The sequence below is a fragment of the Lactuca virosa genome, chromosome 1 (assembly GCF_052849685.1).
Source record: "Lactuca virosa cultivar CGN04683 chromosome 1, Lactuca_virosa_CGN04683_v6, whole genome shotgun sequence".
In the NCBI taxonomy this organism is placed as follows: domain Eukaryota; kingdom Viridiplantae; phylum Streptophyta; class Magnoliopsida; order Asterales; family Asteraceae; genus Lactuca; species Lactuca virosa.
The window spans coordinates 259983017-260123684 of record NC_136426.1 but is presented as its reverse complement, the minus strand read 5'-3'; the positions used below and the strand labels follow the sequence as shown (position 1 = coordinate 260123684).

The 140668-nt window shown below is 40.1% G+C and overlaps 57 non-coding genes and 18 pseudogenes across 57 annotated transcripts; all 75 read right to left on the bottom strand.

The window, feature by feature from the left end:
* Positions 1-45112: 45112 nt before the first annotated feature.
* LOC145151096 (5S ribosomal RNA) lies at positions 45113-45231 on the bottom strand. Its single transcript, XR_013731888.1, has one exon. It is a non-coding gene; the product is annotated as a 5S ribosomal RNA (ribosomal RNA).
* Positions 45232-45466: 235 nt separating this feature from the next.
* Positions 45467-45584, bottom strand: LOC145151439 (5S ribosomal RNA; annotated as a pseudogene).
* Positions 45585-45809: 225 nt separating this feature from the next.
* Positions 45810-45928, bottom strand: LOC145151020 (5S ribosomal RNA). The gene has a single exon (XR_013731818.1). It is a non-coding gene; the product is annotated as a 5S ribosomal RNA (ribosomal RNA).
* A 234-nt stretch (positions 45929-46162) lies between these two features.
* LOC145150262 (5S ribosomal RNA) lies at positions 46163-46281 on the bottom strand. The gene has a single exon (XR_013731081.1). It is a non-coding gene; the product is annotated as a 5S ribosomal RNA (ribosomal RNA).
* A 234-nt stretch (positions 46282-46515) lies between these two features.
* Positions 46516-46634, bottom strand: LOC145149867 (5S ribosomal RNA). Its single transcript, XR_013730707.1, has one exon. It is a non-coding gene; the product is annotated as a 5S ribosomal RNA (ribosomal RNA).
* Positions 46635-46852: 218 nt separating this feature from the next.
* LOC145151331 (5S ribosomal RNA) lies at positions 46853-46971 on the bottom strand (annotated as a pseudogene).
* Positions 46972-47188: 217 nt separating this feature from the next.
* Positions 47189-47307, bottom strand: LOC145151307 (5S ribosomal RNA; annotated as a pseudogene).
* Positions 47308-47538: 231 nt separating this feature from the next.
* Positions 47539-47657, bottom strand: LOC145151465 (5S ribosomal RNA; annotated as a pseudogene).
* Positions 47658-47883: 226 nt separating this feature from the next.
* LOC145151199 (5S ribosomal RNA) lies at positions 47884-48002 on the bottom strand. Its single transcript, XR_013731967.1, has one exon. It is a non-coding gene; the product is annotated as a 5S ribosomal RNA (ribosomal RNA).
* Positions 48003-48228: 226 nt separating this feature from the next.
* LOC145151499 (5S ribosomal RNA) lies at positions 48229-48349 on the bottom strand (annotated as a pseudogene).
* A 218-nt stretch (positions 48350-48567) lies between these two features.
* On the bottom strand, positions 48568-48685 carry LOC145151302 (5S ribosomal RNA; annotated as a pseudogene).
* A 228-nt stretch (positions 48686-48913) lies between these two features.
* LOC145151387 (5S ribosomal RNA) lies at positions 48914-49032 on the bottom strand (annotated as a pseudogene).
* Positions 49033-49259: 227 nt separating this feature from the next.
* Positions 49260-49378, bottom strand: LOC145150465 (5S ribosomal RNA). The gene has a single exon (XR_013731289.1). It is a non-coding gene; the product is annotated as a 5S ribosomal RNA (ribosomal RNA).
* A 227-nt stretch (positions 49379-49605) lies between these two features.
* Positions 49606-49724, bottom strand: LOC145150627 (5S ribosomal RNA). The gene has a single exon (XR_013731438.1). It is a non-coding gene; the product is annotated as a 5S ribosomal RNA (ribosomal RNA).
* Positions 49725-49949: 225 nt separating this feature from the next.
* Positions 49950-50068, bottom strand: LOC145150920 (5S ribosomal RNA). The gene has a single exon (XR_013731726.1). It is a non-coding gene; the product is annotated as a 5S ribosomal RNA (ribosomal RNA).
* Positions 50069-50296: 228 nt separating this feature from the next.
* LOC145149706 (5S ribosomal RNA) lies at positions 50297-50415 on the bottom strand. Its single transcript, XR_013730558.1, has one exon. It is a non-coding gene; the product is annotated as a 5S ribosomal RNA (ribosomal RNA).
* Positions 50416-50633: 218 nt separating this feature from the next.
* LOC145151440 (5S ribosomal RNA) lies at positions 50634-50749 on the bottom strand (annotated as a pseudogene).
* A 233-nt stretch (positions 50750-50982) lies between these two features.
* Positions 50983-51101, bottom strand: LOC145148606 (5S ribosomal RNA). The gene has a single exon (XR_013729484.1). It is a non-coding gene; the product is annotated as a 5S ribosomal RNA (ribosomal RNA).
* A 219-nt stretch (positions 51102-51320) lies between these two features.
* LOC145151130 (5S ribosomal RNA) lies at positions 51321-51439 on the bottom strand. The gene has a single exon (XR_013731919.1). It is a non-coding gene; the product is annotated as a 5S ribosomal RNA (ribosomal RNA).
* A 228-nt stretch (positions 51440-51667) lies between these two features.
* Positions 51668-51786, bottom strand: LOC145151313 (5S ribosomal RNA; annotated as a pseudogene).
* Positions 51787-52013: 227 nt separating this feature from the next.
* Positions 52014-52132, bottom strand: LOC145151284 (5S ribosomal RNA). The gene has a single exon (XR_013732040.1). It is a non-coding gene; the product is annotated as a 5S ribosomal RNA (ribosomal RNA).
* A 231-nt stretch (positions 52133-52363) lies between these two features.
* LOC145150960 (5S ribosomal RNA) lies at positions 52364-52482 on the bottom strand. Its single transcript, XR_013731763.1, has one exon. It is a non-coding gene; the product is annotated as a 5S ribosomal RNA (ribosomal RNA).
* An 18694-nt stretch (positions 52483-71176) lies between these two features.
* On the bottom strand, positions 71177-71295 carry LOC145151128 (5S ribosomal RNA). Its single transcript, XR_013731917.1, has one exon. It is a non-coding gene; the product is annotated as a 5S ribosomal RNA (ribosomal RNA).
* A 572-nt stretch (positions 71296-71867) lies between these two features.
* Positions 71868-71986, bottom strand: LOC145151396 (5S ribosomal RNA; annotated as a pseudogene).
* Positions 71987-72215: 229 nt separating this feature from the next.
* Positions 72216-72334, bottom strand: LOC145151215 (5S ribosomal RNA). The gene has a single exon (XR_013731978.1). It is a non-coding gene; the product is annotated as a 5S ribosomal RNA (ribosomal RNA).
* Positions 72335-72555: 221 nt separating this feature from the next.
* LOC145150736 (5S ribosomal RNA) lies at positions 72556-72674 on the bottom strand. The gene has a single exon (XR_013731543.1). It is a non-coding gene; the product is annotated as a 5S ribosomal RNA (ribosomal RNA).
* A 218-nt stretch (positions 72675-72892) lies between these two features.
* Positions 72893-73011, bottom strand: LOC145150852 (5S ribosomal RNA). Its single transcript, XR_013731667.1, has one exon. It is a non-coding gene; the product is annotated as a 5S ribosomal RNA (ribosomal RNA).
* Positions 73012-73237: 226 nt separating this feature from the next.
* LOC145148838 (5S ribosomal RNA) lies at positions 73238-73356 on the bottom strand. The gene has a single exon (XR_013729704.1). It is a non-coding gene; the product is annotated as a 5S ribosomal RNA (ribosomal RNA).
* A 227-nt stretch (positions 73357-73583) lies between these two features.
* On the bottom strand, positions 73584-73701 carry LOC145151399 (5S ribosomal RNA; annotated as a pseudogene).
* A 230-nt stretch (positions 73702-73931) lies between these two features.
* Positions 73932-74050, bottom strand: LOC145151094 (5S ribosomal RNA). The gene has a single exon (XR_013731886.1). It is a non-coding gene; the product is annotated as a 5S ribosomal RNA (ribosomal RNA).
* A 216-nt stretch (positions 74051-74266) lies between these two features.
* On the bottom strand, positions 74267-74385 carry LOC145149779 (5S ribosomal RNA). Its single transcript, XR_013730626.1, has one exon. It is a non-coding gene; the product is annotated as a 5S ribosomal RNA (ribosomal RNA).
* A 226-nt stretch (positions 74386-74611) lies between these two features.
* Positions 74612-74730, bottom strand: LOC145151231 (5S ribosomal RNA). The gene has a single exon (XR_013731994.1). It is a non-coding gene; the product is annotated as a 5S ribosomal RNA (ribosomal RNA).
* A 230-nt stretch (positions 74731-74960) lies between these two features.
* Positions 74961-75077, bottom strand: LOC145151497 (5S ribosomal RNA; annotated as a pseudogene).
* A 203-nt stretch (positions 75078-75280) lies between these two features.
* On the bottom strand, positions 75281-75399 carry LOC145151110 (5S ribosomal RNA). The gene has a single exon (XR_013731901.1). It is a non-coding gene; the product is annotated as a 5S ribosomal RNA (ribosomal RNA).
* Positions 75400-75617: 218 nt separating this feature from the next.
* Positions 75618-75736, bottom strand: LOC145149515 (5S ribosomal RNA). Its single transcript, XR_013730381.1, has one exon. It is a non-coding gene; the product is annotated as a 5S ribosomal RNA (ribosomal RNA).
* A 227-nt stretch (positions 75737-75963) lies between these two features.
* On the bottom strand, positions 75964-76082 carry LOC145149298 (5S ribosomal RNA). The gene has a single exon (XR_013730148.1). It is a non-coding gene; the product is annotated as a 5S ribosomal RNA (ribosomal RNA).
* A 227-nt stretch (positions 76083-76309) lies between these two features.
* On the bottom strand, positions 76310-76427 carry LOC145151082 (5S ribosomal RNA). The gene has a single exon (XR_013731878.1). It is a non-coding gene; the product is annotated as a 5S ribosomal RNA (ribosomal RNA).
* Positions 76428-76658: 231 nt separating this feature from the next.
* On the bottom strand, positions 76659-76777 carry LOC145148512 (5S ribosomal RNA). Its single transcript, XR_013729394.1, has one exon. It is a non-coding gene; the product is annotated as a 5S ribosomal RNA (ribosomal RNA).
* Positions 76778-77012: 235 nt separating this feature from the next.
* Positions 77013-77131, bottom strand: LOC145150208 (5S ribosomal RNA). Its single transcript, XR_013731031.1, has one exon. It is a non-coding gene; the product is annotated as a 5S ribosomal RNA (ribosomal RNA).
* A 227-nt stretch (positions 77132-77358) lies between these two features.
* On the bottom strand, positions 77359-77477 carry LOC145151449 (5S ribosomal RNA; annotated as a pseudogene).
* A 233-nt stretch (positions 77478-77710) lies between these two features.
* LOC145151457 (5S ribosomal RNA) lies at positions 77711-77828 on the bottom strand (annotated as a pseudogene).
* Positions 77829-78032: 204 nt separating this feature from the next.
* Positions 78033-78151, bottom strand: LOC145150993 (5S ribosomal RNA). Its single transcript, XR_013731792.1, has one exon. It is a non-coding gene; the product is annotated as a 5S ribosomal RNA (ribosomal RNA).
* Positions 78152-78367: 216 nt separating this feature from the next.
* LOC145150868 (5S ribosomal RNA) lies at positions 78368-78486 on the bottom strand. Its single transcript, XR_013731679.1, has one exon. It is a non-coding gene; the product is annotated as a 5S ribosomal RNA (ribosomal RNA).
* Positions 78487-78714: 228 nt separating this feature from the next.
* LOC145149671 (5S ribosomal RNA) lies at positions 78715-78833 on the bottom strand. The gene has a single exon (XR_013730522.1). It is a non-coding gene; the product is annotated as a 5S ribosomal RNA (ribosomal RNA).
* A 228-nt stretch (positions 78834-79061) lies between these two features.
* On the bottom strand, positions 79062-79179 carry LOC145151205 (5S ribosomal RNA). Its single transcript, XR_013731973.1, has one exon. It is a non-coding gene; the product is annotated as a 5S ribosomal RNA (ribosomal RNA).
* Positions 79180-79409: 230 nt separating this feature from the next.
* LOC145150484 (5S ribosomal RNA) lies at positions 79410-79528 on the bottom strand. Its single transcript, XR_013731307.1, has one exon. It is a non-coding gene; the product is annotated as a 5S ribosomal RNA (ribosomal RNA).
* A 258-nt stretch (positions 79529-79786) lies between these two features.
* On the bottom strand, positions 79787-79905 carry LOC145151030 (5S ribosomal RNA). The gene has a single exon (XR_013731828.1). It is a non-coding gene; the product is annotated as a 5S ribosomal RNA (ribosomal RNA).
* Positions 79906-80131: 226 nt separating this feature from the next.
* Positions 80132-80250, bottom strand: LOC145150983 (5S ribosomal RNA). Its single transcript, XR_013731784.1, has one exon. It is a non-coding gene; the product is annotated as a 5S ribosomal RNA (ribosomal RNA).
* A 227-nt stretch (positions 80251-80477) lies between these two features.
* On the bottom strand, positions 80478-80595 carry LOC145151437 (5S ribosomal RNA; annotated as a pseudogene).
* A 204-nt stretch (positions 80596-80799) lies between these two features.
* Positions 80800-80918, bottom strand: LOC145151239 (5S ribosomal RNA). Its single transcript, XR_013732001.1, has one exon. It is a non-coding gene; the product is annotated as a 5S ribosomal RNA (ribosomal RNA).
* A 173-nt stretch (positions 80919-81091) lies between these two features.
* LOC145149911 (5S ribosomal RNA) lies at positions 81092-81210 on the bottom strand. Its single transcript, XR_013730749.1, has one exon. It is a non-coding gene; the product is annotated as a 5S ribosomal RNA (ribosomal RNA).
* Positions 81211-81438: 228 nt separating this feature from the next.
* LOC145145760 (5S ribosomal RNA) lies at positions 81439-81557 on the bottom strand. Its single transcript, XR_013726718.1, has one exon. It is a non-coding gene; the product is annotated as a 5S ribosomal RNA (ribosomal RNA).
* A 228-nt stretch (positions 81558-81785) lies between these two features.
* LOC145151279 (5S ribosomal RNA) lies at positions 81786-81903 on the bottom strand. Its single transcript, XR_013732035.1, has one exon. It is a non-coding gene; the product is annotated as a 5S ribosomal RNA (ribosomal RNA).
* A 224-nt stretch (positions 81904-82127) lies between these two features.
* LOC145151209 (5S ribosomal RNA) lies at positions 82128-82246 on the bottom strand. Its single transcript, XR_013731977.1, has one exon. It is a non-coding gene; the product is annotated as a 5S ribosomal RNA (ribosomal RNA).
* Positions 82247-82472: 226 nt separating this feature from the next.
* On the bottom strand, positions 82473-82591 carry LOC145149890 (5S ribosomal RNA). The gene has a single exon (XR_013730729.1). It is a non-coding gene; the product is annotated as a 5S ribosomal RNA (ribosomal RNA).
* A 227-nt stretch (positions 82592-82818) lies between these two features.
* Positions 82819-82937, bottom strand: LOC145151009 (5S ribosomal RNA). Its single transcript, XR_013731807.1, has one exon. It is a non-coding gene; the product is annotated as a 5S ribosomal RNA (ribosomal RNA).
* A 100-nt stretch (positions 82938-83037) lies between these two features.
* Positions 83038-83153, bottom strand: LOC145151283 (5S ribosomal RNA). The gene has a single exon (XR_013732038.1). It is a non-coding gene; the product is annotated as a 5S ribosomal RNA (ribosomal RNA).
* A 230-nt stretch (positions 83154-83383) lies between these two features.
* Positions 83384-83502, bottom strand: LOC145149501 (5S ribosomal RNA). The gene has a single exon (XR_013730367.1). It is a non-coding gene; the product is annotated as a 5S ribosomal RNA (ribosomal RNA).
* A 228-nt stretch (positions 83503-83730) lies between these two features.
* On the bottom strand, positions 83731-83848 carry LOC145151241 (5S ribosomal RNA). Its single transcript, XR_013732002.1, has one exon. It is a non-coding gene; the product is annotated as a 5S ribosomal RNA (ribosomal RNA).
* Positions 83849-84068: 220 nt separating this feature from the next.
* LOC145150944 (5S ribosomal RNA) lies at positions 84069-84187 on the bottom strand. The gene has a single exon (XR_013731748.1). It is a non-coding gene; the product is annotated as a 5S ribosomal RNA (ribosomal RNA).
* A 212-nt stretch (positions 84188-84399) lies between these two features.
* Positions 84400-84517, bottom strand: LOC145150584 (5S ribosomal RNA). The gene has a single exon (XR_013731399.1). It is a non-coding gene; the product is annotated as a 5S ribosomal RNA (ribosomal RNA).
* Positions 84518-84744: 227 nt separating this feature from the next.
* On the bottom strand, positions 84745-84863 carry LOC145151181 (5S ribosomal RNA). The gene has a single exon (XR_013731949.1). It is a non-coding gene; the product is annotated as a 5S ribosomal RNA (ribosomal RNA).
* Positions 84864-85425: 562 nt separating this feature from the next.
* LOC145149500 (5S ribosomal RNA) lies at positions 85426-85544 on the bottom strand. Its single transcript, XR_013730366.1, has one exon. It is a non-coding gene; the product is annotated as a 5S ribosomal RNA (ribosomal RNA).
* A 228-nt stretch (positions 85545-85772) lies between these two features.
* Positions 85773-85890, bottom strand: LOC145151294 (5S ribosomal RNA; annotated as a pseudogene).
* Positions 85891-86110: 220 nt separating this feature from the next.
* LOC145150594 (5S ribosomal RNA) lies at positions 86111-86229 on the bottom strand. The gene has a single exon (XR_013731408.1). It is a non-coding gene; the product is annotated as a 5S ribosomal RNA (ribosomal RNA).
* A 214-nt stretch (positions 86230-86443) lies between these two features.
* Positions 86444-86561, bottom strand: LOC145151113 (5S ribosomal RNA). Its single transcript, XR_013731904.1, has one exon. It is a non-coding gene; the product is annotated as a 5S ribosomal RNA (ribosomal RNA).
* Positions 86562-86788: 227 nt separating this feature from the next.
* Positions 86789-86907, bottom strand: LOC145150982 (5S ribosomal RNA). Its single transcript, XR_013731783.1, has one exon. It is a non-coding gene; the product is annotated as a 5S ribosomal RNA (ribosomal RNA).
* Positions 86908-87138: 231 nt separating this feature from the next.
* Positions 87139-87256, bottom strand: LOC145151493 (5S ribosomal RNA; annotated as a pseudogene).
* A 211-nt stretch (positions 87257-87467) lies between these two features.
* LOC145151289 (5S ribosomal RNA) lies at positions 87468-87585 on the bottom strand. The gene has a single exon (XR_013732046.1). It is a non-coding gene; the product is annotated as a 5S ribosomal RNA (ribosomal RNA).
* A 250-nt stretch (positions 87586-87835) lies between these two features.
* On the bottom strand, positions 87836-87953 carry LOC145151469 (5S ribosomal RNA; annotated as a pseudogene).
* Positions 87954-88162: 209 nt separating this feature from the next.
* On the bottom strand, positions 88163-88280 carry LOC145151275 (5S ribosomal RNA). The gene has a single exon (XR_013732032.1). It is a non-coding gene; the product is annotated as a 5S ribosomal RNA (ribosomal RNA).
* Positions 88281-88507: 227 nt separating this feature from the next.
* Positions 88508-88626, bottom strand: LOC145151246 (5S ribosomal RNA). Its single transcript, XR_013732007.1, has one exon. It is a non-coding gene; the product is annotated as a 5S ribosomal RNA (ribosomal RNA).
* Positions 88627-88843: 217 nt separating this feature from the next.
* LOC145150197 (5S ribosomal RNA) lies at positions 88844-88962 on the bottom strand. The gene has a single exon (XR_013731021.1). It is a non-coding gene; the product is annotated as a 5S ribosomal RNA (ribosomal RNA).
* Positions 88963-89195: 233 nt separating this feature from the next.
* On the bottom strand, positions 89196-89314 carry LOC145149996 (5S ribosomal RNA). The gene has a single exon (XR_013730828.1). It is a non-coding gene; the product is annotated as a 5S ribosomal RNA (ribosomal RNA).
* Positions 89315-107654: 18340 nt separating this feature from the next.
* Positions 107655-107760, bottom strand: LOC145151775 (small nucleolar RNA R71). The gene has a single exon (XR_013732330.1). It is a non-coding gene; the product is annotated as a small nucleolar RNA R71 (small nucleolar RNA).
* Positions 107761-140668: the final 32908 nt, after the last annotated feature.

Genomic DNA, 140668 nt, shown 5'->3' with positions numbered 1-140668 from the left:
CGTCGTTTTTTTCGCTTCTCTTTTTTCACACCTCTGCTATACATGATTATTTGTATTTTCACCAACTTATAGTTAATATTATCGTTCATAAAGTCGTGTGCCCCTTTGGGATCAAGTACTCGTTTCACAGTCCTATACTTTCCACCAACTTGTGACGACTTATGTTTGTATATGTATATGTATATACACGAATGAGTTGTGGTATATGTGTATTTGTATATCTGTATGTATACGTGTTTGTGAGATGTATGTGAACGTATTCATAAGCATTATAGTGTTAAAATACTGAACGAGTAACGGATGCCGTATGTGCACACGACTTTATGAACGATATTAATAGCTATAAGTTGGTGAAAATATAGTTAATCATGTATAATAGAGGTGTGAAAAAAACGGAGCGAGAAAAATGAACTTTGGTGACCGAAAAATCAAAAATAATAAAAATTTGTACTTAAACCGTAGCTAAGTAGCTAAGGATTAGCTACGGAATTCTAAAAGAAAACATATTCCGTAGTTAATCCGTAGGTAATTAGCTACGGATTTTTCTTATTTTCGATTTTTTGGGCACCAAACGTCCTTTTTTTTCGCTTCGATTTTTTCACACCTCTACTATAGATGATTATCTATATTTTCACCAACTTATAGCTATTAATATTGTTCATTAAGTCGTGTGCCCCTTCGGGATCAAGTACTCGTTTCACAGTTTAACATTGTAATGCATATACTTTCCACCAATTTGTGATGGATTGTGTTTGTATATGTATATTTATATACATGAATGAGTTGTGGTATATGTGGACGTGTATACGTGTATGTATACGTGTTTGTGAGATGTATGTGAAAGTATTGATAATCATTATAGTGTTAAACCACTAAACGAGTAACGGATCCCGTATGTGCACACGACTTTATCAACGATATTAATAACTATAAGTTGGTGAAAATATAGATAATCATGTATAATAGAGGTGTTAAAAAAAGGAGCGAGAAAAACGAAGTTTGGTGCCCGAAAAATCAAAAATAAGAATAATCCGTAGCTAATTAGCTACGGATTAGCTACGGTATTCCAACGGAAAGCATAATCCGTAGGTAATTAGCTACAGAGTAGCTACGAATTATTCTTATTTTCGATTTTTTGGGCACCAAACGTCGTTTTTTTTCGCTTCGATTTTTTCACACATCTGCTATACATGATTCTCTATATTTTTACCAACTTATAGCTAATATTATCGTTCATAAAGTCATGTGCCCCTTCGGGATCAAGTATTCGTTTCACAGTCCTATACTTTCCACCAACTTGTGACGGATTATGTTTGTATATGTATATGTATATACATGAATGAGTTGTGGTATATGTGTAACATCCCAAAATTTAGAAGTATGGTTGAAGGACTTAAGTGTAAATTGAAGAAGGTACTTGACGAGTAGGTATGCTTACTCGTCGAGTCGGAGCGGGTTCTGGTCGCAAGTTAAGTGACCAACTCGCCGAGTCGGTAGCTGGACTCGACGAGTTGGTGCTGAAAAGAGAAAACCCTAATCTTAAGGGTTGCACCCTACTTAAAGGACCATATGTCCTCCCTTCAGCCTCCTTATTGCCCTTGAGAGTCAGTAAACCCTAAAATCGTGTGAGCTTCCATTGTTAAAGAGATTTGAGCTTTGGAGGAGGAATATTGAGAAGGAAGCTTGAAGATCAAGAGGCTAGCATCAAGGGATTGGTGTAGATCCAGAATCTACTTCAGCTTGGGCACATTTTGGAGGTAACAAGCTGTTACCTTGACTCTATTGCATTTATATCTATTCAAGAATGAGATTTGGGGCTATTTTGGCATGTTAAGGATCTATTTCGGGTTACGGGTCTAGATCTGAGGTTGCTACTTCAGATCTAGACTTGTCTTGGTCCAGAAACTCACAAAGTATCAGCCATTGGCTTGTTGGTGAAGCATCCTTGTCTTAAACCTTAGACCTAGATTGATTTGGGCCTATAGCTCTTTGTTTTCACGTAAAGTTTGCAACTTTACGTGAGAGTCATGCTCTAGAAGAGTGGATCTACAGTTTGGAGCCCCTGCATGACTCAAAAAGCCTCTGTATGAATAAAGGACTGAAGAGACTCGGAGAGTCTGTTCTTGGACTCGACGAGTCTGTTGAAGATAGGCATGGGCTCGACGAGTTGGAGGAACAACTCGGCGAGTCTGTTGAAGATTGTCGTGGACTCGGCGAGTCTATTCTTGGACTCGGCGAGTCAGAACGCAAAACCCCAACCTCTTCTGGTTAAGACTCAAATCAGTGAGTTGGACATGATAGGACTCAGAGATTGTTGAACTCGACGAGTCATGGGGTGACTCGGCGAGTCGAGTCGTGATATAAGAGTTTTCTGAAGTTTGGGAACTCGGCGAGTCAGTGGGTTGACTCGGCGAGTAGGGTCAATCAGGAAGATTGACTTTGGCCAGGACTTTGACTTTGACCAGTTTGACCTTCAAGGGTATTATGGTAATTTGGATATTCATGTCAATGGATCATTAATGGCTATAGGTGTTGGAGTTTGGGGCAGTGCTTCGGGATTGTGCTTTCGTGGTTCGGTTCGGCAGTTGCAAGGTGAGTTATTCTCACTATACCCAAGGGTCTAAGGCACCAAGGCCGGCCCTTTGATTTGTTATTTGAGATAGTTACTACTGTGATATGTTAGTTGGCATCCTGGTAGATAGGATGGCTATATGATGGTATGCTCTGTTAGATCGGTATTCTGGTAGATTGGATGTGGCTATGCTTAGTGACTTGTAGTTGGTCTGACTGTCTGTATGTTGGTAGAGGGTATTCCATCCGGTAGGATGATAGGGCCCTAGTATGTTGTCTTGTAGACTGTTATATGGTTATTTGATAGGTGCACATGTTTGCTAGTATGTGGGCATTCCAACCCAATGGTTGAGGGCCAGGAGTATTCCATCCCGGTAGGATGATTGGACTCATAGTAGGTGGGCATTCCAACCTGATGGTTGAGGGCCTGGGGTATTCCATCCCGAGGGATGATTGGACCCGTAGTAGTTATTGTATGTATAGTAGGTGGGCATTCCAACCCGATGGTTGAGGGCCATGAGTATTGTGACAACCGTCAATTTTTGGCCAAGTCAAAGTCAACTAAAGTCAACAAGTCAAACCGGTCAACTCATCTAACCCTTGTATATTAGGGTTTCCATTATGATTCTTATTGTACTACTCGCAATCTTAATATAAAGTATCACTTAGAGTTTTCACGTGTTCGGAAATTCTAAACCCTAATCAGGGTAAGTGATGAATCTACTTGATAAAACATTATTCCATACCCCTCGAGAGCGTATAACATTCATAACAAGGCTTAACAGAGTGTAAGAACCTTGCGTTGCGAAGCCAAACACTCAAAAAGGCCACAAAAGAAGTCTCTCCCAATCTCTTTCACTCTGACTCTCCCAAAACTCTCTACGTAGGAGAAATCTTTCCAAGTATGTGAAATCTCTCCCAAATCTCTCTCTGAATGAGAAATCTCTCCAAGTATGTGAAATCTCTCCCAAATCTCTCTCTGAATGAGAAATCTCTCCAAGTGTGTGAAATCTCTCCCAAATCTCTCCAAGTATGTGAAATCTCTCCCAAATCTCTCTCTGAACGAGAAATCTCTCCAAGTATGAGAAATCTCTCCAAGTATGTCAAATCTCTCCAAGTATGTCAAATCTCTCCCAAATCTCTCTCGAAATCTCTCCAACCTGATGGTTGAGGGCCTAGGGTATTCCATCCCGAGGGATGATTGGACCCGTAGTAGTTATTACATGTATAGTAGGTGGGCATTCCAACCTGATGGTTGAGGGCCAGGAGTATTCCATCCCGAGGGATGATTGGACCCGTAGTAGTTATTACATGTATAGTAGGTGGGCATTCCAACCTGATGGTTGAGGGCCAGGAGTATTCCATCCCGGTAGGATGATTGGACTCATAGTAGGTGGACATTCCAACCTGATGGTTGAGGGCTTGGGGTATTCCATCCCGAGGGATGATTGGACCCATAGTAGTTATTGTATATAGGTGTGTGGGCATTCCAACCCGATGGTTGTGGGCCGAGAGTATTCCATCCTGAGGATGATTGGACTCGTAGTATGTTGGCATTCCAACCCGACGGTTGAGGGCCTGGGGTATTCCAACCTGTCGGTTGATTGGACTCATAGTATGTTGTTCATTGATGTATGTGTATGGTTATGTGTGTACGGGTATTTTGGGGGAACTCACTAAGCTTTCGAGCTTGCGGTTTTCAGTTTATTGTTTCAGGTACATCAGGTGATCGTGGGAAGGCAAAGGCGTGATCGTACCGCTCCTCATATTTCATGATTTTGTGATTTGGTTCTGGGGATACTCTAATGTTTAAACTATTTTGAAACCAAGTTGTAATAACTTAATGGTTTTTGAATGGGTTAAAATGTTTTGAATTGCCTTGAGTTTTATGGGTGTTACAAGTTGGTATCAGAGCCTTGGTTTGAGTGAATTGGAGGAACATTCGTGTGAATCCAGTCTCAAATCAAGGAAAGATTTTCAAATGGTTTCAAAATAAGTAAAGGAGGATGCAGAGGGTACGATCAGCCGGAGCCAGTAAGTAGACCCCAAAATACCACACAAGTTATTTGATTATGTGATATGATTAGAACATCATGCTAGTACTAGGCTAGGGATCTTCAGGAATGGCATGATAGAATTGCCTGATTACATGATGCCTGCTAGCCTAGGGTTTTCCTTGTATGAGATTGACATCATTACTGTAGTTACTTGTGTATGCATCACGGCTGTGTATAATTAAGATCTTATAGCCTGAGAATGTTTAATTCGGCCTTATGTTCTATTCTCATTGGTTAGGGCTTAGGGTAGGATCGAATATTCGAAAGTCTATGGGGTCCAGCGTTATGTATGGCTAGCATACACTAGTGCTGCAGGGTTGGTGGAAGTTGTTGGGTTTTGAGCATTCTAACACTTCCTAAGTGTACATGCAACCCTAATAACCTTGGATCTATGTTTGTCTAAGGTACATGCAAAATATTATTTTCCAAGGTTTATAACCTATCTAGCATGGCATGGGGTAATTTTAAACATAAAAGGACTAGATGAATTACATACCTTTTGTTAATTGTTGATTCCTTGGAGTTTGAGAGCCAAGCACCAATAATGTGAATGCCTCAAATGGAAATCACAAATCACCACAAACTTGGAAAATGTATGAGAGAGTATACTAACACTTAGAAATCGGCCACCACTATTACACACACCCTAGGGTAGTATTTCATGCAACATGAGCTTGTTTATATAGTGTGCATGGTTAGGGTGAAACCCTAATAACCCATGTCTTTTCCTCTTCCAAGGATCTATGGGTTAAAAGCTCCATGGATCATCCATGGACTTCCATATAAGCTTAGCCCATTAACAAATGAGCATTAGCCCACACCATATAAATACAATAGTCCATGATTTAATTAGTCTTCCTTTTAATCACTAAATCAATTCATAATTAATTCAAGATTAAAACTAATTAAATAACATGACTTTATATTAATATATTATAACTTATAATATATTAATAAATCGTAAGTATACAATTCTCATAAAATTATCCATAAACAGTTTGGGTGAAGTGCAACCCAAATGGACCATCCCGGGTCGGGTCAAGTATATACCAAATAAGTTATGGACTTAGACACCTTATCCAACAGTCTCCCACTTGGATAAGTCTAATAACTGTATTTGCGTATGTTACTTCAGGAACCAACCAGCAATCGTAGCTCTCGAAAACTCTGTTGAACTATGAAGCGCCATTTTAGATAAGTGATCATATAATCCTCTGTTCTCATGATATCAGTCGGATAAATACATGGAACAACGTCGTACTTATTGTCCAGCAGTTTGTTTCCCGATTTCCGATTTGTTTGACAAAGAACTAAATTGAACACATCAATTAGGTTCTGACCGGGCCCGGTACATAGGTCAAAACAAAATCATCGAGGGGACCAGATATCGCTTCTAATCCTCCAAGGACTAGAAGGAACAGATAAACTTCGACTCATATACTTGTTTCTACTACTTGTTGAATTATACACAAAGGCACGTTTTATAACATCAAGTTACTGATGCGTTTACGTGCAATCAATGCACAACCAAATCATAGGTAACAACTCATATCTCTAGGTTTGAAGACTTATATGATATTACCGTCTCACGATCACTCGAGATAAATTCCATGAAGTGATGCAAGTGAGCATGGGTTGAATCCAATACTCATAACTTATGAGCACTCATGAGTGTTGTAGCCATGTCCAACATCTTAGACCTCTACAACCAACTCATGACAATCTTGATTCATATCTACTTCCAACATATGACCGACTGTGGATGGTTTGAATAACTTAATCATTCGGAAAGAATAACCTAGTTATTATGGAAGTCAAAACATGCAAAGTGAAACACAATAATAATCGAATCCAATATGGTCTCAGAACCCTTTTGAAGATAAATAAAACCACCTTTTATTTATCACCATATTGATTACACATTATTCATTGTATAATGTTTCAAATAATCAACTTAATACTTGAACAAAAACAACAGTCGTCCCATGCTCCTAGCATGTACACTTTGTTTTTCTAAACAATAGTTATGCCATACTCCAAGTATGCACACTATGTTTGTCTATGATCTTTACTTTGTGAAATAGATCAATTGAACATGATTCCAATGATGCTCATTTCACAATCCCAAATCCTTATTGTAAATGTAAGAACTCCTAATTCCTACCATTTACCAAAAAAACTGTTAGATTTTAAACTTATATGCACTGATCCTCTCGTAATGATTATGCACAAGGTCACCAAAACCTTGTCATCAGTCATTACAGAGGATTCCAAAGGAGATCAACTCTATGGAAACGAACTCTCATATTCAAAGTACATTGCTTTGAACATCCTTCTTGCATAAAAGTTTCTAACTTTCTCATAGATTCTTAATATCCAACTCCTAATATGGAAAATTTCCATATTCCCATTTTGATTATCATATCTGAACAAGAGCTACCTCTTTTCAGAATATATCCATATGGTCCTCCCAAAATTTAACACTATACTTCCAACTGTCCCTTAGCAACCAATCTTTGGTGAACCTTAGATTGTCCTCGACAATTGCTTAATCATTTTACTCATATCCGGTTCTATTCCTTTTTCCCTCTTAATGCTCTAAGCATTTTGAAAAATTTAGAACGGATAAATATTATAGCACATGTGACCGATCCTATATCCGAAGCATATGGCACACGATTCATGATGTCTCACATAAAGACCTGATACTAGATCAGTCTTTTGCTACAATATTTTTTATTTGCCATGTTTTCAAAAATCGACTATGAAGAGGGATGCCGTAATCATAATCGAATTTGAGAACGCAATATATATAGAATTTCCTTATGTTGAAGCATTCCAACATAAAACTCATATATATGTCCTTGACTAATGATGATTAAAATCTCAATCTAAACTTTTTAGGATTGAAATGAAGTGTAATCTCCTCTCCCTTAATTATAGCAAAACAACTTTTTCAACCCCTACAACTTTACGAATTGAAACTTTTGTTTTTCTATAATTAACATTGCTAACTTGCAACACTAAACATAATAATCATGCTCCCACTAACATGATGATTATCATCATAACACTTATGCTCCCACTAGCTCTGACATATTTCCAGAAATCAGCTGGACTTTTGAAATTTAGATTCGTACACCCTTTCTTAGATAGCTCACATGTGTGTCTAAACAATTTCCAGAACTATGAAAAGGGATGCCGTAATCATAGTCTTAATTGTTTAGACCTTTGCCATTTCTCACAAGTCCATGTTAGTGTGCCGGTTAACCACACACGCTCCACTAACGAGACTTTGAGAATGGAAACATCACAATTGCTATCTACTTAAAATCTTCTTAGTGAAAGCATTTCCTCACCATCATTTTCATGAATCGGAGAGAAACCTTATGACACTTAGATTTTATGGTGTATGAGTTCCTATCCATGTGAATTTGTCAAAACCATAATCATAAGACAAGGTTAGTAACAAATTCAGCCTTACATGGATTGAACTTGTTCAATCTTAATTTCTTGTCATCTGGTAGCACAAGGCCCACCAATGCTTCCAAGCTGTTATGCACACAGTTTAGAACTAACAAAACTCATATGCATAGTCAACTTAATAGGAACAGACACAGAAACAAGAATTATGTCAACTTAATATGTTGCAAACCTTAAGTCGTGTGCTAGTGATAAAACTCAGGTTTTACTCTTGATATCTTGAAATCCTTTCAGGATCTTAAAGACTCCCACTGTCCTCTTGACATATAAGTTTCCCTAGTCAAGGACCATTCCTTTACAAAACAAATATTCAAGGAATAGTGCGGACTCTTATCAAGATAAACACTTCACACAATTGGTCTTAGTTGGTCTTTGTCTTATCCAATACATCACAACTTACCAATTTCAAATGTACAGGAGTAGAAAACATTTTACACTACATTTGATAAGTGTTTTTAACCTTACTTTATGTCACTCAATGTTACAATCTTGGAGTATGACTCTAAGAGTTGTTTTGGAACGAAGTATGATTCATCTTTTTGATTTTAATCATTCCAACAATTCATGAATCCTCTTCTTAGCCATAAAATGCACTAAGATGTCCTCAGAGGATGAATTGTGACATGGTTTCTTAATCATTAAGATGATCATAAAACAAGATACTAAAGTACTCTCCCATCTTTTCAGATTTGAGAAACTTTTATCTCTCTGCCAAATTTGATTCTTCTCATCCGTTCTACCATACGTTGAAACCTTTCCAATGTTACAGAATTATACTTAACCTTATAAGTATAACCATATTTACTAATCTTTAGTAAATCATGACGAGTTGATCTTTGTGGTGGACCTTGACCAGCACACACCCAGTGTACCTAATTCCTTATTCCTTCAATTGACTCACATATGCATGTGATCAATGAATTAGTCTCAATTTTACAAAGATGAAAATTCTCATTCATCATACAATACAACTTGTATGATTCCAAGTTTCTGTCTAACTGAAGCTTGGGTGATGAGACCTTTCCTCATTTGGAAAATTCAGACACTACCACATATGAGAGAATCAAACTCATATTTCCAATATTGCTAGAAACATACAAACATCAATTTCCATAAATGCCATTGTAAGGGGATATAATATAAAATAAACTAAACAAAACTTTTATTTCTTTATTAAAATGCGGAAAAATATTCCTTACAATGCATCTTCAAATGAAAACTATGATATTACATATTTCCTAGCAATCTATCATAACTTTCAAGTAGTAGCTCAAAAATCCGATCCTCGAACCATGCGATAGAAATCCATCTTCGTGATCAGATTCAGCGCACTCTTATTTTAACCTTCCTTTTGCTCGATCCTGCTAAACATCAAGATGCAACCTAGTCACATCATGTAATAAGAATCAACAATTAGGAACTTTAACAAAGTTAGATAGTGGACTTACCTGAAGCCAAGTCAAACATTTTGTCTCTACTTGCTTTCAAATATTTCAGGTATTCAGGGCAGCTTCGCTTCCAATGTCCCTTCTCATGACAATAAAACATATAGACTCTTGGGGAATGGTACACGAGACAATCACAGACTTAGCCTTTCCCTTTACCTTTTGGTCAACCGGGTTGACCAAGGCCGATCCCCTTCCATTGGGACGAGAAAGCTTTTCTAGACTTCCAATGTTACCATTGTCCATGTCCATGGAAGTTTGAGAAATAGATTTTCCATCAATATTTGCTTGACCATTGCGCCAAATCATTGCTGATTCAGCAGCAACAAGCAAATAAGAAAGATCTATTAGGGTTATGTCGGGATCTGTCATATGGTAGTCTTTAATAAACTCACTATATGACTCAGGAAGTGACAGAAGAACCCAGTCAACAGCAAACTTCCTTGAAATAACAGCACCCAACATTCTCAACCTGTCTATGTGTGACTTCATTCCTAAGACATGAGTGCACATAGGTCTTCCATCTTTATGTTTTATTTCTAGTAGAGCTTGAGTGATCTTGAACCTTTCAAGTCTTCGACTTGTGGGTCAGGGAGAATAAATGGAGGAGGTGGGGGGAGTGAAGCATGATGTTGAGGGACATCATCTTCAAGAGGAAAGCTTGTTCCAAGCGATTTGGGAAGATCATAGTTGTCTGAACCAGACATCTACAATGGGAGAAAATCAAGTTAGTTGATTCAAGTCCTTAATATAACACCCAATATGAAATATTAAGGCTAGGACCCAACACAATATTTTATAACTTGGAAGAGGGATGCCGTAATCCAAGCTATAAAATATTTGAAGGTAGGTGAATGACGATTCACCAATTTCCACCATGAAAAACGAAATAATTTATTAGGTTTTAATTGGATTTGAAACTCCTAGATCTTTTGAGATTCATTGAACTTTTCAATGGCATGTTTCAATCTCGATTGTGCCCTTCAGGTTTTTGTGACTGGGATGCCGAGGATCACAAAACAAGGTGTGAATAACCATGCAAACTCACTTGGTACCCTTAATATTATCACCTAATCGATGTGCCGGTTAACCACACACGCTCCACCGATCTATGATAAACATGAAGTCACCCTTCGTGATCCTTACTAGTCCAAGTTAGTGTGCTGGTTAACCACACACGCTCCACCAACGACTTGGTAAGGTACAAAGTGTGAATTTCATGGGTTAGGACCATATTCACATTTTCCTAAAGTAACTAAGATTGGGAATTTATAAAAGGTTTAGTTACTTTATAATATTCATTATACTTTTAATGAGAATTTAAAGTCATTGTCCTACCCGTTCGGCTAACGACCCTCCACCGATCAAGGAAGCGGTGGGTGAGAGTGGACACCCATTAAGCTGCCATTTTATAGGCAACAACCTTATACCCCCCTTATAGACCGGCTTCGTGAATGAGGCCTACTAATGGTAGAACGACTTATTCTTATACACATATATAATAATTAACCATTAATGTTATAAATAGTATAAGTGTTGAATTTTAACTATTAAAACTCTAAGGGTTGGAATTAAAGTTTATTAAAGTGTGTGAAACTTTACAAATTCCAAAACTTGAGGGCAAGTTTTGTAACTATCCAAAACTTTTCATTTCATAACTTATGAATTAAAGGTTCATAAAAATGAAGACTCTTCATTTTTATGTAACTTATGTGTTTAAATGTGTGTTTAAAAGAAGTGACCTTTGGATATCCATAACTTGAGGACAAATTATGGATTCCATTAAAACACATAAATGATCAAGAATTAATCCTAAACAATTCAGCAAATAATTCCTATCATCTTCTAAATTCATAAGAACATGAACATGATCATCAAAGTTTCAAGAATTATATGAACACATACAAAACATGAAATTTTGATATAAGCTATTGTAAATGGATTAGAACAACCATTACACCAACTAAAACAAGTTTTAAAACACCAAAACAGTTTAGGGTAATGTTTCTAGTCCATTTCCAGCAGCAAAAGTCGAAAATCTGCATTCTGAGGCTCCTACTCGCCGAGTGCACGAACCTACTCGGCGAGTAGGATGAGTTTACACATGAACTCGGCGAGTCCCCCCATGGACTCGGCGAGTTCATCAGTCAGACAGCAAAAAAACCGACTTTTTATCACTATTTTGCATCAAGTATCAAACAAACAGGCCTAGGCTCTGATACCACTGTTGGGTTTTGAGCATTCTAACACTTCCTAAGTGTACATGCAACCCTAATAACCTTGGATCTATGTTTGTCTAAGGTACATGCAAAATATTATTTTCCAAGGTTTATAACCTATCTAGCATGGCATGGGGTACTTTTAAACATAAAAGGACTAGATGAATTACATACCTTTTGTTGATTGTTGATTCCTTGGAGTTTGAGAGCCAAGCACCAATAATGTGAATGCCTCAAATGGAAATCACAAATCACCACAAACTTGGAAAATGTATGAGAGAGTATACTAACACTAAGAAATCGGCCACCACTATTACACACACCCTAGGGTAGTATTTCATGCAACATGAGCTTGTTTATATAGTGTGCATGGTTAGGGTGAAACCCTAATAACCCATGTCTTTTCCTCTTCCAAGGATCCATGGGTTAAAAGCTCCATGGATCATCCATGGACTTCCATATAAGCTTAGCCCATTAACAAATGAGCATTAGCCCACACCATATAAATACAATAGCCCATGATTTAATTAGTCTTCCTTTTAATCACTAAATCAATTCATAATTAATTCAAGATTAAAACTAATTAAATAACATGACTTTATATTAATATATTATAACTTATAATATATTAATAAATCGTAAGTATACAATTCTCATAAAATTATCCATAAACAGTTTGGGTGAAGTGCAACCTAAATGGACCATGCCGGGTCGGGTCAAGTATATACCAAATAAGTTATGGACTTAGACACCTTATCCAACAGAAGTTTCATGGATGGGTGGGTTGTGTGAGGTCGGGAGGCCAGTTATGAGATATTTAGCATTCCTCTAAGAGTGAGGATTGAGCATTCGTTATGTTATGTATATTATTAGGGTGTTGTGGTGATACTTGAGACAAATATGGGTAGGTGTGGAAGGTAGTATGGGCCCGTACTACTGAAAGCACATGACCTATACGTGTTGCAAGGAAGTCACAACCCCTAGGGTTTAGAAGGGAGTTGGTCCCCGGTTATCGAGGCAGATTGTATGATATTTTTCCTCTTCTATTTTCAGTATGGTGGTTACGAGGCGTGTCGTGACTGGATCCGGATCGGGATCAGGTCAGGGTGATCAGGGGGCCCCAGTGGCACCTGAGATTATCGGTCAGGAGGGGCCAATGTTGACAGAGGATCGGGTCAGGGAGATCATCCGCGAGGAGGTGGTCGATATTGTCCGGGGTCAGATTCCGGAGTTGTTTGGGACTATTAAGTCCGCTATGAGGGAGTACTTCGATGATCGTTATGAAGCTCTTACTAAGACGACTGTCGCGGCAGCTATAGCGGCTGTAACAACGGCAGGGGGAGGAGCCGGTCGGGGCTTCCAGTATCGGGACTTCGATAATACGAAGCCCCCTACCTTTGACGGAGTTCAGGATCCGATTGTTGCGATGAGATGGTTGTGGGACGTGGAGGGATGTTTCTTCACGTTTTCATGCCATGCTGAGCAGAGGGTGAGGTGTGCTCTAAACCTTTTGAGGCTCGGGGCGAAGGATTGGTGGAGGTTGACTACAGGGTCATATTCTGACGCGCAGCGGGCTGCGGTTACTTGGGATCAGTTCCGAGACATGTTCAGTACCCGTTATGTTCTGCGGGTTGAGCGGGAGAGATTGGCTCAGGAGTTTTTGGAGCTTAGACAGGATTCAAAGTCGGTGACGGAGATCACCAGGATGTTTACGGAGAGGGCAATGTTCTGCCCTGAGTTTACTTCGGAGCAGGCCCAGATGACCCGGTATCTGAGCATGCTCAAGAGGGACATCAGACAGTTTATGTCCACAAAGAGATGTGATACTTTGTTGGAGTTGCAGGAGGCCGCCAGGCAGCACGAGCTAGAGATTGAGCTCCAGCTGAGGGAGCAGAGGCAGGCCCCGGTGCAGTCGCAGCCTGCGCCGAAACGGATGAGGGCCGCTGATTATCGTCAGTAAAGCCAGAGGAGTCGCACTTGTGGGAAGTGCGGTAAGGTACATGATGGAGTTTGTCGATCTTCTTCTGGGTGCCACAAGTGTGGCAAGGAGGGCCACATAGCCAGGGATTGCAGGCAGTAGGCTCCAGCTTCCGGAGTCCGACTTTGTTATCATTGCGATCAGGTGGGCCATATGAAGGCCCAGTGTCCTCTCTTGGCTGCCAGGCCAGTGCAGGTCCCAGCACCAGCCACGTTGAGACTTACTGACGGGGGTCAGGGTCGAGCAGAGCCTCCGAAGGCTCTAGGGCGTGCTTATCATCTTGTGGCCGAGGAGATTGGGACAGCGCCAGAGGTGACAGCCGGTATGTCTTTTCCTTCTATATCTTGTTCATGTTATTATGAGTTGTTTGTTTCCTGCATAAGTTATTAGAGCATAGTAGATGATAGTGAGAAGTTATTATTGAGAAATTATAGAGGGGTAGTATCTGGTGATGCATTCAAGAGAGAGGAAGGTCATGATCCAGAGATTCGGAATCATCAGCGGGAACTCGGATCCCTTGAAGTTCGTTGTCTCGGATTGGGACGATTGAGTCGCGTACCAGCTTCGCCGCTGGTAGACAGTAGTTAGTGCTCTAAGTGGGGGAGAATTGGAAATTCTCGGATGGGGCGTGGTTTGGAAGGATGTCGCCTGACGCAGTTTGGATGTCGGTTACGGGAAGTGGTGCGATGAGGCGTTCCAGTTATGGTAAGAACCCTGTCTGTATGGTGGATCTTTGAGCGAGCAGTGAGGATACTGCTATGCTATAACAATCAGTGGGGTTGTTCCCAAGTGTTGAAAATGTTGAGGGGCATGCGAAAGACTCTTTATGGATGGTGGGTTATGCAATCAGTTTCTGAGTATATATACGTGTTATGGGATAGCGACGTGCTCCACAAGTGGATGATGTAGAGTGAGGTTCCGATATTTCGGCACCGACTGATGATGCGAAGTCATGGTTCAGGTCTCCTTGGAAGAGGAGAAGGTGAGTAACTCCAGATTGGAGATTTAGACAGAGGAGCTAGAGATAGCGGAGTTGATAGACTCGGGAGCAGTCTAGACCGGCGCTGAGAACCGTGTGAGGATATTCCAGTCGTAGGTCGTGGACCTAGAGATCACGAGAGTAATGTTCCCGGTCATGGTACGTTTGGAGTAGACGTGATGTCGAGATTTGGATGAGTTACACTCGGTTGTGTTGAATCAGAGTAGATTGAGGGAGCTGCAAGGTTGGATCCTTTGGCTTCAAGTATGGTTGTAGGCATGGGTTATGTGAGTAGTGGTATTCCAATCTAGGGTATTCCATCATGAGGATGACCGGACCCTATGATTGATTGGACCTGGTGTGTTTGGTATTCCAACCCGAGGGTTGATTGGGCCAAACATGCATGAGAATGCGAGGGTATACCATCCTTGGGATGACTGGACTCGTTATAGGCATACCTGGTATTCCAGCCCGAGGCTGATTGGGCTAGGTACGAATGGTTATGTGATATAGCTGGTTGATTCATGGGAGTTGCTAGAAGCTGAAGGATGCAGTATCCTGTCATTGTAAAATGGAATAGATTCGGGATGGGAACAGGATTCGTTCCCTACTGCAGGTTATCCGGGTTATCGCCAATTTTGGGCGAAGGAAAAGTGGATTAGTGTTATAGCAGAGCTTAGTGGATTATTGTGGTGTCTAACTTTCGCAAGTCTCGAAGGTGTGTTCATGTCAGGAAGGTGGCAGTATCATCGGGTGATAATGGATTGGTGTGTTCTGACATTAAGTAGAAAAGGCCGGTGGTCGGCCGGGAGTATTGGCAAGGATACCACACGAGAACAAATTATTTTAAAAAGGGGGTACAGTGGTAGGGTCGGGAAGGACCTGAGTTGATAGGGAAATCGGAGTCTGCAGTGCAAGAGGTATATTCAGAATCGTATACTGTAGTAGGCTTCGAGGACGAAGCCTAATTTAAGTGGGGGAGAGTTGTAACATCCCAAAATTTAGAAGTATGGTTGAAGGACTTAAGTGTAAATTGAAGAAGTTACTCGACGAGTAGGTATGCTTACTCGTCGAGTCGGAGCGGGTTCTGGTCGCAAGTTAAGTGACCAACTCGCCGAGTCGGCAGCTGGACTCGACGAGTTGGTGCTGAAAAGAGAAAACCCTAATCTTAAGGGTTGCACCCTATTTAAAGGACCATATGTCCTCCCTTCAGCCTCCTTATTGCCCTTGAGAGCCAGTAAACCTAAAATCGTGTGAGCTTCCATTGTTAAAGAGCTTTGAGCTTTGGAGGACGAATATTGAGAAGGAAGCTTGAAGATCAAGAGGCTAGCATCAAAGGATTGGTGTAGATCCAGAATCTACTTCAGCTTGGGCACATTTTGGAGGTAACAAGCTGTTACCTTGACTCTATTGCATTTATATCTATTCAAGAATGAGATTTGGGGCCATTTTGGCATGTTAAGGATCTATTTCGGGTTAGGGGTCTAGATCTGAGGTTGCTACTTTAGATCTAGACTTGTCTTGGTCCAGAAACTCACAAAGTATCAGCCATTGGCTTGTTGGTGAAGCATCCTTGTCTTAAACCTTAGCCCTAGATTGATTTGGGCCTATAGCTCTTTGTTTTCACGTAAAGTTTGCAACTTTACGTGAGAGTCATGCTCTAGAAGAGTGGATCTACAGTTTGGAGCCCCTGCATAACTCAAAAAGCCTCTGTATGAATAAAGGACTGAAGAGACTCGAAGAGTCTGTTCTTGGACTCGACGAGTCTGTTGAAGATAGGCATGGGCTCGACGAGTTGGAGGAACAACTCGACGAGTCTGTTGAAGATTATCGTGGACTCGGTGAGTCTGTTCTTGGACTCGGCGAGTCAGAACGCAAAACCCCAACCTCTTCTGGTTAAGACTCAAATCAGTGAGTTGGACATGATAGGACTCAGAGATTGTTGAACTCGACGAGTCATGGGGTGACTCGGCGAGTCGAGTCGTGATATAAGAGTTTTCTGAAGTTTGGGAACTCGGCGAGTCAGCGGGTTGACTCGGCGAGTAGGGTCAATCAGGAAGATTGACTTTGGCCAGGACTTTGACTTTGACCAGTTTGACCTTCAAGGGTATTATGGTAATTTGGATATTCATGTCAATGGATCATTAATGGCTATAGGTGTTGGAGTTTGGGGCAGTGCTTCAGGATTGTGCTTTCGTGGTTCGGTTCGGCAGTTGCAAGGTGAGTTATCCTCACTATACCCAAGGGTCTAAGGCACCAAGGCCGACCCTTTGATTTGTTATTTGAGATAGTTACTACTGTGATATGTTAGTTGGCATCCTGGTAGATAGGATGGCTATATGATGGTATGATATGTTAGATCGGTATTCTGGTAGATTGGATGTGGCTATGCTTAGTGGCCTGTAGTTGGTCTGACTGTCTGTATGCTGGTAGGAGATTACCTGTTATATGTGCACGTGTTGAGCAGTAGTAGAGGGTATTCCATCCCGGTAGGATGATAGGGCCCTAGTATGTTGTCTTATAGACTCTTATATGGTTATTTGATAGGTGCACATGTTTGCTAGTATGTGGGCATTCCAACCCGATGGTTGAGGGCCAGGAGTATTCCATCCTGGTAGGATGATTGGACTCATAGTAGGTGGGCATTCCAACCTGATGGTTGAGGGCCTGGGGTATTCCATCCCGAGGGATGATTGGACCCGTAGTAGTTATTGTATGTATAGTAGGTGGGCATTCCAACCCGATGGTTGAGGGCCATGAGTATTGTGACAACCGTCAATTTTTGGCCAAGTCAAAGTCAACTAAAGTCAACAAGTCAAACCGGTCAACTCATCTAACCCTTGTATATTAGGGTTTCCATTATGATTCTTATTGTACTACTCGCAATCTTAATATAAAGTATCACTTAGAGTTTTCACGTGTTCGGAAATTCTAAACCCTAATCAGGGTAAGTAATGAATCTACTTGATAAAACATTATTCCATACCCCTCGAGAGCGTATAACATTCATAACAAGGCTTAACAGAGTGTAAGAACCTTGCGTTGCGAAGCCAAACACTCAAAAAGGTCACAAAAGAAGTCTCTCCCAATCTCTTTCACTCTGACTCTCCCAAAACTCTCTACGTAGGAGAAATCTTTCCAAGTATGTGAAATCTCTCCCAAATCTCTCTCTGAATGAGAAATCTCTCCAAGTATGTGAAATCTCTCCCAAATCTCTCTCTAAATGAGAAATCTCTCCAAGTGTGTGAAATCTCTCCCAAATCTCTCCAAGTATGTGAAATCTCTCCCAAATCTCTCTCTGAACGAGAAATCTCTCCAAGTATGAGAAATCTCTCCCAAATCTCTCCAAGTATGTCAAATCTCTCCAAGTATGTCAAATCTCTCCCAAATCTCTCTCGAAATCTCTCTCAACTTCTTATAATCACTTGGGGCATCCCGACCCTTGATTTAGTCGAAAACCGCTCGAAAACGGAAGTCTACGTGAAAAACAGCCTTAAGGAGCCGAAACCTCTTAAGGAGCCGAACCCTCTCAAGGAGCCGAACCCTTCTAAGGAGCCGAACCCTCTCAAGGAGCCGAACCTCCCTTAAGGAACCGAAACCTCCTAAGAACCGAAACCTCATGAGAACCGAACCTCCTGAGAACCGAACCTCCTGAGCCGAAACCTTGCATCAGAACCGAAACCCCCCTCAGCTGAAATGGACCGAGGGTTCGGTCTATTTCGGTTCCCTGAACAATCCGAACCGAGACCTGACCTTCGGCTCTTCCCTTCCCACCTTCGGTCCGAAATCTTGACCTTCGGTCCCTTCTGATGAGCCGCCTGCGAGACCTCTCGGTTCCCATGCAACCGAACCCTACTCTCGGTTCCTCTTCTACCTTCGGTTCTAAGGGCTAGGACCGAACCTCCGACCCTGAATTTCGGAAATTGGCAGTTTTTGCCCGGTTTTCAATATTTTTAGCGTTTTGAGCCCGTTTTTCGAGATTTTAACACGGGATTTTCACCCAAACTCGTATTTTAACATAATAAACCCTAAATAATCATATTTAATTATATTTTTATGAAAATCCTTACTTAGGAATAAAAATCTAATGGGTATGGCTTAGAGGTGGAGTGTTGACTTTGCTTTAGTGTATGACACAAGCAACCACCCCATGCCCACTCCATGAACCACCCTTGTCCTCCCACCATACCTGGTCATCTCATTGTCCTTTCCCACCATTTAACCAGCCACACTCTTAGTCAAAGGCTGAAAACTCTTATCTCTCCTCACATTTCCCTCATTCCCCTTATTTTCCACCAAAAAGAACAAACTTCATTTTCTTTCACTTTCTCTCTCTAAATTTCGAGATTCAAGGCTATTCTCCAGACTTTTCTTCCACATTTGGTAAGTATTTTCCTCCTACACTTAGATATTCTACTATCCTTCATCCAAATCATAGATTGCTTACACAAATATCGTCATATTTGTGTTAGATCTTCAAATCTTCAAGCATCTCCCAAGTGTTCTTGAGTTGAACACTTCCTTTCTTCATCATCCATCCGCTGAAATCACTCAAAATGAGTTCATACCCCTACATTTTCATGTTTTCTTCAAGTTTTAGGGGGTGAATACAAGTTAAAACACCAAAAACTTAACTAAACTCAAACAACAGCTTTCGTCAGAAAAGTTGAGTCTTATTCATGGACTGTTTTGACTATTTTAAACTTAAGATCTTTTAACACTGTTTAATATGCAAATAGTTCAGCTTCATACCTTTAAAATGACTACTTGCACATCTCCATACGATTTTTCTACGATTTATGGTGATTTTTACAAAACTGCCTACCATTTCAGAAACGAATTAAGACCAGTCTGTGAATATGAACATTTTAACACAAGTTAAAGACTTCTAAAAATCATAATAAAAATTATGAATAAACTAGACACATTTTATGAACTCTCAGAATTTACAGATTTAGTTTTCAACTTCGTATTATTTTTCTATGATTTTTCTAAAACAGTGCAGAAAGGTTAAAAACTAGTTAACAGCTTATAACTTTCATAACACTTTGTATTATGTTGAGCAAAGTGTATAACAATAAGTTCTAAATATTGAATGTATTTTCTTGTTAGTTTATCATCATAAACTGAAATTTAGTCATTCATGATAAGGATTCTTCATTCATTCGAATACATATAATAAGCTATAATAAGCATAGTTTATGGATTTTTACCTACATGAGAAAGATTTTACTCTCAAAACAAATGGGTTTTTCATATACTACATAATAGTAATAGTTTATGGACTCATAGTACTAATGTATTTTCATAAAAGGGGTTCTTTTACATTACAAACGTTTTGGATAAACTATAATAGGTATAGTTTATGTATCATTTACATTTCAAACTCATTTACCAAAGGTTTTCAGTTCAGTTCACGTAAATCTGTTAATGAATAAATTTGTGAGACATTCGCTTCGTGTTACCTTCATAGTAACAAAGTCAAAAGTCCTGTAAATTGTAACCAGAGTCTCTTGTAGGAAGAGCGTGATAGTTTTGTATAGATCTATATCGGGTGTGACAAGCCCGCACCTGAGCTGCATGCAACAGCTAGACCGGCAGGTCTGAGGTGACAAGTGTCATTTAACTTGCGACGCCTGAAGAGCGTCGTATTACGAGGCCGTCTGAGTCTTAGCATGGTTATAATAGCTCACATGTGGTATTAACAAATCATAAGATTTACGGGTTTTACTTTTAAATTAGCGAGTTATGTCAATTTAACTCACATGAATTACTTTAAGTATGGAAAAATACTTGTATATTTCGGTCTGGACATCTAAGGCTACATAACTTTTATAAGGAAAATATTGGATTTTCTTTGGAAACATATTTCTGTTAAACTTCATTTCATCTAGAATTGTTAGACTTCAGCTATAATCGCTAAGTGTATATGCTAGGGTTATATAAGAATCTAGTCACAATCGACTTAGAATTGGTGGGCCCGCCTTATCTCCTGTTCCTTGTTTGGTTGTGGACCTAGGGCAGACCCATTATATCCAACGGTTTATTTAACTTAAATTTTATATAACTTATATATACTGGGTGATTATAGAAGGAATCTATGGGTCCTTCTAGGGTACATTATCCTATAACATAGAAGCATTCATTTCACACTTAATAAAGAAAATATTGGATTTTCTAGAAACATACTCTGTCGCTTTTTCAAGGAAAACGGTTTCTTTCTCAAACAAAACTCTTATGAACTCACCAACTTAATTGTTGACACTTTTTCAAAACTACTTGTATTCTCAGGAAATCAGTGAAACAGGAAAACCAACAGCATTTTGAGGATGGGACGATAAATCGTTAAACAGTTCATTTTGTCATCATAATGTAATTGATTTTGAAACATGTAAACTTATTCTATGGTGTAACCTTTTCAATTATATTTATGATGGTTGTATTTACTTTGAGCACTATTATATTTGTTGTTGTGATACTATACATGAAGTCCTCCACCCCCGGACGTTTCCGCCATCCTTGGTTTGGGGGTGTGACAGATTGGTATTAGAACATTGTTTATAGTGAACTAAGTATATCGAACCACATAAGATATACAAACTATAAATGGATAGGGACTAAAGTCTCTGATTAAACATTTTCAAATAACTATACTTTTAGAAATAAATAGTTTCTTGTTAAAAGTACATACATGCATACCGGTTTAGTGTCATGTCTAAGGAAAACGCAAAAGTTAAAAATAGAGGAGTTGTGCAATGTGAATATGCCCTGGGATATGCAATCAAGTCTGGGAGGGATATAGCCTGATCAACTATATTCGTCCGAGAAATGACTAGCATGTGCTGGAGGATAGTCATGGTGGACAACAAGTCTATCAACTTACCAACGCCCATACAAGAAAATCGTTAAGAACCAAACATAATATTAAAATACTATAGGAGTATTTGGTGATACTATAACCAACTTATGTGAAAACTAAAGACCCCTATTTGTAGGTCTATAATGACTAAGTGCATACACTAAGGTTATATATAATTAAAGATATTATAGACTCAGAATCTATGACTATTGCTTTACTTCCTGTTCCTTGTTTGGTTGTGGACTTAGAGTAGAGTCATTTATTGGAAGGTCTATTCTATCTCAGATTATGTATAACTGGTATGCACTATGTGATTATAGACGTGACTAATAAGGATCACCCCCCTATAAGTAATTATAGGATTAGACGTCTATTAATTATCTCTTCCACCCCTATTCTCGCACGGACATCACGACAAGATCTTACATACCAGGAGACCCCTACTTTCCGAACCCGGAGAGTTAGTGAGTGATGAGGAAAAGAGTCGGAGGTGGAGCCAGAGGTCGACAACACTCCTCACATAGCCTGGGCTCTCGCGAACCGTCTCGACTCCATCAAATTTGTGCCCCGTTGGTAGCATTGATCGAGGGATGGAGTCGCCATCAGCAACAACAATTCGCCATTTGGGGAAGTATTATCGTAAGCAGAGTTCATTTTACTCACAAGACCTTGTAGATTAGGTCTATGAGTATGCGTTGGTGTTACTCCCCTCCATGTGTAGGCCCGACCCCACGAGTTAGTGATTACACTAGTCGAGAGATTTATTTGCGGTCCAAACTTTTCTTGCAATGATGTGGTGTGGACCTGCATCAAGCTCAAAACCTTCCTCTAAAAACTAAATATGATAAAATCGTACAAATAAAAGGGACATGCGTATTATTTCATTGGGAACAATACTACTAAAATTCATAAGTTTATCATATATAGACTCTCGATATGAACCGTTTTCAGAACACCATAAACAACCGGAACACGATACACTCAGAACTAAGATAAATAACTCCCGACGTATAAGCCCTTATTCAAGGCTCACTATCATCTCACCTTTTTAAGCCTCATAGTTGAAAGGTGCCTTTTTCGTAGACCTATGAGGGTGCGATCATACCAGTACTAATGCACCGGATCCCATCAAAACTTCTCAGCTAAGTGTGTTTGGACAAACATGATCCCAAGATGAGTAAAGCTTAACGCCCATATATGTGTATATAAATGGTAAGGATATAGCTAGAGATACACATCCCTACTCACGACATCGTTTCTCCTCATGCAACAAGATTATGTCTTCACAAGAAGGTAACCAGCCGACAAGCAAGGCAGCAATCCTGCAGATAGATCCTGCTACTTTTCAAGCTGCAGTCACGGCAACCGTGACAGTCGTCATGGCGAAACTCAATGCTAACAACGCCAGCAGAGATGGAAGCGGTACCGACAATACAAATTGTTGTAACAATCAGGAACACCGGCGGGTGTCTGCCAATGAAGGCGCCTCAGGCCACAAACCTACGAACAAGAAACGAGAGTTTTGGAACGAAAAGGAGTGTAACCTACCTCAAAAATTTGCTAGAAGACAGCAGTCCGTGGCTGCCCCTGCCATTATAATAGCAGTCACGACACATACCTTGGCACTAGCCACAAGGTCTGTCACCCAAGCACCGACCAGACCATATAAGGGATCACTCCCAAGGTGTAACAAGTGTAACTTCCATCACAAAGGGGGCTTGCCGGGTGATGCACTGTAAAAACTGCAACAAGAATGGACATACTGCACGTTTCTGCAGGAACCAAACCCAGCACCTCCCTTCAATCACCAACACATGGGTAGGCCCAGTACGCTACCTATGCGGTGAAACGGGACACTTCAAGAGAGAATGTCTAACTGAGAAGAATGACGGGGGAGCAGGAGGAGTGTGACGAACAAACCAGCAGGAGCAACAAGGGAACCCTATTAGGACTTTTGTAATGTTTCCAACGACAAAAACGTCTCAGTACCATATGTTTGTAATGAATTTGGTATGCTTGCTAAAATTACCGTCTTTCTAAAAGTAGTTAAAATACTCTCTCGTTCAAATCAAATCAAAGACACTCATATATGACCTTAGGATCATTACCTGTAAGCTGTGATGACTTTGTGCATACATCGGGGTTAATTATAATCAAAATACTAAAGAGTTAAAGCAAATAATTCCATCATGACTCCTGTTCCATGTCTAGTAGTGGGATTAGGGTGGAGCCACCCACTCGACGATTTCACTAATATCTAATTACATGCGACTTACATATACCGCTCGATCATAGAGTGACCTGTCAGGGATCATGATATCAAGTATCATTGCTAGCTATCAGAACACACTCACTACCAGTACTAGACGTTGTGGTATGAATCATCTGTAGTAATAATAACATCGAACAAAACGGAACACACCGAAAAGAAACACAAGATACTCTATCACTCTAACGAACGCCTCTTGAGAATACAACTTAACACATGTTTTACCTAAAAAGATAATGTTGTCATCATTCAATTCCGATTGGTACAGTCCTCACCTTCCCGATTTAACAGCTACGAATGTCGGAACCTTCGTCTCTCATAAACACAGATCCGACATGGACCTCCGGGTCATCTCTCGCTGTGAAACCCCAAAACACTCACCAGAGGAGTATTATACCTTCCGAAACCTTACCACAAGTATTTCCAGGAGAACCTTCACGCAGCAGATAAAGTTCAAGCACAGAAGCTTGGGACGAATACGGTTAGTCTATCACTACTAAGTGTACATGCGAGGATAATATATAATTAAGATTCTACGGACATTGGATGTGTGTTTCCGCCCTATTTCCTATTCCTTGTCTGGTTGTGGACTTGGGGCAGAGTCACCCATACAACTGTCTTACCAACCTTAATTACATATGGCCTATATACGCAAGTAAATGATGGATGGACTAGGTACGAGTCCTACCATGAACTTCGGGACCAGGTTACCCAGGAGTGCGAGTGAACGCCCTATCATCCGAATAAGTCTAGTCGTGTAAAATGAACCCATATGTTCCCTACCGATCTAATCAGACGAGAAACACTAAAACAAACCCTATGCAGCGCTCCGAGGAGAAGTTATCACTTATGACTTAGTACAAGTTCGAGAAAGGCTGAAAGCATCTCGAGAACATGGCAAAACCCGAATAAGTCTTATCATCTATATAAAAACACAAGGTTTTTACTGGTGAATCTATGATGGCTAGTGTAAACATTATGGTCATATATCATTAAGATTCTATGGACTTAGAATGTGTGATTCCGCCTCATTTCCTGTTCCTTGTTTGGTTGTGGGCTTAAGGCGGAGTCACTCATTCGAATGCCCTTGCAATTTTAATGATATACGACTAGTTTACACCAAGCGATTATAAAAGATCTGGTAGGAATTATATTGCAAATTTCATCACAAATTGTTAAAGCATTCGTAATACCAGTACTCACTAACTACATTATAAAATATTCATAGTGGTAACAACAAGGATAAAACAGGGAGCATAAAGGCACACATTGAATACACTATCATTCCAAAACAATAACTCCTTTTAAACCGACTCAGCTTCATACCTTTAAAATGACTACTTTCACATCTCCATACGATTTTTCTACGATTTATGGTGATTTTTACAAAACTGCCTACCATTTCAGAAACAAAGTCAGACCAGTCTGTGAATATGAACATTTTAACACAAGTTAAAGACTTCTAAAAATCATAATAAAAATTATGAATAAACTATACATATTTTATGAACTCTCAGAATTTACGGATTTAGTTTTCAACTTCGTATTATTTTTCTATGATTTTTCTAAAACAGTGCAGAAAGGTTAAAAACTAGTTAACAGTTTATAACTTTCATAACACTTTGTATTATGTTGAGCAAAGTGTATAACAATAAGTTCTAAATATTGAATGTATTTTCTTGTTAGTTTATCATCATAAACTGAAATTTAGTCATTCATGATAAGGATTCTTCATTCATTCGAACACATATAATAAGCTATAATAAGCATAGTTTATGGATTTTTACCTACATGAGAAAGGTTTTACTCTCAAAACAAATGGGTTTTTCATATACTACATAATAGTAATAGTTTATGGACTCATAGTACTAATGTATTTTCATAAAAGGGGTTCTTTTACATTACAAACATTTTGGATAACTATAATAGGTATAGTTTATGTATCATTTACATTTCAAACTCATTTACCAAAGGTTTTCAGTTCAGTTCACGTAAATCTGTTAATGAATAAATTTGTGAGACATTCGCTTCGTGTTACCTTCATAGTAACAAAGTCAAAAGTCCTGTAAATTGTAACCAGAGTCTCTTGTAGGGAGAGCGTGATAGTTGTGTATAGATCTATATCGGGTCTGACAAGCCCGCACCTGAGCTGCATGCAACAGCTAGACCGGCAGATCTGAGGTGACAAGTGTCATTTAACTTGTGACGCCTGAAGAACGTCGTATTATGAGGCCGTCTGAGTCTTAGCATGGTTATAATAGCTCACATGTGGTATTAACAAATCATAAGATTTACGGGTTTTACTTTTAAATTAGCGAGTTATGTCAATTTAACTCACATGAATTACTTTAAGTATGGAAAAATACTTGTATATTTCGGTCTGGACATCTAAGGCTACATAACTTTTATAAGGAAAATATTGGATTTTCTTTGGAAACATATTTCTGTTAAACTTCATTTCATCTAGAATTGTTAGACTTCAGCTATAATCGCTAAGTGTATATGCTAGGGTTATATAAAAATCTAGTCACAATCGACTTAGAATTGGTGGGCCCGCCATATCTCCTGTTCCTTGTTTGGTTGTGGACCTAGGGCAGACCCATTATATCCAACGGTTTATTTAACTTAAATTTTATATAACTTATATATGTTGGGCGATTATAGAAGGAATCTATGGGTCCTTTTAGGGTACATTATCGTATAACATAGAAGCATTCATTTCACACTTAATAAAGAAAATATTGGATTTTCTGGAAACATACTCTGTCGCTTTTTCAAGGAAAACAGTTTCTTTCTCAAACAAAACTCTTATGAACTCACCAACTTAATTGTTGACACTTTTTCAAAACTACTTGTATTCTCAGGAAATCAGTGAAACAGGAAAACCAACAGCATTTTGAGGATGGGATGATAAATCGTTAAACAGTTCATTTTGTCATCATAATGTAATTGATTTTGAAACATGTAAACTTATTCTATGGTGTAACCTTTTCAATTATATTTATGATGGTTGTATTTACTTTGAGCACTATTATATTCGTTGTTGTGATACTATACATGAAGTCCTCCACCCCCGGACGTTTCCGCCATCCTTGGTTTGGGGGTATGACAAGTATTCCATCCCGGTAGGATGATTGGACTCATAGTAGGTGGGCATTCCAACCTGATGGTTGAGGGCCTGGGGTATTCCATCCCGAGGGATGATTGGACCCAAAGTAGTTATTGTATGTATAGGTGTGTGGGCATTCCAACCCGATGGTTGTGGGCCGAGAGTATTCCATCCCGAGGATGATTGGACTTGTAGTATGTTGGCATTCCAACCCGACGGTTGAGGGCCTGGGGTATTCCAACATGTCGGTTGATTGGACCCATAGTATGTTGTTCATTGCTGTATGTGTATGGTTATGTGTGTACGGGTATTTTGGGGGAACTCACTAAGCTTTCGAGCTTACGGTTTTCAGTTTATTGTTTCTGGTACATCCGGTGATCGTGGCAAGGCAAAAGCGTGATCGTACCGCTCCTCATATTTCATGATTTTGTGATTTGGTTCTGGGGATACTCTGATGTTTAAACTATTTTGAAAACAAGTTGTAATAACTTAATGGTTTTTGAATGGGTTAAAATGTTTTGAATTGGCTTGAATTTTATGGGTGTTACAATATTTGTATTTGTGTATGTGTATGTATACGTGTTTGTGAGATGTATGTGAACGTGTTCATAAGCATTATAGTTTTAAACCACTAAACAAGTAACGGATCCTGTATGTGCACACGACTTTATGAACGATATTAATAGCTATAAGTTGGTGAAAATATAGATAATCATGTATAATAGAGGTGTGAAAAAAACGGAGCGAGAAAAACGATGTTTGGTACCCGAAAAATCAAAAATAAGAAAAATCCATAGTTAATCCGTAGCTAATTAGCTACGAATTAGCTACGGAATTCTAATAGAAAGCATATTCCGTAGCTAATCTGTAGGTAATTAGCTACGGATTAGCTACGGATTTTTCTTATGTTCGATTTTTTGGGCACCAAACGTCCTTTTTTTCGCTTCGATTTTTTCACACCTCTACTATACATGATTATCTATATTTTCACCAACTTATAGCTATTAATATCGTTCATAAAGTTGTGTGCCCCTTCGGGATCAAGTACTCGTTTCACAGTTTAACATTGTAATGCCTATACTTTCCACCAACTTGTGATGGATTATATTTGTATATGTATATTTATATACATGAATGAGTTGTGGTGTATGTGTATGTATAAGTGTTTGTTAGATGTATGTGAACGTATTGATAATCATAATAGTGTTAAACCACTAAACGAGTAACGGATCCCGTATATGCACACGACTTTATGAACGATATTATTAGCTATAAGTTGCTGAAAATATAGATAATCATGTATAATAGAGGTGTGAAAAAAACGGAGCGAGAAAAACGAAGTTTGGTGCCCGAAAAATCAAAAATAAGAACTATCCGTAGCTAATTAGCTACGGATTAGCTACGGTATTCTAACGGAAAGCATAATCCATAGTTAATATTATCGTTCATCAAGTCGTGTGCCCCTTCGAGATCAAGTACTCGTTTCACAGTCCTATTCTTTCCACCAACTTGTGACGGATTATGTTTGTATATGTATATGTATATACACGAATGAGTTGTGGTATATGTGAATTTGTATATGTGTATGTATACGTGTTTGTGAGATGTATGTGAATGTATTCATAAGCATTATAGTGTTAAACAATTGAACGTGTAACGGATCCCGTATGTGCACACGACTTTATGAATGATATTAATAGCTATAAGTTGGTGAAAATATAGATAATCATGTATAATAGAGGTGTGAAAAAAACGGAGCGAGAAAAACGAACTTTGGTGACCGAAAAATCAAAAATAAGAAAATTCGAACTTAAACCGTAGCTAATTAGCTACGGATTAGCTACGGAATTCTAACATAAAACATATTCCGTAGCTAATGCGTAGGTAATTAGCTACGGATTAGCTACGGAGTTTTCTTATTTTCGATTTTTGGGCACCAAACGTCCTTTTTTTTCGCTTCGATTTTTTCACACCTCTACTATACATGATTATCTATATTTTCACCAACTTATAGCTATTAATATTGTTCATAAAGTCGTGTGCCCCTTCGGGATCAAGTACTCATTTCACAGTTTAACATTGTAATGCCTATACTTTCCACCAACTTGTGATGGATTATGTTTGTATATGTATATTTATATACATGAATGAGTTGTGGTATATGTGTACGTGTATACGTGTATGTATACGTGTTTGTGAGATGTATGTGAATGTATTCATAAGCATTATAGTGTTAAACAATTGAACGTGTAACGGATCCCGTATGTGCACACGACTTTATGAATGATATTAATAGCTATAAGTTTGTGAAAATATAGATAATCATGTATAATAGAGGTGTGAAAAAAACGGAGCGAGAAAAACGAACTTTGGTGACCGAAAAATCAAAAATAAGAAAATTCGTACTTAAACCGTAGCTAATTAGCTACGGATTAGCTACGGAATTCTAACATAAAACATATTCCGTAGCTAATGCGTAGGTAATTAGCTACGGATTAGCTACGGATTTTTCTTATTTTCGATTTTTGGGCACCAAACGTCCTTTTTTTTCGCTTCGATTTTTTCACACCTCTACTATACATGATTATCTATATTTTCACCAACTTATAGCTATTAATATTGTTCATAAAGTCGTGTGCCCCTTCGGGATCAAGTACTCATTTCACAGTTTAACATTGTAATGCCTATACTTTCCACCAACTTGTGATGGATTATGTTTGTATATGTATATTTATATACATGAATGAGTTGTGGTATATGTGTACGTGTATACGTGTATGTATACGTGTTTGTGAGATGTATGTGAACGTATTGATAATCATTATAGTGTTAAACCACTAAACGAGTAACGGATCCCGTATGTGCACACGACTTTATGAACGATATTAATAGCTATAAGTTGGTGAAAATATAGATAATCATGTATAATAGAGGTGTAAAAAAAACGGAGCGAGAAAAACGAAGTTTGGTGACCCAAAAATCAAAAATAAGAATAATCCGTAGCTAATTAGCTACAGATTAGCTACGGTATTCCAACGGAAAGCATAATCCGTAGCTAATCCGTAGGTAATTAGCTACGGATTAGCTACATATTTTTCTTATTTTCGATTTTTTGGGCACCAAATCTCGTTTTTTTCGCTTCGATTTTTTCACACCTCTGCTATACATGATTATCTATATTTTCACCAACTTATAGCTAATATTATCGTTCATAAAGTTGTGTGCCCCTTCGGGATCAAGTACTCGTTTCACAGTCCTATACTTTCCACCAAGTTGTGACGGATTATGTTTGTATATGTATATGTATATACATACATGAATGAGTTGTGGTATATGTGTATTTGTGTATGTGTATGTATACGTGTTTGTGAGATGTATGTGAACGTATTGATAATCATTATAGTGTTAAACCACTAAACGAGTAACGGATCCCGTATGTGCACACAACTTTATGAACGATACTAATAGCTATAAGTTGGTGAAAATATAGATAATCATGTATAATAGAGGTGTGAAAAAAACGGAGCGAGAAAAACGAAGTTTGGTGCCCGAAAAATTAAAAATAAGAAATCTCTGTAGCTAATTCGTAGCTAATTAGCTAGTACGGAATTCTAACGGAAAGCATATTCCGTAGCTAATCCGTAGGTAATTCGCTACAGATTAGCTACGGATGTTTCTTATTTTCGATTTTTTGGGCACCAAACGTCCTTTTTTCGCTTCGATTTTTTCACACCTCTACTATACATGATTATCTATATTTTCACCAACTTATAGCTATAAATATCGTTCATAAAGTTGTGTGCCCCTTCGGGATCAAGTACTCGTTTCACAGTTTAACATTGTAATGCTTATACTTTCCACCAACTTGTGATGGATTATGTTTGTATATGTATATTTATATACATGAATGAGTTGTGGTATATGTGTACGTGTATACGTGTATGTATACGTGTTTGTGAGATGTATGTGAACGTATTGATAATCATTATAGTGTTAAACCACTAAACGAGTAACGGATCCCGTATGTGCACACGACTTTATGAACCAGGAATTGGTTGCGGATAAATTTAAGTTAAAAGCTTATCTTTTAACTCTGTTAAATGGTTTTTATTAGAGTTAAGACCCTTTTTTAAGAGATTTTGTACACCAGGAATTGGTTGCGGATAAATTTTAGTTAAAAGCTTATCTTTTAACTCTGTTAAATGATTTTTATTAGAGTTAAGACCCTTTTTTAAGAAATTTTGTACATAAATGTGTGCAAATCTTCTACTTTTAGCATTTATCTGCTTTCTAAAATCATCTCGTATAGACGTTTGTAGTGCTAAGTCTATTAAAGAAATTTCATCATTAATATAATCTAAATTTCTTTGAAGTTGTTTAATAGCAATTATGCAATCTTTTATTTGAGAAATCATGAACTTATTAGGTTCTTGATTGGCTAATACTTTGTTGCTACTCATTTGAGTTGTTATAAGATTTTTGCTTTTTATAAAAGATTATTTATTATAGAGTTTATAGTTTTTGAAATTAAAAACTTAAACGGGATAGTTTTGTTATAAATTAAAAGATAGTTTTCATACCTTACTCGTGCGTGAGGCTCTGTGATTTTTTCGTCAATCTTGGTGTCGATCGTTCCTTCTTCCCTACGTCCTTCTGAACGGCGGTACTTGTTAGTACTAGATCATTATGACGAATAAGACTTCAGACTTTAAAAATACAGACATTTGCACAAATGATGGATTGAGAAAACTTCTCTTATTTATAAATGAACTAAAACCTGAAGGTTTTTACAATTTCAAACTATAAACCCTATATGGGGTTTTACTCACACATTTGCAGATTTCAATATGAATGCTTAAGGCTCTCGTATTTTCACTCTCCCTACAAATGAAAGCATAACTCTCTATTTATAGAATCATAGAGAGGATCAGATACAAGTGTTTTACGTCACTGCTGACCAAATCATCCACTAACTACATTATTGTGTAGTGGCTTATCTTTGAGGGTCCTCTCTTATATGGAGCTTGTGGAGGAATCTTCTTTAATAATGGCTTTGCCATTATTATTGTCGATAGTGGAGGCCACCTTGATGGTTAAGCATTGACAGGTGTATCTGCTAGTGCTTTTGTGGAGCGTCTTACAGATGTCTGCCACGTGTTCGCCGATTAAGTCTGGCTTTAGCAAGGAGTTTTGGAAGGCTAAGAATTGTTGTTCATCGGCCGGAGAAATCTCTTTGCTGTATTTGCTGTAGATTAAGGTCTTCTCATTGGCATCATATCCATTGACGAAGATCTTGTCATCCGCTGAAAAACTAAAAACCTTATTGATAAAGATTTCAATTCTAGATTTTGCTACCTGGAGGATATCGGCTCTCTCAAGCTTTTCTTCCATGGCTTTGCTGGGCAGATAGGTTTCTTGCTTGCAGATGCCTATCTGTACTAAATGATGAGGATGATATTTTATTTCATCCTTATCATTCCAGTATGGGATGCTACTGTTGAATTTTAGAAACATGTCTTGATCCTTTTTGCAGCATCTTGTTCTAAAAGTTTTTATTGCTTTTGTAAAGCTTTTAGAGAAAAGCTTTATTTCCTGCAAGTTTTGACTAGGATATATGGTTTTTACCAATTCTAGTTGAAATGATTCATACACTTGTAAAGAGTTAGCATTTTTGTAGAAATTGTAGTGACTTAAATTCTTCCCGTCAATAGTGGAGAATTTTTCTTCTACAAAATTTTCTTCTGTTGCACTTCGAGCATACCTGTAACAATACTCAAAGTCTTTTAACTTGATTTCTATTGGGAGGTCATGTGTGACTTCCTCAGTATTTTTGGGAGTTCTTCTTGGAAGGCTTCCAAGAATAGTTTTGGAACTTTGGTAGAATTTAAGGCTAACTTGAATGTGTTAGCCCTTAAGGTCTCTGCTGCAGTAATAAGGTGTAGTTCTGAGCACCTTTTAGATCTTGTGTATTGATCTGCAGCTATCTTGGCTTCAAGAAAGTTATTAAACTTTTTATGTTTAATATTTTTAATTCCTTCTGTTGCCTTTTTGGTGATATTCCAGTCTTCAAATATACCAGCGTTGGGTCCATTGAATACAACGTAGTATGGTTTTGAATTTTTATTAGGAATTTGTAACAATTCCACTGGGATTTGAATTCCCTTATCAGGTGTTCCTGATCTTGAAGATGAACCTTCAGTTTTTGGGATTTGAATTCCCCCGTTGGGTCTTAAACTAAAGTCTAAGGGTGTAACCAACGTTATTGGAGTTTGTACTCCTGTCTGGATTTTTAGTAAATCCACAACCTTCAACGGATTTGTTGAGTCTTTACCTGGAACATTGACCTCTTGTTGTTCGATGTTCTTTTGAACACTTGCATTTTCTTCTAGACTCATAGGAGAGGAAGGAGAAGAAAGTTCGTTTTTATGTTCAGACATAAATAGTCTTACAATTTTTAATTGGTTTCTGACGAATTCCAATTCTTGTTCAAGAAGAGCTTGTTTGAGCATAAGCTCTTGTTCTTTCTCCATTTGAGAAAGGCTATGTACCTGTAGTCCAAATTATGGACTGAGGTTAAAACCTCTTGGGTCGTTAGACCACCAAAGTATAACATTGAATGGCTTTGATTCCTGCATGAAAAGAGTATCAAACCTGATTAGTTTTAATGTTGGAATTCTCGAGTTAAGAAGTCTGCAAAGATATTCTTTTCTCCTTTAATGTGCTCTACTTCGAAGCTATATCTGGAAAACCACATTTGCCATCGAACTAATCGACCTTGTTTGTTATCTCCAGAAATGTTATTTCTTAAAAAAATAAGCAAAGTTTTTGTTATCTGTTCTTACTGTAAAATTTATAGGTGTTAGATAGATTGAAAACTTTTCAATTACTCTTTTAACGACAATATATTCTTTTTCATTAGAATGGTAATTTCTTTCAGCATCCTTAAAAGATCCTGAGGTGTACCTACAAATTAATTCTTTGGATTGATCCTAAGTTAGGATGATATAGAGGTGGAAACTCTTTTAGGTTTTTTTTCTTTTTTCCATATAGCTAGAATCATCTTCAGACCATGACCAAAGGACATATTTCTTAAGTTTGCATTGTAAGGGACTTCTTATTTTTGCAAGTTTAGGAATGTAGTCTGAAGCATATGTTAAGATTCCTAAAAATCTTTGTAACTGTTTTTTATCTTCAATTTTATTAGGAAATTTATGAATATTTTCCAAAATATGATTTTGAAGACGATGACTTCCTTGTTCTATTTCTAACCCAAGAAAATTTATTTTACTTTTAAAAAGTTGTGCTTTCTTTTTGGAAAGAATGATTCCAAGAAGATCACATTTTTTGAGAACAGCTGCTACGTGTAACAAATGTTCATTTTCATTGTTGCTGGATATGAGGATATCATCTACATAAATGCAACCAAATTTTTTAAAAGATCTGAATGCATTTTGCATATGTCTTGGAAATATGGATGGAGCTTGTGTTAGACCGAAAGGTACAACAGTCCATTGGTAATGTCCTTGGGGACATGTGAAAGCTGTTAAGAGTTGTGATTCAACGTCAAGTAAAACTTGCCAAAAGCCAGATTTACAGTCGAAAGAGCTGAATATTGTTTTTCCTCTAATAAAGGTGAGAATTCCATATTTATTAGGGAGAGTATGGCTGTCACCTATGGTTGCTTTGTTAATAGCTTTGTAGTTAACTACCATTCTTTTCTTTCCTCTTCTTATTTCTGCATCATTTTCGACAAGGAAAGCGGGAGATCTGTGAGGAGATTTACTTGGAATGATGACCTTTATTTCAAGTAGTTCTTTGATTTGTTTACTAAATTCTTCGACATCTTGAGGACTGTATTTCATAGGTTTAACTGTTATGATACTGGTCGGGTCGATTAATTTTATGTTTGCTTTCATCCATTGTTTAGACTTTATTGGGTCTATAGGATTTTTTGGGCAAACTTTTTCAAGTAAACTTTTAATTTTTGAAAATTTTTCTTGGTTAAGAAGAAATTTAAATTCTTCTTCATTCTCCCCCATTTTAAAAGGCAAAGTTTCTTCAATTTTGCTTTGAGAGATGTTGACAGGTTCTGATTTTTTAATTTTTGAATTATTTTTCATTGATTCTAAAAATCCAGGTTTTCCATTTCTATAAGCGTTTATGATTTTATCAATAATGATTTGAACACCATTGTTGTGGAAAGTAACTGTTTTGAGATTTTGTACAAATGGTCTATACAAAAGACAGAAGTTATTTCCTAGGATGAAATCTATTCCACATTCTTGTTGGTATACAGAGGGGATATGGAATATTTCTCCAACAAGTCTTATCTATAAATCAACACATTTTTTGTTGATAATTACAGGCCCGTTTGCTGTGGAAACCTTTATAGGTTTTGGAGTGTTAATCAAATGTTCTTCTGGAATAACATATTTACTTGCGATACAAAGACTGGCTCCTGTACCAATATAACAATTTAAATCAATCTGTTTATATCCGGCGAATCTAAAGGTACCTTTAACATAGATTGAATTAGGATTTGTGATAGTTAGTATCACGTTTTTAGAGTTCATGACCTTTGAGTCAGTCTGAATTAGTGTCTGATTCTGTAGATGAAGAAGATGATAATTCATCTAGAGGTTCTTCGATCAATGTGTAGATGATTTGTTCATCTTGAAATTGTTCTTCTATAGGCCTAAGGTCCATAGATGATGCTATTTCAAGGAGTTTAACTTTTTGTGGGTAATCGTTAAACTCCTTGAAATAGCATCATCTATGGACCTTAGGCCTATAGAAGAACAATTTCAAGATGAACAAATCGTCTACACATTGATTGAAGAACCTCTAGATGAATCATCATCTTCTTCATCTAAAGAATCAGACACTGATTCAGACTGACTCAAAGGTCATGAACTCTAAAACCGTGATACTAACTATCACAAATCCTAATTCAATATATGTTAAAGGTACCTTTAGATTCGCCGGATATAAACAGATTGATTTAAATTGTTATATTGATACAGGAACCAGTCTTTGTATCGCAAGTAAATATGTTATTCCAGAAGAACATTGGATTAACACTCCAAAACCTATAAAGGTTTCCACAGCAAACGGACCTGTAATTATCAACAAAAAATATGTTGATTTACAGATAAGACTTGCCGGAGAAATATTCCATATCCCCTCTGTATACCAACAAGAATGTGGAATAGATTTCATCCTAGGAAATAGCTTCTGTCTTTTGTATAGACCATTTGTACAAAATCTCGAAACAGTTACTTTCCACAACAATGGTGTTCAAATCATTATTGAGAAAATCACAAACGCTTATAGAAATGGAAAACCTGGATTTTTAGAATCAATGAAAAATAATTCAAAAATTAAAAAATAAGAACCTGTCAACATCTCTCAAAGCAAAATTGAAGAAACTTTGCCTTTTAAAATGGGGGAGAATGAAGAAGAATTTAAATTTCTTCTTAACCAAGAAAATTTTTCAAAAATTAAAAGCTTACTTGAAAAAGTTTGCTCAGAAAATCCTATAGACCCAATAAAGTCTAAACAATGGATGAAAGCAAACATAAAATTAATCGACCCGACCACTATCATAACAGTTAAACCTATGAAATACAGTCCTCAAGATGTCGAAGAATTTAGTAAACAAATCAAAGAACTACTTGAAATAAAGGTCATCATTCCAAAAAAAAGCACAACTTTTTAAAAGTAAAATAAATTTTTTTGGGTTAGAAATAGAATAAGGAAGTCATCGTCTTCAAAATCATATTTTGGAAAATCTTCATAAATTTCCTAATAAAATTGAAGATAAAAAACCGTTACAAAGATTTTTAGGAATCTTAACATATGCTTCAGACTACATTCCTAAACTTGCAAAAATAAGAAGTCCCTTACAATGCAAACTTAAGAAAGATGTCCTTTGGTCATGGTCTGAAGATGATTCTAGCTATATGGAAAAAATAAAAAAGAACCTAAAAGAGTTTCCACCTCTATATCCTCCTAACTTAGATGATAAATTAATTATCGAAACTGATGCTTCAGATAATTATTAGGGAGGAATCCATAAAGCAATAAATTCTGAGGATCAATCCAAAGAATTAATTTGTAGATACACCTCAGGATCTTTTAAGGATGCTGAAAGAAATTACCATTCTAATGAAAAAGAATATATTGTCGTTAAAAGAGTACTTGAAAAGTTTTCAATCTATCTAACACCTATAAATATTTACAGTAAGAACAGATAACAAAAACTTTGCTTATTTTTTAAGAAATAACATTTCTGGAGATAACAAACAAGGTCGATTAGTTCGATGGCAAATGTGGTTTTCCAGATATAGCTTCGAAGTAGAGCACATTAAAGGAGAAAAGAATATCTTTGCAGACTTCTTAACTCGAGAATTCCAACATTAAAACTAATCAGGTTTGATACTCTTTTCATGCAGGAATCAAAGCCATTCAATGTTATACTTTGGTGGTCTAACGACCCAAGAGGTTTTAACCTCAGTCCATAATTTGGACTACAGGTACATAGCCTTTCTCAAATGGAGAAAGAACAAGAGCTTATGCTCAAACAAGCTCTTCTTGAACAAGAATTGGAATTTATCAGAAACCAATTGAAATCTTTATCAATAAGGTTTTCAGTTTTTCAGCGGATGACAAGATCTTCGTCAATGGATATGATGGCAATGAGAAGACCTTAATCTACAACAAATACAACAAAGAGATTTCTCCGACCGATGAACAACTATTCTTAGCCTTCCAAAACTCCTTGCTAAAGCCAGACTTAATCGGCGAACACGTGGCAGACATCTGTAAGACGCTCCACAAAAGCACTAGCAGATACAACTGTCAATGCTTTACCATCAAGGTGGCCTCCACTACCGACAATAATACTGGCAAAGCCATTATTAAATAAGATTCCTCCACAAGCTCCAGATAAGAGAGGACCCTCAAAGATAAGCCACTACACAATAATGTAGTTAGTGGATGATTTGGTCAGCAGTGACGTAAAACACTTGTATCTGATCCTCTCTATGATTCTATAAATAGAGAGTTATGCTTTCATTTGTAAGGAGAGTGAAAATACGAGAGCCTTAAGCATTCATATTGAAATCTGCGAATGTGTGAGTAAAACCCCATATAGGGTTTATAGTTTGAAATTGTAAAAACCTTCGGGTTTTAGTTCATTTATAAATAAGAGAAGTTTTCTCAATCCATCCTTTGTGCAACTGTCTGTATTTTTAAAGTCTAAAGTCTTATTCGTCATAATGATCTAGTACTAACAAGTACCGCCGGTCAGAAGGACGTAGGGAAGAAGGAACGATCGACACCAAGATTGACGAAAAAATCACAGAGCCTCACGCACGAGCAAGGTATGAAAACTATCTTTTAATTTATAACAAAACTATCCCGTTAAAGTTTTTAATTTCAAAAACTATAAACTCTATAATAAATAATCTTTTATAAAAAGAAAAAATCTTATAACAACTCAAATGAGTAGCAACAAAGTATTAGCCAATCAAGAACCTAATAAGTTCATGATTTCTCAAATAAAAGATTGCAGAATTGCTATTAAACAACTTCAAAGAAATTTAGATTATATTAATGATGAAATTTCTTTAATAGATTTAACACTACAAACGTCTCTACGAGATGATTTTAGAAGGCAGATAAATGCTAAAAGTAGAAGTTGCACACATTCGTGTACAAAATCTCTTAAAAAAGGGTCTTAACTCTAATAAAAACCATTTAACAGAGTTAAAAGATAAGCTTTTAACTTAAATTTATCCGCAACCAATTCCTGGTGTACAAAATCTCTTAAAAAAGGGTCTTAACTCTAATAAAAACCATTTAACAGAGTTAAATGATAAGCTTTTAACTTAAATTTATCTGCAACCAATAAAGCCATTATTATTGTCGGTAGTGGAGGCCACCTTGATGGTTAAGCATTGACAGTTGTATCTACTAGTGCTTTTGTGGAGCGTCTTATAGATGTCTGCCACGTGTTCGCCGATTAAGTCTGGCTTTAGCAAGGAGTTTTGAAAGGCTAAGAATAGTTGTTCATCGGCCGGAGAAATCTCTTTGCTGTATTTGCTGTAGATTAAGGTCTTCTCATTGGCATCATATCCATTGACGAAGATCTTGTCATCCGCTGAAAAACTGAAAACCTTATTGATAAAGATTTCAATTCTAGATTTTGCTAGCTGGAGGATATCGGCTCTCTCAAGCTTTTCTTCCATGGCTTTACTGGGCAGATAGGTTTCTTGCTTGTAGATGCCTATCTGTACTAAATGATGAGGATGATATTTTATTTCATCCTTATCATTCCAGTATGGGATGCTACTGTTGAATTTTAGAAAAATGTCTTGATCCTTTTTGCAGCATCTTGTTCTGAAAGTTTTTATTGCTTTTGTAAAGCTTTTAGAGAAAAGCTTTATTTCCTGCAGGTTTTGACTAGGATAGATGGTTTTTAGAGAACAACCTTCAAAAAATCTGTAATCTATCAAACACATAAAAAAGACTAAAACGTTTTAATAAAAATTGTTGTAGTCATTTAACAAAAGAAAAACCCTTAGAGTATGGATGCAAAGTTAACCATAAAACAAAAAATTCTTGAAAGAAATCTTTTAATAAATATTCAAAAAAGAACAAAAGATTTTCAAAAAAGAAAGATACTAGACGGTTTAAACCGGGAAAATATTTCCAAAAATAAAAAGATTTAAAAAAAAAAGACAAAAGTAAATTTTGTCCGAAAAATAAAAAGAACTGCAGATGTTGGGTTTGTAGTGAAGAAGGATAATATGCCAATGAGTGTCCTAATAGGAAAGATTACCCACAAAAAGTTAAACTCCTTGAAATAGCATCATCTATAGACCTTAGGCCTATAGAAGAACAATTTCAAGATGAACAAATCGTCTACACATTGATTGAAGAACCTCTAGATGAATCATCACATTCTTCATCTACAGAATCAGACACTGATTCAGACTGACTCAAAGGTCATGAACTCTAAAAACGTGATACTAACTATCACAAATCCTAATTCAATCTATGTTAAAGGTACCTTTAGATTCGCCGGATATAAACAGATTGATTTAAATTGTTATATTGATACATGAGCCAGTCTTTGTATCGCAAGTAAATATGTTATTCCAGAAGAACATTGGATTAACACTCCAAAACCTATAAAGGTTTCCACAGCAAACGGACCTGTAATTATCAACAAAAAAGTGTGTTGATTTACAGATAAGACTTGCCGGAGAAATATTCCATATCCCCTCTGTATACCAACAAGAATGTGGAATAGATTTCATCCTAGGAAATAGCTTCTGTCTTTTGTATAGACCATTTGTACAAAATCTCAAAACAGTTACTTTCCACAACAATGGTGTTCAAATCATTATTGATAAAATCACAAACGCTTATAGAAATGGAAAACCTGGATTTTTAGAATCAATGAAAAATAATTCAAAAATTAAAAAACGAGAACCTGTCAACATCTCTCAAAGCAAAATTGAAGAAACTTTGCCTTTTAAAATGGGGGAGAATGAAGAAGAATTTAAATTTCTTCTTAACCAAGAAAAATTTTCAAAAATTAAAAGTTTACTTGAAAAAGTTTGCCCAAAAAATCCTATAGACCCAATAAAGTCTAACCAATGGATGAAAGCAAACATAAACTTAATCGACCCGACCACTATCATAACAGTTAAACCTATGAAATACAGTCCTCAAGATGTCGAAGAATTTAGTAAACAAATCAAAGAACTACTTGAAATAAAGGTCATCATTCCAAGTAAATCTCCTCACAGATCTCCCGCTTTCCTTGTCGAAAATGATGCAGAAATGAGAAGAGGAAAGAAAAGAATGGTAGTTAACTACAAAGCTATTAACAAAGCAACCATAGGTGACAGCCATAATCTCCCTAATAAAGATGGACTTCTCACCCTTATTAGAGGAAAAACAATATTCAGCTCTTTCGACTGTAAATCTGGCTTTTAGCAAGTTTTACTTGACGCTGAATCACAACTCTTAACAGCTTTCACATGTCCCCAAGGACATTACCAATGGACTGTTGTACCTTTCGGTCTAAAACAAGCTCCATCCATATTTCAAAGACATATGCAAAATGCATTCATATCTTTTGAAAAATTTTGTTGCGTTTATGTAGATGATATCCTCATATTCAGCAACAATGAAAATGAACATTTGTTACACGTAGCAGCTGTTCTAAAAAAATGTGATCTTCTTGGAATCATTCTTTCCAAAAAAAAGCACAACTTTTTAAAAGTAAAATAAATTTTTTTGGGTTAGAAATAGAACAAGGAAGTCATCGTCTTCAAAATCATATTTTGGAAAATCTTCATAAATATCCTAATAAAATTGAAGATAAAAAACAGTTACAAAGATTTTTAGGAATCTTAACATATGCTTCAGACTACATTCCTAAACTTGCAAAAATAAGAAGTCCCTTACAATGCAAACGTAAGAAAGATGTCCTTTGGTCATGGTCTGAAGATGATTCTAGCTATATGGCAAAAATAAAAAGAACCTAAAAGAGTTTCCACCTCTATATCATCGTAACTTAGATGATAAATTAATTATCGAAACTGATGCTTCAGATAATTATTGGGGAGGAATCCTTAAAGCAATAAATTCTAAGGATCAATCCAAAGAATTAATTTGTAGATACACCTCAGGATCTTTTAAGGATGCTGAAAGAAATTACCATTCTAATGAAAAAGAATATCTTGCTGTTAAAAGAGTAATTGAAAAGTTTTCAATCTATCTAACACCTGTAAATTTTACACTAAGAACATATAACAAAAACTTTTCTTATTTTTTAGGAAATAACATTTCTGGAGATAATAAACAAGGTCGATTAGTTCGATGGCAAATGTGCTTTTCCAGATATAGCTTCGAAGTAGAGCACATTAAAGGAGAAAAGAATATCTTTGCAGACTTCTTAACTCAAGAATTCCAACAGAAAATCTAATCAGGTTTGATACTCTTTTCATGCAGGAATCAAAGCCATTCGGCGTTATACTTTGGTGGTCTAATGACCCAAGAGGTTTTAACCTCAGTCCATAATTTGGACTACAAGTACATAGCCTTTCTCAAATGGAGAAAGAACAAGAGCTTATGCTCAAACAAGCTCTTCTTGAACAAGAATTGGAATTTATCATAAACCAATTAAAAACTGTAAGACTATTTATGTCTGAACATAAAAAGGAACTTTCTTCTCCTTCCTCTCCTATGAGTTAAGAAGAAAATGTAAGTGTTCAAAAGAACATCGAACAACAAAAGGTCAATGTTTCACCTCCTTTAAAAAGAAAAGAAACGTCTAGTCCTGAGAAAACGGCTCCAGGTAAAGACTCAACAAATCCGTTGAAGGTTGTGGATTTACCAAAAAATCCAGACAGGAGTACAAACTCCAATAACGTTGGTTACACCCTTAGACTTTAGTCTAAGACCCAACGGGGGAATTCAAATCCCAAAAACTGAAGGTTCATCTTCAGGATCAGGAACACCTGATAAGGGAATTCAAATCCCAGAGGAATTGTTACAAATTCCTAATAAAAATTCAAAACCATACTACGTTGTATTCAATGGACCCAACGCTGGTATATTTGAAGACTGGAATATCACCAAAAAAGGCAACAGAAGGAATTAAAAATATTAAACATAAAAAGTTTAATAACTTTCTTGAAGCCAAGAGAGCTGCAGATCAATACACAAGATCTGAAAGGTGCTCATAACTACACCTTATTACTGCAGCAGAGACCTTAAGGCCTAACACATTCAAGTTAGCCTTAAATTCTACCAAAAGTTCCAAAACTGTTCTTGGAAGCCTTCCAAGAAGAACTCCCAAAAATACTGAGGAAGTCACACCTGACCTCCGAGTAGAAATCAAGATAAAAGACTTTGAGTATTGTTACAGGTATGCTCGAAGTGCAACGAAAGAAAATTTTGTAGAAGAAAAATTCTCCACTATTGACGGGAAGAATTTAAGCCACTACAATTTCTATAAAAATGTTAATTCTTTACAAGTGTATGAAGCATTTCAACTAGGATTGGTAAAAACCATCTATCCTAGTCAAAACCTGCAGGAAATAAAGATTTTCTCTAAAAGCTCTACAAAAGCAATAAAAACTTTCAGAACAAGATGCTGCAAAAAGGATCAAGACATTTTTCTAAAATTCAACAGTAGCATCACATACTGGAATGATAAGGATGAAATAAAATATCATCCTCATCATTTAGTACAGATAGGCATCTGCAAGCAAGAAACCTATCTGCCCAGCGAAGCCATGGAAGAAAAGCTTGAGAGAGCCGATATCGTCCAGCTAGAAAAATCTAGGATTGAAATCTTTATCAATAAGGTTTTCAGTTTTTCAGCAGATGACAAGATCTTCGTCAATGGATATGATGCCAATGAGAAGACCTTAATCTACAGCAAATACATCAAAGAGATTTCTCCGTCGATGAACAACTATTCTTAGCCTTCCAAAACTCCTTGCTAAAGCCATACTTAATCGGCGAACACGTGGCAGACATCTGTAAGTCGCTCCACAAAAGCACTAGCAGATACAACTGTCAATTCTTAACCATCAAGGTGGCCTCCACTACCGACAATAATAATGGCAAAGCCATTATTAAAGAAGATTCATTCACAAGCTCCAAATAAGAGAGGACCCTCAAAGATAAGCCAATACACAATAATGTAGTTAGTGGATGATTTGGTCAGCAGTGACGTAAAACACTTGTATCTGATCCTCTCTATGATTCTATAAATAGAGAGTTATGCTTTCATTTATAGGGAGAGTGAAAATACGAGAGCCTTAAGCATTCATATCGAAATCTGCAAATGTGTGAGTAAAACCCCATATAGGATTTATAGTTTGAAATTGTAAAAACCTACGGGTTTTAGTTCAATTATAAATAAGAGAAGTTTTCTCAATCCATCCTTTGTGCAACTGTCTGTATTTTTAAAGTCTGAAGTCTTATTCGTCATAATGATCTAGTACTAACAAGTACCGCCAGTCAGAAGGACGTAGAGAAGAAGGAACAATCGACACCAAGATTGACGAAAAAATCACAGAGCCTCACGCACGAGCAAGGTATGAAAACTATCTTTTAATTTATAACAAAACTATCCCGTTAAAGTTTTTAATTTCAAAAACTATAAACTCTATAATAAATAATCTTTTATAAAAAGCAAAAATCTTATAACAACTCAAATGAGTAGCAACAAAGTATTAGCCAATCAAGAATCTAATAAATTCATGATTTCTCAAATAAAAGATTGTAGAATTGCTATTAAACAACTTCAAAGAAATTTAGATTATATTAATGATTAAATTTCTTTAATAGATTTAACACTAAAAACGTCTCTACGAGATGATTTTAGAAGGCATATAAATGCTAAAAGTAGAAGATTTGCACACATTCGTGTACAAAATCTCTTAAAAAGGGTCTTAACTCTAATAAAAACCATTTAACAGAGTTAAAAGATAAGCTTTTCACTTAAATTTATCCGCAACCAATTCCTGGTGTACAAAATCTCTTAAAAAAGGGTCTTAACTTTAATAAAAACCATTTAACAGAGTTAAAAGATAAGCTTTTAACTTAAATTTATCTGTAACCAATTCCTAGTATCAGAGTCTTGTTATGGATTTATCCTTAAAAAATAAAGGTAGAGTAGATTATGAAGAACAACCTTTAGATCATACATTAAGCTTCGTTGAAAATGAAGATGGTTTTCAAGGAAGCCTAATGATTAAACAAGAACTTCTTTCAAAAATTAAGAAAACTGATCTTAAAAATAAAGAAAACAGATCATACGTTAATCTATCATGTTGACTTAAAGTAGTCTTTAGGTCATGACATAGAACTTCTTTCAAAAATCGCACCCAAAATATTATCCATGCTTATTGTTTTTATGTCTTAAAAGACGCAGAACCTCCTTTGTTTTCGTATGCGAGGAATGGGACCGACGTGACCGATCGGCTCCGTTCCAAAAATATGAAAACCATCAACCATGAACCGGATGCCACCCGAGCATAGAAATAGCAAGAAAGAAAAAAAACCGCACGTAAAATCTAAAAAAACGCAAACGGGCAACGAAAAAGGGGGGGGTGCAACATGAGGACTTCCCAGGGGGTCACCCATCCTAGTACTACTATCGACCAAGCACACTTAACTGCGGAGTTCTGTTGGGATCTGGTGCATTAGTGCTGGTATGATCGCACCCAAAATACTATCTATGCTTATTGCTTTTATGTTTTAAAAGACGCAAAATCTCCTTTGTTTTCGTAAGCGAGACGTGGGACCCACGTGACCGATCGGCTCTGTTCCAAAAATACGAAAACCATCAACTATGAACCGGAGGCCACCCGAGCATAGAAATAGCAAGAAAGAAAAAAAAAAAAAACAAAAAAACCGAATGTAAAATCTAAAAAAAAACGCAAACGGGCAACGAAAAAGGGGGGGTGTAACACGAGGATCTCCCAAGGGGTCATCCATCCTAGTACACTCTTGCCCAAGAACGCTTAACTGCGGAGTTCTTATAGGATCTGCTGCATTAGTGCTGGTATGATCGCACCCGAAATAATATCCATGCTTATTGCTTTTATGTCTTAAAAGACGCAGAACTTCCTTTGTTTTCGTACACGAGGCGTGGGACCCACATGACCGATCGGCTCCGTTCCAAAAATACGAAAACCATCAACCATGAACCGGAAGCCAACCGCGCATAGAAATAGCAAGAAAGAAAAAAACAAAAAAAGCCGCACGTAAAATCTAAAAAAACGCAAACGGGCAACGAAAAATGGGGTGCAACACGAGGACTTCCCAGGGGGTCATCCATCCTAGTACTACTCTCGCCCAAGCACGCTTAACTACATAATTCTGATGGGATCCGGTGCATTAGTGCTGGTATTATCGCACCGAAAATACTATCCATGCTTATTGCTTTTATGTCTTAAAAGACCCAGAACCTCCTTTGTTTTCGTAAGCGAGGCTTGGGACCCTCGTGACCGATCGGCTCCGTTCCAAAAATACAAAAACCATCAACCATGAACCGGAGGCATCCCGAGCATAGAAATAGCAAGAAAGAAAAAAAAACAAAAAAAACCGAACGTAAAATCTAAAAAAAACGCAAACGGGCAACGAAAAAGGGGGGGGGGGTGCAACACGAGGATTTCCCAAGGAGTCAGCCATCCTAGTACTACTCTTGCCCAAGCACGCTTAACTGCGGAGTTCTGATGGGATCCGTTGCATTAGTGCTGGTATGATCGCACCCGAAGTAATATCCATGCTTATTGCTTTTATGTCTTAAAAGACGCAGAACCTCCTTTGTTTTCGTACACGAGGCGTGGGACCCACGTGACCGATCGGCTACGTTCCAAAAATACAAAAACCATCAACCATGAACCGGAGGCCACGCGAGCATAGAAATAGAAAGGAGAAAAAAAAAACAAAAAAAACCGCATGTAAAATGTAAAAAAAACGCAAACGGGCAACGAAAAAGGGGGGGGGGGTGCAACACGAGGACTTTCCAGGGGGTCACCCATCCTAGTACTACTCTCGCCCAAGCACGCATAACTGCGGAGTTCTGATGGAACCCGGTGCATTAGTGCTGGTATGATCGCACCCAAAATACTATCCATGCTTATTGTTTTTATATCTTAAAAGACGCAGAACCTCCTTTGTTTTCGTACGCGAGGCATGGGTCGAACGTGACCGATCGGCTCCGTTCCAAAAATACGAAAACCATCAACCATGAACCGGAGGCCATCCGAACATAAAAATAGCAAGAAAGAAAAAAAACCGCACTTAAAATCTAAAAAAACGCAAACGGGCAACTTAAAAGGGGGGTGCAACGCGAGGACTTCCCAGGGGGTCACCCATCCTAGTACTACTATCGCCGAAGCACGCTTAGCAGTGGAGTTCTGATGGGATCCGCTGCATTTGTGCTAGTATGATCGCACCTGAAATACTATCCATGCTTATTGCTTTTATGTCTTAAAAGACGCAAAACCTCATTTGTTTTCGTATGCGATGCGTGGGACCCACATGACCGATCGACTCCGTTCCAAAAATACGAAAACCATCAACCATGAACCGTAGGCCACCCGAGCATACAAATAGCAAGAAAGAAAAAAAAGCGCACGTAAAATCTAAAAAAACGCAAACAGGCAATGAAACAGGGGGTGCAACATGAGGACTTCCGAAAGGGTCACCCATCCTAGTACAACTCTCGCCCAAGTACGCTTAACTGCGAAGTTCTGGTGGGATCCGGTGCATTAGTGTTGGTATGATCGCACCCAAAATATTATCTATGCCTATTGCTTTTATGTTTTAAAAGACTCATAATCTCCTTTGTTTTCGTAACCGAGGTGTGGGACCCACGTGACCGATCGGCTCCGTTCCAAAAATACGAAACCATCAACTATGAACCGGAGGCCACCCGAGCATATAAATAGCAAGAAAGAAAAAAAAAACAAAAAATCCGAACGTAAAATCTAAAAAAAACGCAAACGGGCAACGAAAAAGGGGGGGGGTGTAACACGATGATTTCCCAAGGGTTCAGCCATCCTAGTACTACTCCTGCCCAAACACGCTTAACTGCGGGGTTCTGATAGGATCCGTTGCATTAGTGCTGGTATGATCGCACCCGACATAATATCCATGCTTATTGCTTTTATGTGTTAAAAGACGCAGAACCTCCTTTGTTTTCGTACATGAGGCGTGGGACCCACATGACCGATCGGCTCCGTTCCAAAAATACGAAAACCATCAACCATGAACCGGAGGCCAGCCGCGCATAGAAATAGCAAGAAAGATAAAAAAACAAAAAAACCGCACGTAAAATCTAAAAAAACGCAAACGGGCAACAAAAAATGGGGTGCAACACGAGGACTTTCCAGGGCGTCACCCATCCTAGTACTAGTCTCGCCCAAGCACGCTTAACTACATAGTTCTGATGGGATCCGGTGCATTAGTGCTGGTATGATCGCACCGATAATATTATCCTTGCTTATTGCTTTTATGTCTTAAAAGATGTAGAACCTCCTTTGTTTTCGTAAGCGAGACTTGGGACTCACGTGACCGATCGGCTCCGTTCCAAAAATACAAAAACCATCAGCACTGAACCGGAGGCCACCCGAGCATAGAAAAAGCTAGAAAGAAGAAAAAAACAAAAAAACCAAACGTAAAATCTAAAAAACGCAAACGGGCAACGAAAAAGGGGGTGCAACACGAGGACTTCCCAGGGGTCACCCCTCCTAGTACTACTTTTGCCCAGGCACGCTTAACTACATAGTTTTGATAGGATCTGATGCATTAGTGCTGCTGGTATGATGGCACCCGAAATAATATCCATGCTTATTGCTTTTATGTCTTAAAAGACGCAGAACTTCCTTTATTTTTGTACGCGAGGCGTGGGACCCACGTGACCGATCGGCTCCGTTCCCAAAATACGAAAGCCATCAACCATGAACCGGAGGACAACCGCGCATAGAAATAGCAAGAAAGAAAAAAGAACGCACGTAAAATCTAAAAAAAACGCAAACAGGCAACGAAACAGGGGGTGCAACATGAGGACTTCCCAAGGGGTCACCCATCCTAGTAGAACTCTCGCCCAAGCACGCTTAACTACGGAGTTTGATGGGATCCGGTGCATTAGTGCTGGTATGATCGTACCCGAAATACTATCCATTCTTATTGCTTTTTTGTCTTAAAAGACGGAGAACCTCCTTTGTTTTCGTACGCGAGGCGTGGGACCCACTTGACCGATCGGCTCCGTTGCAAAAATACGAAACCATCTACCATGAACCGGAGGCCACCCGAGCATAGAAATATCAAAAAAGAAAAAAAAAACAAAAAAACCGCACGTAAAGTCTAAAAAAACGCAAACGGGCAACGAAAAAGGGGGGGTGCAACACGAGGACTTTCCAGGGTGTCTCCCATCCTAGTACTACTCTTGCCCAAGCACGCTTAACTGCGAAGTTTCGATGGGATCCGGTGCATTAGTGTTGGTATGGTCGCACCTGAATTACCATCTATGCTTATTGGTTTTATGTCTTAAAAGACGCAGAACCTCCTTTGTTTTCGTACGCGAGGCGTGGGACCCACGTGACCGATCGACTCCGTTCAAAAAATACGAAAACCATCAACCATGAACCGGAGGCCACCCGAGCATAGAAATAGCAAGAAAGAAAAAAAACAAAAAAAAAACGCACGTAAAATCTAAAAAAACGCAAACGGGCAACGAAAAAGGGTGTGCAACACGAGGACTTTCCAGGGGGTCACCCATCCTAGTACTACTCTCGCCCAAGCACACTTAACTACAGAGTTCCGATGGGATCCGGTGCATTAGTGCTGGTATGATCGCACCGGAAATACTATCCATGCTTATTGCTTTTATGTCTTAAAAGACGCAAAACCTCCTTTGTTTTCGTAAGCAATGCGTGGGACCCATGTGACCGATCGGCTCCGTTCCAAAACTACGAAAACCATCAACCATGAACCGGAGGCCACCCGAGCATAGAAATAGCAAGAAAGAAAAAAAGCAAAAAAAACCGAATGTAAAATCTAAAAAAATACAAACGGGCAACGAAAAAGGGGGGTGCAACATGAGGACTTCCCAAGGGGTCAGCCATCCTAGTACTACTCTTGCCCAAGCACGCTTAACTGCGGAGTTCTGATAGGATCCGATGCATTCGTGCTGGTATGATCGCACCCGAAATAATATCAATGCTTATTGCTTTTATGTCTTAAAAGACGCCGAACCTCCTTTGTTTTCGTACGTGAGATGTGGTACCCACGTGACCGATCGGCTCCGTTCCAAAAATACGAAAGCCATCAACCAGAACCGGAGGCCACCCGAGCATATAAATAGCAAGAAAGAAAAACAAAAAAAAAACGCACGTAAAATCTAAAAAAAACGTAAATGGGCAACGAAAAATGGGGGTGCAACACGAGGATTTCCCAAGGGGTCAGCCATCTAAGTACTACTCTTGCCCAAGCACGCTTAACTGCGGAGTTTTGATAGAATCTGGTGCATTAGTGCTGGTATGATCGCACCCGAAATAATATCCATGCTTATTGCTTTTATGTCTTAAAAGACGCAGAACCTCCTTGTTTTTGTACACGAGGTGTGGGACCCATGTGACCGATCGGCTCCGTTCCAAAAATACGAAAACCATCAACCATGAACCGGAGGCCACACGCGCATAGAAATAGAAAGAAAGAAAAAAACAAAAAAAACCGCACGTAAAATGTAAAAAAACGCAAACGGGCAACGAAAAGGGGGAGGGGTGCAACACGAGGACTTCCCAGGGGGTCACCCATCCTAGTACTACTCTCGCCCAAGCACACATAACTGCGGAGTTCTGATGGGTCCCGGTGCATTAGTGCTGGTATGATCACACCCAAAATACTATCAATGCTTATTGTTTTTATGTCTTAAAAGACGCAGAACCTCCTTTGTTTCCATACGCGAGGCGTGGGACCGATGTGACCGATCGGCTCCGTTCCAAAAATACGAAAACCATCAACCATGAACCGGAGGCCACCCGAGCATAGAAATAGCAAGAAAGAAAAAAAACCGCACGTCAAATCTAACAAAATGCAAACGGGCAACGAAAAAGGGGGGTGCAAGACGAGGATTTCCCAAGGGGTCAGCCATCCTAGTACTATTGCCCAAGCACGCTTAACTGCGGAGTTCTGATAGGATCCGTTGCATTAGTACTGGTATGATCGCACCCGAAATAATACCCATGCTTATTGCTTTTATGTCTTAAAAGACGCAAAACCTCCTTTGTTTTCGTACACGAGGCGTGGGACCCACGTGACCGATCGGCTCCGTTACAAAAATACGAAAACCATCAACCTTGAACCGGAGGACACGCGAGCATAGAAATAGAAAGAAAGAAAAAAAAACAAAAAAAACCGCACGTAAAATGTAAAAAAACGCAAACGGGCAACGAAAAAGGGGGGGGGGGTGCAACACGAGGACTTCCCAGGGGGTCACCCATCCTAGTACTACTCTCGCCCAAGCACGCATAACTACGGAGTTCTGATGGGTCCCGGTGCATTAGTGCTGGTATGATCGCACCCAAAATACTATCAATGCTTATTGATTGTATGTCTTAAAAGACGCAGAACCTCCTTTGTTTCTGTACGCGAGGCGTGGGACCGACGTGACCGATCGCCTCTGTTCCAAAAATACGAAAACCATCAACCATGAACCGTAGGCCACCCGATCATAGAAATAGCAAGAAAGAATAAAAACCGCATGTAAAATCTAAAAAAACGCAAACGGGCAACGAAAAGGGGGGGATGCAACACGAGGACTTCCGAGGGGGTCACCCATCCAAGTACTACTATCGACCAAGCACGCTTAACTGCGAAGTTCTGATGGGATCCAATGCATTAGTGCTGGTATGATCGCACCCAAAAAACTATCTATGCTTATTGCTTTTATGTTTCAAAAGACGCAGAATCTCCTTTGTTTTCGTAAGCGAGGCGTGGGACCCACGTGACCGATCGGCTCCGTTCCAAAAATATGAAAACTATCAACTATGAACCGGAGGCCACCCGAGCATAGAAATAGCAAGAAAGAAAAAAAACAAAAAAACCGAACGTAAAATCTAAAAAAACACGCAAACGGGCAACGAAAAAGGGGGATGTAACACGAGGATTTCCCAAGGGGTCAGCCATCCTAGTACTACTCTTGCCCAAGCACGTTTAACTGCGGAGTTCTGATAGGATCTGATGCATTAGTGCTGGTTTGATCGCACCCGAAATAATATCCATGCTTATTGCTTTTATGTCTTAAAAGACGTAGAACTTCCTTTGTTTTCGTACACGAGGCGTGGGACCCACGTGACCGATCGGCTCCGTTCCAAAAATACGAAAACCATCAACCATGAACCGGAGGCCAACCGCGCATAGAAATAGCAAGAAAGAAAAAAAACAAAAAAAAAACCGCACGTAAAATCTAAAAAAACGCAAACGGGCAACGAAAAGGGGGTGCAACATGAGGACTTCCTAGGGGGTCACCCATCCTAGTACTACTCTCGCCCAAACTCGCTTAACTACATAGTTCTGATGGGATCCGGTGCATTAGTGCTGGTATGATCGCACCGGAAATACTATCCATGCTTATTGCTTTTATGTCTTAAAAGACGCAGAACCTCCTTTGTTTTCGTAAGCGAGGCTTGGGACCCACGTGACCGATCGGCTCCGTTCCTAAAATACGAAAACCATCAACCATCAACCGGAGGCAACCCGAGCATAGAAATAGCAAGAAAGAAAAAAAACAAAAAAAAAACCGAACGTAAAATCTAAAAAAAACGCAAACGGGCAACGAAAAAGGAGGGGTGCAACACGAGGATTTCCCAAGGGGTCAGCCATCCTAGAACTACTTTTGCCCAAGCACGCTTAACTGCGGAGTTCTGATAGGATCCGGTGCATTAGTGCTGGTATGATCGCACCCGAAATAATATTCTTGCTTATTGCTTTTATGTCTTAAACGATGAAGTGTAACGCCCGTGTTTCTGGGCTAGGCATTAATGTTGATGTAATAGTCTATGTTAACCTTTGTAACTCATTTTGAAATAATAAGAATGTATTATTTGTTTTATGCTTAATTGTGTGGCTTAAATGAATTAAGAGTAAAAATAAGCGTAAAAATAAAATGTTAGATAAAACCGATATCGATACATGAAGACGTAGGGGTTGTGGCAAGGTTTCCGAAAATATAAAGAATGCCAAAATCCGAGTTATAACGAAGAAGTTATGACATGTCGAAGTTTCGCGACAGAACTGGCACGACACTGCGTGACGTAAATAGTGAATTTACGATAAAGCGATATTTAGACTTAGTGATCTAAACAAAAGTCGTAGAGTTCGTTAAACCGAGAGCGTGCATAAAAAGAACGCCCAAATCTGAGTTCGTACAAACTCAATCTACCCCGTGAACTTAGTAATGTGCATCCTACCTTCCACGTTTCGAACTTGAAAAAGTGCCTATCCGAAGAGACTCTCATAATTCCACTCGATGAAATCGAGATCAATGAGAGCCTCAACTTCGTGGAAGAACCTGTGGAGATCATGGACCGAGAGGTCAAATGAACGAAGCAAAGCCGCATCCTGATTGTGAAGGTTCGTTGGAACGCCAAGCAAGGACCAGAGTTCACTTGGGAGCGCGAGGATCAAATGAAACTTAACTATCCTCATCTCTTTGCTTAGTTGTGTTGTAATAACGTAACTACTTGAATTCTGAATTTCGGGACGAAATTCCCTCTAACGGGGGGATGATGTGACAACCCGAAATTTACTCCGTCACTGTAACCCGTTTCCGTTAATAAAAGTTAGTTCTATTAAAAATTTTCCGTTAACTTTTATTTATTAAAATAATTCATTTTGAGTTATTTAAAATAAATAATATATAATGACGGGATAAAAACATCTAAGTCGGGTTACGGTTAGTTTACCCGGTAAAAATATTTAGCCCCGTTTAAACGGCTGTGTATGGTGGGTCCCCACTAGGCAGCCATATATAAAGGAGGAGTGCCCACCTTTAGAGCCTTTTCCCACCTTGGAGCTTTCTCTCTCTACTTTCTCTCTCTAAAAATCGGGTTTGGCTCAAGAACACCACCTTCAAGCCTCAAAAATCTAAGGTAATCTTCCTAACTTGATTTTCTAGCTTGGTATTCATGTTATTTCGAGTTGGATCGTCCAAGAACCCCCAAAATGCATGCGTTTACGGTTTGGGGAGCCTCCCAAAACCGTAAACTCCTATAAACGGGTTTAGAAGCCCCAAAAACACTTCCAAACCTTCTCTAATGCTTAGATATAGCTTAGATACTTGCATGCATGGACTAAGGAACCCAAGATCGTGACTTTTTTGCCATAAACTTGAGTTTACGGTTCTGGAACATCCAAGAACCGTAAACCCAAAAACCGTAAACACCTCAAATGGTATTACGATGCCCCTAAACCCTTCCTTAGCTTGTTTGATGAACTAGAAACTAGTGTAAATGAGCTTAGGACCTTGAAACATGAAATGGTTGAAGTGGTCAAGGGTTTACGGCTGTAAACCCAAGAGTTTACGACCGTAAACTCCTAGAGTTTATGACCGTAAACTCCCAAGGAGTGGTCCAAGGACCGTAAACTCCAAGGGAGTACCCAATCGAACCCTAATCACTTCCAAAGCCCTCGAAATGATCCTAGGAACCTTCCTTGTGATGCATGAGACCTTTAGACACACAAACTCACCATTTCCATGAGTTTACGGCCGTAAACTCATGGGGGAAATGGTCTCCCAACCGTAAACACACCTAAGTGTGGCCAAGTGAAGTGTAAACTCCATAGTGAGGCCATACACTCCTTAGATGCCACCTTTAGCACTCCTAACACTTAAAACAAAGTGTTTGCATACATTAAAGTACCTTTACTCACTTAATTAGTGATTACACAACTAATTAGATACTTTATACATCACTACATGTTACATAGGATCCGTGTGTGTGTTCAAGTCCTCACTTGACACCTAGCATCTTACTCGGCGTTTCCATCCACTTCACTCACTACAGGTGAGTTCATACCCCAAAATGAACCTTTTTAATGTTTCTAACTGTTTTATGGGGGGGGAATACAAGTTGAACCAACTAAGTTATAGTAACAATCACATGTGAATTATAACTTGCAACCAAAAGGATTTTCTACACTATTAACTGTTTTTACCATCAAAAAGGGATTTTCTATGTTTTCAACTATATTGCCAATTAAACTGTTTTCAAATGCTTACCAAATTCATTTTCGTGTTAAATCACTATAAAACTATTTTTCAAAATTCGTTTAAACTAATTTTTATTCTCAAACCATATCTACACCAATATATTTATATAAGTAAGACTTGAAGGACTTAGGACTAATAACTCACCTTACTTCCTGTTCTTGTTTGATTGTGGGCTTAGGGTATTTTGTTATTAGTCCGACTCTCGTTGAATTCTTAGTTATATATCTTATATATTTGTGTCAGATATAAAAGTTTTCATATCATTTCAATGCCTTTGGGTATCAAAGACACGCAACCAACAACACTATTTAACTATAATAGGTATCTACACCAATATATTTATATAAGTAAGACTTGAAGGATTTAGGACTAATAGCTCACCTTATTTCCTGTTCTTGTTTGATTGTGGGCTTAGGGTATTTTGTTATTAGTCCGACTCTCGTTGAATTCTTAGTTATATATCTTATACATTTGTGTCAGATATAAAAGTCTTCATATCTTAACTATAATAGGTATAGTTAAGGGATACTACTCAATGCTACTATTGCCATGACAACTACTAGAGTCAGTTCAGTTGTGAGTCAATATATGCTATGTACTATACAAGAGAACACTATATACTATACAAGAGAACACTATATACTATACAAGGAGAACATTATGTACTATACAAAGAGAACACTACATACTATACAAGAGAACTTACTAAAATAGAATGTGACATACTATTTCTCGATACGACACATCTTTGTGCTATCACCGCGTAACCAGAGTCTCCTGGAGGGAGAGCGGGCATTATATGTATAGATCTATACGGGACAGACACTCCCACATCCCGACTGCTAGCTACAGTCCGAGCCGTCTAGGCCCAGGGGTGACAAAATGTCACATCTACATATGACTCGGAGGGTCAAAGGGATTCGATCGTCAATCAGCATGGTTACGTACGAGTTCACATTCAAACCTTTAATTAATACTTTAAAAATTAAAGGCAACAGGCTCCCTGAGGAGTATTGTACATTTAATACTACCTGGAGCCTGCATTTCATTACATACGGCCGACAGTGATACTGTTGGGGTAAAACATTTTTCTCAGTACTATACATGAATAAAGTCAGAAAACTATATTTTCATACTATTAACTACTAGAAGACTTGTACATTTTCGAAGGAACAAACAAACCATCGGGTCTTGGAACAGACTACTTTTCTGGAAAACATAGGGTTTTCTAGGGTTCATACTATTTTCAAACACCGAAATTTTCTTTTACAATGTATAAATGTGAATATTTTTATACAGGAAATGACACTAAATACTTATGAACTCACCAGCTTTATGCTGATAAACATTTTCAAAATAACTTGTATCCTCAGGTCATCAGTAGACAGGTACGGATGCAGCTTTTGAGAAGACGGAGCACACATAAGACTCCACTTATTTTGATTGTATTTTTGGTGTCTAACATTTGTACCGAACACGTTTGTATTACAATTATTATCTTAATGCAATGGATGTTGTTGCTTGTCTTTACTATTATGCTTTGTTATGATACTGTACATGACGTCCTCCACCCCAGAACGTATTCCGCCGTTCTCGGTTTTGGGGTGTGACAGATTGGTATCAGAGCACTGTTTATAGTGAATCAAGTATATCAACCCATAAAAGATATACAAACTATAAACACATCGGGACTAAAACACTCTGAACAAGAATATATACTTTTAAATAATAAAATATTTAACTAAGTATATATGTACATTCATTCATACAAAGGGTCAGTATCATACTAGAACAGAACAAAAGTATTAAGATTGTTGAACATCACAGTTAGGCTTAGAGACATATGGCCAAAACTAGGCGGATGTAGCCTGATCAACTACATTTTCCTAGGAGTGGCTAGCATGTGCCTAAGAATGGTTGTGGTGTTGCAACAAGTCTAAAACTTACCAATACTACTACAAGAACATCAGAACAAGAATACTATAGGAGTATTCTGCATTCTAGTTACAACATATGTGAGAACTAAAAGGGTCGTTACTAGTAGGGCAATAGTTGCTAAGTGGATACATCACGGTTACATGCGACTAAGGCGTTATAGACTTAGAATCTGTGACCTTTGCTTCATTTCCTGTTCTTGTTTGATTGTGGGCTTGGAGTTAGGGTCACTTATTCGAAGGTCTATTCTGCTTCGATTACATGTAATTGGTATGCACTATGCAAATATTGGGTCGACTAATAACGATCATCTTATAAGTATCCTAGATTAGCGCGCCTATCAAATTTCCTTTCCCCACTCTCGCGTAAATGGCATAACCGCATCCCGAGCGGAAGTCATGAAACTCCGAGCACGTCAGAGGACGCACGAGCGACATCTTCAGGGAGTTGTGCACCAACTGGCTGATCTTAGGGTTTGCCCCAAAGGATCCCCGTCGCCAGTAAAAGATGCCAACTCATCCTTCCCTTTTGATTAAGGAATAGCTTTCTTTTCTATAGTCAATAGAGTACATGCCTGTAAACATTCCTAACTTTGGAAGTACTCTAACTAGACTACTAAACTGCCAACATTTTCCTTAATGGTTTGATGTAAGACCTCCTGCTAGGTCATTCCCTTTCCCGAACTCATTATACGTCAGTAATACCAGTAATATTGGCAGTATCTAATCGATGGGGAAGTTGTACTTTTGGGTGTCCCTAACCTAGCAGTACATTTCCCTTTGTTTGTTAGACTATAGAAAGTTAGTCCAAGAAACACTCTTATCATGTTTACAAATCGATTCTTACTATTGTCATCGTTTTCGTAACCTTTCAATACAGGATGCCGCCTCGCAAGCGTCCAACCAGGAGAACTCCTGCAACTCAAGCCCCACCACCACCTACACCGACGGTTCCTCCGCAGTTCGACCCGGTGTTGTTCCAAACAGCCGTGACTGCAGCCGTGACCGCCGCTCTGGCGCAAGTCAATTCTGGTGGTGCCAGTGGAGGTGGACTGGGCACTAACTCTAGCCAGGGTGAAACCCAACCCCGTGCTCGGGAATGCACCTACAAAGATTTCATCAGTTGCAAGCCTACCTACTTCAACGGGACTGGGGGAATCCTTGCCCTAACCCAATGGTTCGAAAGAGCCGAGGCAGTATTCGAAATGTGCTCCTGCCCCGAAGGGAGCAAGATAAAGTTTTATACTTGTACCCTTACCCAAAGGGCCCTAACATGGTGGAATGGCCATGTCAAAGCCCCCTCCCTGGTAGCAGCTAACGCCATGGATTGGGATACACTGAAAGACCTAATGATGACAGAGTACTGCCCAAAGGGAGAAATTCAGAAATTGGAGGAGGAACTCTGGAATCTCAAAATGCAGGGTTCCGATATAGTAGCTTACACCACCCGGTACTGCGAGCTGGTAGCCCTATGCCCTAACATGATCCCCTCGGAAGCTAAGAAGATTGAGCGATACATCGGGGGCCTAGTGCCTCCGTATCGTGGGAACGTTCTATCATCAAGACCAACGACCTTCGAAAGTGCCAAGGAGTTGGCCCAAATGCTCATCGATCATGAAGTTCCCCGTGCTCCATCTACAACCACAACCATCACTACTGCTCCAACTCACGCCTCCGACAACAAGAGAAAGCGGGGAGATCGAAAGAAGGGTAAATCAGTCAAATCCTCTTCCAGTAACCAGCAAATAGTGGCTGTCCATGCTGCCACTACTCCTAGTGCCCCTGTACCCGCCAAAACATATGCGGGGAATCTACCCAAGTGCGATAAGTGCGCCTTCCATCATAACGGCCCATGCCGTGAAATGCACTGCGCCAATTGCGACCGGAAGGGCCACACCATCCGGTTCTGCAGAGCACCTCCCAAACCTATTTCCTAAATTCCCAGTTCGGGAGCGAGCCAGGCCTGCTATGGCTGTGGCGAAGTTGGACATTTCAAAAGAAATTGTCCAAAGACTGGCAACGCGGGAGGAGCAGGTAGACTACTTGCTATTGGCCATAATGAGGCTGTAGCAGACCCCACCGTTGTCTCGGGTACGTTCCTTCTTGATAACTCTTATGCTTGTATTCTATTCGATAGTGGGGCAGAAAGAAGTTTCGTAAACCAAAACTTTAAACACTTACTCAAACAATCACCGCAATCACTGAAAGAAACCTTCGTCGTAGAAATGGCTAACGGCAAGACGGAAAGTTCTAACGAAATCTACATAGGTTGTACCCTCACGCTAGATAATCATTCATTTCCTATCGATCTCATACCAGTAGCGATCAAGAGCTTTGATGTCATCATAGGCATGGACTGGTTGAGTCTCCATCATACCGACATCCTGTGTTTCGACAAAGCCATCCGTCTGAATCTGCCCAACAATGAAACATTGATGATCTACGGAGACAAACCCAGTACGAGCCTTCGCATCATCTCGAGCATTCAAGCCCAGAAATACTTGCGCAAGGAATATCGCACATTCCTTGCACACGTTGTCGACACGAGCCGGAAAACGAAAGAACTCAAAGATTTCCCCGTCGTGTGTGACTTCCCTGACATCTTTCCAGAGGAACTTCCAGGTTTACCTCCCAAACGTCAAGTCGAGTTCAGAATCGATTTAATCCCAGGAGCAACCCCCGTAGCAAAGGCGCCCTATCGTCTAGCGCCTGCTGAAATGCAAGAAGTATCCGGCCAACTTAACGAACTGCTCAACAAGGGCTTTATAAGACCAAGCTTCTCACCCTGGGGAGCACCAGTCTTGTTCGTAAAGAAGAAAGACGGATCGTTTCGCATGTGCATCGACTACAGAGAACTCAACAAGCTGACAATCAAGAACCGTTATCCCCTTCCTCGTATAGACGATTTATTTGATCAACTGCAAGGGGCGAGTTACTTTTCCAAAATTGATCTAAGGTCCGGGTATCACCAGTTGCGAGTACTCGAGGAGGATGTTCCGAAAACAGCCTTCCGGACTCGTTACGGGCACTACGAGTTCGTAGTGATGCCGTTCGGACTGACCAATACGCCCGCAGTCTTCATGGACTTGATGAATAGAGTATGCCGTCCTTACTTGGATCAGTTCGTCATCGTCTTCATTGATGATATACTTATCTACTCTAGAAGTGAGGAAAAGCATAGCGATCATCTGCGACAGGTCCTGGAAACTCTACGATCGGAGAAGCTTTACGCAAAGTTCTCAAAGTGCGAATTTTGGATCCGAAGAGTCGAATTCTTAGGACACGTGGTTAGCAAAGAAGGAATCCACGTGGACCCATCCAAGATTAAAGCTATTGAGAACTGGTCAGCACCGAAGACGCCTACAGAAATTCGCCAATTTCTAGGCCTCGCTGGCTACTACCGAAGATTCATTCAGAATTTCTCTCGGATCGCGAAGCCTCTTACGGCATTGACCCAGAAAGGCGTGACCTTTGACTGGGAAGAAAAACAAGAGAAGGCATTCCGAACCCTGAAGCGAGCCTTGTGCACCGCACCGATACTGTCCCTCCCCGAAGGGACAGAAGACTTCGTAGTCTATTGCGATGCATCCAATCAGGGGCTCGGCTGTGTTCTGATGCAACGAGGCAAGGTCATCGCCTATGCCTCAAGACAGCTGAAGACACACGAAGTCAACTATACCACGCACGACCTCGAGCTAGGAGCGGTCGTGTTCGCCCTAAAGATATGGAGACACTATCTATATGGTACAAAGAGCACCATCTATACCGACCACAAAAGCCTCCAACACATCTTCAACCAGAAGGAGCTCAACATGAGACAACGACGGTGGGTCGAGCTACTCAATGACTACAAATGTGAAATTCGTTACCACCCGGGTAAAGCCAATGTAGTAGCAGACGCCCTAAGTCGGAAGGAATATTCTGGGAGAAGAGTCAAGTCCCTAACCATGACTATCCATTCGCATCTACCCGCACAAATTAGGGGAGCACAACTTGAAGCTTTGAAACCGGAAAATGTGGCGGGAGAGTCCCTGCGAGGAATGGATAAGAATCTGGTAGTCAAGGATGACGGAGCTTACTACCTCATGGACCGAATCTGGACACCGCGACACGGTGGCTTCAGAGACTTGGTCATGAAAGAAGCGCACAACACTCGATATTCCATTCACCCAGGTTCAGATAAGATGTACCTGGATCTCAAGAAATCGTACTGGTGGCCTAACATGAAAGCGGAAATCGCTACCTTCGTGAATAAGTGCCTTACTTGCGCTAAGGTCAAGGTCGAATACCAGAAACCCTCGGGTCTTCTCCAACAGCCAGAGATACCTGAATGGAAGTGGGAGAGAATTACTATGGATTTCATTACCAAATTGCCCAAATCTCCGAGTGGGTACAACACCATTTGGGTAATTATCGACCGGCTAACCAAATCCGCCCACTTCCTTCCTATCAAGGAAAATTTCAAAATGGAGAAACTCACGCGAATCTACATCCAAGAGGTAGTCCGACTGCACGGTGTACCTGTGTCCATTATTTCGGATCGGGATAGCAGGTTCACTTTGAGGTTCTGGCAGTCACTACAGAAGGCTCTTGGAACTAAGCTGGATATGAGCACAGCTTACCATCCTCAAACCGATGGGCAGAGTGAGAGAACTATTCAAACCTTGGAGGATATGCTGCGAGCCTGTGTAATCGACTTTGGTAAGGCGTGGGATACCCACTTACCCCTAGTCGAGTTTTCCTACAACAACAGTTATCACACAAGCATCAAAGCTGCTCCATTCGAAGCCCTATACGGCCGGAAGTGCAGATCCCCTCTGTGCTGGGCCGAGGTAGGCGACACTCAATTAGCTAAGAGACGAGTTCCTGACAGCACTCTCACCGGTCCAGAAATCATCCGCGAAACCACCGAAAAGATCGTACAAATCCGAGCACGACTTAAAGCCTCAAGAGACCGACAGAAAAGCTACGCAGACAAACGGAGGAAACCCTTGGAATTCCAGGTGGGAGACCGAGTCCTTTTGAAAGTCTCACCCTGGAAAGGCTTGATACGCTTCGGAAAGCGCGGAAAGCTGAATCCAAGATACATAGGGCCTTTTTAGATTCTCACTAGAATCGGCCCCGTAGCTTACAAACTCAATCTACCCCGTGAACTTAGTAATGTGCATCCTACCTTCCACGTTTCGAACATGAAAAAGTGCCTATCCGAAGAGACTCTCATAATTCCACTCGATGAAATCGAGATCAATGAGAGCCTCAACTTCGTGGAAGAACCTGTGGAGATCATGGACCGAGAGGTCAAACGAACGAAGCAAAGCCGCATCCCGATTGTGAAGGTTCGTTGGAACGCCAAGCAAGGACCAGAGTTCACTTGGGAGCGCGAGGATCAAATGAAACTTAACTATCCTCATCTCTTTGCTTAGTTGTGTTGTAATAACGTAACTACTTGAATTCTGAATTTCGGGACGAAATTCCCTCTAACGGGGGGATGATGTGACAACCCGAAATTTACTCCGTCACTGTAACCCGTTTCCGTTAATAAAAGTTAGTTCTATTAAAAATTTTCCGTTAACTTTTATTTATTAAAATAATTCATTTTGAGTTATTTAAAATAAATAATATATAATGATGGGATAAAAACATCTAAGTCGGGTTACGGTTAGTTTACCCGGTAAAAACATTTAGCCCCGTTTAAACGGCTGTGTATGGTGGGTCCCCACTAGGCAGCCTATATAAAGGAGGAGTGCCCACCTTTAGAGCCTTTTCCCACCTTGGAGCTTTCTCTCTCTACTTTCTCTCTCTAAAAATCGGGTTTGGCTCAAGAACACCACCTTCAAGCCTCAAAAATCTAAGGTAATCTTCCTAACTTGATTTTCTAGCTTGGTATTCATGTTATTTCGAGTTGGATCGTCCAAGAACCCCCAACATGCATGCGTTTACGGTTTGGGGAGCCTCCCAAAACCGTAAACTCCTATAAACGGGTTTAGAAGCCCCAAAAACACTTCCAAACCTTCTCTAATGCTTAGATATAGCTTAGATACTTGCATGCATGGACTAAGGAACCCAAGATCGTGACTTTTTTGCCATAAACTTGAGTTTACGGTTCTAGAACATCCAAGAACCGTAAACCCAAAAACCGTAAACACCTCAAATGGTATTACGATGCCCCTAAACCCTTCCTTAGCTTGTTTGATGAACTAGAAACTAGTGTAAATGAGCTTAGGACCTTGAAACATGAAATGGTTGAAGTGGTCAAGGGTTTACGGCCGTAAACCCAAGAGTTTACGACCGTAAACTCCTAGAGTTTATGACCGTAAACTCCCAAGGAGTGGTCCAAGGACCGTAAACTCCAAGGGAGTACCCAATCGAACCCTAATCACTTCCAAAGCCCTCGAAATGATCCTAGGAACCTTCCTTGTGATGCATGAGACCTTTAGACACACAAACTCACCATTTCCATGAGTTTACGGCCGTAAACTCATGGGGGAAATGGTCTCCCAACCGTAAACACACCTAAGTGTGGCCAAGTGAAGTGTAAACTCCATAGTGAGGCCATACACTCCTTAGATGCCACCTTTAGCACTCCTAACACTTAAAACAAAGTGTTTGCATACATTAAAGTACCTTTACTCACTTAATTAGTGATTACACAACTAATTAGATACTTTATACATCACTACATGTTACATAGGATCCGTGTGTGTGTTCAAGTCCTCACTTGACACCTAGCATCTTACTCGGCGTTTCCATCCACTTCACTCACTACAGGTGAGTTCATACCCCAAAATGAACCTTTTTAAATGTTTCTAACTGTTTTATGGGGGGGAATACAAGTTGAACCAACTAAGTTATAGTAACAATCACATGTGAATTATAACTTGCAACCAAAAGGATTTTCTACACTATTAACTGTTTTTACCATCAAAAAGGGATTTTCTATGTTTTCAACTATATTGCCAATTAAACTGTTTTCAAATGCTTACCAAATTCATTTTCGTGTTAAATCACTATAAAACTATTTTCCAAAATTCGTTTAAACTAATTTTTATTCTCAAACCATATCTACACCAATATATTTATATAAGTAAGACTTGAAGGACTTAGGACTAATAACTCACCTTACTTCCTGTTCTTGTTTGATTGTGGGCTTAGGGTATTTTGTTATTAGTCCGACTCTCGTTGAATTCTTAGTTATATATCTTATATATTTGTGTCAGATATAAAAGTTTTCATATCATTTCAATGCCTTTGGGTATCAAAGACACGCAACCAACAACACTATTTAACTATAATAGGTATCTACACCAATATATTTATATAAGTAAGACTTGAAGGATTTAGGACTAATAGCTCACCTTATTTCCTGTTCTTGTTTGATTGTGGGCTTAGGGTATTTTGTTATTAGTCCGACTCTCGTTGAATTCTTAGTTATATATCTTATATATTTGTGTCAGATATAAAAGTCTTCATATCTTAACTATAATAGGTATAGTTAAGGGATACTACTCAATGCTACTATTGCCATGACAACTACTAGAGTCAGTTCAGTTGTGAGTCAATATATGCTATGTACTATACAAGAGAACACTATATACTATACAAGAGAACACTATATACTATACAAGGAGAACATTATGTACTATACAAAGAGAACACTACATACTATACAAGAGAACTTACTAAAATAGAATGTGACATACTATTTCTCGATACGACACATCTTTGTGCTATCACCGCGTAACCAGAGTCTCCTGGAGGGAGAGCGGGCATTATGTGTATAGATCTATACGGGACAGACACTCCCACATCCCGACTGCTAGCTACAGTCCGAGCCGTCTAGGCCCAGGGGTGACAAAATGTCACATCTACATATGACTCGGAGGGTCAAAGGGATTCGATCGTCAATCAGCATGGTTACGTACGAGTTCACATTCAAACCTTTAATTAATACTTTAAAAATTAAAGGCAACAGGCTCCTTGAGGAGTATTGTACATTTAATACTACCTGGAGCCTGCATTTCATTACATATGGCCGACAGTGATACTGTTGGGGTAAAACATTTTTCTCAGTACTATACATGAATAAAGTCAGAAAACTATATTTTCATACTATTAACTACTAGAAGACTTGTACATTTTCGAAGGAACAAACAAACCATCGGGTCTTGGAAAAGACTACTTTTCTGGAAAACATAGGGTTTTCTAGGGTTCATACTATTTTCAAACACCGAAATTTTCTTTTACAATGTATAAATGTGAATATTTTTATACAGAAAATGACACTAAATACTTATGAACTCACCAGCTTTATGCTGATAAACGTTTTCAAAATAACTTGTATCCTCAGGTCATCAGTAGACAGGTACGGATGCAGCTTTTGAGAAGACGGAGCACACATAAGACTCCACTTATTTTGATTGTATTTTTGGTGTCTAACATTTGTACCAAACACGTTTGTATTACAATTATTATCTTAATGCAATGGATGTTGTTGCTTGTCTTTACTATTATGCTTTGTTATGATACTGTACATGACGTCCTCCACCCCAGAACGTATTCCGCCGTTCTCGGTTTTGGGGTGTGACAGAGTACGCCCAGCGTACTTCGGCCTTGTGTGGTCCGAGAGAGAGCCGCGTAGCACCACCCGAAGCTCGCCACGTAGCAGTCTTATCCGAACTACGCCCATCGTAAGGCTTGGTACGCCCAGCGTACGCATGAAAGAGGCATTGCCCCGCGTACTTGCGAGTTACGCCCAGCGTAACCCCGAAGTATAGCCTTATAAATACGAGACGAGGCCTCCGGGTTTGTTGCCCAATATTTCTTCTCTCCCCCCTTATATTTCTTTCTTCTTGGCAATTTATACCCCCGAAGCCCCGGTATCATTCCCGAGACCCGAAGCAAGTCCCGAAGCCCCGAAGATCCCGAGAAGTAAAATTTCCGAGCCGAAACTCTGCCCGTGAGAAGCCCGGTTTTCAAGAAAGCATCCCGGTTTTATCGGAAAAGATTATTTTAATAGACGAGGTGTTGTCCGATCATCTTCTGATCAAGTGAGTGTATATTCCTTTTCTGCTAACACATAGATACAAAGTATTCTCTACAAAATACGTGTTATGTGTTTGTATATTATTTGCTTATTTGAATAATTTATTGAATGAATGATTTGTACAGGTTTTAAGCTGTATATAAATGTATATATTTTTATCTACTAATATGTTGGGTAGAACATGGGTAGACAGTTGTTGTGTGATGAAATAAAATGATGAGAGGGCTCGATGTGATTGTGATCTAGTCATTCAGCAGAATATGGATGATGACCACAGACTTTTCTAGACAGTTCTGTGGAATACTGGCAGGCTCATAACCTGTAGGTGTTGGTGAAATTGGGTGTTCATTTGATGTATTCTATCCCCCTCATGGTTGCCTTAGGACATTCATTGCTAAGGAAACCCCTCTGCAGTAGTGTTCGTCCCGATGAAAATCCTAGATTAGGTCCCTTGTAATAGTTATTGTCATAGGGACGTAAAGTGAGGATAACGGGAATGGGTAATCGGGTTATTGTTGGTTGGTGAATTAAATATAATTATTTATTGTGGGATGAAAACCCTATATGCTCACCAGGCTCCCAAGCCTGACCCACTCAGTTTCTTTGTATTACAGGTAGTGGCGCGAGAGCATAAGTTGGAGAACTTGTGAAGATGTTTTTGTTTATAGACCAGTAGTTTTATAAAATGTGTAAGGTCTATGTTTTAATGTTTATGCTTATGTGTCTGTATCGGAACATGACATCCCGAGTTTTGATATATAATGAAAATACATTTCTTTAAGAAATGCTTTGATAAACCTTATTTTATCATGTATAGTTTTGGGGACAAATTCCGCAACTCTTTTAAATCAATGGATTTACTCTGAATTTATTTTAAAAGCATAAATGAAACCGGTCTTTTCTGGCCGTGATTTTGGGGATGTCACAGTTGGTATCAGAGCATTAGTTTAAGCGAACTAGGAGTTTGTAGGATTTCTAGACTTAAACTTAGAATGCTAAGTAAAGATTGAGAGATAAGTGTCTGCTATATTTATCACACGAGCACTAGTTTATTTTAGGAAAGTTTCCTAAAATGTTTTTATGTGCTAAATGTTATATGTTTGCCATATATGATATTATTTGTTCGGATCTATGGTTTGTTGCCAACCGGATCTGAAAGCTTATGTGTTTAGGATTCTAAGCGTAGGATTACGGTATTAGAACTAGCATGTAAACGTTTCGGAGTGATAAGGATGATTTGATTATCTATCGTGATTGAGGATCTAAATTCACCTTATTCGGTGTATAGATCAATGATGGCAAGAACAAGAAGTGGCGTTGGAAACGCAGACGAAAACAGGAATCAACAGCCTCAACCACCAGTGATTGAACATATACCTGTTGTAGCAGTAGCACCTGAGCCAATGACAATGGCTGGTGTACAATTGATGATTCAGACGATGTTGGATCGTCAGATGGAAGAAACGAGACGTCTGCTTCAGCAGAATTGTGAAGAACCTTCAATGCCGATTGTGCAGCCCGAATTAAGTGAAGGGCAGTCGGAAGGAGGTAACTTCAGTGGGACTGTTGGTCAAGCCAACTCACCGTTAGTTAGACAAAACCACCAGGAAGGAGGAATTGATGGACTTGGATGCAAGTACAAAGACTTTTTGACTTTCAAACCATCGACCTTCACTGGAAAGGAGGATCCGATCGGAGTTATGGATTGGATCTCGGAAATGGAGCTAGCCTTCATGACGTGTGGTTGCAGAGGCAAGTTGCAGACCACTTTTGCAGTACGTCAGTTCAGGGGTGGAGCTGATCATTGGTGGAACACTCTGGGGAAGACCCTAAGCCCTAATGAGCCACTACAACTGACTTGGGCAGAGTTTTTGGTGCAGTTCAAGCGCAAGTTCTGCTCGGCCCAAAATCTACTGGAGTTGGAGAACAAGTTTCTGACATTGACAAAAGGCAGCATGTCAGTTGATGAATACACTAACGCCTTTACAAACAAAATGGAGTTTGCCTTGCGCATCGTTCCAGACGAGTTGACGAAAGTTGATCGATACGCAAAGGGACTCCCATGGGAGTACGCAGTGCCATTACGACAGACACCTACTCTGGAGGCAGCTATTTGGGCTGCCAAGTCTGTTGAGGACATGATCAAGGGAAGAACCGCCAGCAAAGTTGAAGTTGGTGAAAAGAGAAAGTTTGAAGGAACTTCAGGTTCTAGCAAGAAAAGCAAATTTTCGAATTCTGATTCGAAAAAGTTTGGAGGAGGAAAAGGAGGCGAATCGAAATGGTGTGAGAAGTGCAAGAAAAAGCACTCTGGGAAATGTAGCGAGGATGTGACCTGCTACAAGTGTGGAAAGACGGGGCATTATGCCAATGAGTGTTCGTCCAACAAGAGAGTGTGCTTTGGGTGTAATGAAGAGGGGCACATTTTGAAAGACTGTCCTAGAAAGAAGGAGGCAGCAAAACCCAATATTCCCCCAAAGCCTAAAGCAAGAGCTTTCCAGATGACACTGGAAGCAGCTAAAGAAGAAGCTGATGTCGCTTCAGGTACCTTTCTCGTAAACAATTTGCCTGCCCAAATTTTATTTGATTCTAGAGCCAACTACTCCTTTATATCGCATGAATTTGGTAGAAAACTAGCTTTGCCTGTTGATAGACTAGATAATGCTTTATTAGTCGAAGTTGCTAGTGGAAAGTTTGTACCTGTTAGCCATCGTATGAAAAACATCTTAATCGACCTGAATGGGAATAAGTTCCACGAGGAATTATTGCCTATCGAACTTAACGGTTTCGACATCACGTTGGGAATGGATTGGCTTAGCGCCAATGACGCCGAGATATTGTGCAGAAAGAAGATAGTCAAAGTAAACCCCCCAGGGAAAGAGTCATTTATGGTGTATGAGGACAAACGCAGAGTAAATTCTGGGATCATTTCTCTAATGAAAGCCAGAAGGTGTTTGGCCAAAGGATGTACATCATATTTGGCATTCATGATCGATGCTAAGAAGGAGAAAAAAGAGATGCAGAGCATTCCTGTCGTGTGTGATTATCCGGAAGTATTTCCCGAAGATCTTCCCGGATTACCGCCTAATCGATAAGTAGAATTCCGTATCGACTTGTTACCCGGAACGACGCTGATAGCAAAAGCACCTTACCGATTAGCACCAACGGAGATGAAGGAGCTAATGATGCAACTTCAGGAGTTATTGGACAAAGGTTTCATTAGACCTAGTTCATCACCCTGGGGAGCTCCGGTGTTATTCGTAAAGAAGAAAGATGGAAGTATGAGAATGTGCAATGATTACAGAGAGCTGAACAAGGCAACAATAAAGAATAGATATCCGTTGCCAAGGATTGATGACCTGTTCGATCAACTACAAGGTTCAAGTTATTTTTCAAAGATCGACCTAAGGTCAGAATATCATCAGCTGAAAGTAAGAGAGCAGGATATCGAGAAGACTGCATTCAGAACACGATATGGACACTACAAGTTTTTGGTTATGTCATTTGGACTAACCAATGCCCCCGCAGCATTCATGGATTTAATGAACAGAGTTTGTAATCCGTTCCTTGATAAATCTGTGATAGTGTTAATAGATGACATTCTGATTTATTCGAAAAGCCAAGAGGAGCATGGAAGACACTTGCGAGAAGTGTTGGAAGTCTTGAAGAAGGAGAAGCTGTATTCAAAGTTATCCAAATGTGATTTTTGGATTCGAGAAGTCCAATTCTTGGGTCACGTGGTCAACCAAGAAGGAATAATGGTTGATCCAGCAAAGATTGAAGCTGTGATGAAGTGGGAACAACCAAAAAGTCCCACGGAGATCCGAAGCTTTTTGGGATTAGCTGGATATTACCGAAGGTTTATCCAAGGCTTTTCTTCGATTGCTACTCCACTAACAGCTTTGACTCACAAAGGAGCTACTTATGCTTGGAGTGATAAGCACAAAGAAGCATTCGAGTTGCTAAAGAAGAAGCTATGTGAAGCACCAATTCTTTCTCTACCCGATGGAGTTGAAGACTTCGCTGTCTATAGCGATGCGTCTGGTGTTGGGTTGGGTTGTGTTTTGACCCAAAGAGAAAAGGTAATAGCATATGCGTCTCGACAGCTGAAGGAGCATGAAAAGAATTACCCCACTCATGATTTGGAGCTGGCAGCGGTAGTTTTCGCTCTAAAGATATGGAGGCATTACCTCTATGGCACGAAGTGCAAACTTTTTACTGATCATAAGAGTCTCCAATATCTCTTTAGTCAGAAAGAATTGAATATGAGGCAGTGACGCTGGCTAGAACTACTTAAGGACTACGACTGTGAGATACTTTACCATCCCGATAAAGCAAATGTTGTCGCTGATGCTCTCAGTCGGAAAGTCAATCTTGAGAGAAAAAGGCCAAGAGCGTTGAGAATAGAAGTTGTCTCGACCATTGTGGAAAGTATAAAGAAAGCTCAAGAGGAAGCTTTTGAAAAGAACGACCGGAAGGAGGCATGTTTGGGCAAAACGTTGGTGTTTGGTACAAACGGTCATAGACTGAAGGTATTCCAAGATCGTATTTGGGTACCTAAGACAGGAGGAATAAGAGATCTTCTGATGGAAGAAGCTCACAAAACCATGTACTCAATTCATCCTTGTAGCACTAAAATGTATAGGGACCTGAAACCCTATTACTGGTGGCCGACGATGAAGCTCGACATTGCGAAGTATGTGGCGGAGTGTGTGACATGTGCGAGGGTCAAGGCACAACATCAAAAACCATACGGGAGTTTAGAACCTTTACCTGTGCTTATGGGTAAATGGGAAGACATTGCTATGGATTTTGTCACTAAACTGCCCAGAACAAAGAATGGTCACGACATGATTTGGGTGGTCGTTGATCACTTCACTACGAGTGCGCATTTCATAGCAGCCAATGAGAAATGGTCATGGATAAGCTTGCGAATTCTTACGTGAAGGAAATTGTGAGGCTTCACGGTATTCCGTTAACGATTGTGTCAGATCGTGACAGCCGTTTCACCTCGCGATTTTGGAGAAGTCTACAAGAGGAATTGGGTACCAAGTTGTGTTTAAGTACAGCTTACCATCCACAGACTGATGGTCAGAGCGAAAGAACGATACAAACGCTTGAAGATATGCTGAGAGCATGTACCCTGGAATTCCAAGGTAACTGGGATGAACATTTACCTTTGGTATGATCGCACCCAAAATAATATCCATGCTTATTGATTTTATGTCTTAAAAAACGCAGAACCTCCTTTGTTTTCGTATGCGAGGCGTGGGAACCACGTGACCGATCGACTCCGTTCCAAAAATACGAAAACCATCAACCATGAACCGTAGGCCACCCGAGCATACAAATAGCAAGAAAGAAAAAAAAACGCATGTAAAATTTAAAAAAACGCAAACAGGCAACGAAACAGGGGGTGCAACACGAGGACTTCCCAAGGGGTCACCCATCCTAGTACAACTCTCGCCCAAGCACGCTTAACTGCGGAGTTCTGATGGGATCCGGTACATTAGTTTTGCTATGATCACACTCGAAATACTATCCATGCTTATTGCTTTTATGTCTTAAAAGACACATAACCAACTTTGTTTTCGTACGCGGGGCATGGGACCCACGTGACCGATCGGCTCCGTTCCAAAAATACGAAAACCATCAACCATGAACCGGAGGCCACCCGAGCATAAAAATAGAAAAAAAAGTAAAACAAAACAAAAAAACTGCACATAAAATCTAAAAAAACGCAAACGGGAAACGGAAAAGGGGGGGGGGTGCAACAAGCCCAGGGGGTCACCCATCCTAATACTACTCTCGCCTAAGCACGTTTAAGTGCGGAGTTCTGATGGGATCCGGTGCATTAGTGCTTGTATGATCGAACCCGAAATACTATCCACGCTTATTGCTTTTATGTCTTAAAAGACGCAGAACCTCCTTTGTTTTGGTACGCGAGCCGTGGAACCCACGTGACCGATCGGCTACGTTCTAAAAATACGAAAACCATCAACCATGAACCGGAGGCCACCCGAACATAGAAATAGCAAGAAACAAAAAAAAGCAAAAAAAACCGCACGTAAAATCTAAAAAAACGCAAACGGGCAACGAAAAAGGGGCTGAAACACGAGGACTTCCAAGGGGGTCACCCATCCTAGTACTACTCTCGCTCAAGCACGCTTAACTACATAGTTCTGATGGGATCCGGTGCATTAGTGCTAGTATGATCGCACCGGAAATACTGTCCATGCTTATTGTTTTTATGTCATAAAATACGTAGAACCTCCTTTATTTTCGTACACGAGGCGTGGGACCTACGTGACCGATCGGCTCCGTTCCAAAAATACGAAAACCATCAACCATGAACCGGAGGCCACCCGAGCATAGAAATAGCAAGAAAGAAAAAAAAACAAAAAAAAAACCGCACGTAAAATGTAAAAAAACGCAAACGGTCAACGAAAAAGGGGGTGCAACACGAGGACTTCCCATGGGGTCACCCATCCTAGTACTACTCTCGCCCAAGCACGCGTAACTGCAGAGTTCTGATGGGACCCGTTGCAATAGTGGTGGTATGATCGCACCAAAAATACTCTCCATGTTTATTGTTTTTATGTCTCCAAAGACGCAGAACCTCCTTTGTTTTCGTACGCGAGACGTGGGACCGACGTGACCGATCGGCTCCGTTCCAAAAATACGAAAACCATCAACCATGAACCGGAGGCCACCGGAGCATAGAAATAGGAAGAAAGAAAAAAAAACCGCACGTAAAATATAAAAAAACACGCAAACGGGCAACGGAAAAGGGGTGTGCAACACGACAACTTCCCAGGGGGTCACCCATCCTAGTACTAATATCGCCCAAGCACGCATAACTGCGGAGTTCTAATGGGATCCGGTTCATTTGTGCTGGTATGATCGCACCCAAAGTACTATCCATGCTTATTGATTTTATGTCTTAAAAGACGCAAAACCTCCTTTGTTTTCGTATGTGAGGCGTGGGACCCACGTGACCGATCGACTCCGTTCCAAAAATACGAAAACCATCAACCATGAACCGTAGGCCACACGAGCATACAAATAACAAGAAAGAGAAAAAAAACGCACGTAAAATCTAAAAAAACGCAAACAGGCAACGAAACAGGGGGTGAAACACGAGGACTTCCCAAGGGGTCACCCATCCTAGTAAAACTCTCGCCCAAGCACGCTTAACTGCGAAGTTCTGATGGGATCCGATGCATTAGTGCTGGTATGATCGCACCCGAAATACTATCCATTCTTATTTCATTTTTGTCTTAAAAGACGCATAACCTCCTTTGTTTTCGTACGCGAGGCGTGGGACCCACTTGACCGATCGACTCCGTTCCAAAAATACGAAAACCATCAACCATGAACCGGAGGCCACCCGAGCATAAAAATAGCAAGAAAGAAAAAAACAAAAAAAACCGCACGTAAAATCTAAAAAAACGCAAACGGGCAACGAAAACGGGGGGTGCAACACGAGGACTTCCTAGGGGGTCACCAATCCTAGTACTACTCTCGCCCAAGCACGCTTAACTGTGGAGTTCTGATGGGATCCGGTGCATTAGTGCTGGTATGATCGCACCCGAAATACTATCCATGCTTATTACTTTTATGTCTTAAACGACACAGAACCTCCTTTGTTTTCATATGCGAGGCGTGGGACCCACGTGACCGATCGACTCCGTTCCAAAAATACGAAAACCATGAACAATGAACCGGAGGCCACCCGAGCATACAAATAGCAAGAAAGAAAAACAAAAGAAAAAAACTACACGTAAAATCTAAAAAAACGCAAACGGGCAATGAAAAAGGGGGTGCAACACGAAGACTTCCCGGGGGTCACCCATCCTAATACTACTCTCGCGCAAGAACGTTTAACTGCGGAGTTCTGTTGGGATCCGGCGCATTAGTGTTGGTATGATCGCACCCGAAATATTATCCATTCTTATTGCTTTTATGTCTTAAAAGATGCAGAACCTCCTTTGTTTTCGTACGCGAGCCGTGGGACCCACGTGACCGATCGACTCCATTCCAAAAATGCGAAAGCCATCAACCATGAACCGGAGGCCACCCGAGCATAGAAATAGCAAGAAAGAAAAAAAACAAAAAAAAAACAGCACGTAAAATCTAAAAAAACGCAAACGGGCAACGAAAAAGGGGGGGTGCAACACGAGGACATTCCAGGGGATCACCCATCCTAGTACTACTCTCGCCCAAGCACGCTTAACTGCGAAGTTCTGATGGGATCCGGTGCATTTGTGATGGTATGATCGCACCCGAAATACTATATATGCTTATTGCTTTTATGTCTTAAAATACGCAGAATCTCATTTGTTTTCGTACGCGAGGCGTGGGACGCACGTGACCGATCGACTCCTTTCCAAAAATACAAAAACCATCAACTATGAACCGGAGGCCACCCGAGCATAGAAATAGCAAGAAAGAAAAAAACGCACGTAAAATCTAAAAAAACGCATACGGGCAACGAAAAAAAGGGGTGCAACACGAGGACTTTCCAGGGGGTCACCCATCCTAGTACTACTCTCGCCCAAGCACGCTTAACTACAAAGTTCTGATGGGATCCGGTGCATTAGTGCTGGTATGATCGCACCGGAAATACTATCCATGTTTACTGCTTTTATGTCTTAAAAGACGCAGAACCTCCTTTGTTTTTGTAAGCGATGCGTGGGACCCATGTGACCGATCGGCTCCGTTCCAAAAATACGAAAACCATCAGCCATGAACCAGAGCCCACCCGAGCATAGAAATAGCAAGAAAGAAAACAAACAAAAAACCGAACGTAAAAATCTAAAAAAACACAAACGGGAAACGAAAAAGGGGGGTGCAACACGAGGACTTCCCAAGGGGTCAGCCATCCTAGTACTACTCTTTCCCAAGCACGCTTAACTGCGGAGTTCTGATAGGATCCGATGCATTAGTGCTGGTATGATCGCACCGGAAATAATATCCATGCTTATTGCTTTTATGTCTTAAAAGACGCAGAACCTCCTTTGTTTTCGTACGCAAGACGTGGGACCCACGTGACCGATCGGCTCCGTTCCAAAAATATGAAAGCCATCAACCACGAACCGAAGGCTACCCGAGCATATAAATAGCAAGAAAGAAAACAAAACAAAAAAAAACTGCATGTAAAATCTAAAAAAAACGCAAACGAGCAACGAAAAAGGGGGGTGCAACACAAGGACTTCCCAGGGGTCACCCATCCCAATACTACTCTCGCCCAAGCATGATTAACTACGGAGTTTTGATGGGATCCGGTGCATTATTTCTGGTAATATCCATGCTTATTGCTTTTATGTCTTAAAAGATGCAGAACCTCCTTTGTTTTCGTACGCGAGACGTGGGACCGACGTGACCGATCGGCTCCGTTCTAAAAATACGAAAACTATCAATCATGAACCGGAGGCCACCCGAGCATAGAAATAGCAAGAAAGAAAAAAAACCGCACGTAAAATATAAAAAAAACGCAAACGGGCAACGGAAAAGGGGTGTGCAACACGACAACTTCCCAGGGGGTCACCCATCCTAGTACTAATATCGCCCAAGCACGCATAACTGCGGAGTTCTAATGGGATCCGGTTCATTTGTGCTGGTATGATCGCACCGAAAATAGTATCCATGCTTATTGATTTTATGTCTTAAAAGACGCAAAACCTCCTTTGTTTTCGTATGTGAGGCGTGGGACCCACGTGACCGATCGACTCCGTTCCAAAAATACGAAAACCATCAACCATGAACCGTAGGCCACACGATCATACAAATAACAAGAAAGAAAAAAAAAACCCACGTAAAATCTAAAAAAACGCAAACAGGCAACGAAATAGGGGGTGAAACACGAGGAATTCCCAAGGGGTCACCCATCCTAGTACAACTCTCGCCCAAACACGCTTAACTGCGAAGTTCTGATGGGATCCGGTGCATTAGTGTTGGTATGATCGCACCCAAAATACTATCCATTCTTATTGCATTTTTGTCTTAAAAGACGCATAACCTCCTTTGTTTTCGTACGCGAGGCGTGGGACCCACATGACCGATCGACTCCGTTCCAAAAATACGAAAACCATCAACCATGAACCGGAGGCCACCCGAGCATAGAAATAGCAAGAAAGAAAAAAAACAAAAAAAACCTCACGTAAAATCTAAAAAAACGCAAACGGGCAACGAAAACGGGGGGTGCAACACGAGGACTTCCCAGGGGGTCACCAATCCTAGTACTACTCTCGCCCAAGCACGCTTAACTGCGAAGTTCTGATGGGATCCGATGCATTAGTGCTGGTATGATCGCACCCGAAATACTATCCCTGCTTATTGCTTTTATTTCTTAAAAGACACAGAACCTCCTTTGATTTCATACGCGAGGCGTGGGACCCACGTGACCGATCGACTCCGTTCCAAAAATACGAAAACCATCAACAATGAACCGGAGGCCACCCGAGCATACAAATAGCAAGAAAGAAAAACAAAACAAAAAAACTGCACGTAAAATCTAAAAAAACGCAGACGGGCAATGAAAAAGGGGGTGCAACACGAAGACTTCCCGGTGGTCACCCATCCTAATACTACTCTCGCCCAAGAACGTTTAACTGCGGAGTTCTGATGGGATCCGGCGCATTAGTGTTGGTATGATCGCACCCGAAATACTATCCATTCTTATTGCTTTTATGTCTTAGAAGATGCAGAACCTCCTTTGTTTTCGTACGCGAGCCGTGGGACCCACGTGACCGATCGACTCCATTCCAAAAATACGAAAACCATCAACCATGAACCAGAGGCCACTCGAGCATAGAAATAGAAAGAAAGAAAAAAAAACAAAAAAAACTGCACGTAAAAAATCTAAAAAAACGCAAACGGGAAACGAAAAAGGGAGGGTGCAACACGAGGACTTTCCAGGGGATCACCCATCCTAGTACTACTCTCGCCCAAGCACGCTTAACTGCGAAGTTCTGATGGGATCCGGTGCATTAGTGCTGGTATGATCGCACCCGAAATACTATATATGCTTATTGCTTTTATGTCTTAAAATACGTCTTAAAATATGCAGAATCTCCTTTGTGTTTCGTACGCGAGGCGTGGGACCCACGTGACCGATCGACTCCGTTCCAAAAATACGAAAACCATCAACTATGAACCGGAGGCCACCCGAGTATAGAAATAGCAAGAAAGAAAAAAAACAAAAACGCACGTAAAATCTAAAAAAACGCAAACGGGCAACGAAAAAAGGGGTGCAACACAAGGACTTTCCAGGGGGTCACCCATCCTAGTACTACTCTCGCCCAAGCACGCTTAACTACAAAGTTCTGATGGGATCCGGTGCATTAGTGCTGGTATGATCGCACCGGAAATACTATCCATGTTTATTGCTTTTATGTCTTAAAAGACGTAGAACCTCCTTTGTTTTTGTAAGCGATGCGTGGGACCCATGTGACCGATCGACTCCGTTCCAAAAATACGAAAACCATCAACCATGAACCAGAGCCCACCCGAGCATAGAAATAGCAAGAAAGAAAACAAACAAAAAAACCGAACGTAAAAATCTAAAAAAACACAAACGGGCAACGAAAAAGGGGGGTTCAACACGAGGACTTCCCAAGCGGTCAGCCATCCTAGTACTACTCTTTCCCAAGCACGCTTAATTGCGGAGTTCTGATAGGATCCGATGCATTAGTGCTGGTATGATCGCACCGGAAATAATATCCATGCTTATTGCTTTTATGTCTTAAAAGACGCAGAACCTCCTTTGTTTTCGTACGCGAGACGTGGGACCCACGTGACCGATCGGCTCCGTTCAAAAAATATGAAAGCCGTCAACCACGAACCGAAGGCCCCCCGAGCATATAAATAGCAAGAAAGAAAAACAAAACAAAAAAAAAACTGCACGTAAAATCTAAAAAAAAAACGCAAACGAGCAACGAAAAAGGGGGTGCAACACAAGGACTTCCCAGGGGGTCACCCATCCTAATACTACTCTCGCCCAAGCATGATTAACTGCGGAGTTCTGATGGGATCCGATGCATTATTGCTGGTAATATCCATGCTTATTGCTTTTATGTCTTAAAAGATGCAGAACCTCCTTTGTTTTTGTACGCGAGACGTGGGACCGACGTGACCGATCGGCTCCGTTCCAAAAATACGAAAACCATCAACCATGAACCGGAGGCCACCCGATCATAGAAATAGCAAGAAAGAAAAAAAAATCGCACGTAAAATCTAAAAAAAACACAAACGGGCAACAGAAAAGGGGTGTGCAACACGACAACTTCGCAGGGGGTCACCCATCCTAGTACTAATATCGCCCAAGCACGCATAACTGCGGAGTTCTAATGGGATCCGGTTCATTTGTGCTGGTATGATCGCACCCAAAGTACTATCCATGCTTATTGGTTTTATGTCTTAAAAGACGCAAAATCTCCTTTGTTTTCGTATGTGAGGCGTGGGACCCACGTGACCGATCGACTCCGTTCCAAAAATACGAAAACCATCAACCATGAACCGTAGGCCACACGAGCATACAAATAACAAGAACGAAAAAAAACGCACGTAAAATCTAAAAAAACGCAAACAGGAAACGAAACAGGGGGTGAAACACGAGGACTTCCCAAGGGGTCACCCATCCTAGTACAACTCTCGCCCAAGCACGCTTAACTGCGAAGTTCTGATGGGATCTGGTGCATTAGTGCTCGTATGATCGCACCCAAAATACTATCCATTCTTATTGCATTTTTGTCTTAAAAGACGCATAACCTTCTTTGTTTTCGTACGCGAGGCGTGGGACCCACTTGACCGATCGACTCCGTTCCAAAAATACGAAAACCATCAACCATGAACCGAAGGCCACCCGAGCATAGATATAGCAAGAAAGAAAAAAAAACAATAAAAACCGCACGTAAAATCTAAAAAAACGCAAACGGGCAACGAAAATGGGGGGTGCAACACGAGGACTTCCCAGGGGGTCACCAATCCTAGTACTACTCTCACCCAAGCACGCTTAACTGCAGAGTTCTGATGGGATCCGGTGCATTAGTGCTGGTATAATCGCACCCGAAATACTATTCACGCTTATTGCTTTTATGTCTTAAAAGACACAGAACCTCCTTTGTTTTCATACGCGAGGCGTGGGACCCACGTGACCGATCGACACCGTTCCAAAAATACGAAAACCATGAACAATGAACCGGAGGCCACCCGAGCATACAAATAGCAAGAAAGAAAAACAAAACAAAAAAAACTGCACGAAAAATCTAAAAAAATGCAAACGGGCAATGAAAAAGGGGGTGCAACACGAAGACTTCCCGGGGGTCACCCATCCTAATACTACTCTCGCCCAAGAACGTTTAACTGCAGAGTTCTAATGGGATCTGGCGCATTAGTGTTGGTATGATCGCACCCGAAATACTATCCATTCTTTATTGATTTTATGTCTTAAAAGATGCAGAACCTCCTTTGTTTTCGTACGCGAGCCGTGGGACCCACGTGACCGATCGACTCCATTCCAAAAATACGAAACCCATCAACCATGAACCGGAGGCCACCCGAGCATAGAAATAGCAAGAAAGAAAAAAAAACAAAAAAAACTGCACGTAAAATCTAAAAAAACGCAAACGGGAACCGAAAAAGGGGGGGTGGAACACGAGGAGTTTCCAGGGGATCACCCATCCTAGTACTACTCTCGCCCAAGCACGCTTAACTGCGAAGTTCTGATGGGATCCGGTGCATTAGTGCTGGTATGATCGCACCCGAAATACTATATATGCTTATTGCTTTTATGTCTTAAAATACGTCTTAAAATACGCAGAATCTCCTTTGTTTTCGTATGCGAGGCGTGGGACCCACGTGACCGATCGACTCCGTTCCAAAAATACGAAAACCATCAACTATGAACAGGAGGCCACCCGAGTATAGAAATAGCAAGAAAGAAAAAAAAAAAAAAAAAAAAAAAAAAAAAAAAAAAAAAAACCACGAAAAATCTAAAAAAACGCAAACGGGCAACGAAAAAGGGGTGCAACACAAGGACTTTCTAGGGGGTCACCCATCCTAATACTACTCTCGCCCAATCACGCTTAACTACAAAGTTCTGATGGGATCCGGTGCATTAGTGCTGGTATGATCGCACCGGAAATACTATCCATGTTTATTGCTTTTATGTCTTAAAAGACGCAGAACCTCTTTTGTTTTTGTAAGCGATGCGTGGGACCCATGTGACAGATCGGCTCCGTTCCAAAAATACGAAAACCATCAACCATGAACCAGAGCCCACCCGAGCATAGAAATAGCAAGAAAGAAAACAAACAAAAAAACGAACGTAAAAATCTAAAAAAACACAAACGGGCAACGAAAAAGGGGGGTGCAACACGAGGACTTCCCAAGGGGTCAGCCATCCTAGTACTACTCTTTCCCAAGCACGCTTAACTGCGGAGTTCTGATAGGATCCGATGCATTAGTGCTGGTATGATCGCACCCGAAATAATATGCATGCTTATTGCTTTTATGTCTTAAAAGACGCAGAACCTCCTTTGTTTTCGTACGCGAGACGTGGGACCCACGTGACCGATCGGCTCCGTTCAAAAAATACGAAAGCCATCAACCACGAACCGAAGGCCACCCGCGCATATAAATAGCAAGAAAGAAAAACAAAACAAAAAAATGCACGTAAAATCTAAAAAAACGCAAACGAGCAACGAAAAAGGGGGGTGCAACACAAGGACTTCCCAGGGGGTCACCCATCCTAATACTACTCTCGCCCAAGCATGATTAACTGCGGAGTTCTGATGGGATCCGGTGCATTATTGCTGGTAATATCCATGCTTATTGCTTTTATGTCTTAAAAGATGCAGAACCTCCTTTGTTTTTGTACGCGAGACGTGGGACCGACGTGACCGATCGGCTCCGTTCCAAAAATACGAAAACCATCAACCATGAACCGGAGGCCACCCGAGCATAGAAATAGCAAGAAAGAAAAAAAAACCGCACGTAAAATCTAAAAAAAACGCAAACGGGCAACGGAAAAGGGGTGTGCAACACGACAACTTCGCAGGGGGTCACCTATCCTAGTACTAATATCGCCCAAGCACGCATAACTGCGGAGTTCTAATGGGATCCGGTTCATTTGTGCTGGTATGATCGCACCCAAAGTACTATCCATGCTTATTGGTTTTATGTCTTAAAAGACGCAAAACCTCCTTTGTTTTCGTATGTGAGGCGTGGGACCCACGTGACCGTAGGCCACACGAGCATACAAATAACAAGAAAGAAAAAAAAACGCACGTAAAATCTAAAAAAACGCAAACAGGCAACGAAACAGGGGGTGAAACACGAGGACTTCCCAAGGGGTCACCCATCCTAGTACAACTCTCGCCCAAACACGCTTAACTGCGAAGTTCTGATGGGATCCGGTGCATTAGTGCTGGTATGATCGCACCCAAAATACTATCCATTCTTATTGCATTTTTGTCTTAAAAGACGCATAACCTCCTTTGTTTTCGTACGCGAGGCGTGGGACCCACTTGACCGATCGACTCCGTTCCAAAAATACGAAAACCATCAACCATGAACCGGAGGCCACACGAGCATAGAAATAGCAAGAAAGAAAAAAAACAAAAAAAAACCGCACGTAAAATCTAAAAAAACGCAAACGGGCAACGAAAATGGGGGGTGCAACACGAGGACTTCCCAGGGGGTCACCAATCCTAGTACTACTCTCGCCCAAGCACCCTTAACTGCGGAGTTCTGATGGGATCCGGTGCATTAGTGCTGGTATGATCGCACCCGAAATACTATTCATGCTTATTGCTTTTATGTCTTAAAAGACACAGAACCTCCTTTGTTTTCATATGCGAGGCGTGGGACCCACGTGACCGATCGACTCCGTTCCAAAAATACGAAAACCATGAACAATGAACCGGAGGCCACCCGAGCATACAAATAGCAAGAAAGAAAAACAAAACAAAAAAAACTGCACGTAAAATCTAAAAAAACGCAAACGGGCAATGAAAAAGGGGGTGCAACACGAAGACTTCCCGGGGGTCACCCATCCTAATACTACTCTCGCCCAAGAACGTTTAACTGCGGAGTTCTAATGGGATCCGACGCATTAGTGTTGGTATGATCGCACCCGAAATACTATCCATTCTTATTGCTTTTATGTCTTAAAAGATGCAGAACCTCCTTTGTTTTCGTACGCGAGCCGTGGGACCCACGTGACCGATCGACTCCATTCCAAAAATACGAAACCCATCAACCATGAACCGGAGGCCACCCGAGCATAGAAATAGCAAGAAAGAAAAAAAATTGCACGTAAAATCTAAAAAAACGCAAACGGGAACCGAAAAGGGGGGGAGGGGGTGGAACACAAGGACTTTCCAGGGGATCACCCATCCTAGTACGACTCTCGCCCAAGCACGCTTAACTGCGAAGTTCTGTTGGGATCCGGTGCATTAGTGCTGGTATGATCGCACCCGAAATACTATATATGCTTATTGCTTTTATGTCTTAAAATACGTCTTAAAATACGCAGAATCTCCTTTGTTTTCGTACGCGAGGCGTGAGACCCACGTGACCGATCGACTCCGTTCCAAAAATACGAAAACCATCAACTATGAACAGGAGGCCACCCGAGCATAGAAATAGCAAGAAAAAAAAAACGCACGTAAAATCTAAAGAAACGCAAACGGGCAACGAAAAAAGGGGTGCAACACGAGGACTTTCGAGGGGGTCACCCATCCTAATACTACTCTCGCCCAAGCACTCTTAACTACAAAGTTCTGATGGGATCCGGTGCATTAGTGCTGGTATGATCGCACCGGAAATACTATCCATGTTTATTGCTTTTATGTCTTAAAAGACGCAGAACCTCCTTTGTTTTTGTAAGCGATGCGTGGGACCCATGTGACCGATCGGCTCCGTTCCAAAAATACGAAAACCATCAACCACGAACCAGAGCCCACCCGAGCATAGAAATAGCAAGAAAGAAAACAAACAAAAAAACCGAACGTAAAAATCTAAAAAAACACAAACGGGCAACGAAAAAGGGGGGTGCAACACGAGGACTTCCCAAGGGGTCAGCCATCCTAGTACTACTCTTTCCCAAGCACGCTTAACTGCGGAGTTCTGATAGGATCCGATGCATTAGTGCTGGTATGATTGCACCCGAAATAATATCCATTCTTATTGCTTTTATGTCTTAAAAGACGCAGAACCTCCTTTGTTTTCGTACGCGAGACGTGGGATCCACGTGACCGATCGGCTCCGTTCCAAAAATACGAGGACTTCCCAAGGGGTCACCCATCCTAGTACAACTCTCGCCCAAGCACGCTTAACTGCGAAGTTCTGATGGGATCCGGTGCATTAGTGCTGGTATGATCGCACCCAAAATACTATCCATTCTTATTGCATTTTTGTCTTAAAAGACGCATAACCTCCTTTGTTTTCGTACGCGAGGCGTGGGACCCACTTGACCGATCGACTCCGTTCCAAAAATACGAAAACCATCAACCATGAACCGGAGGCCACCCGAGCATAGAAATAGCAAGAAAGAAAAAAAACAAAAAAAACCGCACGTAAAATCTAAAAAAACGCAAACGGGCAAAGAAAATGGGGGGTGCAACACGAGGACTTCCCAGGGGGTCACCAATCCTAGTACTACTTTCGCCCAAGCACGCTTAACTGCGAAGTTCTGATGGGATCCGGTGCATTAGTGCTGGTATGATCGCACCCGAAATACTATTCATGCTTATTGCTTTTATGTCTTAAAAGACACAGAACCTCCTTTGTTTTCATATGCGAGGCGTGGGACCCACGTGACCGATCGACTCCGTTCCAAAAATACGAAAACCATGAACAATGAACCGGAGGCCACCCGAGCATACAAATAGCAAGAAAGAAAAACAAAACAAAAAAAACTGCATGTAAAATCTAAAAAAACGCAAACGGGCAATGAAAAAGGGGGTGCAACACGAAGACTTCCCGGGGGTCACCCATCCTAGTACTACTCTCGCCCAAGAACGTTTAACTGCGGAGTTCTAATGGGATCCGACGCATTAGTGTTGGTATGATCGCACCCGAAATACTATCCATTCTTATTGCTTTTATGTCTTAAAAGATGCAGAACCTCTTTTGTTTTCGTACGCGAGCCATGGGACCCACGTGACCGAACGACTCCATTCCAAAAATACGAAACCCATCAACCATGAACCGGAGGCCACCCGAGCATAGAAATAGCAAGAAAGAAAAAAAAAACTGCACGTAAAATAAAAAAAAACGCAAACGGGAACCGAAAAAGGGGGGTGGAACACAAGGACTTTCCAGGGGATCACCCATCCTAGTACTACTCTCGCCCAAGCACGCTTAACTGCGAAGTTCTGATGGGATCCGGTGCATTAGTGCTGGTATGATCGCATCCGAAATACTATATATGCTTATTGCTTTTATGTCTTAAAATACGCAGAATCTCCTTTGTTTTCATACGCGAGGCGTGGGACCCACGTGACCGATCGACTCTGTTCCAAAAATACGAAAACCATCAACTATGAACAGGAGGCCACCCGAGCATAGAAATAGCAAGAAAAAAAACGCACGTAAAATCTAAAGAAACGCAAACGGGCAACGAAAAAAGGGGTGCAACACGAGGACTTTCCAGGGGTCACCCATCCTAATACTACTCTCGCCCAAGCACGCTTAACTACAAAGTTCTAATGGGATCCGGTGCATTAGTGCTGGTATGATCGCACCGGAAATACTATCAATGTTTATTGCTTTTATGTCTTAAAAGACGCAGAACCTCCTTTGTTTTTGTAAGCGATGCGTGGGACCCATGTGACCGATCGGCTCCGTTCCAAAAATACGAAAACCATCAACCATGAACCAGAGCCGACCCGAGCATAGAAATAGCAAGAAAGAAAACAAACAAAAAAACCGAACGTAAAAATCTAAAAAAACACAAACGGGCAACGAAAAAGGGGGGTGCAACACGAGGACTTCCCAAGGGGTCAGCCATCCTAGTACTACTCTTTCCCAAGCACGCTTAACTGCAGAGTTCTGATAGGATCCGATGCATTAGTGCTGGTATGATCGCACCCGAAATAATATCCATGCTTATTGCTTTTATGTCTTAAAAGACGCAGAACCTCCTTTGTTTTCGTACGCGAGACGTGGGACCCACGTGACCGATCGGCTCCGTTCCAAAAATACGAAAGCCATCAATCACGAACCGAAGGCCACCCGAGTATATAAATAGCAAGAAAGAAAAACAAAACAAAAAAAAACTGCACGTAAAATCTAAAAAAATCGCAAACGAGCAACGAAAAAGGGGGGTGCAACACAAGGACTTCCTAGGGGGTCACCCATCCTAATACTACTCTCGCCCAAGCATGACTAACTGCGGAGTTCTGATGGGATCCGGTGCATTATTTGTTGGTAATATCCATGCTTATTGCTTTTATGTCTTAAAAGATGTAGAACCTCCTTTGTTTTCGTACGCGAGGCATGGGACCCACGTGACCGATCGACTCCTTTCCAATAATTCGAAAACCAACAACCATGAACCGGAGGCCACCCGAGTATAGAAATAGCAAGAAAGAAAAAAAAACAAAAAAAAAACGCACGTAAAATCTAAAAAACGCAAACGGGCAACGAAAATGGGGGGTGCAACACGAGGACTTCCCAGGGGGTCACCAATCCTAGTACTACTTTCGCCCAAGCACGCTTAACTGCGAAGTTCTGATGGGATCCGGTGCATTAGTGCTGGTATGATCGCACCCGAAATACTATTCATGCTTATTGCTTTTATGTCTTAAAAGACACAGAACCTCCTTTGTTTTCATATGCGAGGCGTGGGACCCACGTGACCGATCGACTCCGTTCCAAAAATACGAAAACCATGAACAATGAACCGGAGGCCACCCGAGCATACAAATAGCAAGAAAGAAAAACAAAACAAAAAAAACTGCATGTAAAATCTAAAAAAACGCAAACGGGCAATGAAAAAGGGGGTGCAACACGAAGACTTCCCGAGGGTCACCCATCCTAATACTACTCTCGCCCAAGAACGTTTAACTGCGGAGTTCTAATGGGATCCGACGCATTAGTGTTGGTATGATCGCACCCGAAATACTATCCATTCTTATTGCTTTTATGTCTTAAAAGATGCAGAACCTCTTTTGTTTTCGTACGCGAGCCGTGGGACCCACGTGACCGAACGACTCCATTCCAAAAATACGAAACCCATCAACCATGAAACGGAGGCCACCCGAGCATAGAAATTGCAAGAAAGAAAAAAAAAACTGCACGTAAAATAAAAAAAAACGCAAACGGGAACCGAAAAAGGGGGGTGGAACACAAGGACTTTCCAGGGGATCACCCATCCTAGTACTACTCTCGCCCAAGCACGCTTAACTGCGAAGTTCTGATGGGATCCGGTGCATTAGTGCTGGTATGATCGCACCCGAAATACTATATATGCTTATTGCTTTTATGTCTTAAAATACGCAGAATCTCCTTTGTTTTCATACGCGAGGCGTGGGACCCACGTGACCGATCGACTCCGTTCCAAAAATACATAAACCATCAACTATGAACAGGAGGCCACCCGAGCATAGAAATAGCAAGAAAAAAAAAACGCACGTAAAATCTAAAGAAACGCAAACGGGCAACGAAAAAAAGGGTGCAACACGAGGACTTTCCGGGGGTCACCCATCCTAATACTACTCTCGCCCAAGCACACTTAACTACAAAGTTCTGATGGGATCCGGTGCATTAGTGCTGGTATGATAGCACCGGAAATACTATCAATGTTTATTGCTTTTATGTCTTAAAAGACGCAGAACCTCCTTTGTTTTTGTAAGCGATGCGTGGGACCCATGTGACCGATCGGCTCCGTTCCAAAAATACGAAAACCATCAACCATGAACCAGAGCCGACCCGAGCATAGAAATAGCAAGAAAGAAAACAAACAAAAAAACCGAACGTAAAAATCTAAAAAAACACAAACGGGCAACGAAAAAGGGGGGTGCAACACGAGGACTTCCCAAGGGGTCAGCCATCCTAGTACTACTCTTTCCCAAGCACGCTTAACTGCGGAGTTCTGATAGGATCCGATGCATTAGTGCTGGTATGATCGCACCCGAAATAATATCCATGCTTATTGCTTTTATGTCTTAAAAGACGCAGAACCTCCTTTGTTTTCGTACGTGAGACGTGGGACCCACGTGACCGATCGGCTCCGTTCCAAAAATACGAAAGCCATCAATCACGAACCGAAGGCCACCCGAGTATATAAATAGCAAGAAAGAAAAACAAAACAAAAAAAAACTGCACGTAAAATCTAAAAAAAACGCAAACGAGCAACGAAAAAGGGGGGTGCAACACAAGGACTTCCTAGGGGGTCACCCATCCTAATGCTACTCTCGCCCAAGCATGACTAACTACGGAGTTCTGATGGGATCCGGTGCATTATTGCTGGTAATATCCATGCTTATTGCTTTTATGTCTTAAAAGATGTAGAACCTCCTTTGTTTTCGTACGCGAGGCATGGGACCCACGTGACCGATCGGCTCCTTTCCGAAAATTCGAAAACCAACAACCATGAACCGGAGGCCACCCGAGTATAGAAATAGCAAGAAAGAAAAAAAAACAAAAAAAAAACGCACGTAAAATCTAAAAAACGCAAACGGGCAATGAAAAAGGGAGTGCAATACGAGGACTTCCATGGGGTCACCCATCCAGGTACTACTCTCGCCCAAGCACGCTTAACTGTGGAGTTCTGATGGAATCCGGTACATTAGTGTTGAGATGATCGCACCCAAAATACTATCCATGCTTATTGCATTTATGTCTTACAAGACGCAGAACCTCCTTTTTTTCGTACGTGAGGCGTGGGACCCACGTAACCGATCAACGTCGATCCAAAAATACGAAAACTATCAACCATGAACCGGAGGCCACACGAGCAAAGAAATAGCATGAAAGAAAAAAAATCGCACGTAAAATCTAAAAAAACCAAATGGGTAACGCAAAGGGGGGGGGGGAAGGGTGCAACACGAGGACTTCCCAGGGGGTGCAACACAAGGACTTCCCAAGGGGTCACCCATCCTAATACTACTCTCGCCCAAGCATGATTAACTGCGGAGTTCTGATGGGATCCGATGCATTATTGCTGGTAATCTCCATGCTTATTGCTTTTATGTCTTAAAAGATGCAGAACATCCTTTGTTTTCGTACACGAGGCGTGGGACCCACGTGACCGATCGGCTCCGTTCCAAAAATACGAAAACCAACAACCATGAACCGGAGGCCACCCGAGTATAGAAATAGCAAGAAAGAAAAAAAACAAAAAAAAACACACGTAAAATCTAAAAAACGCAAACGGGCAACGAGAAAGGGGGTGCAATACGAGGACTTCCATGGGGTCACCCATCCAGGTACTACTCTCGCCCAAGCACGCTTAACTGTGGAGTTCTGATGGAATCCGGTACATTAGTGTTGAGATGATCGCACCCGAAATACTATCCATGCTTATTGCATTTATGTCTTACAAGACGCAGAACCTCCTTTTTTCGTACGTGAGGCGTGCGACCCACGTAACCGATCGACGTCGATCCAAAAATACGATAACTATCAACCATGAACCGGAGGCCACACGAGCAAAGAAATAGCATGAAAGAAAAAAAAACCGCACGTAAAATCTAAAAAAACCAAACGGGTAACGAAAAGGGGGGGGGGGGGGAGGGTGCAACACGACTACTTCCCAGGGGGTCACCTATCCTAGTACTACTCTCGCCCAAGCACGCTTAACTGCGGAGTTCTGATGGGATTCGGTGCATTAGTGATAGTATAATCGCACCCGAAATACTATCCATGCTTATTGCTTTTATGTCTTACAAGACGCAGACCCTTTTTTGTTTTCTTACGTGAGGCGTGGGTCCTACGTGACCGATCGACACTGTTCCAAAAATACGAAAACCATCAACCATGAAATGGAGGCCACCCGAGCATAGAAATAGGAAGAAAGAAAAAAAACCGCACGTAAAATCTAAAAAAACGCAAACGGGCAACGAAAAAAGGGGTGCAACACGAGGACTTCCCATGGGGTCACCCATCCAAGTACTACTCTCGCCCAAGCACGCTTAACTGTGGAGTTCTGATGGCATCCGGTGCATTAGTGCTAGTATGATCACACCCGAAATACTATCCATGCTTATTGCTTTTATCTCTTACAAGACGCAAAACCTCCTTTGTTTTCGTACCCGAGGCGTGTGATTCACGTGACCGATCGGCTCCGTTCCAAAAATACGAAAACCATCAACCATGAAATGGAGGCCACCCGAGCATAGAAATAGCAAGAAAGAAAAAAAACAAAAAAAAACCGCAAGTTAGATCTACAAAACCGCAAACGGGCAATAAAAAAAGGGGGTGGGGTGCAACACAAGGACTTCCCAAGGGGTCACCCATCTTAGTACTACTCTCGCCCAAGCACGCTTAACTGCAGAGTTCTGTTGGGATCCGGTGCATTAGTGTTGGTATGATTGCACCCGAAATACTATCCATTCTTATTGCTTTTATGTTTTACAAGACGCAGAACCTCCTTTGTTTCCGTTATATATATATATATATATATATATATATATATATATATATATATATATATATATATATATATATATATATATATATATATATATATATATATATATATATATATATATATATATATATATATCCTATTATAATAAAAGAATAGTTTTATTCTCCTTTTGACATGTGTCATCTTATTAGACCTCTTAATTAATTCATATTTTATTCTTCTTTTGCCATGTATCACCATATTATGTCTCCTAATTAATTTTTGCCACTTGTCAACCTATTGGTTATTCATTTTAAATTTTAAATTTCTCACTCTATCTACATTAAATTAATAGCATTAAAATAAAAATTAAAATAAAATTTATACAAATTATAAAGTGATATAGTTTAATATATTTATTTAAATCAATGATTATAATTTTATATAACTAAAAAAATCTCTTAATTAATAATTTATTTAAAATAATTGATTAATAATTTTGAATTTTTTGTATAAAAGTTTTATTAATTTTTTAAACTGTGGTTCCCACGGGTTATAAACTAGTATATATATATATATATATATATATATATATATATATATATAATGAAGTAATTAATTTTGAAGCCTAACGTACTTTAGATTTTCACTTTTGATAATGTACTTTAATGTAGGGTTTAAGGCTTTGTTTGTTATTTTGACTCAATTCAATATAGCTACTTTTAAGAAAACATTTTTCAGGGCTTGAAGTCATTGAGTGATGATTTATTGGGTTAAGTTGCCAAATTAATCCAATAAGTGAAAGCTGGGAAATTATAAAAAATGCCTAATCTGTCCCTGTATTGTAAACATCGTAGAAAAATCACGAGACATTATTTTGGTTCTAGACCAGTGCCCAAAGTTTTGTATTTGAGTTTACTCCATTTCATTAGTTTTGGCAGAAAGCCAGGAATGCCTCTAACTAGGGTGAAAACGACCATTTACACAGAGTGGTCCGGAATAAACTGCTATGCGATGCAGTTTTGTAAAATTCTTCATAAATCATAGAAAAATATTATGGGGGTGTGCGACTACTAGTTTTAAAGCTAAAAACTCAATCCATCTACATGTGATACAATTTTGAAAACTATGGAGTTTAAGGTTGGAAAATAGGTCCCGAACAGACGCTAATTTGTATGTAGAAAGATGAAAGTTAACCCTGGAGTCTATTTGCATGATTAGGGAAAATGATTAACTAAAAAAACTCAAATCATTATTAGTAGGAAGTATGAAGGGAAAGCAGGTATGAGTGAGTCACTGGTTGCTTTGGAGGTTACTTTACTTTTGGAGGCGAGTTCCTCACTACACTATGTTGTGTTATAATTTCCTTACGATAGCTCGTGTGTACTATGTATGTATTTTTTATGCGGGTAGTACTAGGCTTGGTAGAGTCTATTGGTTTGCCTCACGTATTGAGGATATGCATGGTAGGACTCGGCACATCCAAGTAGGGATCGTGCGTAGCCAATGTGTCCTAAGGGCACGATGAACCGAGCAAGAGGGAGAGTTACCCATCCAAGGCAACAGTCTAAGAACCGCGCAGAACTTGGTATGGTAGGGAGGACTTGAGAAAGTTACTGAAGGTTCCTAAAAACTCTAGTCTTTTAAGATGACGCATGCAAGGAAGAGAAAAAGAAGACAACTCCTAGATATAGATGATTCGATTCAAGAATTGTTTTCCATTGCCGCCTATAATGTATTCAAGAAAGTCGCAGGTTTGTTCAGCTTTAGCGGGTACTGGTTGTTCAAGTAAGTGTTTCTTAGGTGTTTTGAGTCATCAACATCGATTCACGTATTAGGTGGTAGGATAGTCTCTGGCTTAGGATCATGGTGAGGTCCCATTGCTTGTTCTTGTTTGATGAAGGCTTGGAGATTTCAGGCATGGTCTGAAGACTAGATAGATCTAGGTTCCTAGGGTTTGATGTTTCATTTTGTTCTTGGCCACTACTGTTATAGGGTGTGGGATGATGGTTGGGTTCCTTCAGGTTAATGGGATGATGGTTTTATACATATAGGCCATTGAGGTGTTGGTTGTGAGCCAGACAGGCCTGTTTGGGATGATAACAAGATCGACGAGTTGCCGTGAACGGAAGGAAAAGAAATAAGAAACTTACAAGTCTGTAGGAAGATGGTTACATGTCTATAGACCTACACTGGTGGGTTACGAGATTACCATTAGTAGGTATTGTATGCGTGTTTATACTAGTCAGTCTGATTGTTCGGTAACTTATTGATGAGGGTACCATAGTGCATGGTTTGGTGCAAGGTATGAGACCTTGTGTGAGAAGAGGAACAATGTAAGAGTGTGAGTGAGGCATATCAAGGGAATATCGCTAGCTAGTATATATTATATGCCTCGTTCATATAGTAAGAAAGTTGATTGTCAAGAAGACAGCTAAAGTGATAGAGTTGTATGGATGTGTGTCAAAACATTTATCCATGTCGAAATGTTGAGGAAGTTATTATCAAGATATAACTTCATTTGAGAGTGGTGGAGTTCCTTATTACGGTATTAGTCAGTTTTATGCCTGAAGGAGTAGGAATGATGATCAGTTTTTGTAACACCAGTCAAATTTAGGTCAAAAATAAATTGTTCAATAATCTTAGTTGGGATGAACAAAGTGGTAGAGATTGTAACAAGGTTTAGAAAAATATAAAGAACACTGAAATCCGAGTTATAACGAAGAAGTTATGACCAATCGAAGATCCGCGACAAAATCGGCAAAACACTATTCAGTATAAAATGTGAATTTTCGATAAAAGGCTTTTTATCCATAACAATCTAAATGAAAGTTGTAGAATACGTTAAACCGAGAACTTTCATAAAAAGAACGTCAAAATCTGACTTCGTATGAGGAAGTTATGATTTTTCTAAGTTTCGGTTTAGCAGTAGACAACTAAAAATTCGAGATAAAAATTGATCGATATTTAGTCGACACAACTTAAACGAGAATCAAAGGTCTCGTCAAAAGTAGTACAACGGTAAAAAGACAGACGAAAACGAACGTCGGATGAAGAAGTTATGAATTTTTAACGGATTTTCCTGTCCCGGTCTGTTAAAAATAATAATATTAAAAATAAATTCAAAATTAGCCGACGAAGTCTAAACGAAAGTCGTAGAGTATAATTTTACCTACGCGTTCATATAAAGAACGTCGAAAACAGAGCTCGTATGCGAAAGTTATGAATTTCGCAAGTTTCAGGCACAAAAATCGAAAAATATTGAAAACCGGGAAATTTCGCATGGTCACCATTCGGCCACGTCACGTCGCATGCAAGGCTTCCCCGTGTCCGCCCCGTGTCGTCTTCTGATTTGACCGAAGGCGAGGTCCAAGCAAAATCCGACGCGTGTTGCCTCCTCCTCGCATCCGAAGCGTGGTCCACTCCGGTTCCGACGTGTGGCTTCGCGGTGACATCTTCCGAGCTCGGACACGTGCACCCCTCGCCTGCGAGACGCGTGTCCTGCTGACTCTTCCCTTCGGCCGAACCCTCGCAGGGTATAAAAGGAGGTGCGATATCCTCCGGTTCCTTCACCATTTTTACACCAAATTTCACCCTTTTTCACATTTTTCATCCCTTTAAACTTTCTTACAACCCCCCAAAGCCCCGGTATTATATCTAAAACCCGAAGCAAGCCCCGCGTAAAGCCCAGTTTTTAATAAAAAACTCGCGGTTTCTTCGAGAAAGATCATCTATAGAAACGAAATGATGCCCAAATCACCACTTATCAAGTGAGTTCATACCCCTATAATCTACCTTTTTAATGGTTTTAAATGCTTTTTAGGGGGGAATACAAGTTAAACACAATATAAATTGTGTTAATAATTGTATGTGATAATAATCACACAAATGATTTCCTTATGCTTTTAAGGATTACCAAATATTTCCAAAATGACTAAAAGTCATGTAAAATCTTTAAAGTCATGTATACTCTTTTCAAAATCACATAGACCCTTTTTTTTAAAATATCGATAAACTCTTTTAAATATGTTTGTAACTCTATAAGTATATAAATAAGACTTAAAGGAGTTTATCAAGAAAAAGATACGTATAATACTTTTAGTATATACATATAATACTTTTAGTATATGGATAATATATTAAAGAAGTAATAATACATCATACCGGGTTTGCATTAACAGGGGTACAAATACAAAGTACAGGGTTAGCAATCACAGGGTAATAATACATCATACCGGGTTTGCATTAACAGGGGTACAAATACAACGTACCATGGTTAGCAATCACGGGGTAATAATACATCATACCGGGTTTGCATTAACAGGGGTACAAATACAACGTACCAGGGTTAGCAATCACGGGGTAATAATACATCATAGTGGGTTTATGGGTAAAAATACAACGTACCAGAGTTAGCAATCACGGGGTAATAATACATCATACCGGGTTTGCATTAACAGGGGTACAAATACAACGTACCAGGGTTAACAATCACGGGGTAATAATACAAACTAATTTATGAAAACAACAAGAAATCTATTTTCTAGATAAGTATACGAGATCTAAATTACTTTGTCAAGAAAAGGTTATAATTCAATCTTTACTCAAACTAAAATGTGATGGTACTTTTTTTGGACATAGCAATACTTGCTATGTTATATCCTTGTAACCAGAATCTCCTGGGGGGAGAGCGGGCATTGTGTGTATAGATCTATACGGGATCGACAATCCACATCCCGACTGCTAGCTACAGTCAGACAGACCAGCCATGGGGTGACTAATGTCACATATTCATATTCGACACCAGTAGGTCGTCATGTTCATTCTAGTCCAGCATGGTTACAACTTTATCACATTTTAAAACCCTAATTAACCAAGTTAATATTAGGGTAGTTATTCAGAAACGATTTTATGGGGATTTAAAACTACTAATCAGAAACGGTTTTTATGGGGATTTAAAACTACTAATCAGAAACGGTTTTATGGGGATTTAAAACTACTATTCGGAAACAGTTTTATGGGGATTTAAAACTACTTATCAGAACGGTTTTATGGGGATTTAAAACTACTTATTAGATGGAATTAATCATTCACTCTCTCTAAACTAGTATAACATAAAGGACCTTTAGTGGCTAATTTTATAATTCCTTAGTTTATACATCAGAGTTATATATAAGTAATATCTGATTCACAGTGAAATGTGTGACCTCCGCCTTACTTCTTGTTCCTTGTTTGGTTGTGGGCTGAGGGCAGATTCACCCATTTAACTGTCCATTCGATATTAGGTTATATATATCTAGTATAAACTAAGTAATTGCAGAGGAAACTATTGAGGTTATCATTTTATCACATCAGGAAATATAGTATTTTCTGGAGGAACCAGCAAAGTTTTCCAAGAACTTAGAGTATACTTTATTGAAATAAAATACTTATGAACTCACCAGCTTAAATGCTGATCTATTCTTTCAAAATAACTTTTATTCTCATGAATCCAGTAGACAGGTACACTCCCGAAGCTTTTGAGAAGACTACCTAGTACCGTACTGCGACTCTTGTCTTATAATGTATCTATTTTGATGTTTGAATATGTAATGTTTAAACACTTATGTAAAACTTATACTTATTAATGCAATGGTTGTTTGTACTTTGATTACTATATTGCATGTGTTGTGATACTTACATGACGTCGGTATCGGAATTTCAGAACACAAATTTTAGTGTTATGGGAGTTTTTCAAGGTGTTGGGCTATGTTGCTAGAAATGGTTAAGAATTTCGAAGGTGAGATGCTTTACTATCCAGGTAAAGTAAGTGTAGTTATTGATGCTCTTTGTAGGAAATAGGCTAGTGAGCTACATCAGGAGTTATACCTCCAAATGAGGACACTTACTTCTCTGTTTAAGTTATTGGGAAAAGCATAGGAAGTGGAATTTTGAATGAGAATGCCAAATACAAGAGAGTTTCAGGAGAGATTCAGACTTTTGATCAGGACAATTGGGGTCATTTGACATATTATGGTCAACTCTCTGTTCCTACACTGGAGGTAACAAAAATTTATCTACATGATAGGGGTCATAGCCAGGTACGGGGTGCTAGTTTCTATAGTCTCTGTTAAGGATATTTGGTTCAGATCTTGGTTTTAGGAAAGGTTCTAGGAGGATATGGATGTTTAGTTGCGGTTTAGCACATTGTTCCACCCATGAGTAGACGGTCAGAGTAAACACATGTTTCAAACTTGGGGATGATTGGGATTTGTATCTTCCATTAGTAGAGATTTTTCTACAATAACAGCTTCACTCTTGTAGTGGGATTCCGCCATTCGAACTATTGTGTAGTATGAAGTGTAGGACGTCTATATGTTGGGAAAGGTGGTCATTGAGTACTAGGGAGCATGTATATTGGGCTTAAGACGAATGATTTGATTCAGATGGTGCATGATTTGTTGGTAACCATACAGAGTGGACAGAAGGGCTATGCGGACATCAAGTGTTCATTTTGGAATTTCAGGTTAGAGACTATATCATGTTGATAGTTTCACCTTGGTAAAAGGTGATACAGTTTCATAGGAAGGTAATTTGGGGCCTTTGTACATCGGTACGTATAAGATTATTTCTCGAATGCGGAAGATATTGTATATTTTGGAGTTTCCATATGAGTTGAGGATTATCCACAACATCATCCATGTATCTCAGCTTCGAAAGTGTTAGGTGGGTGAGGTAGCAGTAGTTCCACTGGATGATATACAAATCAACAAGTAGTTCAATTAAGTGTAGAAGTCGATTGCCATTCTTGAGGGAAAACAAAGACTTTGCATAAAAAAATGGATTGTGTTATTAAAGTTCAGTGGCTGCATCGGAAAGGTTTCAAATGGATTTGAGAGACATAGACAGAGATGTGGGTGCAGTATCTAGAGTTATTTTCTAACAGTAACTTCGAGGATGAAGTCTGATTCAAGTGGGGGAGAGTTGTAACGCCCTGTTTTCCGTTTAATTATTTATTAAAAGAATATTCATAGAGATGCAATTAAATAAATAGGATTAATAATAATAATAATAATAATAATAATAATAATAATAATAATAATATAAATTATGTAAAAGTAACTAATTAAAAATAATTAGTTAAGAGAAATGTAAAGTTTGGAGCTAGATTCGATGCTCTAGATTTACTAATCATATTTTCTTTCATATATATATATATATATATATATATATATATATATATATATATATATATATATATATATATATATATATATATATATATATATATATATATATATATATATATATATATATATAATGAAGTAATTAATTTAGAAGCCCAACATGTTTAAAAAAAAGAGAAGCGGGAGTCTTCTCTTTGCATCGACGATTTTAGCTAAGGCAACCCCCAAGAAAAACCCTAATCGCTACTCTCTCTCCCTCTTCTCTCCGTTGAGCGCCGATTAAGACCACCACCATCGATCTCGTCGGAAAAAGATATGGCAGCCATCGTTAGCCTCTCCTAGTCACCGGAAAAGTAGAACTGAGTGAAGTAGGATCGCATCTAGGATTATCTTAAGTTGGTTTGACTAAAAAAGGTCTGTAAAATTTGATTTCCTTGATTATCCCTTCCTCACTTTAATTGATATTGTCGCCACCACCACCGTTAGGTTGGTGGCGACCACCGTCGGCCACCGTTGCCATGGTGGTAGTGGGTGGCATTGCATCCATAAATATTCTTGGGTTCCAAATAGGGTTTGAGTGTTGAAACAATTCAAGCTAAAAACCCTAGGTGCATAACTCGTTTTATAGAAACGTACTTTTTCACTTTTGATAATGTACTTTGACGTGGGGTTTGAGGCTTTGATTGTCATTTTGACTCAATTCAATATAGCAACTGTTAAGACAACATTTGTCATAGTTTTAAGACATTGAGTGATGACTTGTTGGGTTAAGATGCCAAATTAACCCAATAAGTCAAAGCTAGGAAATTATCAAAAATTCCTAATATGTCCCTGTCTAGTAGACATCGTAGAAAAATCGAGAGACGTCATTTTGATGGAAATTTAGTATAAATATTTATATTGTGACTAACTTTGGACATATATAAATATATACATATGTTGTATATATAATTAAATCTAAGTGGGTTTGTGTTCTAATCTGTGAGAACTTCGAAAAGATATATCGTATGTCCAAAATGGAGTATATGTGAATGAGATATCGATACTCAAAGTTGGGTATTTGAGAATAAAAGTTATCAAGTGAAGTGGGTGTGGGAATGATTCCCACATTAGTAGAAATACCTGAAGGTTTGTATCGATCAGATACACTTCAAGTATAAAGAACGAACGTAAAAAAAGCAAAAATACACAAAAAAATACACTGGCTCATTTTGCAATGACTCAATCAAGAAAAAAAATATTATAACAATCATCAGGGAGACAGTTCAACGAGTTTCCCTTTTTGATCCACTTATCTTTACGAGTCATGATGTTGTCAGTGCGAACGAAGTTCTTTTCAAAAGTGCACTCGATGACTTTCTGAGAGGCATCACCACATCGATAACAAACTTTGATTCCAAGATTCATTCATTTAACAATAGATTTTGATTTATTTTCAACTGCTGAACCCAATGAACTTTGGCAAATTGAACTAAGAGTTCTTGTTCTAGTTCTGGAATAAGGAATGTCATCGATGGTATGCTCAGTTGATACCTTGTCATGGGTCTTAGGAATCGTTGAGTCATCAGAATTAGAGGACTTTGATTGATATTTGGGCTTAGAATTGCTAACGGAGCACTTAGGAAAAATGTTAAGAAATTTGTTTACCGAATGAACTTTACCATTGCATATAGGAAATTTTAGCAAAATCTTAGTGGAGGAAAGAACATACACACGGTGAGAAGGTTGATGAGAAGGACCAAGAGCAGTGAGTATCAATTAAAGTTTGACTTATAAAATAAGTGTGTAAGATCCTGTTTCGGGTCGTCAGTGGTTAGGGTTCGTGGGCTGCAACCCGGATATGAGGAAGTCTCGGGGTTGCGACGAGTTGCTAGAAGTGTAAGGCATCTCGTCACCTTTCAGTGGGTATGAGGTTCTTTGGAAACGGAGTCATAACAAGGAAGCGTTGGAAGTTTGAAGTGTTGGCAGAATAAGTCTCTTAATTTGATAAAGGTGGCAGCTAAGTACGCTAGGCATACGTGTGTGTACGCTTAGCGTATTCATGTGCGTGGCTTTTAAGCGGAGCCACCTAGTACGCTGGGCGTGCTAGGCACAAAGTGAAAACCCTAATTTTGGGTGTCTCCCTATATAAAGAATGAGATGGCCTCATTCCTGGCCACCACCCTCAGATTTCAAACCCTCCTAAACCCTAAACCTTCATTCATGGAGTTTGTGGATGCATTTGAGAGCCTTTGAGTGTTGTAAGTGTTCTTGTGAGATTTTGGAATGGAGAAGGAGCATGGAAGAGAATAGAGTTGGAGTCCGAGCTTTGGATCTGAGCTTTTCTGTGGATGGAGCATCATTTGAAGGTATAAAGCTCAAAGCTTTCCCATCCTTTTTATTTGTGCATGTTATGGTCCATTTTAGGGTTTTTGGTCCAAAAGCTTGAAGCTTTATGAGTTGTTGCACTCCAGAGCCTAATGTTTGTCCTTTAGAGTATTTCTAGTGGAGAGGATCCATAAAAATGAGGTCTTGGACGTTGGTATCAAGCCATGCATGAGTTATGAGCTTTTTGAGATAAGAGAGTGGGTGTTTTGTGTGTTTGTGACCATATCAGCCATGCAAAGGCTTAAAGTCATTGACTTTATGGAGTAAGAGCTATTAGGGAGTCCAGATCTGAGAAATGAGCTAAGGTCATAACTGGTTAAGACCAAGAGAATGGACTAAGCAAAGTTGGGCGTACGCCCAGCGTAATTCCAGTACGCCCCGCGTACTGGGTTGGTGTCCCCGATCAGATTCGTGTATTCTAGTGTACGCTGAGCGTACCAAGGAAGGTACCCCCCCCCCCCCGCGTAACCTCTCTGTGAGCTTTTGGGCTGAATTTATTATTGGGCCTTAAGGGTTGGGCCTGGATTTTTGGGCTTGTGTATTAGTGACTTTGAGCAGAGAAATATTTTATTGTGCTTTGGGCCCTTGAGTTGGGCTTGCCATTTAGATTGAGAGTTGGGTCTTGGGAGAGCCCATTTATTATTGGGCCTTGGTGGGCCCAATGGTTTTTAGGCTATTAAGGGGCTGGTTAATGGTCTACCCTTAGACCTAATGAGTGAGAGTTTGGACTTAGTTCCTAATTGGGTTAATTGTGGGTTTGTCTCAGAGTTAGAGGCCGGTGCGCAGCAGCAGCGTTTTTAGGGGTTGTTCTTCATCCGAGGTGAGTCTTCTCACAATACTTACCATGGGTGGTATCCTTGTGTGACTGAGATGTCTTATGCGCTTATTTGTATGTTGTGATATTCTGCATTATGTCTCTGTGATTTATGCTGAGTATTGTATTATGAGCTTATTGAGTTAGGACCGGAGGGTCCACCTGAGTTCTGGGACCGGAGGGTTCCACTGAGACACATTTACCATAGGGTCTTATCTGAGTATAGCCATGAGAGGCTACTGAGATGTGTGTGGTATTTTGGGGAACTCACTAAGCTTCGTGCTTACCGTGTTATGTGTTATGTGTTTAAGGGTTTTTCTCAGAATCGCGGGAAGGCATCGGCTCGATTGTACACACCAGAGAAAGAGTTATGTTTTGAGGATCCTGGATTATTAATCAAAAAATGATGGAGATGCGTTTTGTAAACTAAATAAATGATATTTTGTGAAATGCATTATGAGAATCATATGATTTTAAAATGAAAAATTTGTTTGGAAATTGACGGTGTTACAAAGAGCTCACAAATTTGTCCTTAAAATCGTCTTTTAAACAGTCAGCTATATACGTGGTTTGTTTAGTCTCAAAAAGTTTTGTTAAGGCAACAATACCTTCTATATCACCTCTAAGAAATTTCTCCGACTGATCTTGAATCTGAGCAATAATAGTTTTTGTGACATTTAAGTGAGAAGAGACCCAATTTTTCAAAATGAGTTGAATGCATTTAGCATGATCAACAATATTTTCTTTTTCAGTGTGAAGAAAATTATTGGTCAGTAAGATACATGCGTTTTACTTTTTTAATGCAGAAAGAGATTTTTCAAAACAAATAAGTTTTTCTTTTAGTTTCTTAACTCAAAGCTGAGAGAAGATCTTTCTTTATTTGGTACCAATAGATCAAAACGAAGGTGATCAATCATGTCATTCTTTTCGAATTTTTCAACACAAGAATAATTAATGAGATTTTTTACCTAATATGTTGATGTAGTGTCCCATTCTGTCTTAAGGCCTGCAGCAAATTGAGGAGGATCAACGTCAAGAGTCCCAACGCTAACAATTGAAGTGTCAGCGTGAGATTCAACGATCTAGGCCAAGATACACTTACCATCATCATCTGAGGAATTTTCTTTTTGAAAAGCAGATGATAGAGTATTCATCATCTCTTGAGCGGTTGAACAATTTTGAAGCAAATGATAGACAAAAAAGGGGAGTGATTTTCCAATAGCAGTTCTCGCCTTTACATCGAGATTCGACATCCTTTTCTCTTCCTTGTTATATCCAGGGACAAACTTCACTTTCAGCTTACTACCTAATGCACCATTATTGGATGATTGATGCACAGCTGCGATAGGACCTTTGTTGACGATATCAAGGATTCAAAGTCCATGAACTCGAGAGCTTCAATGGCCTTTGATTTCCATGTAGAGAAGTTGTGTTTATCAGATGGGGGGGTCTTATTATAGACATTTCATTTTGGAATAAAAGAAGGTGACATGATTTGCTTGAGTGTATCAAAACCCACTTTGATACCAATTGAAGGTTTGTATCCATCGGATACACTTCAAGTATAAAGAACGAAAGTAAACTTAATCTAAGAAAAACAAAGAACAGAAAGTAAATAACACAGGGAGTTCTCCAAATTGTTCTTTCACCAAGAAAGGGTTTTTTCTTCACCAAGAAGACGGTTTGTACAAAGACGATTATGACACTAAGCCATGTTGACATTAGGGTTTCACCCTAATGTTCAATATATACTAATATGAACAAGTATATCCCTTGATTGAAGGGATTGTATCTTATCTATACTAAGAACTGATCCTTATCACAAGGATATAGGATATGCCATCTATTATTATTATATATATATATATATATATATATATATATATCATTACCTAATATACAAAAGATTGCATAGAATAACTATACTAAGCGTTGATGCTGATAAGCTTGATACGTTGGCGCTGGCGGTATAGACGCTGACATTGAAAGATAGTATATAGAGTGTTTGACTCATAATATCATAAGGTGTGACCTTACAATCTCCCCTTATCTGATGATGTCAAAACAAATCTTTAATGAATTCGCTCCCCATGAGAGTAAGATTGAAAATTTGAAGTTCTTCATCTTTTAAGTTCTTCAGCTTTTAACGACTGTTCCCCATGAGAAGATGACTTTCCATTTATGATTCTCAATCAGTGGAGGCAGTATCTACGAGTTGCAGCAGACATCGGATGGATAGGTGACGGGCTGAGAATGTTGACGTCCACTTGACTCCCCTTTTGATTGGTAACATCTAGGAGTTTATTGAGTTAGGAATTTCTTCATCTTTAGCTACGTTCTCCCCCTTTTTGAAATCAGCAAAAAAAAATAGAACTCGAGGAGAAGACTAGAGTATCAGAGTTGCAGCTTACAGTCTAGGAAGATTGTGATGTCTCCTGATAGTGTGAGCTTAAACTACTATTCATTGATATAGTATTGCGAGATCTCATCAGCGTATGGTCTCATACGTTGACTCATTAATCACTTTTATTAGAAGAAAAAGGGCAAGAGTGGTATGTTGCATGTAATACATTTCGGTATTAAATGTACCCATTGACAAAGAATGTCAAATTTTTATCAGTGTATGGCTAATACAGTGAATCATTGACTTCTTAATAGAATAACTATTGGGAAAGAGTGGGTAGGTGCATGTAATACATCACAGATAATGATATACCCATCGACACAGATTTTTCAAATCCTCATCGGCGTCTGGTATCATACGCTGAATCATGAAATTATAAAGAAGAAAATATGGAGATAGTGGATTGTTTCGGTTATGCTTAGGTGAAATCAATGTAAATCATTAACACATATAACCGATCAACAAAAAAATATTTTAATTCTTGCATCATAGAGTTTTAGTTGCAGTCTAGAATCAAAGATTATCTGTTAACTCATAATGGTACCATGTCATACCTCAAACTAGGAGGTCAGGGACATGAATAACCCTTTGTCATTTAAGCACCCGAAAAGTATCTCTTATAATGATGGCTGTGCAATTAGTGTAAGCCATTGGGTTATGCTCAATGTTTCAGCAGGACATGAGACTTGATGCATACGGAAAGCATGCTTCTAGGGACAGGGTCAGGTAAGATAGTTAACTAAGAATAAACACCTAAGCTTTTCTATCAATTTTCTATTTGGACCATGAAATCTCACTTAGAATGTTTAGACAATGCTATACATTCAGCATGAGGGGGTCACTCAATGTTCTCAGCAGATGGTCTCGCTGATGAGAAACTTAGAGAGATTTATTCACATACAACAACATGCTTCTAGGGACGATGATTTGTCAAAATCTGCATACTAGGCTTAGAGTTGCTACCGTTAGATCCCTTTAAAAAATGGTACTAAATAATAAATAAGTATAAAAAAAAGTTAGTCAAACAAGAAAATAGTTTAAATAGCAAAATCTATGCACCATTTTCAGAAAGGTGATAACGACCCATTCCATCAAATCTTTTGAATTGAATGGTCATAAATGTACTACCATTTTCTGAGATATCTTCCCCTTGAACTCTGGCTATAAAAAAGAACACAATTAAAGATAAACTCATCAGTACACAATACATCTCACTATAAATCAAGAGTGACGAAGCCATTTATCATTGAAGCGTTGTAGATGGTTTCCAAGCTTCATATTCATCAGGAGCAAAAGAAGAGCAGAAAACAGTCTTTGTAACCAACGAGTTAAGTGACTCAAATCCATAAAACCATCGTGTTTTCAAGATCAACATGAAGGAATTCAAGGTTTTATCGGATTATGAGTCAGTAGATGAAAATAAGACTTACTGTATTAATGGTTGCTCCTTGCGTCCATAACAATGAGTGGATGAGAAAGGGGGAATTCACAAGAATACGAGGACATGATGCCACTCTTTTTCTTAACACTAAGAGCATTGAGATCTTTCAGGATGACTCCGATTCTCACAAACTCTGAAGAAGAGATATGCAAATATATCTTAGATAGGCCTGGAATATAGATAAAAGAGAGAGGAGGATACTTGTAAATACTTGAAACAAGACTTAAACAAACTATGTAAAAATCTATAAAAATAATAGAAATAACATTTGTTTTTTGTGTTTTATGTGTTTTTCAGAAAGCAAGTAGAGGCAATGTTAAATCAAAAGAGTTAGAGAAAAAATCAGTCATTAAAAGCATGCCAAGATCTGCAATCAACTTGTTTACAGTCTTATGGTCGAATGACTTTGTGAAAATGTCAGCCAGCTGATCAGTGGATGGACTGTAGAACAACTCCATTTTCCCTTTTTGAACTATGTCCTTGATGAAATGATGATGGATGTCAATATGCTTGGTCTTGGAATGTTGTATTAGACTATGTATCATTTGAATGGAACTGGTGTTGTCATAGCAGATGGGAGTGTTTGAGAAGTTTAGACCATAATCTAAGAGTTGATTTGAATCCATAGAATCTGAGCACAACAACTTCCAACGACTATATATTCAGCTTCAGCAGTAGAGCAACCCACTGATGTTTGCTTCTTGTTGGACCAGTTTACCAGTCTATTTCCAAGCATTTGAGCTCCTCCAGAAGTGATTTTGCGATCAATGCCACATCCACCATGATCAAAGTCAGTGTATCCCACCAGCTCGAACTCATAATCATGAGGATACCATAACCCAAGATTGGGTGTATGCTTTAAGTACTAAAAGATCCTTTTTCATAGCGAGAATATGAGATTCCTTAGGATTAGCTTGATAACGAGCACACAATATAGTAACAAACATAATGTCAGGGTGATTGGCAGTAAGATAGAGCAGAGATCCTATCATTCCTCGAAACAAACTTGCATTCACATCAGCGCCATTTGGATCAACACCAGTAGACGCTGATGAGGACATCAGAGTCTTTGTTGACTTGCAATCAGAGAAACCATACTTCTTCAACATATCTGCAATATATTTAGTTTGGTAAAAAAATACTATCATTTAGTTGTTTGAATTGCAAACCCAAAAAGAAAGTAAGTTCACCCATCATGCTCATCTCGAACTTCCTTGCCATGATCTCAGCGAATTCGGAACATTGTTTCTCATCAGTGGATCCCAAAGATGATATCATCAACATACACTTAATCCAGAATGATGTAAGATCCTGAATGTTTGATCAAAAAGGTGTTGTCAATCTTTCCTCGATCGTATCCACTTGTAAGAAGATAGCTTGCTAGTATGTCATACCAAGCTCTTGGTGCCTGCTTTAAACCATAGACAACTTTATCAAGACGATACACGTGATTTGGAAAATCTTCACTTTCAACCCCTGGCGGTTGTTTTAGAAATACTTCTTCTTGAAGATCTCCATGTAAGAAGGCAATCTTGATGTCCATTTGATAGACTTTGAAGTTCCTAAAGGAAGAAAAGGAAATAAACAGGCGAATTGCTTCAAGTCTAGCAACAGGAGCAAATGTTTCATCATAGTCTAACCCTTCCAGCTGACAAAACCCTTGAGCCACAAGTATATCTTTTTTTCTTATAAAAATCCCATCTTCATCCATTTTGTTCCTGAAAACCCAATGAGTGCTAATGATAGTCTTTCCTTGAGGCTTGGTCATATTGCCATATTTATAGATATTTTTAGGCAATATTTAATTACATTTTGATTAATATTTTGGTTATTTGCTTAGATAAATGATACTTATAAGGTTAAATTATATTTTGCAGCCAAAAGAAGACATTTTGAAGAAAAGGGACCGAAAGCGTTAAATATCGGAACTTTGGAGGATTAAGGCTTAAAAGATGAAAAATCCAGCAAAACACATATTCACGTCGTGAGAAGTAAAGGCTCACGACGTGAGTGTGGACTTTCTAGAAGATAGACATTGCGAAGCAAGAATCCGTGTTGGATACAGATTATTACTGGACTCACGACGTGAGATATCTATTCTCACGACATGAGTAGGGATATTTCGAAAATTATATAAATCCTTGATCCCTACGAATTTAAGAGGTTGGCTAGCTGCGAAAAGGTTTCCAGAAGTCGAATTCAGAGGTTTAGAAGGCTAAGAATTTGGTTTTAATACCAAGGAAGAAGGAGAATTACATAATTTACTTTCTAGTTTGGTAGTTTTACAATGCTTTCAACTATGACTTGTTTGAGTTTATTTGTTAGTATGAGTAGCTAAATCTAGCTGCTTCTGTTAGCTAGACGAAGCTGGAACTCATGGTTTGATTATAATAACTTAGATTTTATCTTGTTGGTTAATGTATTGTGTTTGATTGATTATACCTAGCATGCTTAATTTGATACTAGATTGCTTTAGATTCTTATTCTGTGTAGTTAGTGACCATTAATCTGCATGAATTCGATTACCTAGTAATTTAGTGAACATTAGATTATTAGAGCTAAGATAGAACCAATCTTAGATAAGTAATTGAACTATTGAATTTGGTTGTGCTAGAGAACTCATATTATGAATTTGTCAGCTAAATCTTACATAGCTCCAATTCTATTTAATAATTGATTCTGTGTTAAAATATGTGTGAATATGCATAGATCTACATGAATTAATTCAACATTAGTTAATTTGGAATTGAATTACTAATAATACATTAATTGGTAACCAACAGGAATTGTCATAATTAATAGTTAAACCATTGAGGGAAAGTGGATTCAAACTAACAGAAGTGTTTTTGTTATTTGATTGAATTGAGTTAAGAAGTTAAGTTCATCTAAACTTGCAAAATTAGATAAAAACCATTACTTTGCTAGAACTTAGGTTAATTTAATAGTAGGTAAATTCATTACTTAAAACCGTTCCCTGTGATCGACACCCGACTTACCTAAACTATCCTATAATTCGACTAGGTACACTGCCTCGGTGCATTTTAGTTAGTTAAGTTAGTTAGGTTATGAATTTAAAATTAGGTGTAGCTAATTCCACACATCAAAATTTTGGCGCAGTTGCCGTGAACGGCTACTTTAGTTGTTAATTTATTTGCTTTAGGTTAATTGATCCTTTTTGTGGAGTAAAACCTGCAAAAAGTTACATTCTCAGCCTAGTTTTTGTTTCAGTACCAAACTCACAACGTGAGCCTTAAGCTCACGACGTGAGTTCAATAGTTTTTCATTTTTCTTCGTTTTTATTTTCTGTTTAGACTTTCTGCGACAACACAAGGTGGTGACTTTTACCACGTCGTGGTGACCACTCAGTAGGCTATTTCTAGTTAGTTTTTGTTCAGTTTTATGTTTTTATTTTTGTTTTATTACAGTAGTTCATGACCAGAGGTTCCAACACGCCTTTGGTGCCACCACTTGAAGATCCAGAGTCGGCCCTTCACAAAAAGACGGATAAGAACGCAGGAGTGAACCAAACACCAAAAAAGTCACCTTTCAAGGATTTCAAATCAGTTTTTGGAAAGAAGACAGGAAAGAAAGTGGGAGAGTCAAGTACATCATCGAAGGACAAAAGCAAGGTTGAAACCTCTGATCAAATATCTAACCCACAAGAATCTAAATACGAATCTAAGCCTGAATTCGAAATAGAAAAGAGTGAACCCGAAGACGATCCAGAAAACGAGATGGCGAACATTGCGGATATGTCCATGGGAGCATACAAAAAGCGGATAAGAGACGATGTTGGTCCTAGTTTAGTACAACCTACAATTCCTACAACTGCCACATTTGAGCTGAAAGGACACATACTTACTGCACTTAAGGATGTACCATTTTCCAGAAAGGATCATGAGGATGCTTACAAGCATTTAGATGAGGTCAATGAGATTGCAGACTATTTCATTGTCCCAAATGTTCCTAGAGAGACAGTCTTGCTAAGGATGCTGCTGGTCACTTTTAAAGGAGCTGCAAAAGATTGGCTGAAGGCACTACTGCCTGGTGCAATCACTACTTCGGCACAGATGCACGAGAAATTTCTAGAACAATTCTACCCACCATCCAAGATAGCTAAACTCAAGAAGGCAATAGCCAACTTTGAGCAACAACCAGGGAGTCGCTTTATGAGGCATGGGAACGATATAAAGGGTTACTTATAAACTGCCCTCAAAATGACCTTAACATACAACAAGAAGTGTCTATATTCTATGACGGGGTGAATGCCATGATGAGGCAACTCCTTGATTCTCAAGGACCACTTACAAAGAAAAATTCGGGTGAAATCAAAGAGTTAATTGAAGAGTTCGCAAAGCATTCTCGTGATACCACAATCCAAGGAATGATGGAGTTAAAGGCATTGGGGGAGGAAATTCTGAAGACATGGCTATTGTCCTAGCCATGCTTAACACTATGGACAGAAGAATGACAAAAATGGACCAGACAATTCATGCTATTAGAGTTGGATGTGAAAGATGCAATGGTCCACACTTGACCAAGGAATGCCACTTGGATGATAATGGAAACAAACATGCTTAAGTTTGCTATTCGAGTGGGGATAAATATGATGAAGACTGGAGAAAAACCAAAGAAGGAGTGGTTTCCATATGAAGAATACAAGAAGCAAAAAGAAGATAAATATAGGCAGTCTGGCCGAGGCTTCTACCAAAAAGAGCAACCACCAGCTGAAAAGAAAGTTGACTTAGAGACCATGCTTACTCGATTTATGGAGGCTTCAGAAAAAAGACATGATTAGACAGATGCAACTATAAAAGATCAAAGATCGATGATGAAGGAGCAACAAGCCATGATGAAAGATCAACAGGTTATGATGATTGACCAGCAAGCATTATTAAGAAATCATCAAGCATCGATCCAGAATCTCGAAGCCCAACTTGGTCAACTAACGACTTTGGTGAATAATAAATTATCTCCAAAATTTCCCGACAAGAAGACTCAATCACATGTAATGGTGATTGAAACTGAAGAAGATGCTATTTCTGAGTTCTTAGAAGCACTAGAAATGGAGCCGAAGTAGTCCGAACCAAAGCCGAAAAAGTCAAAGCTTGAAGAGAAATTTTTTGTTGAAACATCGAGCTCACGACGTGAGCCTTCAAAGCTCACGATGTGGGCAAGGTCTGAACAGAAAAATTCAGCACTTATTCAAGCTTATCATCCTCCTTTACCATTTCCGTCACGGGCTAATATTCATCCACTGGGACAGGATCATTTGGAATTTATGAAGCAAGTAAAGGGTATTCCAATAAATACTCCTTTCATTGAGTCGATATCTTGAGTTCCTGAATATGCGAAGTTCTTACAAGATTTAATAGATACTCGTCAGTAATTAAAGAAAAATTCCAAGGTAATTCTTAGTGAGCAAAGTTCTAAGGTGGTGTTAGGAGAGTTACCAAAGAAGGTGGGAGATCCTGCACGCCTCACTCTTCCATGTGAGTTTGGAAATAATACAAGGACTTATGCCTTAGCTGATTCTGGAGCTAGCATAAATCTAATGCCTTTCTCATTTTATCAAAAGCTTAATCTTCCGGATTTGAAGGCTACAAGAATGACAATTCACATAGCTAACCGTTCAGTGACACATCCTAGAGGCATTGTGGAAGACATCTTGGTAAAAATTGGAAAGTTCGTTTTTCCAATTGATTTTGTCGTTATAGATATGAAAGAAGATAACCCCGATTATTCTTGGCCGCCCTCTATTAAGTACTGCTCGAGCTTTGGTTGACATTCGCGAGTCCAAGCTAACTTTGAGAGTTGGAGATGAAGAAGCTACTTTTGGAATAGAAGATGGTTTTCAAGGGAATGATGTTCAAGGTGAAGTCTTCAACATTGATGAAGCACATGAACTTGAAGAGTTGGAGAAGCTAATGGAAGAAGAACTTAAGATGATTCAACAAGTTAAACCCACTAAACCAAGAGCATCCATTCCACATTTATTTGAAGTAATTGCTTATAAGAATCCAATTTCTTGGGTGAGTAAGGAAAGTGAAGACTTATCAAGTGACGAGGATGAGGTTACTTCCAAAGAAACTAGTTCAACTTTGGATGAAAAAATGGTTCCCATAACGCTAAAGAATGAGGAAAAATTGGAAAATAAAGGGACTAAACGAAAACTTGAAGTAAATGAAGTGAAGGCTAAAAAAGAAAACTCTAAAAAGGTGTATATTCGACGAGTTAAAGCGTACAAAAGGAGATGGAAGGATCAAAAGATACAATTATTGGTGGACACTCCGACCAATTCAACGTGAGGCGGCATAGAGTCCGACTCATGACTCCAACAAAAATAAGAGCTTCTCGGGAGGCAACCCGAGCTCGGTTTGAAATTTCTTTTCGTTTATTCCTTTAGTTTAGTTTTTGCATTTTTAGTTTTTTTAGGATAATTAATCATCTAATCGTCTTAATAATTTTATAATTGGTAAAAATCAAGTATGGGGTTCCTAAAAAATTTTAAGTGGTAAAATAAATAAAAGTTTTTATGTAAAATGGACGTTTTGTGAAAAATCTCGACACCACCTCGTGGCCCAAAAGCCCACCTCATGGTACATTTAATTAGCCCGAATACTTTAGCCCGGACCGACTCACGACGTGAGCCCTAATGCTCACGACGTGAACTTTAAACTCATGGGACCACAACATAAACAAACCAGAACTCACTTTGACTACCACTTTATTCCAAACTCACGAAGTGAACTCAAAATTGGTCCCCCCACGCTTGATTTCGGATCTTTCTTCCAACATTATACCTTTTTTCTTACGTAATATTCAACTTAAGGTAAACAACTCACACTTTTAATGTTTTTTTGACCAAATTGTTTGATTTAGGTGTTAGGGTTTGTGATATGTTTAATTTCAAAATTATTACCCCAAATATGCAATTCCTCTACTGCATGTTGCTTAAATGTTCTTAGATTTGACTTATGAGTAAACCCCAACACAAATTAAGGCCCGATTTTACTTATGCCATGACCAATTTTCGCTGTGAACTGCTAACTTACGACATGGGCCTATGCTCACGACGTGAGTCCTGGGTGTTAGACTCACTGTTTCTGCTAAGCACAACTTATCCTTGACAAACTGCATCTTAGGAATTCCTCTTACAAGTTGATCCCTTGAGATCTTTGATATGTTCTTATAATTCAGATGCAATAGCCTCTTGTGCCACATCCAATTTAGATGAGACTAAGCACGAGAGAAAAAAGAAAATACGAAGAGAGTTGTCAGCAAAAACATATCTAAAACATATATGTCATTCTGTCGGTTTGTAGTCAGAACAGTGACATTCTTTTGATCAACAACCTTTCCTTCTCTTTTGTTGAAGATGACTTCATAGCCAACGTCACACAGTTGGCTAATTGAGATGAGATTATGCTGAAGACCCTTCACAGAAGAGACATTCTTGAACACCAAGAAATTGCAATTGATAGATCCATATCCTTTTGTAGCTCCCTTGCCATTGTCTCCATATGTAACAGTAGGACCATCCTTCTTTATGAAATCTTCCAAAATAGACTTGAATCAGGTTATATGTCTTGAGTAGACGCTTTCTAAATACCAAATATGTTCTTTACCCTGAAACTAAAATATACAATAAGCTCAAAAACAAAATAAACAAAATAACACACAATATACATTGGATCATTTTGCAATGAGTCACTCAAGAAAAATATTATAACAATCATCAGGGAGACAGTTCAATGAGTCTCCCTTTTTGATCCACTTATCATTACGAGTCTTGATGTTGTCAGCTCGAATGAAGTTCTTTTTAAAAGTTCACTTGATGACTTTGTGAGAGGCATCACCACATCGATAACAAACTTTTACTCCAGGATTCATTCCTTTAACAATAGATTTTGATTTCTTTTCAACTGTTGAACCCAATGAACTTTGAGAATTTGAATTAAGAGTGTTTTAGTTCTGGAACAAGGAATGTCATCGATGGTATGCTCAGTTGATACCTTGTCATGAATCTCATGAATCATTAAGTCATCAGAAGTAGAGGACATTGATTGATCTTCGGGTTTAGAATTGCTAACGGAGCACTAAGTAAAAATGCTAAGAATTTCGTTTACTGAATGAACTTTACCATTGCATATAGGAAATTTTAGTAAAATCTTAGTAGAGGGAAGAACATACTCACAGTGAGAAGGCAATAACACCTTTTATATCACCTATAAGAAATTTCTCACACTGGTCTGGAATCTAAGAAATCATAATTCTTGTGACATTTAAGTGAGAAGAGACCCAATTTTTCAAAATGAGTTGAATGCATTTATCATGATCAACAATTTTTTCTTTTTCAATATGAAGAAAATTATTAGTCAGTGAGATACATGTGTTTTCCTTTTTTAATGCAGAAAGAGATTTTTCAAAACAAACAAGTTTTTCTTTTAGTTTCTTTAACTCAAAGCTGAGAGAAGATCTTTCTTTATTTGATACCAATAAATCGAAATGAAGGTGATCAATCGTGTCATTTTTTTTTGATTTTTTCAACACAAGAGTAATAATGATATTTTTTACCTGATATGCTGATGTGGTGTCGCCTTATGTCTTAAGGTCTGCGGCAACTTCAGGAGGATCAACGTCAAGAGTCCCAACACTAAGAATTGAAGTGGCAGTGTGAGATTCAACGATCTGGGCCATAATACACTTACCTTCATCATCTGAGGAGTTTTGTTTTTCAAAAGAAGATGATAGAGTAATAATCATCTCTTGATCAGTTGAAGAGTTTTGAACCAATTGATACATAGAAAAGGGGAGTGAGTTTTCAATAGAAGTTCTTGCCTTTACATCAAGATTCAACATCCTTTTCTCTTCCTTGTTATATCAAGGCACAAACTTCCCTTTCAGCTTACTACCTAATGCACCATTATTGGATGATTGATGCACAGCGGTGATATGACCATTGTTGACGATATCAAGCATATCAAAGTCTATGAACTCGAGAGCTTCCATCTGAAAATTGTTTTTTCACCAAGAAAGGGTTTTGTCTTCACCAAAAAGATGATTTGTCACAAAGACGATTATGACACCAAGCCATGTTCACATTAGAGTTTCACCCTAATGTTCAATATATATACTAATCTATACAAGTATATCCCTTGATTGAATGGATTGTATCTTATCTATACTAAGAACCAATCCTTATCACAAGGATATCGTATCTGCTATCTATTATATATATATATATATATATATATATATATATATATATATATATATATATATATATATATATATATCACTACCTAATATACAAGATTACATAGAATAACTATAGTAAGCGTTGACGTTGATAGGCTTGATACGCTAGCATTGGCGGTATAGAAGCTGACGCTGACTGATAGTGTATAGAGTGTTTGACTCATCAGGTCATAAGGTGTGACGTTACAAGACTAAACTCAAGTGAGTTTATAAGCTTGAATGTATGATAGGCTTATAAACTTGTGTCTATGGTTTTACTCCAACTCCTACCCGCGCACAGGGGGGTGCAATTCTTGGATTTCTAGGCCATGTTCACCGAACTTGTGCGTAGGCGTGACCTGTGAACACGGATGCAACTCCAACAAATTGGGCCCGCACAACCCTCATTTTTGCTAAACTTTACAATTTTGGTCCTTGGTTTGAGTTTTGGTAACTGGTGCATTTATTGGGCATTTATTGCGTAATTAATGACATTTATTGGCACAATCAATTCCTTAATTAAGAATTGATTTCTTGTTGTATAAAAACGGACCTCTATTGCCTCATTCGACACACATATGCAAATACTCATCTTCTTCCTCCCCTTCTCTACAACTATTTCCGGCGATTCTTTCAAGCAAGTAGCCCTATTCGGCAGTACACACTATTTCGGTTGTTTTAACTTGGGAATAAACGGCGAATCTATTTAAGGGAATCGAGTCCAACTCGATGTAACACCGTAATTCTTCAAACAGATTTTTCATTTTTAAAATTGCATACTTTTCATAACATTTTGTATAGAAATCTCGTTTATTCAAATTACAAGCACAACTCCATTAATAATCAAGGATCCTAAAAATATAACTCTTTCTCTGGTGTGTACAATCAAGCCGGTGCCGTCCCGCGATCCTCTGAGATACCTGAAACACATAACACATAACACGGTAAGCATGAAGCTTAGTGAGTTCCCCAAAATACCACATATAACACATATTGGCCACTCGAGGCTATAACTCTGTGGACCCTCTAGTCCTAACTCTGTGGAACCTTTGGTCCTAACTCTGTGGACCCTCTGGTCCTAACTCTGTGAAACTTTCGGTTCCAACTCTGTAAACTTTGGAACATACACAACATAAATCACATAGAAATAATGCAGTGCATCACAATCACATAAATAGCATACAAGATACTCTGTCATATAACTCTAATTACCACTCTAGGTAAAGTATAGTGAGAAGACTCACCTGACCAGCAGCAAGTAAAGACCCCGCTCCCGGATCTCGAACTAGCCTCCACCTAACACAAGGCATGAATATCTCTAAGTGATACTCTAATCACAACTCTAATGACCGAAGGCTATTCTTCCTCTTCTTAACTCTTTGAAGTGGATAAAAGACCATTTTACCCCTCCATGGTCTCTACTACATATGTTGATCAAAGCCCCAAAGTCAACAGAAGTCAAACTCGAGTCAACAATCCATGTTTGACCCGACTCGCCGAGTGCACCCTTGCGACTCGTCGAGTCCACTTACTTTCCTCAGAAATCTCGTGACAGTCCAGCTCAGCTCGTCGAGTTGACCCCCAACTCGTCGAGCTATCGCATGCTCAAGCTCATCGGGATAAACCCTCACTGACTCGTCGAGTCAACTCATGGACTCGACGAGTCCCCTCGGTCTGATTCCTCATTCAGACGTCCAAAGTCAGATCTCTCATTCCAAACCCTAGATCTAGCCCTTTAAGACACCAGAGACACATAAAGTCTCGACCTTTACGTTCATGCATGGCACAAATGCCTCAAAATGCCAAAACAAGCCCTTCTTAAGGTGTTAAGCACAACAACCCTCATTTGGATGAATAAAGTTGGGACCTTTGGACTCTAGGGACCTCACAAGGTCCAGATCTGAGGACTAGGCTTCTAGCTAATCCATTTTACTCAAAGTCCCAAACCAAAGGTGGTAAAAGCCCTAGAACTCCAAACACATGAGATCTAACCAAAATAATGAGAAAGGTGCAGACTTTTACCTTCCTCAGAAGCTCTGGACGATCTTGTTGGATTAATGTCTAAGTCCATAACTATATTTGGTATGTACTTGACCCGACCCGGCATGGTCCATTTGGGTTGCACTTCACCGGCATAATTTATATGGATAGTCTTTTGAGAATAGTATATTTATGATTTATATTAATATATTATAAGTTCTAATATATTAATATGGAATCATACTATTTAATTAGTATTGATCAAGAATTAATTTAGAATTAATTAAGTGATCAAAAAGAACTAATTAAATATGGACTCTTATATATATATGGAATGGGCCAAGTTCATTTAGGTTGGGCTAAGCTTTCATGGATGGTCCATGGAGCTTTTAACCCATGGATCCTATGTAAATGAAAGGTCATGGGTATTACGGTTTACATGGATGTAACCCTAATCCTCCATAATATATAAAGGGTTCCTTGGCTCACAAAATTGGAACAAGTGTGTGAAAATAAGAGTGGGCCGATTTTAGTGTGCATACATATTCTCTCAAGTTCTTCCAAGGTGTTTTGGTGATTTGTGATTCCATTTGAGGCTTCCACAGTATTGGGGCTAAGCTCTTAAAGCTTGAAGACATCAAGCTACATCAAAAGGTATGTCATCTAACTAGAACTTTGTAGTATAGGTGCTTCATAATATGCTAGTTAGGATGAAACCTTGGAATAGTTAATATTTGCATGTATAATAGAGAAAACATAGATCCAAGGTTTATAGGGTTGCATGTACACCATAGGAGTGTTAGAATGCTCAAAACCCAACAGTGGTATCAGAGACTAGTTGTTTTCTGTTATATTGATGCAAATGTTTTATTTTCAAGTTGAAAAAAAAGGAAAAAAAAACATGACGTTTGTCAAATTTTAAGACAATTACTTGTTTTGTGAAAAACGAATTATTTGTAAAATTTGAATCATTTGTTATATGAATTGAATTAGGTCAAATTTAGTAAAAGATAAAATGATATGATTATTTTATTAGTTTTAAAAGTTTGATCTAAATGTTTTAAGGAGTTACATATTTTGTCATAAAATTTTGGAGCTCAAAAGTTTTTTTTAAAGTTGTGATCTTAAGGGTTTTTGAAACTTCCATAAGTTATGGATATGAAAGTTTTTTAAAAAAAAAAATTTTTTTGATTCAAAGTTTTTATGGAGTGACAAAATTTGCTGTTAATGTTTTAAAGAATTCCATAACTTGCTCTTAAGTTATGGAACATGGAAAGTTTCATCATAAAACACCATTAATTCCATAAGTTATGGAATCCAAAGGTTTTCAAGAATTACAAAACTTGCCCTCAAGTTTTGTAATTTGAGAAAAGTTTTTTATGAAAAAAAGAATTGAATTCTAAAACTCTTGGGTTCATAACTTAAACAATTAATTAAATGGTTTTAATTTTGAGTTTAATAATTGGAATTATGATGTTTTGTTGAATAGTTCAAATTAACTCTTATGGACTTTATTAATAGTTAATTAAAGCGTTTAATTAAAAGAGTATTATTTATTCATAAATATATGGTTTGAGTTTAATTAAATTAAAAGTCTAGTTTAATTAATAGATTAAACCACCAAGTATTTTAAATGTCTAAAATACACCCTTATACTATTATAATATTAAAAGTTTAATATATGTATAAGAGCAAGTCGTCTTACCATTAGTAGGCCTCATTCACGAAGCCGGTCTATAAGGGGGGTATAAGGTTACTGCATATAAAATGGCAGTTTAATGGGTGTCCACTCTCACTCACCGCTTCCTTGACCGGTGGAGGGTCGTTAGCCGAACAGGTAGGACAAGGACTATAATTCTCCCTTCATTATAAGTATAATGATAAATACTAAGTAACTAAACACTTATAAATTCCCAATCTTAGTTACTTAGGAAAATGTGAATAAGGTGCTAATCCATGAAATTACACTTTGCACTTTGTTTAAGCTGTTAGTGGAGCGTGTGTGGTTAACCGACACACTAACCTGGACTTAACAAGGTAGGCAAAGGGTAACTTAATGTTTATCATAGTATCGTTGGAGCGTGTGTGGTTAACCGGCACATCGATTGAGGGGTAAATATTAAGGGTACCAAGTATATTTGCATGGTTACTTCACACCTTGTTTTGTGATCCTCGGCATCCCAATCACAAAACCTGAAGGGCACGCTCGAGATTGAAACATGCCATTGAAAAGTTCAATGAATCTCAAAAGAATCTAGGAGTTTCAAAACCAATTAAAACCTAATAATACATTTCGTTTATCTTGGTGGAAATTGGTGAATCGTCATTCACCTACCTTCAAATATTTTATAGCTTGGATTACGGCATCCCTCTTCCAAGTTATAAAATAGTTTGTTTGGTCCTAGCCTTAATATATCATATTGGGTGTTATATTAAGGACTTAAATAAACTTTACGTGAATTTCTCCCATTGTTGATGTCTGGTTTAGACAACAATGATCTTCCCAAACCAAGCTTTCCTAATGAATATGACTTCCCGAGTTTGGCTCATGGAAGTCATACTTCTCTTCCTCCACCTCCTCTAATTATTCTCCTTAACCCACAAGTTCAAGGTCACTCAAGCCCTAATGGCAATCAAGGTCTATGTGTGATCACATCTTAGAGATGAAGTCACATATTGACAAGCCGGGAGAGTTGGGTGTCAAAGTCTTGAGAAAGTTGGATGTTCAATCACTTTCTAAGTCACATAGTGAGTTCCTTTGGGACTACTATGAAACAGACTATGACATGAACCTTAATGATCATATCTATTTGCTTGGTGCTGCTGAATCAGCAATGATTTGGAACGATAGTAAAGCAAATTTGATTAGAAGATCAACTTCCCAAAAACTTTATGGACAGTGATAATGGTGACACTGGAAATCCAGAAAAAGCATTCTCTTCCCAATGGAAAGGAATTGGCCATAGTCAACCCGGTTGACCAAATGGTAAAGAGAAAGGCTAAGTCTGAGATAGTCCCATTACCAAAGGGTCCATATGTTTATTTTGCCAAAGGAAGGGGCGTTGATTGACTGGGTAGAGCCCATTATCTAACTCTGTTAAAGTCAATAAGTTTGACTCTACATCAGGTAGAGCCCATTATCTAACTCTGTTAAGTTCTATTCTGAGATCCTCATTACATGATGTGACTGGGTCACATGTTGATGTTTTAAGAATCAAAGAATAGAGAGAAATCTTAAAGGAAGTATATGCTGATTCTGATCGCGAAGGTGGATTTCGATCGCATCAGAATTTTGAGCAGTTGCTTAAGAAGTTATGAGATATTGCTAAGGAATAGATAACAACAATTTTCCATGTGGATTGTAAGGATAAGTTTTTCCGCAAAGTTTTAAAATAAAAGAAAATTGTTTAATTTTATTTATTTGAAGTATCCTTACAATGACATTTGTGGAAAATTGTTGCTTATATGATTCCACTGACAGCAATATTGGAAAATGGATTTGATTCTTTCATTTGTGGTAGTGTCTAAATTTACCAAATCAGGAAAGTTCCTCATCACCCAAGTTTCAATTGGACCGAAACTTGGAATCATGCAAGTTGAATAGTATGATGAATGAGAACTTTCAAGCATTGGAAAATCAAGACTAATTACTTGTTCACATGGATGTGTGAGTCAAGTGAAGGACTAAAGGGATCGAGTACACATTGTTGTGTACTGGTCATGTCCACCACAAAGCTCGTTAAGACTATTTGATTTACTAAAGTTTAGTAAATATGGTTATACTTACAAGTTTAAGTATAATTCTGAAAGATTGGAAAAGTCTCAATGTATGGCAGAACGAATGGGAAGAATCAAATTAGGCAGAAAGATAAAAGTTTCTCAAATCTGAAAAGATGGGAGAGTACTTTAGTATCATGTTTGTGATCATCTTAATGATTTAGAAATCATATCACAATTAGTCCTCTAAAGGTCATCTTAGTGCATTCTTATGACTAAGAAGAGGAGTCATGAAATGTTGAAATGGTTAGATCAGGAAGATGAGTCATACTTCGTTCCAAAACAATTCTTAGAGTCATACTCCAAGATTGTAACTTGAGTGACATATCTTAAAGAAAGGTTTAAAACACTTGTCAAATGTAAGAGTAAAAGTGTCCTACTCTTGTACATTTGAAATTGGTAAGTTGTGATGTTTTGGATAAAACAAAGACCAACTAAGGCCAATTGTGTGAAGTGTTTGTCTTGATAAAGAATCCGCACTATCTCTTGAATATTTGGCAAGATAGTCTTATATGTCAAGAGGATAGTGGGAGTCTTAAAATCCTAAAAAGAATTTCAAGAACTAATCAAGAATAAACCCTGAGGTTCTTCACTAGCACACGACTTGAGGTTTATAACCTATCGTGTTGACATATTATGTGCCCATTCTAGTTAAAGTTGGCTTTGCATAGGAGTTCTGAAAGTTCTCAATTGGTTGCACAACAACTTGGAAGCAATGGCAGGCCCTGTACTGCCAGGTGGCAAGAAGTTAAGATTGCATAAGTTCAGTCCATATGAGTTTGGATTTGTCATTATCCTTGTCTTGTGACTATGGTTTTGACGATTCACATGGATAAGAACACATACACCATAAAATCTAAGGGTCATAAGGTTTCTCTCCGATTCATGAAAATGATGGTGAGGAAACACTTCCACCAAGTAGATTTGAAGCAGATGGCAAAAGGTCTAAACAATTGAGACTATGATTACGGCATCCCTTTTCATAGTTCTGAAATTGTTTAGACACACATGCATGCTATCTAAGGAAAGGTGTATGATTGTGATAAAGTTTTATCAAAGCATCTCGTATCAGACATCTGAACTTTGGTTAGAAAGTCAATAAAGTATTGATTTCTAGAAGTCCAGCTGATTTCTGAGTACATGTCAAAGCTAGTGGGAGCATAAGTGTTATGCTAATAATCATCACGTTAGTGGGAGAATGATAATTATTGTTAGTGTTGCAAGTTAGCAATGTTAATTATAGAAAACAAAAGTTTCAATTCGTGAGGCTGCAGGGATTGAAAAATTTGTTTTGCTATAATTAAGGGAGAGGATATACTTCATTTCAGTTCTAAAGGCTTAGATTGAGACCTTAATCATCTTTAGTCAAGAATATATATATGAATTTCATGTTGGATTGGTTCAACTTAAGGAAATTCTATATATTGCGTTCTCAAAATTCGATTATGATTATGGCATCCCTCTTCATAGTCAAATTTTGAAAACATGGCAAATAAAAATATTGTAGCAAAAGACTGGTCTAGAATCATGTCTTTATGTGAGACATCATGAATCGTGTACCATTTGCTTTGGGTACAGGATCGATTGCATGTGCTATAATATTTGTCATTTCTAAATTTTTCCAAATGCCCAGAGGCATTAAGAAGGGAAAAGGTCTAGAATTGGATATGACTAAAATGATTAAGCAATTGTCGAGGACAATCTGAGGTTTACCAAAGATTGGTTGCTCAGGGACAGTTGGAAGTATAGTGCTAATTTTGGAAGGACCATATTGACATATTCTGAAAAGAGGCATCTCTTATTCAGAAGTGATAGTCAAAATGAGAATATGGAGTTGTCTCCATAGGTGGAAGTTATCTGTGTAAGATTAGAAAACTTAATGCAAGAAGCATGTCCAAAGCAATGTACTTTGAATATGAGACTTAGTTTCCATGGAGTTGATCTCCATTGGAATACCTTATAATGACTGTTGACAAGTCTTTGTGACTTTGTACATATTCATTACAGGAGGGTCAGTGCATATAAGTTTAAAATCTAAACAGATTTCGATAAATGATAGGAATTTGAAATTCTCACATTTTTCGATAAGGATTTGGGAGTGTGAAATTAGAATCATTGAAATTATGTTCAATTGGTTTATTTCACAAAGTAAGGATCATAGACAAACATAGAGTGCATACTTGGTGTATGGAAAAGCTATTGTTTAAGAAAAACATAGTGTACATGCTTGGAGCATGGGACACCTAGTGTTTTTGATTCAAGTATAAAGTTGATAAAACCGAAACAATGAATAATGAGTAATCAGTATGGTGATAAATAAAAGTGTTTATTTATATTCATAGGGTTTGATACCATATTTGATTCATTTATTCTTATGTTTCACTTTGCATGTTTTGACTTCCAGAATAACTAAGTCACTCTTCCTGAATGATTAAGTTATTCAAACCATCCACAGTCGGTCATATGTTGGAAGTAGATATGAATCAAGACTGTCATGGGTTGGTTTGTAGAGGTCTAAGTTGGTGGACAAAGTGGTGCTACAACACTCATGAGTGCTCATAAGTTCTGAGTATTGGATTCAACCCGCGCTCATTTGAATCCCTTCATGGATTTTATCACGAGTGATCATGAGACGATAATATCTTATATTCTTCAAACCTAGAGATATGAGTTGTTACTATGAGTTGGTTATACATTGATTGCACGAAAACGCATTTGGTAACTCGATGTTATAAAACGTGCCTTTGTGTATGATTCAACAAGTAGTAGAACAAGCCATATGAGTCGAAGTTTATCCATTCCTTTTACCTTCGGGATAATAGCGATATCTGTGGGCCCCTCGATGATTTAGCGATGACACATGTGAGTGCTTGGCCAAGCCAGGACTGATTTGATTTGTTCAATCAGTCAGTCATCATAAATCGAAAATCGGGAAACAACAAATGGACAGAGAGAATGATTATAATCCATGTCTCAGTCCATATGATATCTAGAATGGAGGAATATATGATCCCTTATCTAATGGACAAGTCATTGACAAGGTCAGAGTTCGACAACGGCTTTAAGAGCTACGATTGCCAGTTAGGTTTTGAAGTCATACTCAATAATAGTTTTAGACTTATCCAAGTGGGAGACTGTTGGATTATTGTCTAAGTCCATAACTATATTTGGTATGTACTTGACCCGACCCGGCATGGTCCATTTGGGTTGCACTTCACCGGCACAATTTATATGTATAGTCTTTTGAGAATAGTATATTTATGATTTATATTAATATATTATAAGTTCTAATATATTAATATGGAATCATATTATTTAATTAGTATTGATCAAGAATTAATTTAGAATTAATTAAGTGATCAAAAAGAACTAATTAAATATGGACTCTTATATATATGGAATGGACCAAGTTCATTTAGGTTGGGCTAAGCTTTCATGGATGGTCCATGGAGATGTTAACCCATGGATCCTATGTAAATGAAAGGTCATGGGTATTAGGGTTTACATGGATGTAACCCTAATCCTCCATAATATATAAAGGGGTCCTTGGCTCACAAAATTGGAACAAGTGTGTGAAAATAAGAGTGGACCGATTTTAGTGTGCATATATATTCTCTCAAGTTCTTCCAAGGTGTTTTGGTGATTTGTGATTCCATTTGAGGCTTCCACACTATTGGGGCTAAGCTCTTAAAGCTTGAAGACATCAAGCTACATCAAAAGGTATGTCATCTAACTAGAACTTTGTAGTATAGGTGCTTCATAATATGCTAGTTAGGATGAAACCTTGGAATAGTTAATATTTGCATGTATAATAGAGAAAACATAGATCCAAGGTTTATAGGGTTGCATGTACACCATAGGAGTGTTAGAATGCTCAAAACCCAACAGATCTATCACTGGATCCAACTTTCCCCCTCTTGATCCTTGCTTGATCTCCTTCTCTTCTTCTCAAATGATGCACTAAAAAATCCCAAGATAGCTTCTCTCTCACTTTCTAGCTCAAATAACCTTTAGGGTTTGCTTCCATGGAAAGGGTGGCCGCAAATGAGGCTATAAGTGCCTTTAAATAGGTCCCAAACACCGGAAATTAGCGTTTCTCTAATCAGCGCCTACTCGGCTAGTCCCTCCTCGGACTCGTCGAGTCCACTCATTAAGTCCACGAGAAAAACCCGGCTCGACTCGGCGAGTTGGACCCTCAACTCATCGAGTCTCTTCTTTAATCACAAGATCAAATTACACGATAATATCCCTGAAAATCCGGATGTTACAATTCTCCCCCACTTGAATTAGATTTCGCCCTCGAAATCACTCCTTAAGCACTCACATAATGAAATCATCAACCCAAAAAGGCACCACCGAAAGGATCTCATACTACACCGATATCTTTCTCTATGGACACCTGAAACCACACAAAACTCCCAAGACCAGAACTGAACCAACTCTTCCGTCGTTAATATACTCCTTCCCACTATCCGGAAGCTCTAGTGGCCTGACCCACCGCCAGGCCGCCTACTCAAGCGATCACCATGGTATTCGCTCCTCGAATATCAAACCCTGATAACTCACTGATCCTCTGATTCTCACAAGACCAAATCCAACAATCGGCTACCGCTCACTCATATCAACATGCTAATGATCCAAATCACGCCCCAAGAAACGGAAGGGTCCACACCCCACCAGGGATCATACACTAAACTGCTATCAGAACCCATCTGAACAAAGAATCCTCAACACTCTGCCCTTCAGACACAAGAGAATAACCAGACTCGCTCAGAAGTGTCCTCAGACATCACAATCACAAGTCCCAGCTTCGTTCCTCATACCCCTTTTTAATACTGAGCACTAGGTCAACTTCTGACTCCACAGTTGAACCTCCAAAGATCACCCATAACATATCTTGAAATGTCTTACTGACTTCCTTCTCATAACAACTATCTCGTCCCAGTAACACCCAAGTCACGAAGTTCTCTTTACCCCAACGGATTCCAAAATCCTACAAAATTGTTTCACCCTCGACCCCCGTTGAACACTACTCCTTAGATACGAGCGCCTCGCGGTACCTCCCGCACCAACGAACTGACCCACTCCGGTCCAAAACATCTGATGACAAACAATATTCCTCAAAATGGAACCCATCTCAGAATCCGGAGTCTCATTTCGCCTACTCAATGCACCACTAGAGTCAAACTCAATATCGAGAGTCTGGTTCGATCCAGAATTGGAACCCCTCGTCCCAATGAAGCACTAAACTCATGACTCATGACCCACAACTCATGCGTTCCTCACTTATCCACTTCCCTTTGGTTGCGACAACTATTACTCAATTTCAGAATATAACGACTCCCGACAAATATGGAGACCCCAGTCTCGCCCCTGGTTCGACCCCAGGCTTCCACACACTCAAATATTAGGGCTACCCAAGCCTAAAACTCTTCTGCGTCAAGCTCTGATCAGAGAGCACTTCATCACAACATTCTCTCGCTGACTAGTGGGTACTACGGCTCCCCGCAGTATCACAACGACCTCTCACTGAATAGTGAGTACTACGGCTCCCCGTAGCATCACCACAACCTCTCACTGAATAGTGAGTACTACGGCTCCCCGTAGCATCACCACAACCTCTCACTGAATAGTGAGTACTACGGTTCCCCGTAGCATCACCACACCTCTCACTGAATAGTGAGTACTACGGCTCACCGTAGCATGACCACACCTCTCTGCACTGACTCATTGAAACTGCAGCTCCACGCAGTCTTACCGCACTTACTCTTACCACTTCACAATCTCAACCTCAGGTTGACACCATACTACGATCATTAACTCATGCTCTGCGGCCCATTATAGATAGGTACATACACACCCATCCGGGCTAAGCATCACTACTTCGGATGACCATAGTCGTGACAAAACCTCTCTTTCTCGCTGCAATTCACATTCTCAAATAAATCCATTGGATGTCAATTAGCTGAAGGGCCCCTACCGGAACCATAGACACTTGATACACCACTCGTCATCTCAAACTCAAACTCAAAATAATCCGAGATTTTAGGACATAAAAATCGGATACCCCGGAATACCATCACAACGCCTCGCAGTGTCTTGACTCTACCACTGATCTCATACTCATGGCATCATACTCAGATACCGTATTGCTTCCTCGAAACCTTGCAACAGGTCTTTCTCTCATGCCACTTGTAACCCCGGAATACTCCATCTCCCAATTTAAAACACGGAGAAATTGCCAACGACTCAGAACACGAAGATGACAATCCGAAACTTCCTCCTCTATTTCTCAAAACTCATGCAAGAATACTCATAACGACCCTGAAGTTGGTTGCCCAATCAACTTCTTCCCTTCCAAACTGCATATAATAGCCCATACCCTGAACCAGAAATTCTCAACCGCTGAACTAACCTCACAAGCCAACCACCTCGAATTCACCATTTTAACCTTGAAGGATTCCTAACCACCATAAGGTCTCCGACCAACGGCCATTTTCCGGGGAGACACTCATCCTTTCTCAAACACGTACCACATGCACTATCTCACTCTGCACCTCTCATTGACCACCAATAACCGTGGTCTCTGGAATCCGTACCGTAGGCCTCTCTATCCTGTTCTCTAACCGCTCTTGAACAAATCTCTTATCTCCTCAAAAGTACCCGGTTCTCCCCCACTCAGGGTTTGAACCATCACCAATTGGTTCGCCAACAATCTATCTCACATATTGTTTTTACCAATAACATTGCACCTACTCTTGGAAGGTGATACGCAATACTCGATGATCTCCCCGATGGAGGTCAAGCAATTCCAAATACCCCGAAACTCCGATGAAATCCTCAGAAACTTCTCATCATGACTACCTCTAGTCCTTAAGAATCTCATACCATCCTACTACCAGACATCTCAACTGTCCAGTCGTAGCCCTGACTCTCAGTCTGAAAATAATGAACTATCATATTCGTCCTCCTCGACTCTTCAACCAACGTTCCATCACGTGGGTTGTAATAAGAGTGGAGTCATCATTACCACACTCGATACTCATCATAGACAATAAGAGCCACCGCCCCAATATCCTCTTCTTGATCGTCTGCCGCTGCAGCTAATACATGCCCTACTATGCTCAAATAGGGTGTATCCTTGTCCTTAACCATCTCAGTCCCTGCTGACAACCTGCTCATGCTCTAATATTACCTCTCGGTAGACATACTGCCCAAATACTCTGATGAAAGATCGTAACCAAAGCTACCCCACAGGGCTCACCCCCAACCTTAGGAACCGAAAATCTCAATACCTCTCCTGTTTTCCACAGGAACAGAAATAGCACCGCTCAGGTCACAGAAAATGACATCTCCACCATCGGCTGATTGCTCAACTCATGCCGTAATCCTCCATAACTGCCATCTCTACTCATTCTTGAGTCTTGCGACTCCAATTGGCATCTCACCAACAATCCCTCAGAGCGAACTCGATTTCCCTTTTTAGGGATGCTTCACTAAAACTCGTTCATCATGGCCCTATGGCCCCATACTCTTTCACATCTGATCTCAGTCTAACCAATTTCAACGAAATAACTGGTAGAACCAGTAACACTAACCGCCACGGGTCATGGTACTCGAACCATGTGGCCACCTCTCGATCTGCTATGAATCATGGTACCCGAACCATGATATCTCTTCTCAATCCGCTACGAGTCATGGTACTCGACCCATGACATCACCTCTCGATCTGCTACAAATCATGGTACTCGAACCATGAAATCACCTCTCGATCTTCTACAAATCATGGTACTCGAACCATGAAATCACCTCTCGATCTGCTACAATTCATGGTACTCGAACCATGAAATCACCTCTCGATCTGCTACAATTCATGGTACTCGAACCATGAAATCACCTCTCGATCTACTACAATTCATGGTACTCGAACCATGAAATCACCTCTCGATCTGCTACAAATCATGGTACTCGAACCATGAAATCACCTCTCGATCTGCTACTTAAAACCTCCGGAATGTTCCCTGTATCGAGTATCGGTCCTCTGCTTTCAGTAGTACGGGCCCATACTACCTGCCACATCTACCCATACTTTCCACACGGACCATCCCCGAGTTCCTAAGTAGCTGCTCGACCTTCTCAATCACCAACCCCGTCATGCGTGTTCGCTCCTCTTGCGAAATATCCAACTCTGTCAGCATACTCATCTGACTAGGGTCACCCTTTCCTAGGCTCTTCCTAGGTTCTCACACTTCTCCGCCATCAGCTGCTGAAGAACTCCTTATGATGCCAGCCATCTACCTCCTGAATATCGTCATATTCACTTAGTAGCTGACTCTCATCATCAAGAGTTCCACAAAGCACGAAGCAAGCAATATTCGGGCATCGAATAATCTCTACCAACATGTAAAACCACTCTAGGTTATTACCCACTTGCTCTCCTCATACTCAAAGGATACCACCGAACTCAAGCAACTTTACCCCACGCGGGCGTCTGACTACTCTCTCAGTAGACTCCTCAAATGCTCATCTAGGTATCTTTCCTAGATTACTCCTCTACTCAAATCCCTCTCTAGAGGATTCCTGCTGGATACTCTTACTCAACACATGCTCGAAAGCACATCACAGATAACAATAACTCCTAGGCTAAGGCATCACAAATCAGGCCACTCTAGTCCTAACATATGAAATACGTAGCCTATATCTAGCATGCATAATATCTCATAGCATATCTCATAAATATCTCATAATACAAACGTAAGGGTATTTTGGGAAATCACCGTTCGGGCTCTGGCTGATTGTACACACTGCTCCAACTCGTATTCTTTTAGAAACTCTTGCTCGTTTTAGAAAAATCATTTCCTTGAAAATTTTTCTCAAATCCTCAGTTTGAGTCCAGATCTACCCGAAGGTGCATCCGAATCCCTCAAATCAAGGCTCTGATACCAACTTGTAACACTATAATTCTTCAAACAGATTTTTCATTTTTAAAATCGCATACTTTTCATAACATTTTGTATATAAATCTCGTTTATTCAAATTACAAGCACAACTCCATTAATAATCCAGGATCCTCAAAATATAACTCTTTCTCTGGTGTGTACAATCAAGCCGGTGCCGTCCCGCGATCCTCTGAGATACCTGAAACACATAACACATAACACGGTAAGCACGAAGCTTAGTGAGTTCCCCAAAATACCACATATAACACATATTAGCCACTCGAGGCTATAACTCTGTGGACCCTCTGGTCCTAACTCTGTGGACCCTCTGGTCCTAACTCTGTGAACCTTTCGGTTCCAACTCTGTAAAATCTGGAACATACACAGGATAAATCACATAGAAACAATGCAGTGCATCACAATCACATAAATAGCATACAAGATACTCTGTCATATAACTCTAATTACCACTCTAGGTAAAGTATAGTAAGAAAACTCACCTGACCAGCAGCAAGTAAAGACCCCGCTCCCGGATCTCGAACTAGCCTCCACCTAACACAAGGGATGAATATCTCTAAGTGATACTCTAATCACAACTCTAATGACCGAAGGCTATTTGTAACAACATAAATTTTCAATACAATTTTTCAATTTTAAATCATACTTTCAACTACATGAAAATCACAAAACATAATGTATCACTGTGTCATAACAAAACATGTCCCCAGAATCTCAATAATATAAACTCTATAAGTGTGTACGGATCATGCCGGCGCCTTCCCGCGATCCTCGCTAGTACCTGAAACACATAACACAACAACTGTAAGCATAAATGCTTAGTGAGTTTCCCCAAAATACCATATAAACACGTATCAGCCACTCAAGGCTGTAACTCTGATGACCCTCTGGTCGAATATCTCTGTGGGACCCTCTTGGTCCCATAACTCTGTGGACCCACTGGTCCTAACTCTTTAACTCTGAATCATGCATATCACATATCACATATAATCACAACACATAAATAGCATACAAGATACACTGTCACATAGCTCTGATTACCACTCTAGGTAAAGTATAGTGAGAAGACTCACCTCAATGAAGTCGGATAAACTCTCGTGCTCAACGTCCCGACTTAGCCTCCTCCTATTATTCAGATAACATCCCCGATCAATATTCTCTCATGATCTCATCTCTACAGATTGGGTAGAAGGCCATTCTACCCTTCCCTGAACTCTCCTGAATTAGTCTTGGCCAGACCCTTAAAGTCAACAAAAGTCAACGGTCAAACTTTGACCCGACTCGTCGAGTACACAAGGGCGACTCGGCGAGTCCATGCGGGTCCTCTGAATCCTTTCAGCCTCTCTTGGCTCGTCGAGTCATCCTTCCACTCGACGGGTTCCTCCGGTCACGAATCGCGGGGCAACCCCGACTCGACTCGTCGAGTCCACTTATGGACTCGGCGAGTTGCTCCCATAACAACTCTCAAATGACCTTCTGAGGTCAGATCTGCTTCTCTAAACTATAGATCTGGCCTTCAAGTGCTCAAAGGTCACGTAAAGGTGCAACCTTTACGTGCATGCAACCCACAACAAGTCATAAATGGAGAAATAACTCTAAACATGGCAACCTAGTCTCCAATCCTCCATGAACAAGCATAAAGCAGAAGGGGAAAGGTTCTTTGGGCCTCTATGGGTCCAGATCTGAGGTCTAACCCAGCAAGGGACCAGAACCTCAACCTTTCAAGCCTTAAAAGGTTTATAGAAAACCCTAAATCATAGATCTTAACCCAAAACAGAAGGGAAGTTCGATTTAATACCTCAATAGTGTAGATCTGAACTTGAAAACCCTGGATCCACAGCTCCCTTGACCTCCTCTTGTTGGAAACTACTCTTCTTTTGCTAAAACACACAAGAAATGGTGAATTAGCCTTCCTCTTGCACCACAAACGTTCTCTTTCTCTCTCTAGGGTTTCTCAGGGGTGAAATGGCCGCAATGGAGGCTATAAAGGCCTTTAAATAAAGCACAGGCCCCGAGAATTAGGGTTTCACTTAACAGCGTGGACTCGTCGAGTCCACGCATCGACTCGTCGAGTCCTTCATTAAATCAGACCAGAAATGTGCGATCCCACTCGGCGAGTCTGAGCGCCTACTCGCCGAGTCCCTCTCTAACATTCAATATAAATACTTAAAATAAGATACCTGGGAATCCGGATGTTACAATTCTCCCCCACTAGAATCAGACTTCGCCCACGAAGTCCTGCTCGGCAAACAACTCTGGATGCTGCTCCCGCATCTCCAACTCCGGCTCCCAGGTCAGCTCGGACCGTTTCCGATGTTGCCACTGGACCTGCACCAGGGACACTTCCTTGTTCCTCAGAACCTTGATCTTCCGATCCCGGATCTCGATTGGTCTCTCAGCATAATTCAGGCTCGCATCCACCTGAATATCCTCCAGCGGTACCACCGCCGATTCGTCGGCTATACACTTCCTCAACTGAGACACGTGTAAGGTATCATGAATCTGTCTCAACTCCTCAGGTAGCTCCAACCGATAAGCTACCCTGCCCACCCTCGCGGTCACCCTGAACGGACCGATGTACCGGGGCCCCAGCTTTCCCCTCTTCCTGAATCGGATCACTCCTTTCGAAGGGGACACTTTCAGGAGTACGAAGTCCCCCACCTGGAACTCCAGCTCGGATCGTCGCCGATCTGCATAACTCTTCTGACGACTCTGAGCCGTCAGTAACCTCTGTCTAACCTGTTGTATCTGCTCTATCGTCTGCAACACTATCTCAGTGCTACCCATCACACGCTGTCCTATCTCTCCCCAGCAAATGGGAGTCCGACACCTCCTCCCATACAACAACTCGAAGGGAGGCATACCAATACTAGAATGGTGGCTGTTGTTGTAGGAAAACTCAGCCAACGGCAAGTACGTGTCCCAACTTCCTCCGAAGTCCAACACACATGCTCGAAGCATGTCCTCGAGCGTCTGAATCGTCCGCTCACTATGTCCGTCCGTCTGGGGGTGGTAAGCGGTACTGAAGTGCAATCTCGTGCCCAACTCCTCGTGGAACTTCTTCCAGAACCTGGAAGTGAAACGTACATCTCGATCTGACACAATCGATATCGGTACTCCATGACGCGATACCACCTCCCTCACATTCAACTCTGCCAACCTCTCAGCAGAAAAGCTCTCACTGATAGCAAGAAAATGCGCGCTCTTCGTCAGCCGGTCGACGATCACCCAAATTGCATCGACACCCCTCGCGGTCCTCGACAATTTGGTGATGAAATCCATGGAAATCTGTTCCCACTTCCACTAGGGAACCTCAAGCGGCTGCAACTTGCCATGCGGACGCTGGTGCTCGGCCTTAACCTTGCGACAGGTCAAGCACCTCTCGACAAACCACGCGACATCCCTCTTCATACAGGGCCACCAATAATCTTTCTTCAGGTCCAAAAACATCTTCGTGGCCCCGGGATGGATCGAGAACCTCGATCTATGCGCCTCCTCCATCAGAATGGTACGTGCCCCGCCTGCATGCGGTACCCAAATCCGACCCTGAAAGGTCATCAGTCCTCGACTATCGGTAACGAACTCGGACACCTGCCCGATCACCCGCTCCCTCTTGCGGTTCTTCGGTATCACGGCCTCTGCCTGGGCCTCCCGAATGGTGTCCAACACCGGGGTCATCACTGTCAATCTCATACAAGTGCCTAGAATCGGGGCACTCTCCGCCCTACGGCTCAGCGCATCAGCTACAACATTAGCTTTGCCCGGGTGGTACAGGATCTCACAATCGTAATCCTTTACCACATCCAACCATCTCCTCTGGCGCATATTCAGGTTGGGCTGATCCATCAAATACTTCAAGCTCTTGTGGTCCGTGTATATGGTACACCGAACCCCATATAAATAATGACGCCATATCTTGAGGGCAAACACCACTGCCCCCAACTCCAGATCGTGGGTGGGATACCTCGTCTCATGAGGCTTCAGCTGCCTCGATGCATACGCTATCACATGCCCTCTCTGCATAAGCACCGCACCCAACCCTGATATCGATGTGTCACAATACACCACAAAATCCTCCATCCCTTCCGGGAGGGCTAACACAGGGGCTTCGCATAACTTCTGGCGAAGTGTCTCAAACGAGGTCTGCTGCTCCGGACCCCATGAAAAAGCAACACCCTTCCGGGTCAACCTGGTGAGAGGCACGACGATCTTGGAGAAATCTCTGATAAATCTCCGATAGTAGCCGGCCAATCCCAGAAAACTCCTGATCTCGGTGGGAGATCTCGGCACCTCCCAACTCATTACTGCCTCAATCTTGGCCGGATCGACCAAAATCCCATCCTGGTTGACGAGATGCCCCAAGAACTGGACTTCCCGTAACCAGAACTCGCACTTGGAGAATTTGGCATAAAGCCTCTCCGTCCTCAATACCCCGAGGATCTCTCTCAGATGCTCCTCGTGCTGCTCTCTAGATCTCGAATACACCAGTATATCGTCAATGAACACGATCACCAAACGATCCAACATCGGTCTACACACCTTGTTCATGAGATCCATGAACGCTGCTGGTGCATTGGTGAGCCCGAAAGGCATCACCACGAACTCGTAATGCCCATAACGAGTCCTGAACGCCTTCTTCTGGATATCCTCATCGCGCACTCTCATCTGATGATATCCAGACCTCAGATCAATCTTGGAGAACCAAGACACTCCCTGCAACTGATCAAACAAATCGTCGATCCTCGGTAATGGGTAACGGTTCTTGACCGTCAACTTGTTCAACTCCCGGTAATCAATACACATCCGGTGTGAACCATCCTTTTTCTTGACAAAAAGGATCGGCGCTCCCCATGGCGAGCTACTCGGTCGAATAAACCCCTTTCCCAGCAGCTCCTGAAGTTGCGAGGATAACTCCTGCATCTCTGGCGGTGCAAGGCGATAAGGCGCCTTGGCGATAGGCGCTGCCCCCGAAACTAAATCAATGCGGAACTCTACCTGCCTCTCTGGAGGCACACCCGGCAACTCCTCGGGAAAAACATCCGGGAACTCACGCACTATCGGAACGTCATCCATCGAACTTGGCCTCCCAGCGGCCTCTCATGTGTCCATCACATAGGCTACAAACCCGCTGCAGCCCTGCTGCAAACTCTGTCTCGCTCTGGCGGCTGAACAAAACGCCGACCCACATCGGGTACCCTCGCCGTACACCGTAAGTACTCCCCCACTGGGTTCTCGTATCGTTACCAACTGTCGCTCGCAGTCTATGACAGCCCCAAATCGGCTCAACCAATCCATGCCCACTATGACACACACGTCCCCCATCGCTATCGGGACCAGATCTATCGGGAACTCAACACCAAAGATCTGGAGTACACATCCTCGTATCACATCCGTAGCATACACCGCTCGCTCGTCAGCTATGGAAACTCGCAGAGGTCGACTCAACGCCTCTCGTCTGCTACTGATGTGTCGACTAAACGCTATCGACACAAATGATCGACTCGCACCCGAGTCAAATAACACTAAGGCAGGTACAGAACTCACAAGAAAAGTACCTACGCATATCATCATATAAGCACAATATCTCATCTCAGCATAAATAAATAAGAATACATACCAGCCACTACATCGGGCGCTGCGCGGACCTCCTCCGCTGTCAACTGGAAAGCGCTCCCGAGAGCCTTCGGTGCCTCGGCCTTCGCTGGCCGAACCTCGGTAACCCTAGCAGCAGGGGCAGATCCCTGTGCTGATCCCTGATGTAACTGCGGGCACTCGGCCTTCCGATGGCCAGTCTGGTTGCAATGAAAGCAAACCATGAATCCCTTGGGGCAATCCTTGGCGATATGCCCCTCCTTTCCACATTTGTAGCAAGCACCCGATCGACAGACCCCATCATGTCCCTTGCCTCACTTCACACAAGTGCGGCCCTTCTGGCCTCCAGATCTCGTATCAGCGGACTTTGCCCGCTTGGCTGCCGGCTGAGACTGTGCCGGCCGCCGATCCATCCTCTGAGACTCGGCCTCCTCCCTGGCCTGAGTCTCCAACTCAATCTCCCTCTTCCGGGCATTTGCCTGAAGCTCAGCAAATATCCGGTAAGTCGAGTTCGACACGAACTCCCGTATATCCCTCCTCAAAACGCCCAAATACCGGCTCATGCGTACCTGCTCAGTAGACACCTGCTCAGGGCTGAACATCGCCCTCTCGTTAAACTTCCTGGTAACCACAGTAACCGAATCAGTACCCTGCTTGAGGGTCAAGAACTCCTGAACCAACCGTTCCCTCTCCACAGGGGGAACATACTCATCTCTGAACATGGTGGTGAACCTCTCCCAAGTCACCGCTGAAATCTCTGCAAGAGTGAAGCTCGCCGTCACGAACTTCCACCAATCCTTCCCTCCCAAGCGAAGCTGGTTCAACGCGAACCGTACCCTCAGATGCTCCGGACATGAACACGTGTAGAAGCATCCCTCGATATCAGAAATCCATCTCATCGCAGCGATCGGATCCTGCGTCCCGTCAAACTCTGGTGGCTTCGTGTTGCTGAACTCTCGAAGCAACAACGAGTCACCTCCCTGAGGTCTGGCAGCAGCTACAGCTGCAGTAGCTGCAGCAGCCGCAGCCTCAGTCACCGCTGCATACCGCTCATCAAAAGTCTCAATCAATGTGGTCTTGATAGACCCAAACATCTCCGGAATCTCGGCTCGAATCGCCGTTGCCACCTCATCGTGGATCATCTAACGAAGCTCCTCGTCACTCACGCCGCTCGGCTCAGGTCTGTGGCGTGTCCCAACCATAATGCCTCTCAAATACAACATAATAATATCAGAGACTCGCTCGAGCGTACTCGCACTCGGTAACTCAACCCTACTTGTTCTCTAGTACCCAAAGGATTCTTACTTAGAGTGCGCACTGATCCGGTGTCTTCAGTAGTACGGGCCCTATACTACCATCTACACCGCATCAGTATTCACCCTAAGCCCTCCTCCTTGGATCCCAGATCACGAGTACTCTATATCTCGTTGGCATAGGCTACCCTTCGGTAGACCTCTCATCAACTCCTCACTGCTACCTACTCGCTCTCAAGCATCACATAGCAGCAAAATCCTTCCTAGGTTAAGGCATCACAAAATCAGGCCACTCTAGTCCTAATATGAATACCTAGCCAACTTTAGCATGCATATCATATCATAACATATCTCATAACACATAATGTAAGGGTATTTTGGGAAATCACCGTTCGGGCGCTGGCTGATCGTACACACTGCTTCCTTCTGCCTTTCTCAAACACTTTTGCTCTTTTAGAAAAATTGTTTATTTTATGAAAAACTTTCTCAATTCCTCAGTTTGAGTTCAGGTTCATCCGAAGATGTACCCGAATCCCTCAAACCAAGGCTCTGATACCAACTTGTAACAACGTAAATTTTCAATACAATTTTTCATTTTTAAATCATACTTTCAATCACATGAAAATCACAAAACATAATGTATCACTGTGTCATAACAAAACATGTCCCCAGAATCCCAATAACATAAACTCTATAAGTGTGTACGGATCATGCCGGCACCTTCCCGCGATCCTCGCTAGTACCTGAAACACATAACACAACAACTGTAAGCATAAATGCTTAGTGAGTTTCCCTAAAATACCACATAAACACATATCAGCCACTCAAGGCTGTAACTCTGATGACCCTCTAGTCGAATATCTCTGTGGGACCCTCTTGGTCCCATAACTCTGTGGACCCACTGGTCCTAACTCTGTAAACTCTGAATCATGCATATCACATATCACATATAATCACAACACATAAATAGCATACAAGATACACTGTCACATGGCTCTGATTACCACTCTAGGTAAAGTATAGTGAGAAGACTCACCTCAATGAAGTCGGATAAACTCTCGTGCTCAACGTCCCGACTTAGCCTCCTCCTATTATTCAGATAACATCCCCGATCAATATTCTCTCATGATCTCATCTCTACATATTGGGTAGAAGGCCATTCTACCCTTCCCTGAACTCTCCTGAATTAGTCTTGGCCAGAACCCTAAAGTCAACGAAAGTCAACGGTCAAACTTTGACCCGACTCGTCGAGTACACAAGGGTGACTCGGCGAGTCCATGCGGGTCCTCTGAATCCTTTCAGCCTCTCTTGGCTCGTCGAGTCATCCTTCCACTCGACGGGTTCCTCCGGTCACGAATCGCGGGGCAACCCCAACTCGACTCGTCGAGTCCACTTATGGACTCGGCGAGTTGCTCCCATAACAACTCTCAAATGACCTTCTGAGGTCAGATCTGCTTCTCTAAACTATAGATCTGGCCTTCAAGTGCTCAAAGGTCACGTAAAGGTGCAACCTTTACGTGCATGCAACCCACAACAAGTCATAAATGGAGAAATAACTCTAAACATGGCAACCTAGTCTCCAATCCTCCATGAACAAGCATAAAGCAGAAGGGGAAAGGTTCTCTGGGCCTCTATGGGTCCAGATCTGAGGTCTAACCCAGCAAGGGACCATAACCTCAACCTTTCAAGCCTTAAAAGGTTTATAGAAAACCGTAAATCATAGATCTTAACCCAAAACAGAAGGGAAGTTCGATTTGATACCTCAATAGTGTAGATCTGAACTTGAAAACCCTGGATCTACAGCTCCCTTGACCTCCTCTTGTTGGAAACTACTCCTCTTTTGCTAAAACACACAAGAAATGGTGAATTAGCCTTCCTCTTGCACCACAAACGTTCTCTTTTTCTCTCTAGGGTTTCTCAGGGGTGAAGTGGCCACAATGGAGGCTATAAAGGCCTTTAAATAGGGCACAGGCCCCGAGAATTAGGGCTTCACTTAACAGCGCAGATTCACCGAGTCCACGCATCGACTCGTCGAGTCCTTCATTAAATCAGACCAGAAATGCGCGATCCCACTCGGCGAGTCTGAGCGCCTACTCGCCGAGTCCCTCTCTAAAATTCAATATAAATACTTAAAATAAGATACATGGGAATCCGGATGTTACACTATTCTTCCTCTCTTTAACTCTTCGAAGTGGATAAAAGACCATTTTACCCGTCCATGGTCTCTATTACTTATGTTGATCAAAGCCCCAAAGTCAACAAAAGTCAAACTCGAGTCAACAGTCCATGTTTGACCCGACTCGCCGAGTGCACCCTTGCTACTCGTCGATTCCACTTATTTCCTCAGAAATCTCGTGACAGTCCAGCTCAGCTCGTCGAGTTGACCCCTAACTCGTCGAGTTATCGCATGCTCAAGCTCATCGGGACAAACCCTCACTGACTTATCGAGTCAACTCATGGACTCGACGAGTCCCCTCGGTCTGATTCCTCATTCAGACTTCCAAAGTCAGATCTCTCATCCCAAACCCTAGATCTAGCCCTTTAAGACACCAGAGACACATAAAGTCTCGACCTTTACGTTCATGCATGGCACAAATGCCTCAAAATGCCAAAACAAGCCCTTCTTAAGGTGTTAAGCACAACAACCCACATTTGGATGAATAAAGTTGGGACCTTTGGACTCTAGGGACCTCACAAGGTCCAGATCTGAGGACTAGGCTTCTAGCTAATCCATTTTACTCAAAGTCCCAAACCAAAGGTGGTAAAAGCCCTAGAACTCCAAACACATGAGATCTAACCAAAATAATGAGAAAGGTGCAGACTTTTACCTTCCTCAGAAGCTCTGGACGATCTATCACTGGATCCAACTTTCCCCCTCTTGATCCTTGCTTGATCTCCTTCTCTTCTTCTCAAATGATGCACTAAAAAATCCCAAGATAGCTTCTCTCTCACTTTCTAGCTCAAATAACCTTTAGGGTTTGCTTCCAGGGAAAGGGTGGCCGCAAATGAGGCTATAAGTGCCTTTAAATAGGTCCCAAACCCCGGAAATTAGGGTTTCTCTAATCAGCGCCTACTCGGCGAGTCCCTCCTCGGACTCGTCGAGTCCACTCATCAAGTCCACGGGAAAAACCCGGATAGACTCGGCGAGTTGGACCCTCAACTCGTCGAGTCTCTTATTTAATCACAAGATCAAATTACACGATAATATCCCTGAAAATCCGGATGTTACACTCAAGCCTCAGCCACTACGCGCTTATTACTAACATTTTCTTGTAGATTATTCGATTTCGAAACTGGTTTTTTCGATTCAAGAAACGAAGCCCAATAACTAACAATCTTCAACAGATTATCGTCTTTATTTTTGTTTTTTCTATTCTTCTGTCTTTTATGAATTGAGTGTGTGTTGATTTTGTGTTCAATTTCGTTTCATTTACTGTAATCAATTTAACTGTAAATTCGATTCTTTCAAACTGTTTGGAACTGATGCTTCTACTGGAACCCATGTTGTGAACTCGAATGCTACCACACCTATGCCTAACATCATGGTCAATCATGTTGATCGACCTGAAAATTTTTCTGGCCTAAACTTCAAGAGGTGGCAGCAGAAGATGTTATTCTACTTAACCACTTTGAACTTGACTCGGTTCCTAACAGATTCTGCTTATGTAATTGTTAAGGGGCAGGCTGATGCTCAATTTGTGAATGCAGTGGGTGCTTGGAAGCATTCAGAATTTATGTGTCGCACTTATGTGTCGAATGGGCTAACTGATGCACTTTACAATGTTTATTGTAAACTTTCAACTACAATGGAACTATATGAGTCTTTGGAAAGGAAGTATAAGATAGAAGATGCTGGTACCAAGAAGCATGCTATTGCAAATTTCTTGTAATACAAAATGGTTGACTCAAAATCCATTATGAGTCAAGTCCAAGATCTTCAGGTCATGATACATGATAATAATGCAGAAGGAATGGACCTTAATGAGTCTTTCCAAGTTGCATCGATGGTTGAAAAGCTTCCTCTCGGTTGGATAGACTTCAAAAACTACCTTAAGCATAATCGAAATGAGATGTTTGTGGAGGAACTGGTGGTGCGTCTTCGCATTGAAAAAGACAATCGAATGGTCTTGAAGAAAGGTGGTGATTTTGAACCTTTTAAGATTCATGTGGTGGAAGCTGGTCAGACTTCTAAGATCAAAGGCAAGGGAGCTCACAAAGGGAAAGGAAAGGGAAAGAACCTAGGCCCCATGTAACACCATGTTTCGAACCGTTTCATAATTTGTGTTCGTGACCCAAGGATCAATTATTATAAGACTTTGTGCCTTGGGAAAATAGAGGTTTAGACCCATTTGGTTGTGGATAATGTATGTTGTGGGTACCGAGAGTTCGGTTTGCGCTATGGACCCCAATTTTATAATGGTAAAAGTGATGGTTTGGGCCTTTCATGAATTAAGGATTTTAGTTTGATGTGTTTTAAGTAAAACGTAATTAGATAGGATTGTAAAGATCCTTGTTACCTTTCTGTGGATTTAAAGGTCATTGAAAACGGAGTTGGGACGCAAAAGTTATGGCTACCAGAAGATAGATTAGTTGGGGGCTTGCCGAGTATGTTGGGCGTACAAGGGATGTACGTTGGGCGTACTTGGCTGGAGTAATCGCGAAGGCTCCTTCGTGTATAATAGGTGTACCAGATGTACGTTGGGCGTACGCGACTCAGTCTCAAACTCTAATTTAGGGTCTTGGGCTCTATTTAAAGGCCTTAACTCATTCTCAAACCCTCTTATCTTCAACCTCCATCCCATTTAACCATAAGTTCGAAACCCTAGCCTTTTTTATATGAATTTCAAGTCTTGGTCTGCTTTGGAGAAGAATGAGAACTTGTAAGAAGCATTGCTTGGCTTGGAGCATGTGGATCCAAGCTCTAATCATATTCATCAACTTCCAGGATGTATAAAGCTTCTAACTTGATGACTCTAGGTGTTAGATCTAGTCTAGGATTTGTTTTGGGTTTATTATGGTCGCTTGAGTCATCCTTGTGAGTATGAGCCACTCTAAGAGCTTATAAGGCTAGATCTTAGCATTTATGAGGTTTTTGGTGCATAAAATGTCACCTTGATGGGTTTTGATGAACCATGCTTAATTTGATGTTCATATTATGGGTTTATATGGATAAAAATGGTTTTTGGGTCCCGTTAAGTCATTCAAAGGAGTAAAGTTGGCAACCTTATGGATTAAGACCTTATTTAGAGGTTAGATTTGAGTTTCGATGTTTAGGTATTAAGCATTAAGTGCTTATTGAGAGTTTTGGTCATTTGGTGAGTATGTTGAGCGTACGTATGCGTGCGCTTAGCTAATTCATAGATTCCCTGTTTTCAAGCTTTGGCGAATTGTACATTATGCAGCAGCAGGCCGTACGCGGGGCGTACCCAAGTGGTACGCTGAGCGTACTCAACCAAGAGCTATTTGAGCTTTCTGATTTTGGGACACTTTTGGACTCTAGGGTGTTGGGCTCTTGTTGGGCCACCAGTATTGCTGAGATGGGTCATTATTAGGCCTTGGGCCTTTATGGATTTGGGCCCATATTGGGCCTTGAGTGTCTTTTGGATTTGGGCCATCATTAGGCTTTAAGTGCTATTGAGTTTGGGCTATATTTAATTGGTCTAATTGAGGGGAAGGGTAAAATGGTCTTTTACCCAAGGAGTCGGGTTTAGTAAATTAAAATCCCGAATATGGGTTATGACTCAATTATTGATTTTGGTTGTATTTGGTTGGTTAGCATGGGGATTCTTCGGTCCAGTAGCCCGAGCATGTGTTGGATTTTTAGCGGACTGAGGTGAGTTTGCTCACTATACTCTAGGACACTAGGGATTATATGTGCTTGTAGTCTTTGTGACTCCTGATGTATGTGTTATGTACCTGTGTGTCTGTTTTCTATATGTATGTGGGGTGAAATAGAACCGGTACAACATTATGCTGACATATGAGTTGAAATAGACTCGAAGGTGAAATAGACCCGGTATAACCATGTGCTGACATGTGAGTTGAAGTAGAATTAGGGGTGAAATAGACTAGGTACAGTCTTGAGCAAACATATATGTATGGTATGCGGTATTTTAGGGAACTCACTAAGCTTTGTGCTTACAATTTATGTTTATGGTTTCAGGTATTTATGGTTCGAAAGTGAAGGTCCCGACATGATCGCAGTGCATCCACCCATGTTTCTACAACTTTTTGATTTTGGGATTGTAGTCTGATAACTATTTTTACCTTATAAATGGTGTTGATGGTTAAATAAAAAATGAAAATTTTACCTTATAAATTCTAGGACGTTAC